The sequence below is a fragment of the Populus trichocarpa genome, chromosome 9 (genome assembly GCF_000002775.5).
Source record: "Populus trichocarpa isolate Nisqually-1 chromosome 9, P.trichocarpa_v4.1, whole genome shotgun sequence".
Classification (NCBI taxonomy): Eukaryota; Viridiplantae; Streptophyta; class Magnoliopsida; order Malpighiales; family Salicaceae; genus Populus; species Populus trichocarpa.
In genome coordinates this window covers 8,074,876-8,176,018 of record NC_037293.2, presented here as the reverse complement: position 1 = coordinate 8,176,018, position 101,143 = coordinate 8,074,876, and the positions used below count along the sequence as shown (strand labels likewise).

At 34.5% G+C, this 101,143-nt stretch overlaps 12 protein-coding genes, 2 long non-coding RNA genes and 5 other non-coding genes across 34 annotated transcripts; 11 read left to right on the top strand and 8 right to left on the bottom strand.

Annotated features, from left to right (window-relative positions):
* The first annotated feature begins 4,942 nt into the window (after positions 1 to 4,942).
* LOC7478741 (endo-1,4-beta-xylanase 5) lies at positions 4,943 to 8,045 on the top strand. The gene is made up of 7 exons (XM_024608776.2): positions 4,943 to 5,009; positions 5,303 to 5,349; positions 5,454 to 5,673; positions 6,024 to 6,187; positions 6,275 to 6,373; positions 6,488 to 7,276; positions 7,522 to 8,045. The coding sequence occupies exons 1-7, from the start codon at positions 4,943 to 4,945 to the stop codon at positions 7,873 to 7,875; spliced, it is 1,740 nt and encodes a 579-aa protein (XP_024464544.2). The 3' UTR covers positions 7,876 to 8,045.
* Positions 8,046 to 11,202: 3,157 nt separating this feature from the next.
* Positions 11,203 to 14,132, top strand: LOC7478742 (endo-1,4-beta-xylanase 5-like). Its single transcript, XM_024608516.2, has 7 exons — positions 11,203 to 11,397; positions 11,598 to 11,644; positions 11,736 to 11,958; positions 12,157 to 12,323; positions 12,447 to 12,545; positions 12,760 to 13,551; positions 13,686 to 14,132. Exons 1-7 carry the CDS (start codon positions 11,337 to 11,339, stop codon positions 14,031 to 14,033), a joined length of 1,737 nt encoding a protein of 578 aa, XP_024464284.2. The 5' UTR covers positions 11,203 to 11,336; the 3' UTR covers positions 14,034 to 14,132.
* Positions 14,133 to 16,426: 2,294 nt separating this feature from the next.
* Positions 16,427 to 19,629, top strand: LOC7478743 (endo-1,4-beta-xylanase 5-like). Of its 3 annotated transcripts, none has more exons than XM_002313146.4 (8): positions 16,427 to 16,553; positions 16,780 to 16,880; positions 17,001 to 17,050; positions 17,170 to 17,392; positions 17,608 to 17,774; positions 17,882 to 17,980; positions 18,177 to 18,968; positions 19,108 to 19,629. In XM_002313146.4, the coding sequence occupies exons 2-8, from the start codon at positions 16,823 to 16,825 to the stop codon at positions 19,441 to 19,443; spliced, it is 1,725 nt and encodes a 574-aa protein (XP_002313182.3). In that variant the 5' UTR covers positions 16,427 to 16,553; positions 16,780 to 16,822; the 3' UTR covers positions 19,444 to 19,629. The 3 variants fall into 3 exon arrangements, with proteins under 3 accessions (XP_002313182.3, XP_024464066.2, XP_024464065.2); XM_024608298.2 differs by having other exon boundaries at positions 16,489 to 16,693; XM_024608297.2 differs by having other exon boundaries at positions 16,522 to 16,657.
* Positions 19,630 to 21,606: 1,977 nt separating this feature from the next.
* Positions 21,607 to 24,309, top strand: LOC7478744 (endo-1,4-beta-xylanase 5-like). The gene is given in 7 exon segments (XM_024608775.2): positions 21,607 to 21,618; positions 21,716 to 21,804; positions 21,806 to 21,957; positions 22,066 to 22,232; positions 22,408 to 22,506; positions 22,740 to 23,531; positions 23,711 to 24,309. Coding segments are annotated over 7 exon segments (1,659 nt in total). The 3' UTR covers positions 24,059 to 24,309.
* Positions 24,310 to 26,003: 1,694 nt separating this feature from the next.
* LOC7478745 (protein NLP2) lies at positions 26,004 to 28,708 on the top strand. Of its 2 annotated transcripts, none has more exons than XM_024608128.2 (3): positions 26,004 to 26,338; positions 26,730 to 27,445; positions 27,633 to 28,708. In XM_024608128.2, the coding sequence occupies exons 2-3, from the start codon at positions 26,764 to 26,766 to the stop codon at positions 28,508 to 28,510; spliced, it is 1,560 nt and encodes a 519-aa protein (XP_024463896.2). In that variant the 5' UTR covers positions 26,004 to 26,338; positions 26,730 to 26,763; the 3' UTR covers positions 28,511 to 28,708. The 2 variants fall into 2 exon arrangements, with proteins under 2 accessions (XP_024463896.2, XP_024463895.2); XM_024608127.2 differs by having other exon boundaries at positions 26,564 to 27,445.
* A 3,985-nt stretch (positions 28,709 to 32,693) lies between these two features.
* Positions 32,694 to 35,871, top strand: LOC7478746 (ADP-ribosylation factor-like protein 8a). Of its 2 annotated transcripts, XM_052455664.1 has the most exons (7): positions 32,696 to 32,755; positions 32,800 to 32,895; positions 34,117 to 34,198; positions 34,306 to 34,338; positions 34,476 to 34,597; positions 35,180 to 35,341; positions 35,447 to 35,871. In XM_052455664.1, the coding sequence occupies exons 2-7, from the start codon at positions 32,858 to 32,860 to the stop codon at positions 35,562 to 35,564; spliced, it is 555 nt and encodes a 184-aa protein (XP_052311624.1). In that variant the 5' UTR covers positions 32,696 to 32,755; positions 32,800 to 32,857; the 3' UTR covers positions 35,565 to 35,871. The 2 variants fall into 2 exon arrangements, with proteins under 2 accessions (XP_052311623.1, XP_052311624.1); XM_052455663.1 differs by having other exon boundaries at positions 32,694 to 32,895.
* An 844-nt stretch (positions 35,872 to 36,715) lies between these two features.
* Positions 36,716 to 41,109, top strand: LOC112328642 (uncharacterized). Of its 5 annotated transcripts, none has more exons than XR_002983712.2 (5): positions 36,716 to 37,055; positions 37,583 to 37,675; positions 38,347 to 38,621; positions 38,703 to 38,809; positions 40,018 to 41,109. It is a non-coding gene; the product is annotated as an uncharacterized LOC112328642 (long non-coding RNA). The 5 variants fall into 5 exon arrangements; XR_008060068.1 differs by having other exon boundaries at positions 38,703 to 39,884; XR_008060069.1 differs by having other exon boundaries at positions 38,703 to 40,071; positions 40,172 to 41,109.
* TRNAP-UGG (transfer RNA proline (anticodon UGG)) lies at positions 39,268 to 39,339 on the bottom strand. The gene has a single exon. It is a non-coding gene; the product is annotated as a tRNA-Pro (tRNA).
* Positions 40,490 to 40,561, bottom strand: TRNAP-UGG (transfer RNA proline (anticodon UGG)). Its single transcript has one exon. It is a non-coding gene; the product is annotated as a tRNA-Pro (tRNA).
* A 379-nt stretch (positions 41,110 to 41,488) lies between the features above and the next one.
* On the bottom strand, positions 41,489 to 41,560 carry TRNAP-AGG (transfer RNA proline (anticodon AGG)). Its single transcript has one exon. It is a non-coding gene; the product is annotated as a tRNA-Pro (tRNA).
* Positions 41,561 to 42,017: 457 nt separating this feature from the next.
* TRNAP-UGG (transfer RNA proline (anticodon UGG)) lies at positions 42,018 to 42,089 on the bottom strand. The gene has a single exon. It is a non-coding gene; the product is annotated as a tRNA-Pro (tRNA).
* A 3,164-nt stretch (positions 42,090 to 45,253) lies between these two features.
* On the bottom strand, positions 45,254 to 45,325 carry TRNAP-UGG (transfer RNA proline (anticodon UGG)). The gene has a single exon. It is a non-coding gene; the product is annotated as a tRNA-Pro (tRNA).
* Positions 45,326 to 46,291: 966 nt separating this feature from the next.
* On the top strand, positions 46,292 to 48,272 carry LOC7478747 (LIM domain-containing protein WLIM1). Its single transcript, XM_002313150.4, has 5 exons — positions 46,292 to 46,784; positions 47,245 to 47,341; positions 47,443 to 47,486; positions 47,588 to 47,671; positions 47,765 to 48,272. The coding sequence occupies exons 1-5, from the start codon at positions 46,647 to 46,649 to the stop codon at positions 47,987 to 47,989; spliced, it is 588 nt and encodes a 195-aa protein (XP_002313186.2). The 5' UTR covers positions 46,292 to 46,646; the 3' UTR covers positions 47,990 to 48,272.
* Positions 48,273 to 48,434: 162 nt separating this feature from the next.
* Positions 48,435 to 56,242, bottom strand: LOC18102083 (uncharacterized). 2 transcript variants are annotated; one of them, XM_024608867.2, is made up of 17 exons: positions 56,011 to 56,242; positions 55,635 to 55,728; positions 55,398 to 55,506; positions 55,271 to 55,309; positions 54,653 to 54,736; positions 54,461 to 54,522; positions 53,889 to 53,991; positions 53,540 to 53,680; positions 53,093 to 53,161; positions 52,940 to 52,996; positions 52,591 to 52,851; positions 51,338 to 51,421; positions 51,087 to 51,197; positions 50,667 to 50,737; positions 49,870 to 50,085; positions 49,558 to 49,651; positions 48,435 to 49,253 (listed from the first exon to the last, which is right to left on the bottom strand). In XM_024608867.2, exons 1-17 carry the CDS (start codon positions 56,069 to 56,071, stop codon positions 48,954 to 48,956), a joined length of 1,956 nt encoding a protein of 651 aa, XP_024464635.2. In that variant the 5' UTR covers positions 56,072 to 56,242; the 3' UTR covers positions 48,435 to 48,953. The 2 variants fall into 2 exon arrangements, with proteins under 2 accessions (XP_024464635.2, XP_024464636.2); XM_024608868.2 differs by having other exon boundaries at positions 55,398 to 55,501; positions 56,011 to 56,049.
* Positions 56,243 to 57,458: 1,216 nt separating this feature from the next.
* Positions 57,459 to 61,866, bottom strand: LOC7469640 (telomere repeat-binding factor 1). 7 transcript variants are annotated; one of them, XM_024608572.2, is made up of 7 exons: positions 61,712 to 61,866; positions 61,021 to 61,204; positions 60,631 to 60,845; positions 60,228 to 60,312; positions 59,179 to 59,262; positions 58,284 to 58,646; positions 57,459 to 57,836 (listed from the first exon to the last, which is right to left on the bottom strand). In XM_024608572.2, the coding sequence occupies exons 2-7, from the start codon at positions 61,168 to 61,170 to the stop codon at positions 57,822 to 57,824; spliced, it is 912 nt and encodes a 303-aa protein (XP_024464340.1). In that variant the 5' UTR covers positions 61,171 to 61,204; positions 61,712 to 61,866; the 3' UTR covers positions 57,459 to 57,821. The 7 variants fall into 7 exon arrangements, with proteins under 7 accessions (XP_024464340.1, XP_052311622.1, XP_024464339.1 ...); XM_052455662.1 differs by having other exon boundaries at positions 58,287 to 58,628; positions 61,712 to 61,865; XM_024608571.2 differs by lacking the exon at positions 61,712 to 61,866 and adding an exon at positions 61,387 to 61,701.
* A 2,772-nt stretch (positions 61,867 to 64,638) lies between these two features.
* LOC18102082 (cysteine-rich and transmembrane domain-containing protein WIH2) lies at positions 64,639 to 66,699 on the bottom strand. The gene is made up of 3 exons (XM_006379102.3): positions 66,451 to 66,699; positions 65,820 to 66,012; positions 64,639 to 65,013 (listed from the first exon to the last, which is right to left on the bottom strand). Exons 1-3 carry the CDS (start codon positions 66,500 to 66,502, stop codon positions 64,968 to 64,970), a joined length of 291 nt encoding a protein of 96 aa, XP_006379164.1. The 5' UTR covers positions 66,503 to 66,699; the 3' UTR covers positions 64,639 to 64,967.
* Positions 66,700 to 76,101: 9,402 nt separating this feature from the next.
* On the top strand, positions 76,102 to 76,863 carry LOC112328612 (uncharacterized). The gene is made up of 2 exons (XR_002983616.2): positions 76,102 to 76,540; positions 76,631 to 76,863. It is a non-coding gene; the product is annotated as an uncharacterized LOC112328612 (long non-coding RNA).
* Positions 76,864 to 77,818: 955 nt separating this feature from the next.
* On the top strand, positions 77,819 to 84,216 carry LOC7469642 (nucleobase-ascorbate transporter 4). The gene is made up of 14 exons (XM_002313151.4): positions 77,819 to 78,062; positions 78,874 to 78,971; positions 79,063 to 79,248; positions 79,442 to 79,542; positions 79,638 to 79,713; positions 80,310 to 80,369; positions 80,808 to 80,992; positions 81,083 to 81,179; positions 81,579 to 81,665; positions 81,772 to 81,830; positions 82,272 to 82,363; positions 82,638 to 82,715; positions 83,362 to 83,522; positions 83,627 to 84,216. Exons 1-14 carry the CDS (start codon positions 77,960 to 77,962, stop codon positions 83,843 to 83,845), a joined length of 1,602 nt encoding a protein of 533 aa, XP_002313187.3. The 5' UTR covers positions 77,819 to 77,959; the 3' UTR covers positions 83,846 to 84,216.
* Positions 84,217 to 87,463: 3,247 nt separating this feature from the next.
* Positions 87,464 to 89,584, top strand: LOC7478749 (cyclin-D4-1). Its single transcript, XM_002313152.4, has 5 exons — positions 87,464 to 88,051; positions 88,146 to 88,232; positions 88,458 to 88,767; positions 88,852 to 88,982; positions 89,146 to 89,584. Exons 1-5 carry the CDS (start codon positions 87,764 to 87,766, stop codon positions 89,398 to 89,400), a joined length of 1,071 nt encoding a protein of 356 aa, XP_002313188.2. The 5' UTR covers positions 87,464 to 87,763; the 3' UTR covers positions 89,401 to 89,584.
* Positions 89,585 to 101,143: the final 11,559 nt, after the last annotated feature.

The following is a 101,143-nucleotide window of genomic DNA, read 5'->3' as shown; positions in this document are numbered from 1 at the left end:
TTTTACTGGCAACAATGAGAGTAAATAAATATATAAAAAAGTTTATATTTATCAATGCATTTGACAGATGACACTCTGACTGTAACCATATTATTCATATTTGCTATTCTATGTTAGATTTGGGATTTGTGATCTTCTCCCTCGTTAAACTCTTGACTGGGATGTTGACATGGTTTATTCCTTGTGCCATTTTTTAAAACCATTTATCTTGGCTATTCCCTCTTCAAACCCTTATGAGTTTTTATACTGAATGTGAAAGGATTTTGACCCCTCTTCTAATCTTAAATAATTTGATTTTGTTATATCAAGTAGCATGGCCATTCAGGGATCAATTTCTGCACATTTCTAACAGGTCCCTGTCCATGATCATACCACTGAACAGATCCAAAATCCCTGCAGGTTAAATCTGCAACACTTGTTTTATCGGGGGTGGGAAGGTATTTTAGAACACCTCTTTTTCTAGCACTATCTATTTGCGTCTATTCATTCACTTTGATTTTTTTATCAGCCTCGATCTCTTGTCTCGAGAGCATGCGTTTTGAGCTCAAGTGTCACGAAGAGGCTGGGGCAAAATCTTCTCCTGTTTTTATGAAGTGAAAGCATATTTTGGTCTAGCTATATTGGGTTTGCCTTGTGCTGTGTAAGACGTACTGATAGTACGACTGTCAAATAGACTGCAACAGGCTCGGGCTTGCAGCCTAGCACTTGCATGGTGCTATAAAGTTAGTCTAAGCTCATGGCTTCGGCCCGGATAAATAGTCCTAGTTGTGGAAGTATTTTCTTCTGCCCATTTAACCAGTTATTTCAAGTGAATTTCTTATGTATTATTAATAACTAAAGTAATAAATTCCATTTTTCTTTTATAGCAAGGAGTTGCGGCACCAAGGCTCTTTGGGGCGGATCTTGACGAACCAAACATCAATAACTCGGTGATTTCATAAATTTTTTTTTTTTTTTTTTAAGTTCAGATATAATTTATAAGCTGAAACACATATTTATTTGTCATCTCAGATGTTATGTTTAAAAATAAGAAATCCCAGAAAAAAAGAGATTAGAATACATCTAACTTGTAATTTCTGACTAACTTAAAAAAAAATTGAAGTGAAATGATTTTGAAAAAAGGTATTTTAGAACACCTCTATTTTGTGTGTGAATCTTCACTTTCAAGGTTCCCATTTCCATTGTACCGGCATCGAACCCATAACCTTGTTGGTTTGAATGATTGATCCATGGATCAATGCCAACAAAGCACAAGCAAAGCCGGTGTCACTTCCTCTTACACTTTTCTACTTGTTCGAGTAAAAAAGATGTCGATCAAATTTCTCCCTCTTTAGTGTAAAACAGGATGGGTTATAATCATAATTTATCTTGAAGTCTCAATCCCAATCCATCATTGATATCAAAATTCTTGAATCAATTTTACTACTGTGCACGATGGCTGTATCAATGCTAATGCACCGTCTAGGAATGCGCTCAAATAATATTTTATAAATTGTTTTTAATTATTTTTAGATTTTTAAATTATTTTGATATACTGATATTAAAAATATTTTTTTAAAATAAAAAAATATTATTTTAATATATTTTTAAATAAAAATAAAATAATAAAGAGGGTATTTCTTTTTAAGGCAGCAACCATGTTCTCTCTTTCAAGCTCTCTCACCGGCTTCGAACCCACGACTTGATGGGCTCTGTGTGCAGAAACACCAGATCCCCAAGCCACAAGCGATGCCGGTGAAAGCCAATCATTATTTTATTTAATTAACCTATTTGCCTCCTGTTTTTTTTTCAAAATGGGCCACACTGGGCAGGCTTGCTATTGAAGTCGGCGCTTTGGCACAAAATAAAAAATTGGGGCCGGCGTGTTCTTGCAAATTCAACATGTTTGAACTGATTTTTCTCTCTCCAAGGATAACTCCAGTGGCAAAAATACTTCTTGACGGCTTGCTTACAAATGCGAAATTACGTGTGGGTAAAGAATTTTATTTGGTTATTCCTGTTTGGGATGGTGTATTTGAAAGAGTTGTAAATTGTAATGATTGTTTTTTAAAATATTTTTTATTTAAAAATATATTAAAATAATAATTTTTATTTTTTAAAAAATTAATTTTTATATCACCATTTCAGAACGATTTGAAAATAAAATAAAAATTATTTTAAAAAAACACTTTTAAAATATAAAATAAACACCCTCTTGATCTTTACTCTTACTCTAAGCATTCATTTTAAGTTGAATTCTCAAACTAATCATCAATCTTAATCCTCATCTCTCTAGCTAGCCACTGAATTAATTAACCATCTACTTCCTTGCCCTTTCGGTGTTGATCTTCGATTGCTTGAGGACTCTAACATGGATGACGAGGAGACGTATATAGCAGATTGCTGAAATAGAAAGCCCTGCACCTGTAAATCATCACCTATTCCTTCTGGTCATTTTCCTTTTCCTTTTTCCCTTTTTTGGGGGGGAGGCCTCAATGAAAACTTTGCAGGTATAAATATGCGTTGCTCTTCGGGTTTAGGAATTGCTCGATCAAGTTGTGTTCGATGATTAACGAGAATTATGGTGTTGTGCATGAGTAGAGAATAATGGCTATTCAAGTTCAAGACCCGATTTGTTAATTGCATTAGTAAAAAAATAAAACTCTATTTGTTCTCCTCCTCCACGTAAAGTTTGTGAATTTTGATTTCAGATTTATGCCCCCCACAATCCTAACCCTAGTGTTTTGAAGTGAGCAATCTCATTTTTCAAGCTTATATTACAAGGTTTCGAAATTCCTTATCCAATTATTTATAATTCTAAGTAGATTATTACGTACGTAATTGAACTTTGCATGAACATGGGGATGCTTCAAAGACAAACTGAAACCAAAGTGGAAGGAGGATGAAAAGATCTCTCGCTCGTGTTTAATTTGCAAAGAGAGAGTTATTTCGTTTCGAATTTGGTTAGTTTCAGTACTTTCCTTGTCAATCAATACGTACAGACAAGTTTTTATTGAGAAATTTACGACTCATTTTCATGTCACAATCAAGCATTAAAAAACAATTATTTTTCGAGATTTGTTTTTCCACACAATTTTTTCTTCAAACAAATGAGATCTTAATTAATTAAAAAGATTTACATACTTAACGCATGTCACTGTGTGTGTACGTACAGATACACTTTGTGTACCATGTAATTCTACATTAAAGTAAGTAAAATTCAATATATATATAAATAAAATAAGAATAATTTACTATTATTTAATATAATTATGCTTAGATTAATTAACGATAACACTTTTAATATAAGTATTCATATTTCTATCTCTATGAATGCACGATGGAAAATATTGTTACTCATTTTCCAGTTATTCTTATTGACTTCTCATTTAAATCTCTGGTTTGTTTTTGTTTTTTTAAAAAACTAATTTTTTTATATTTATCTTTATATTAAATTATTTTTTTATATTTTCAAATCATTTTAATATTTTAATATGTTAATATTTAAAATAATCTTTATATCAATCCAAAATTATCCCGCTTATAACTTATGGTGCACGTGTTGTGATATTGGTATCCATTCAACTCATTGCAAAATATACACTTGAAACTTAACACTTTAGTTTTTCCCTAACGTTCACTCTAGTTCTTGAAAGGTTTGAATTTTGTTTGTTTCTGTCCCTGTATATTATTTTCATACAAGTAGGCCCCCCTTTGAAGTTTTCGGTCCTTTTATTCTAATAACTACATTTGAATACCTTTATCAAAAAGAATAGCAATTAGATCCCTATATATATATCAAGAAAATCATTTTAATTAAATACAAGCAACTTGGTCATATGGGCCTGGCACGTGGGCTCACCAGGCCCACTCTCTTGCCTTTTTTGAACAAGACCAGCCCAACATGATTGGTTTTTTGTTTTTTGCAATCTCATCATTTAGTGTGAGAGAGATTTTTTAGCTCTTTTTTTTGGACAATTTCTTATACTAGAAATAGTTGTATATAGACTAATTACACACGTATAGTAAAAAATCTCTGTCTTTCCGATTCACATGTATTAAGAACCTCACTGTATTTATATCAGAGTTCAAATTCAAGGTATCTCAGTTTGAAAAAAATTCTTTTTAAGAAACTAATACATTCATACGAAACAAAAGAAAGAGTTAAACAGGGTGTAATCAGGCGCACGGGGAGTGCCTTGTTGAAGATTTTAGGCCGTCAAATCAAAGCTTCTCTGCATACAATTTGTTTTCTAGACGTTAAGTTAAATAAAATAGAGTTGTTGATTGATTTTTTCAATAATTAAAATAGAAGAAAGGGAGATAAATGGGAAGCGAGAGACTGATTTAGTAATTAAAAACCTAAGATCCAATCTTATATTCTACCAAAATAATGGAGATTAATGTAGAGTAATGGTAGTCACCAAAATGGGAAACAAATCAGGCTCGGCCAATACTTTTTAAGAAATTCTAGATACACTGGATATATTTTATGTCTTCCCAGAAGTTATATTTCTTGTTTCCCTCAATTCGATGAGGATTCTTCGGCTTCTTCTTCCAGCATAACTCTAATATATATGTGTGTGTGTATTGTCTATTTTTTGGAACTGTAAACTGTCTCATCACATCACTTGGTATGTTCGTTCCCTCACATAACATACATGCATATTAATTAGTTAATTCATTTCAATATTGTTTTTTTTCTTAATTTTAATTTTTTCATTTAACACTTAGTTTACTGGGGATTAAATTTCATGATTAATTTCAATTTGTTTTTTATGAGATTATCTTAATTTCATGATCTAAATAAAGAATTATTTTAATCCAAACCATAGCGTAATATCCCGATGAATAATCTAATTATGATGATTACGTCTATATGTTATTTTTACTCGTGATCTCATGGTTAATCTTGATTGGATTGATCATGGATTTCAGGGCTACACTCTAGCTATTGAATAATATGAAGGCAGGAGATGAAAATGGTGGTCAACTTCTTCTGTCACTTTTCAGTATTATCCTATTTGCAGGTTTGTTTCCTCCATGATTTAAATTAATGTAGAGACCAGCAGGTGTGCTGTCAAAATACGAGGCAGTCTTGAACGTCCCCTATTTCACAAAGTGATTGTTCTGTAAATCCACAATATCAGCCTCTCTTTCCTTTTCTTTTTTTTTTAAATTTTATTTCACGTACCTGTTATAACTTGTTCAGTAAAAATTAAGAAGACAAGGTACCTAATTATATATTTGACACCAAGTCTCTAAGATATTTTATTAATTACTACCACTACACAACGTAATGTACGTCTTGCATGTTTTGCAGGTCTTCTAACCAATGCCTTGCCCTATGATTACTCGATCAGCCTTGAGGCAAGCTCCGATTAAGATCAACTTTTATTTATTTCGCAAAGATTGTGCATAATTTCAAGTGATTAGAGGATTCATTCTCTCTTTTCCTGATGGTGTGATTTCAGTGCTTGGAAAATCCTCTCAGACCTCAGTATAATGGAGGAATCATTGTTAACCCAGAACTAAATGATGGACTAAGAGCATGGTCCACATTCGGAGATGCGAAGACAGAACATAGAGAATCCAATGGCAACAAATACGTTGTGGCTCATTCCAGGAATAATCCATATGGGAGCATGTCACAGAAGCTTTACTTGAAAAAGAACCACCTCTATACTTTCTCTGGTATGCATTGCTGCTTCCGCGCCCCCCCCCCCCCCCCCCCTTCATTTTAAGTTCACAGTATGGTACTAGTGCCTGAAAAAGAGAGGGGAAAAAAAACAGAATTCTATTACCAGTAAAATGCTGAAACTGCTTACGAAATCCTGAAATTCTAAATTGATTTCTTAATTAAACAGTACTTAACACCATTCTGCTTTCACTGTGACGTCTTGTCTCATCAGGGGTTAAGATAGGGTCAAGGGTGTCTGCGACTTCTCCAAAAAAAAAAAAAAAAAAAGAAGAGAAAATTGCATAACATTCTGTTCTTCTTTTGTGATTTGATCATGTTAATATAGTGCTTTGAGTTAATGCAGCCTGGGTACAAGTTAGCGAGGGAAATGTTCAGGTAACAGCCATTTTCAAGACAGACTCCGGCTTCAAAAAAGCTGGTTCCGTTTTTGCTGAGCCAAAGTGCTGGTCCATGCTTAAAGGTGGCCTTACAGTGGATGCATCCGGCCCTGCTGAGCTATATTTTGAGGTACTGATATAGTATCTAATTTCTAAAACATAATTATGGTCTTATTATTGCTGTACCTGTTAACGATTTCCCTTCTTTTTTTCTTAGAGCAACAACACCTCGGTCGAAATATGGGTCGATAGCATCTCATTGCAACCGTTCACCGAGAAAGAATGGAGGTCTCATCAAGATCAAAGTATTGAAAGGGTTTGTTGACTGATAGTTCCATCTTTCATCGTTTATTTAATTACAATATTTTTTCCTGGCTAGTTACGAATCAACAATTTTGCACCTAATTGGATACATATATATTCGTTGCAGACTCGAAAGGAAAAGGTTAGAATCCAAGCCATAGACGAACAAGGCAATCCCCTCTCAAATGCAACGATCTCCATTAAACAAAACAAACTGCGCTTCCCATTTGGTTGTGCTATAAACAAGAACATCCTCTCCAACACTGCCTACCAAGATTGGTTCACCTCAAGGTTTGGAGTGACAGCATTTGAAGATGAAATGAAGTGGTACAGCACCGAAGCTACACGTGGCCAGGTTGACTATTCAGTTCCTGATGCCATGATGGCTTTTGCCAAGCAACACAATATAGCCGTACGTGGTCACAATGTGATTTGGGACGATCCTAAGTACCAAAGTGGATGGGTAAATTCACTCTCACCGAATGATTTTCGAACGGCTGTACAAGCAAGGGTAGGGTCAGTTATGACAAGATACAGAGGCAGGCTTCTAGCATGGGACGTTGTTAACGAAAATATGCATTTTTCTTTCGTTGAAAGCAAATTAGGACAGAATGCTTCTTCAGTTATCTACAACTCGGCTGGTAAGACTGATGGACTCACTACATTGTTTCTGAACGAGTATGATACCATTGAAAAGAGTGGTGAAGGTGCCGCTTCACCTGCTAAGTACCTTCAAAAGCTCAAAGAAATCCAGAGTTTTCCTGGGAATGCCAATTTGCGCATGGGCATTGGACTAGAGTCTCACTTTACCATTCCAAACCTTCCTTATATGAGAGCTTCCCTTGATACTCTTGCTTCTGCTAATGTTCCCATTTGGCTCACAGAAGTAGATGTTCAAGGCAACCCAGCTCAGCAGGTAAGAGATCTAAGATGCAAAAATTACAACCTGCCCTCTTATAGAGCATCTTCAAATTGTTCTGGAGGGGTTAGGCTTCTCTCATGTCGTAGATAACATAATTGATCATTTTGGAATCAAAGTTTAAATAGTAAAATAAGAATGAAACTGAAACAATTGTATTAGATTCCCTGATTAAATGTACTAATAATATAAATTAAATCGTCCATTACGATCTAAGAACTAACTGTTAATTTCGTGGGCAGGCACAGTACTTGGAGCAGATTCTAAGGGAGGGATATTCTTACCCAAAAATTGCTGGAATAGTGATGTGGTCAGCATGGAAGCCACAGGGGTGTTACAGGATGTGTTTGACTGATAACAATTTCAAAAACTTGGCTACCGGAGATGTTGTGGACAAGCTTTTGCATGAGTGGGGGGGTTCACTTATGGGCATGACAGATGCTAATGGCTTCTTCGAGGCTTCCCTTTCCCATGGAGACTACAATGTGAAGATTATTCACCATGGGGTGACAGATATATCTTCCTCGACTAGTAACCTTAAGGTGGATCCAACTGTTGCCGGCAGAACAACTTTGATCCACCAAGTTACTGCTTAATTGTTTCTCTAATATTATAGGTACTTTGTGTTATCTGTTATCCAAAATTCAAAAATAGTGCTTTGTGTTATCTGTTGTCTAATATTTTTACCCAAAAATTAGATAAACAATCAAGCAGTAACTTTCTTTTATATGCTTCTATTATTTGAAATTTTAGAGCTAAAACAGGCGAGGGTTTTGTCTAGGTGCTGGTATGTTGCAGCTGGATTTGCAGACTAATTGAACAGCTATAAATTCTCATTTATTAATGAAAAAAATATAAAAAGGATTACTCCGCAAAGAAGAAAACAAGTAAATCTTCGATATAAGGATATGTAATCAGGTAAAATGGCGGGGAGGAGGAAATCGCAACTAAAACCCATGAAGCCCCAGTGTAACTAATTTTCGAGCCACTCAGAATTGGGCTAAATGCCCAGTTTGGGTAAGAGCAGCAATTTGGTTTTAGAAGAAACCAACTCCCCATTTAGTATTAATCTATCCATGCCAGTGGATGCATGTCACTATCTTCAAAATTAATGTTTGATGTGATTTTAGGCAACTTGCTGTAACTCACTACGAACTTGATAAGAAAAGTTAATTAGCCTATTGATCCATCCAAGCATGAAAGGGCAGGAGGTATCCGAAAATGGTGACTAATAAAAAAAGGAACGATCATCTGTATAGTATATGTTGGGTTTCAAATTAGAAATTTAGAATGTTAGAAGAGCCTTAAAGAGATTATTTTGCAGTTTTTACCTGAATCGGACTTGTGTTGCTCATGCATGCATGAAAGAGGAAGGAATGCCAACTGTGCAACAAAGAGAACACGCAATCAAGCCTTTAGCAGCTACGAGGAAGTTTTTTTTTTTTCCAGAAATTAGCTCACTGTCTACAAATGATTATGTGAGCATGCTCCTGGAACACATTTATAGAAATTAACGTTTGATTTTGTTCTGTTCCAAAGAATAAAACGAGTAATTATATATATGACTCTGTGAACTTAGTAAATCCAAAGATAAGTTGCAGAGATAAACTCTAGCAGACTGCTATCAAATGCCCTGGTGCCTCCAGGAGGGAGTTTGGATAAAAACCTTGCATTCGGGTGGGTTCTACATTCCGCATGCTCACATGGAAGAGCACATAAAAAAGAGAGAAAAGGATAAAATTTGTCTTCCTAACAACCAAAGGGAAGGCAGAATAAATGATCACAAAAGGAGCCAAAAAAGAAGAAGATTTTGCTTGGCCATTTGGACCTGATCAAGCGGGCTTGCCTCTTACAGGTTGTTTAATTTACCAAAACTGTGCCTTTATGGCAATGTGTGTGAGTTTACAAGCTATTTTTGTAAGAAAGAAACAAGTTTCCTTGTCCCGCATGGATAAGTGGTGACTGACCTGTGTTTCCGGTAAGTTTCAGAGAACTTTCTTGATCCTATCTGAAAATATGGCCTTTCCGGGATAGTTTAAATGACAAAGGAACCATTCCTATATGCCAAAAGTAAACGAGTTCACAAACTATTTTTGTGAAAAAAAGAAGTGAACTCCGAACCAAGCCCCATTATTTCTCTAGCCATGCTCTCTACGGCCATCGAGATGAAAGCCATTCGCACAAACCATCAAGAATCCCATGGTCAAGAGTAAATTCCAGAGGAACTGCTTCCCACTAGAACTTTCATATCTTTGACACCATCAGCACTTATTTTTTTAAAACTTGAGCTCCTTGAATTCGTTATTATTATTGTAGAACACCGAAAACCAGAGAACCAACGGGAAAAACTCCATCTTTTTTTTTTAATCAAAAATCATAATGATGGTGGGATTTAATTTTAGCCAGGGCCAGTTGTTTTAAAAGGAAGTGTGGAATTTAATTTAATATTTTAGTTTCCTTAATTTAACAAAAACCTAAAAGACTTGGTGAAAACACTGTTCACTTACCAACAAAATACGGTCGGTGGAACAGTGGTTTGTATTGCTAATTTACTGGAATTTCCCGTACGATGTTTAAATCGTAAATTGCTCAACATGTTTGGTTGCTGAGTGTTGTTGTTCCATCACCAGATCAAGATATCATATTCCCGTTTGCTGATTCCAGGCGAGTTGAGATTCTCCTTTCTCATTGGTATAGGTTTCATCCCCTGTGGATTGAAGTATTTGGGCCGGCCCATAAGCAATTCGGATGTGTGTGTGTTTCATGGTATCTTTGCCAATACCACACATTTGAAGGCAAAATTCAGTCCATGTAGGAAAGCAAAATATTTTGCAAAAGGAAGGGCATGGAAACTCCAATCTACTAAAATTAAAAGAAAAGGAAAAGAAAAGAAAAAAACATTCTATGACTCATCATTTTGTCTTGAGATAAGAGTAATATACTTTAAATCTCCACTAGCCAATCAAAATAAGATTATTCTTTGGTGTTTTTATTTTCTTAATTATATGTTCCAGATTAAAATTTTATTATTTTACATATTAATTTTTGAATTTGAAAAAGATAAGAAAGATACTAGAAAACGATAGAGGGGAGAGAACTTTTTTGGTTGGCCACACTCCACCATGAAAAATATCTTTTTTTGATATCAATGAGTTCATTTTCTTAAAAGAAACTCAATGGTGGTTGTCTTTATCTCTAAACATGTCAAAAAGTTGATTGGGATTAGTTTATTTTTTCAATGGGGTTGATTTTCATGTTTTTAGAGGGTTTTAGGGGTTGAAAATAGATTTATCAAAGTTTTTAAGGATTTTTTATGGTACTTTCAGGTGATAACAAGTTACAAAATAAGTTTTTTGATCCAAAAATGAGTTTCAAAACTACGTGTTGTCTATATTTTTTTAATAAAAAAAATCAGGTGACATGCAAAAATAAATAAATGAATTAACCTAGGTAGACAAGTCTGGGTCTCAAGTCCAAGCATACGACTTTTGAGTTGTTAGCTCAACCCTAGAGTCTCTAGTCTTTTTTTTATTTGTTTTAATTTTTAATTATAACTAATATTCTTCCTATTAATTTTTTTAATTATTAATCATTCTATTAAATAAAAAATTAAAATGATCACATCTAATTTTATGGACAGTGAATTAAAATGTATTTGGGTGACTATAAATAAATACCCTTACATTCAGTTTTATGGATAGTGAATAAAATGAACTGAGTTTCCACCAGCTACGTTTTCTCTTATTAGCTAGTACAACACCTGTAACGTCGCTATATATAATTCCAAATAAGTTTCACGGGCAAACCTCAAGCACAAGCAAGTTTCAGTGATTAACACTGTCCGAGGTTGGCAACTTGACATGCATCTAATGATGTTCTTTAAAAGAGGAAGTGTGGAATTTAATTTTATTATTTCATGGTCATGTGTCTTTGGCTCTTGGTGGTTTATAAGCTATATATTTTATTTTAGAAAAGAAAATGAAAATGATTTTGGACTGATGTTTCTTCAGGGTGTGTGGCCTATATTTCAGGGAAGCTTGTTTGCTTGTGCTTTGAAATGATGAAGATACTAGCAGGATGCTGTGTATTGGTGCTCATAAGCATTTTCCTGCCTTCAGGTCTCTCTCTCTATCAAACACACACACAGAGACTCACACGACTGCTAAGGGAATGAATGTCATTCAAAAAAAGAAAATTAAATAGAAATCACAGGGAACAGTAAAACATTAAGAGGGTTTATGCCTGTGTATTTGCTTACTACTGTAAGTTATGGTTTTCAAAGGATTCTCACCTTTACATTTGTCGTTTACCGATGCAGTGTGCAGGATTCATGCTTTCTCCTATGATTATTCTGCTACAACAGAGGTACGGAGAAACACTTTTCACCACCCAGACTTCCCTCCAAATTATCACCGAGAAAAATGTTTCAACTATTTTTCTAAACTTTTCCGAGCAGTGCTTGATAGAGCCCCAGAGAGCTCAGTATGAAGGAGGGATAATAGCTAATCCAGATTTTACTCATGGCGTACAAGGGTGGACTGTGTTTGGACAAGGAGCAATAAAAGAAGGAATATCAAAGAATGGAAACAGATATATTGTTGCACACAGCAGAAGCCAGCCACTTGACAGCATTTCCCAGAAGGTTCAGTTAGAGAAAGGAAAGCTCTACAGCTTCTCTGGTATGTCCTTTCCAATTTTATTAAAGTAGAAAATTTTCTCTAAGTTGCATTTTCCTCCAGAGGGGAAAAGCTAATCGCTAAAGATATCACTGGCGAGTCAAAGGAAACTAGCATAAGAAGGATATACTTGTTTTCAATCTTTTTTCTTTCCTTAGTTATTTTCCGGAAAAGTTTCATTGAACTTCATTGAAATTTCAGCTTGGGTTCAAATCAATGGAGGACGTGGAAATGTAGCTGTTGTATTCAAAATGTCTCGGGGTGAACTTGTTCGTGGTGGTAAAGTTTTGGCTAGGAATGGATGCTGGTCTTTGCTGAAAGGCGGTGTGTTTGCAAATACTTCAAGTCGTGTTGAGATTCTATTTGAGGTAAATACCATGAAAGTATCATGAAGTCCAGTTTCCTAATAGTACAGAAGCATTTGAATAGGATTCAATTAACTTTCAAATAGAATATTTAGATTTATGTTTTTTTTCTCTCCTTCATTGTAGAGCAAAAATACAGAGGCAGAAATATGGGTAGACAATGTCTCATTACAACCTTTCACCATGGAACAATGGAGATCCCACCAAGATGAAAGCACTGACACGGTAATCAATATGATTGCATAACGTGAAACATGTTTGTGTCTGTGTGTAGCATTGCCTTAACAATCTTACATATTTTAAATTGATGAACTCGCATATATCTTGAGAGAAAAAAAGAACAAAACACATGCATCTTACCGAAGAGAAAACAAATCCATGTTGTATCTGATAAATCTCATCATCATATGCAAATTCCATGTTGATTCTGAACCTGCAGGAAAGGAAAGGAAAGGTGAGATTCGAAGTAAGGAATGCCAACGGAACTGCAATAGAAGGTGCAAGGTTCTCAATAAAACAAACCAAGTCAGACTTTCCATTTGGATGCTGTATGAACTATCACATTATCAACAGCACAGATTACCAAAACTGGTTTACTTTGAGATTCAAGTATACCACTTTCACCAATGAAATGAAATGGTACACTACTGAAAAAATACAAGGTCAAGAAAACTATACTGTTGCAGATGCCATGGTAAGATTTGCCCAACAAAATGGCATTTCTATCAGAGGCCACAACATTTTCTGGGACAATCCTGTGTACCAACCACATTGGGTTAAGAATCTAACTTTAGAAGAATTACAAAATGCTGCAGACCAAAGAATAAAATCAGTGGTTTCGAGATACGCAGGACAACTAATTGCGTGGGATGTAATGAATGAAAATCTCCACTTCAGCTTCTTTGAGGATAAACTTGGCAAAAACGCTTCTGCCGAGTACTATGCAAGAGCATACCAACTCGATCCAGACACCACAATGTTCCTGAACGAATACAATACAATTGAATATAGCAGTGATGAAAAAGCAAATCCGTTCAACTACAAGACGAAACTTGATGAAATTCTGTCATATCCTGGAAACCAAGGAATATCAGCAGGCATTGGTTTGCAGGGCCATTTTGGTTCTGGCCAGCCTAACCTTGCTTACATGAGATCATGCTTGGACATTCTAGGATCAACAGGATTGCCTATATGGCTTACAGAAGTGGACGTCGGCAAAGACCCGAATCAGGTATTGTAATTTTTTCAAGCAAACAACAAAACAATTCCCTATACAGTGTTCTATTACTTTTAGTTACTAATGAATCAGTTGCCAACTGATGAAAGATACAACTAATGCTAGATGCTAATATTTCATTTGGACAGGCAGAGTACTTGGAGCAGGTACTAAGGGAAGGCTATTCTCATCCTGCTGTTAAAGGGATTATAATGTTCGTTGGTCCAGCAAACGCTGGGTTCAACAGTACAGTCCTAGCAGACGAGGACTTCAAAAATACTCCAGCTGGAGATGTTGTGGATAAGTTGATAGATGAGTGGAGATTTCAGACAACAGAAATAAAAGCAGATGGTAAAGGGTCCATTGAAATTCCGCTGTTTCATGGAGATTACAACATAACTGTCAAGGACCCAGTTAGCAGTTCCTTAACTGCTTTCAGTTATAAGATGACAAGAGATGTCACAAGAGACACTGTCCATCTTCGTATCAATGCCTGAATAATATGATCATCCTACTTCAATCATAATGTATTCCTAATATGTTTCTCCTGTGTAATCTTAAGACCTTCGTTAAATCTTAATGATATTGCCTGGTAATTCTCGTGCAAAAAGGCTTGACTTTTTTGAGTCTCAGATTATTACAGAAGAAGAAACGAAATTATAGATGGCATCAACAGAAGCAAGAAAGTAAAGGGTCTTGATAAAACTAATCAAGTAGGAGCTAATTTTGCAAAAGCCTCAATCTTTCAAGTCCATTCATGTGATTCAAAGCCTTTTTTTATTGCTTGAATAGAAGCACAGTGGACGATAAGAACCGTGGATCATTCTGCTTTCAACTTCAAAGTGGTGGCAAAGAAATCCATCACTCGCCTGAATTCCTCCTCTGAGCATGATAATACATAAGGGAATTGCTCTTCATCATCTCAATTTCCTCCTTCCAAGTTGCTTCACTCGTTTCTAACATCACTTTAAAAGCATGTAAAAACAAAGTAGGAGGCTTTGGTTCAAGGCAGGGCCGATTTTTGTTAAGATAAATCACAGCATAAACCATCTTATTATCATTTTTTTCTACCCTATAAAGAGGCACTCCCTCTTTTATCAATAAATAAATCAATATTTGGTCGCAATGTTACTCTCAAAATCAAACAAACATGAAGAGCACTCAATAAATAGCCGCAGCAAGTTTCTCATCACAGTCTAAGGTTGGTATGATAAGCAGAGGAAGAAAGTGGCGCCTGAACGACTCGCAAAGCCATTTGCGAGGAGAAACTCGAATTTGAAGGGAAGCCCAGATGAGGACTGAAAGCGTGTGTGATGGTGAAGAAGACGAACCTGTGAATAATTTGGAGCTAGTGGACATCAGGGCCGAGGGTTTGGGCTTGGGGCCTGGGTGGCCTTAACAATGTAAACGTCACGTCATGTACAAGCGTATGAACGACGCGTCTTATTGTGAAACGACAAGTAGTCTCGTGAAGGGAGCATCAAAATTAACGTGCTCTATGGAGAACTAGAGTTAGTTAGTTAGTTAGGTTTTTTTTTTTTTTTTTTTCAAATATGAGGATTTTTCTTAGACCAATTGTGTATGAGAACAAATTAAGATTATATTTATAATGTTCTTACAAATTGATTTGACTATTTTTTGACTCATAACAAAAAACTCATAAGTATATTTATAAATTAAATTATTTTAACTCAGTTTTCATAAGTTATTTATGAAAAATAAACTTAAATTATGACTCACAGTAAAAAATTGTTTTTTTCTCTTTTTTATAAATCATGTCAAACAGATTCCAAATCTAATTTTTAGATGATACTAAGAACATATAGTTTATGTTGATTTAGTACATTTAACAAAAATTATTCTTCTGAGTATTCATTTTTAAATTCAAACTCAAAAATTACGGAGAACTTAGAATTAATACAAAGAAACAAGAGAAAAAAGAATGTTAACTAATCATTACATGAACAATAATTTGCTTCGTCTCATAATTCCCAATAATTAATCATATTTGATGCAATTTTTTCATAAATGATAATTTTCTCTCTCTTTTTGGTCCATGTTTTACATAGCTTTTTATTTTTCAAGATATTGAAAGTGTTCAACCAAGATGAATATAAATATGGTAGAATTACTCCAAATATAATGGAATACATTGAATAACTAATCTTATCCTATTAGTTATTTTATGATATTTATTTTAAGAAAATAAATAAATAAATAAATAAAAATTCATGAGAGACAAGAAAAATATAAGAATATGTTTATTTATAATATCTGTTTTTTACTTATATCTTTCTGTTTTTTAAGTGAATCTAAAAATATAATTAATAAGGTGAAACTAGTTATTTTCTAAATATCATAAAATTTCTATAAATTAATCTCCGTTTTATGCACTAGTAAAAAAGATATATTCATTACTCATGAATAAAATTAGAATAATATAAACAATACAGGTTAGTCAATGGTCGTTGCATTAATGCAATGGATACATTCTGATATAGAGTCATATATTTTATTTTTTACTAGCAATTTATTGTCATCCTCCAAGCTAACAAAATGAGAAAATGTAGGACACTCAAAAAAACAAAATATCAAATCAGTCCCTATATTTTACGGTGCATGCCACGGAAATGAAAGTCATTTTCACATTGAAGGAACAATTTTGTAGTAATTGTTTTTTAAAAAATATTTTTTATTTAAAATAATATTTTTTTTAATTTTTTAAAATTAATTTTTATATAATCGGATAAAAATAATTTGAAAATACTAAAATAATTAAATAAAATAAAAATAAATAAATTTTTTAAAATATATTTTAAAAAGACAGAAACTTTGGAGATTACGATATCCAGGAGCATCCGCCCTTTCCAGTTTTTTAAATCTTTAGCTCCTTTAATTAATTTTTTAGCTTTTGTCCTTTAGTACCACGCTCGCAACTTTCTTTCCAATAAACTCCAGATAAGTTTCACGAGCCAGCCTGGGAAGTTCCAGTGATTCAACATTGTCCCAGAACCCAGGTTTGCGAATACTTGTCTTGTTTCCCTCTCTCTTTCTTTGAGAATGGACTTGGCAGCAGTTCTTTAGCATATTGTTCTTGCGGTGCTTTTTACAGCCATTCATTGTCTGTTTTTATTTTAGCAAAGATCTGGGCATCTTGGTATCGTACATTTAGTTGCATTTTTTAAAGTTCTCCAGAAATAGAAAAACAAATGATTTGGACTGACATCTCTTCCCACTGTGTAGCCTATGCTTCAGTGATAGCTTTTTGGCTCGTGTCTCTGGGAAAATGAAGATTCTAGCAGAAGCTTTGATCTTGGTGTTTTTTAGCATTTTTCTGGGTTCAGGTCTCTCACTCACTCAGGCTTATATCTCTATATATTTGCTTACCAATATTGAAGTTGCTTTTGGTATGAAATAATAAATTCATTAATTCTGACCACCATATTCTTCACTGATTGATGCAGAGCATAGGATATGTCAAGCTTTCTCTTCTAATTATAATGCTAGAACAAAGGTAACGAGGACTATCTTTTCACTATCTAGGTTTCTGTGCATATTAGATTACAAAAAAAAAAAGGGGGCCAAGGCTTGCAATGGTAATTTAAACTAATATTTTTTCTAATGTCAAACCAGTGTTTGATAGAGCCCAAGACAGCTCAAGATGGAGGAGGGATAATAGCTAATCCAGATTTTACTCATGGCATGGAGGGGTGGGCTGTATATGGACAAGGGGCAATGAAAGAACAAATGTCAAGGAATGGAAACAGATTCATTGTTGCGTATAACAGAACGCAATCACTAGATAGTATCTCCCAAAAGGTCCAATTAGGGGGAGGTCTCATCTACAGCTTCTCTGGTATGTTTTCCAAGTTTTCCCATCTGTCTCAAGTTTAAGATTTTTGGGTTTTTCTTTTTTAATTTTATTTTTGTTACATTTTCCTACGAGAGGAAAAACTAAGAACTAAGGATATCGTCTGCAACCAATACAAAAAATTAAAGAAAACAAACAGAAGAAGGTTACTAATTATCTATTTCAGAATTTTTAAAAGAAAAGTTTGATTGCAATTTCAGCATGGATTCAAATCAACAAAGGAAGTGAAAGGGTAGCTGTTGTTTTCAAAATTCCTCATACTGAACGTGTAATTGGTGGTAGAGTTCTGGCAAGGAATGGATGCTGGTCTTTGTTAAAAGGTGGTATATTTGCAAATTTTACTAGCCATGCTGATATTCTATTTGAGGTAGAGTGCATGAATTTAGTTTCCTAGCAGTGCAAGGGCATCGAGATCTAATTCGTTGCTTTTTTCAAATTGAATTCAATGATATGCTTATTTTTCCCTCATTGTAGAGTAATGATACATCAACTGAAATATGGGTGGACAGTGTATCCTTACAACAATTCACCTTGGAGCAATGGAGAGCCCAACAAGACAAGAAGATTGATAAGGTATTTTAAATCTAATTGCATTGCTTGTTTATGGCATAGCCTCAACAATCTTGAGCATACGCAAAACCGTACAAGTGAAACTCTATAGCCACCAAGATGAAACAAATCATATGACTTTCCATGGAGAAAACATATCCATGTTATTTCAATAAAATCTACATCGTGATCAAATCCAGAGTTAAATTTGAACCTGCAGGAACGCAAGAGCAAGGTGAGATTCAAGGTAACTTATGGCAACGGAACTGCAGTGGACAGTGCGACTGTTTCCATTAAGCAAACCAGGTCAGAGTTTCCATTTGGATGTGGCATGAACTTCCATATTATTGACAGCACAGATTACCAGAACTGGTTTGCCTCAAGATTCAAGTATACTACTTTCACCAATCAAATGAAGTGGTACAGCAATGAGCCGAAACAAGGACAAGAAAACTATACTGTTGCAGATACCATGGTAAAATTTGCCCAGCAAAATGGCATTTCTATAAGAGGTCACAACATTTTATGGGACGATCCAAAGTACCAGCCAGAGTGGGTTAAGAATCTTACTTCAGATGAATTAAGGAAAGCTGCAGCAAAAAGAGTGGATTCAGTGGTTTCAAGATACGCAGGGCAACTAATTGCCTGGGATGTAATGAATGAAAATCTGCATTTCAGCTTCTTTGAGGATAAACTTGGCAAAAATGCTTCTTCCAGGTACTTCAAACGAGCTTACGAGCTCGATCCCAAGACAACAATGTTCCTGAACGAGTTCAATACCATTGAATATAGCAATGATGAAGATGTGGATCCAATCAGCTACATGAAGAAACTAAGCGTGATTTTGTCAAATCCTGGAAACCAAGGAATTTTGGCTGGCATTGGTTTGGAAGGTCATTTCGGTGTTGGCCAGCCAAACCTTGCTTACATGAGATCTGTTTTGGACATTCTAAGTTCAACAGGATTGCCTATATGGCTTACTGAAGTGGATGTCGTGAAAGAACCAAATCAGGTATTATAATTGTTTTTCAAACGAATATAAAAAATAATCCCTAATACATCCTATCAAGGTTGGTTACTGATTCCAGGTTTCCAACTAGTCTAAAAAACGCAACGGAAATTAGATGCTAATAACTGTTTTTGGTGGGCAGGCAGAGTACCTGGAGCAGATACTAAGGGAAGGTTATTGTCATCATGCTGTTGAAGGGATTATAATGTTTGCTGGACCAGCAACCGCCGGTTTCAATGCTACAACCTTAGTAGACAAGGACTTCAAAAATACCCCATCAGGGGATGTTGTGGACAAACTGATCGATGAGTGGAGAACTAAACCTACAGAAACTAAAGCCGACGGTGAAGGATACTTTGAAATGTCCCTGTTTCATGGGGATTATAACATCACTATCAAAAACCCTGTGACTAATTGCTCAACTACTTTGAGTTACAGGGTGACAAAAGGCACTACCTGTATTCATATCATCGCATGAATTCTCTCCCTAACACAGCCTATATATAGCCCTTTTGTAGTTTTAAGACAAATATTAACATTGGTCATTGAGCTTCTGAATTAGGTAAACTGTTCTGTTTATTTGTGACAATTCTGTAACTGGCTCCGGAATCTGGATACCTAGCTACCACCTTTACCTTAAACTTCGTAGAGCTATTCCTGTTTGTCTGTGGATTTTTTCATTAATCATCTACGCCCAAGAACTTTGCTCAACAAAAAACCCAAAAAGTAGAAATTATTGACATTAATATTAACAAAAAAAAACTAAAACAAACCAGTTTCCTTTTGCGTGCACTGCTCATCCCTGACATTTCACTATTCATAGCAATATTTATTGGGCTGATTTCCTTTCATGTGAGCACATTTTATCCTCTCATATTTCACTAATTATAGCACTATTCATTGAGTAAATTTCCTTTCTAGGTCGCGCAAACTTTACATTTGTTATGATTTGATCATCAAACTTTTTTCTTTCAATTTTGTTTTTAAAAGTTATGCTGTTGTTGTCCTATATGTTTTTATTATCTTTGGATTGCATGTTAACACTTGCCTTAGGTGTTGACGAATGTTCCAGAATTAAATAAGAAGTCTTAGAATTGTTTCGAATTGGCATCAACTTTTTTCATTCAATTTTATCCTTAAGAGTTATGTTGTCTTTCCTATATTTTTTTAATTCCCTTTGGATTGCATGTTAAGACGTGCCTGAGATATCAACGATTGTTCTAGAATTAAGTGATGGGTCAATTTTGCATAATAAGATTTTTAGTTGTCGTAAAAAATAAAATAAAAATAAAAAGGATTGAAATTAAAATTTACAAAAATTAACAGCCTTTTCACATGTATATTATACAAGATGTGTGTTAAACTACACTTTAATCTAGCAATTTCTTATTTTTTTATGTTTGGTCCCTACGTTTTTTTATTTTTCATTTTAGTCCCCAACTTTTTTTTTAACGTTTCAAAACTTGTATCTTGAGAGAGGAAACTTAAAAAAAAAAAAAAAATAGAGGTGGAAAATTAAGAATAAAAAACAAGGGTGCTTTAGTTTTAAATGCGGGCGAGAGGAACAAGTCCATTCTTCCGGCCTATGCACGCCTCACCCCTCCATTTTTTGATTTAATTATTTTCTTTATTTTCATATTTTATAATTAGATTTTTTAAAAATATTTTTAAATGATATTTAAATAAATAACCAATTAAATCATTGTTTTTAAATAATATTAGCGCCTTTTATGTTAACATAAAAAATTTCTTTTCGAATAGTTATATATGTATTACAAAACTGTATTCTCTTCTCAACTTTTACAAGCCATTTAAAGAAGGCTTTGAATAACTTAAACTGAGTTTAAATCTTAAATATCGAAGCTTAAATGTCTAATCATTCTCATTTTTAAAATATTGAGGGACCAAAAAGTTTCATTTAAAAAGTAAAAGGACTAGAGTGAACTTATCGCCCCATTCTTGAAACTGCCACCTGTTTTTTCTTTTTTTACACTGTGGTCCTGTTTGTTTCAATTGTGTCCATCCCTAACATTTTTTTATAAACTGTTCATGAACTTGGACATAAAATGATGCAATTGAAGAGAAACAAAGTTTGATGACTAAATTGAAAAAAAATATAGATTGTTAATTGATTTGAAGGAAGAGTGGACAAAAGGGCAGAATTGAAAACATTAACATCAAGGGTGAAATTGAAGGGTGCAATTGTTCAAGGGCAACATTAATAACTGTCCTATAAGTGAAGGGTATTTTTGTAGTTAACCTATTTTTTTCCTACAACTAGCAAGTTGCGTTTTAACTGATGCAGGGCTTTTGACTCGTGCTGCTTTCTTCTATGACTATTCTGCGACAACAGAGGCAAGATTAAAATTCTCATTTCACATACTAAAAAAAAATCTATGTAAATGTTGCTTTTCTTAACAGAAACTAGTCACTGGAACAACAATCTGCGCCCTTTCAGAAATTACAACTTATCTTCAGCCTTTTAGTGGTGTATTATGTACAATACTAAGACAGAAAAAATGTTACTAGTATTTCTTAATTATATGGGCAAGGGTTGGCATCAGTTTCGTTTCAGAATTTTAAATCTAAGTTATAAATGTAGTAATTCTTACTGAAGTTTCTATATAAAGGTCTGAAGGGCATGAAGACTGCTGCAAGTCCACAGGGAACAATTGAATTGCAATTTTCCTCAGGCATATGATTGTTTTTTTTAATTACTAGGAATGTTTCACAATCTATGATGTATATAGAATCGAGACCCTTCGACTGAAAAGTTTGTCCTACAGTGCCTGGCCATTCCCCAGAAATCTAATTATGAAGGAGGCATTCTAGTTAATCCGGAATCGGTGGACTGTGTTTGGAAATGGAGCAATGAGAGAAGGGGTGTCAAGGGAAGGAAATATGTTCATTGTGGCATGCAATAGATCGAAGACCTCGGACAGCATCTCGCAAAAGGTTCAACTCCAGCAAACAAAGCTGTATAGTTTTTCTGGTACATCTCTTTCCTCAACCTGTCAAGTTTTACAGAATTTCTGTACATATTACATGTCACCATTGTTTCAGTCCTGAGAAATTAATTTGACTGGAATGAACTTTTCAGCTTGGGTCCAAATCAGTGAAGGAAGTGAGGCTGTAGATGTAATTTTTAAAACCACTCATGGCGAATGGATACGCGGTGGCAGTGTTGTAGCTAAGCATGGATGTTGGTCTTTGCTAAAAGGTGGCATGATTGCACATCTTTCCGGCCCAGTTGAGATTTTCTTTGTGGTTATGTGCTTATTACATCTTATCTATGTCAATTTCTCATTAAATATCATCGAAGTTTGCTCCGATTTGGTGTGAGATTCTTAAGCAGAGATATGCAGGAGTTTTAGAGGTGCCATCTAACTGAATCCTTTTGGAACTACAGTACTAAACGAATGCTTCTCTTTCATTAATATAGTGCAACAATACAAGAGTGGAGGTATGGATAGACAATGTCTCGTTCCAGCCGTTTACAACGCAGCAATGGAGATCTCACCAGGACAAAAGCATCGAGGAGGTAAATGAAACGAAGAATTGACTACTTTTGAGACTTGCATTTTATTTAACTGCCTTTATCTAACATGAAAGATCTGAGATCAGTTTCCCTTTGTCTAAATGGAATACTGTAGTTTGTTTCTCAGAAGTCACGTTAATATTAATTAATCAATCATTTCTATACTGTCTACAAATCTATAATGGCATGCAGTAAACTGCATCTATAATATTCCAGTTCAAATTTGGACTCTGCAGGTGCGCAAAAGCAAGGTGAGGTTTCAGGTAACTTATGCCACTGGAACTGCGTTGGGTGGTGCTGCAGTCTCTATCAAGCAAACCAAGTCAGGCTTCCCATTTGGATGCGGTATGAATCATTATATCCTCTTAAGCAACGCTTACCAGAATTGGTTTGCTTCAAGATTCAAGTTCACTACATTCACCAATGAAATGAAGTGGTACAGCACCGAGAAGGAACAAGGTCATGAAAACTATACAATCGCAGATGCCATGCTAAGCTTTGCCGAAAAGAATGGCATTGCAGTAAGAGGTCACAACATCTTATGGGATAGCCCCAAGATGCAGCCTCAATGGGTCAAAAATCTTTCTCCCGGTGAACTAAGAATAGCAGCGACAAAAAGAACGGATTCAGTCGTTCGAAGATACTCGGGGAAACTGATTGCGTGGGATGTTATGAATGAGAACATGCATTTCAGTTTCTACGAGGACAAGCTTGGAAAAAATGCTTCTTCTGAATATTACTTGAGAGCTTACCAACTTGATCCAAAGACAAAAATGTTCTCGAATGAATTTAATACCATTGAATACAGTAAAGAGATACGTGCAAGTCCAGTAAACTATGTAAAGAAAATTAAAGAGATTCTGTCGTATCCTGGAATCAAAGGTATCTTGTTAGGAATAGGAATACAATGCCATTTTAGTTCTGGATATCCAAACCTTGTTTACATGAGATCTGCATTGGACATTCTAGGATCAACAGGATTGCCTATATGGCTTACAGAAGTCGATGTCCAAAAAGGCCCTAATCAGGTATGGCGTAGTTTTTCAAGTAAATATCTGAACTTCATTAATTATCCATCCTGCATGAAAATTACAATTCCAAATATACTGATAGATAGACTATCTATAAAGTTTCTTCCTTGGATCCTATGCTTTGATTGGACTAGCCATTTTTAACTGTAAAGATTATTACATTCGTTCATTGACAGGCACAATACTTTGAGAGCATACTAAGGGAAGGTTATTCTCATCCTGCTGTTAAAGGTATTATCATTTTTTCTGGTCCAGAGGTAGCTGGTTTCAGTGCTATAACCCTGGCAGATAAAGATTTTAAGAATACTCCATCAGGGAATGTTGTTGATAAGCTGATCGCAGAGTGGAAAACTAGGACTCTGAAAGTCATAGCAGATAGTAAAGGATTTGCAGAAGCTTCACTATTTCAAGGTGATTACAATCTGATTGTCAAACACCCAGTGACCAATTTGTTGACTAGATTACGCTTTAAGGTAAAAGAAGACAAATCGCAAGAAACTACAGTACTTCATGTCACTGATTGAGTCATCCTCCATCTATGATACTGAATTTTGTACTGCAAGAAATTCTACTCCTTAAATGAGAAACTAAAGTACTTCATGTCACTGATTGAGTACTTCATGACCAATATGTTTACTAGATTACGCTTCAAGGTAAAAGAAGACAAATTGCAAGAAACTACAGCACTTCATGTCACTGATTGAGTCATCCTCCATCTATGATACTGAATTTTGTGCTGCAATAAATTGTGCTTCTTAAATGAGAAAAGTACTTCTGCTTATGTAATATCATCATTTAGTGGCATAAAAAGCAGTCTAACTACCACAATCATGAAGGGTAGGCCCTACCTTTGATCATTTCTTTTTTTTTTTCCTTTTCCTTTGAAGCCCATTTAGTTTCTCAGGGAGCAAGGTCCTGAAAGTGTGAATTGAAGTAAAATTCCAATTCTGCTCATGCATTTTAAAATTGGTAGTTTACCACTGAGTGACTATTATTTCTCCAGTTAGCATGGCTGGACCTGGACAGTATGTTGCTCCCCACACAAACCATTTAACCATTAGTTGCAAGAAATCTGGCCAGGAGACATTTGATAGTTTTGGATGGTATGTGGTCTGCACATAAGCAAGAAAATAGTACGACATTTTATCAGTCTTGCCTCTTTAAGAACACAAATCCTGCTATACACCAGCACAATTGCTCCGATGAACGAAATCTGATGACCACAACTGCTACTCTTACCTTCACCGTTAGAGGTGCAATTTTTATTTTTATTTTCTAGGACTCAAACAGAAGCTTACGATGTTGAGTTAGATCTAGCTAGTATTGAATACTGACAAGATCCAAGTGACAGTTTGTATCTGACAATGAGCCCACGTTAGAGAAGAGAAACCATTGGCTGATGATCTGTATGCATACGGTAGGTATATATATACTGTTCAAATGCAAGTGGGTGGTCAGCCTTAATAGAAAAGAATAATTGTTGAGCTTCACAAGAGCTTTTTGTGGAAAGCATCGTAGTGAAATCCTAATCTGACATCATTATGCAGATACTAATCGCCACTTACCATGCTTTACACCAACAAACAGACATAACTTATTGGTTTAATTAAGCTGGAAAAGAGCATATAATATAAAGAATGTGTCTGATTATGGCTAGCACGTAACCGTTATTCGTTGGTCCTGTTCGTATTAATTAGCTTTTTAGTCCATTTGGATGACTAATCAAAACCCTTAAAAAATATATATAATCAATTTCCAATTGCATAAGCTTGCATATTGTTCAAGAATCATTGAATCTACCATTTGAAACAAAAAAGTCTGCATAAGATCGAAATGCAGCTGGAGTAGGTTATTTACCACAGCTAAATATTCACATATATTATGATGTTGATGCTGACTCGCCATCAAATCATTGGGATTGCTAAACCAATAGTTCATCTTGATGAATGGTTTTGGTCTTACTTCGATTTTTTTAAAAGGATATTATTCTTAGTATTTCCTTGAAAGCACACATGTAGACCATGTCAGTTTTCGCAAGCAATCAGCATTCTGGATGCACCACCCAAGAAGAAGAATTCACCTTTCCCTCTCCTTATCCTCTTTGGAATCTCAGAGTCGTAAAACATGAGGATTCCACTTGGATTATCTTATGGGTTAAGATGTGGCGAGTCGATGAAGCGAAGGGACATTGCAGAAGAAGAAAAAGATGATTTCTCAAAGATTCTGCACGGGCCCAAAAAGCCATTGAACTATTTCTATAGAAAAAGTCAAATTAAATATAGCTATCATGGAACCTTTACTGAAAAACCAGGTATAATGCCTAAAATAAGCTGAAATAGCTGAGGCAAATTGCTTTTGATTAGTGGAATATATGTTAAAATAGAGGTGGACAGTGCAGCAAGGAATCTTGTAAGAGGGCAAAGAGAAACGATAAACATTCAATATAACGTAGTCAATAATCCTTTAACATCCAAAGTTTTCGCTTTCACTGATCTTTGAAAATGTTCATGCTGTAGAAATAGCGGCCTTTTTTCCCTTTACTTAGACAACTTTTTAACCTTGATGGTTGTATTTACACGGTTGAATTTAGGATGGCTGCGTTGATAAAGCGCGTGCACAGCTAGTCTTGGGGATTGTTATAACTGGAGGTGTGTCACAACTAGGAGGAGAATAAATTCTCATATTCAGAATCTGTCAAGGGATCTTATCCAGAGAAAAGTTCCCCAACTTTCCTTTACAACATCATTCTTGGCTTTGGTTTACTGCATAAAGAAACTAGGTATCGAGGATCTTCATAAAGTGAGGTACTTCCCCAACCTCTTTCACTTCTTGGTTTATATGACCAACTGCTCTGTGTATTATGTTCTCTGTGTCCATTCTCTTCTTTTCGGCTTATGAAATCCTGCAAGACTCGATAAAAACATCGATGCCATGTATTTATGATCAAACTAGTTTACTTATTGTCCCTCTGTGTTAGTTTGCCGTAGAACTATGTTAGGTTTCTGCCTCTGATCCATCTGTGATTGCAGTTGACAAGACAATTTTAGTTGAAGCCATGGTTCTGCGGCTTGATCATATCGGATTCTTGGATAGAAGCAATAACAATTATTCCTGGAAGTCCCTCCTTTTATTTTTCATCTTTACTGTTCCATGGTGTTCTGGCTCGTGACAATTTTTTGCAATTTGGTTTCATAGGTTGTACTAAATACAAGTTTTAAGCAAGATCGGCATGGACCATGGTGCCATCAGGACAAATTCAATATTCAGGACCACCTCAGACACTTTCATGGACTTGAATTTCACAGACGAACTCTTGGTTCAAAGATATTGGTGGGAGAGCGCTGGTGGAGTCAACTTTTTGGATCCTGAACCTTCCATCTCTAATGATCTGTGTGACCCTTCACAATATGTGCCTTTTATGGGGTCTGGTCATCTGAGTATAAACTCACACCATCGGACCTGCCAAGAAGAAACAGACATCTCACTTGAAAACCCACCTGTAGTTTATCCTGAAACCGAGGAACAAGTTGTTGAGACCATCACATCTCCAGTACACTCTGAAGGTTCTCAACTTGAAAGCGGTGAATTCGTCCTGGAATTCTGTGAATCACGGGAGTGTCCGAAACAAGAACCTGAGGAAGAAGAGACTCTCCAAGAGACAACCGACTCGGATAACAATGATTTAGACCAGTACCAAGAGCGGGAATTTTCAGATTTTGGGCAGCTTCAACAAAACCCTGAACACTGTACTGTTGAAAGTGCCGGAGATTCTTTTGTTCCTTGGAGTCACTTATTAGGCAGCAGAAAAACAGGCAAGAAGAGACAGACCAAGACAGAGAAGACAATAAGCTTGCAAGTTCTTCGAAAATACTTTGCCGGGAGCCTTAAAGATGCTGCTAAAAGTATTGGTGGTACGAAAATATGCCATTACAATTGGATCTCATTTTCTTTTCTTTTTTTTTTCTTTTTTTTTTGTGAATTTAAGGCTAATTTCTGGAGGAGGCACTTTTGCCTGGCAGACCAATAAGTGCTTGCCCAGTTTGTTTCGCTCTAGCATAGTGAATAAACAAGTGCTTACACAGTTTGTTTCAATTGCAGTTTGCCCCACCACTCTGAAAAGGATGTGCAGGCAATATGGTATCAGCCGTTGGCCTTCTCGAAAAATCAAGAAGGTTAACCACTCCTTGAAAAAACTCCAACATGTAGTTGACTCTGTCATGGGAGCTCAAGGACTCATTGAAATTGATTCCTTTTATACTGCCTTCCCAGAATTGAGCTCCTCTGGATATTTTGGGCATAATCCTTTTTCATCATTCCAGATAACTGAATACCCTAAGGAATCAAACCCAAAACCTATAAATCACTTGTTCAGCACTAAAGGCCCTGTTTCAAAATCACAGTCCTCGTCGAGGAGTCAGAATTCTGGTTTGTTCATCTGTCACGGCAAAAGGCAGCTTACCAGCACCATCAATGGCTTGAGCACTGGACATGCTTTAGCTGTAGAAGACCCTGTCGAGGTGCTGAAGAGAACACGCAGTAAGTCAGAATTACCCTCCTTGAATAAGGAGGAACTTGATAGAGCCAAAAGCAATGAAACATCATGCCAGCATCAAAATCTGGAGACTCAAGCGTCCCTACCAATTAATAATGGCCAGGGTTTACGAGATGGAGGTGCCTTCAGAATTAAAGCCACTTTTGGAGATGAAAATATCCGTTTCAGCTTGCAACCAAATTGGGGTTTCAGGGACTTGCAACGAGAGATTGCAAAGCGTTTTGAAATAGATGATTTCAGCAGGATTGGTCTCAAGTATTTGGACAATGATCATGAGTCAATTCTTTTGACTTGTGATGCTGATCTTGAGGAGTGTAAAGATTTGCTTGGCTTCTCTCAGAGTCGCACAATCAAAATAACCCTCTATCTGGTTTCCAAACCAAACCTAGGAAGTTCATTCAGCAGCAGCAGAGACTTGTTCTAATGCATGGCCGGTTTCTGATTCACCTTTCGTCTGCGTGGACAAAAATTAGACTTCTGTAATGGTGAAAGATTTTGCTAGGAATCCTTTTATTTTCATGTTAGCATGATTAACAGTCATTAATCTCTTATGCAGATCAATGACTATAAGAGAGTTATTAAGGAAGATAATAAGAAATATGCAGCCATCATTTGACCAGAATCACTACATATTCTATTATGTAATTACATCTGTAGCATTGAATTTTCATTAGTGAAATTGATTGTAGACTTAGAGCGCGTCAAAAGCGAAAAAAGAAGAAGTTTTGCAAATGCTATGATGACTGCCATGTTCGATCATGGCCTTTGCACTAACTTCATACCTGCTTGAGTGACATACTGACATTGTTTCTCAGTTCAGTCACTGTTAGTTTCTACTTTATTTTTGTACATATATTATCTCCAGCATTGAAAATATTAGACCGGCCTGATCCAAAGTCTAGGTTTTGACTGGGTCACCGAGTCGTTCAGGTCAATTTTTTTTTTAAAAAAATTAAAACGATGTCGTTTTAGTAAAAAAAAAAAACACAAAAGTCAACGGGTTACAACCGGGTTTTTTACCGGGTCTTGCCGGGTCACACCGGGTTTTTTCTTTTCCTGTTTTTTCTTCAACCCGGCCCGGTTTCAGCTCCAGGTCCCAGGTCAACCTGCCGGGCCGGGTTTTAAAACTATGAAAAATATATGATTTATATTATCTTTTAATACATATTTTTAATTAAAAACTTTAAGATATAATTTATATTATTTTATAATATATATCTCAAAATAAAAATTTTAAAATATAATTTATATTATATTTAACACATTTTTTCAAATAAAAGTTTTTTAAAATTAAAATTTGTACAAGAACATATTAGCTTGTTAACATTGACCCCCTCATTGTGTTTGTTTTTGTTAATTTCCAATTGGTTGTTGAGTAATTAATTTTGTTTACTATCTTTAACGTTTATTAAAGTAATTATGTTTTAATCCAATCGATGACAGAACGGTTCCTCTAAGATTTGGCACAAAGATAATTTACCAAATAAAATAAAATAAATATCATGGTTATTAGAACCAGCTCAAGGTTTGATCTGTTTAAAATCTGGGCTGCAATTTGTCAGGTCAATATAAAAATAATATTGTTTATTTTGGACATAAGTTAAAAAAGAAAACTAAATTGATATATTTTAAATAAAAATTAAAAAATTCTTAAAATTAACTTAATCAGGTCTCGTTTAAATTTAACCTATTCAATTAAATCAGCGAGAATGACCTGTTCAATCTTGATTTAACCGGGACAATCTCCTAGCCAATTCAAAATGAAATATGATCTGTCATGTTGAGTTTAATAGCTTAAATAAATATTTATTTAAAAAAAAAAACTCAATTTTTAAATTTGCTAGGAAAAAAATGACGTCGAACAAATAAATGTCAGGCCAATCACTTGCCACCACGTATTGGTCGATCCGCTAATCGGACAACCTGGAAATTGTAACTACCAACCAAGAACTTGGTCGTTGATTATAGCCCATGGTTCCGCTACTCCAAGAAGTCGTGGTTTTACAAGATCCTCTTTTCGACCGTATTTGATAATGTGATGATTGTTTTTTTTTTAAAGTATTTTTATTATTAAAATTTTGTTTAAAATATTATTATATAAAAACAATAAAAAATTAAATCTATTTTTTAAAAAAATAAATAAATTACTATTCATCTCTCGTGTGTGGACGTACTTCCGCAACGGTACCCTAGTACCTGCTGCTACCACTATAATTTTTCTTTTTCTTATTCCCTTTTCAATAGGTCGGATTTTAATTAAATTATAGTAGATCCAGATCATATTTGTTTAATAGGTCAACTAGGATTGGGTTTTTTAAATTCATATTGGATTTTTTAATGGTTGATTCAGAGCCATGTGTTGATCATGTTAAAAATCAGGCTTAAAAATTTGACGTACGTCCTGGTAATATTTTATGTATCACTTTTTAAAAATTAAAAAATACAACTCCATTGAAAATAAAAAAAATTAAATTATCCCAATATGAATTTACCTTTAAAGTAAAAATTAATGTAAACAAGGCAAGAAATATGACAAGGCTAGATAAAAATAATAAGACTATTTACTGACAGATTGACTGGATTGCACCATGTAAAAAAAAAGACATGGGCATGTAACATTATTTAGTACTTGGAGTAAACGAACGCTGAATCCAAATTTAGTGTCATATTTATATCTTCTCTTGCTAAAAATCTAGCATAAAATTATATCCGGAAACTCGGTCAAACACATTAAACCCTGGAATTTTAATTGTTATTTAACATTCATCATACTCAAGTATATTATATTTTTTAAATTAATGTTTGTATTGATTTGAGATCAGATTATTATCAAACCACATCACAATAAATTTATATTTAATCTATTTAATAAATTTATTTAACTGGATTTGTAATTCGTGTTAAACTGCGAGTAGGATCAATTTATTTTAAGTAAAAAGAAACATCCACACATTGCAATGTTTTTCAAATAAAAAAAATTAAATTATATAAAAATTGATCTAATATAACCCAATCAATTTAATAGATCAAAAGGAAACCTGAAATACTAGTAAAAATCTTGTTTGACATGCAAAAATTAAAGATAGTGTCTTTTTTCTTAAAAAATAATGAGATGACAATATATTTTATCAATTCATGTCAATTTGGGTTAACTTGTAAAATCTACAATCTGGATTATGAGACCATGATAACCCATATAAAATAAATTGAAACGGATTATGAATCTTAATTTCTAATCAACTTAATATTGAATAATAAAAATTAAAAAAAATCAATTAAAAAAAGCCTTAAAATAAATGACACGAGTCAACCTGCCAAAATCACAACCCTTGTAATAAGACTAATATAACTCTGTGAAAAGTGAATAAAAAAATTATGAAGCCCGATTATCAATTAACTCAATGTTAAATGATGAAATTAAAAAAATCTTAATTAAAAAAATGATAGAAAAAAAACTTGAATCAAACCGCCAAACCCATGATCCTGGTAATGAGACTAAGAAAGTCTCATAGAAAATAAACAAAAAAAATAACCAAAGTCAATCTAGTCAAATCCTCGAATAAAAAATCAAAATAAATCATGAAGTACAATTCTTAATAAATTCACCGTTAAATTATGAAATTATATATAAAAAATATTTTTTAAATGACATGATAAAATGTCCTGAATCTATCAAGGTTAACCCGTGACCTTGTTTACGAAACCGAGATAATCTTGTAGAAAATAAATCAAAATAAATCATGAAATCTAATTCATAATCAACAATGTTGAATAATGACATTGAAAAAATACCAATTAAAAAAAACACTCGAGTCAACCGAGTTAACCTGTTAAATTTATAATATGAGTTATAAAATTGATATAACTACATAAAAAATAATTTGTAATAAATCATAATGTTCAATTTCTAATAAACCAAATGTGAAAGAATAAAACATCACAAATATACATAGATTAAAAACACAAAAATATTAAGGGAAAAAATATTATTACAACGAATAATATTCTTGTGAGGTGATGCAAAAACTAAAACTATTTTAATTGTTGTTAATTGATTCAACCTGTGTTATAAAAAATATATACTAGATTTGTTTGATTATATATGGATTCATATTAAGATAGATCTATTGCCAATCCTATCAATTTATCAATGGTTATCTGTTAGTATTAAAAAATAGAGATAATTGAATTTAACCACGAGATATAAATATTTTCAATTTCCTAGCATCTTCATAAAATTGAACAAGTGATATTTTTTTATTGAAACCAAGAAGTGACTGTCACTCGCTCATTGGCCAGCTACCACTATAATTGGTCCCAACAACCAATCTCTTTCATATCGCGTGGATATAAAAAAGCAAAATCCTCTGCGCTACTCCATAACGTAATCGTATTCGGTATGAATACATTCCACACCGTCTCTCTCCATTTCACCTCAAGCGCGTGCATATACTTCACCATTTAGATCCTCACACCGTACAAACACAACTTAATTGGTTGAGATCCACCACCCTGTCTCATAGCGCGTGGAAAGATTGTTATTATCTGGCGTTTCGATTTTTAAAAGAAATAGGGAGGGAATTGGATTCCAATCATTGAAAGGAAAAATAAATAACAATTAAAGAAAGAAAAAAAACAGCTAAAACATACCGCCCGTCCCTTTATTGTCTCTCCTTTGTATCAACCAATTACGGATCCTTAATTTTTTTTGTCCCTTCCTTTTCTAGCTTCAATTTCAAACCCTAATTTTTCAAATTCTTGACTGAAAAAGATGGGATTATGGGAAGCTTTTCTCAACTGGATACGAAGGTAACCTTTTCATCCCTGTGTTTCTGTTTGGATGTCGAGAAAGTTTGGGACTTTTCTTTTCTTTTGTTGCTTGGTTTGTTTATAAAGATTGATAGTTGGAGATTTGGGGCTTAAATTGGTTTAAATTGCTATTTGAGTTTTGATTTTAATTGATAGTTTTAGTGTCAAATTAACCCATAAATGAAAAGGCTCAGATTATTGTTTTATATAACTTAATTGGGAATCTAATGGGGGATTTATATGAAATTTGAAATTCTTGGTTAAGATATTTGAAGGGAGCACGTGGAATTTGTTTTAAGAGTTTATTGGTAGGTGATATTATTTGGTTGACTGTTTAATGGCTGTTTGGTTATATGAATCATAGGATGCTTTAGATGTAATACTTGATTTTCAACGCCTGGAATTAGTTTTAATTGGTTATTCGGAGCATAGAATTCGTCAGTTTAACCTCTTTAAAGCTCCGTGAACTTGATACCGTGAGTTTTTGAACTGGAGCAGCATCACTTTTTGATGGAAGCGCATGGCTGTATCAACTACCGTTTTCCTTCAAAGTTATTTGAGAATTTGAAGCTGTAATGCTTTGGTTGCACTGAATTCTATACATGATGTTTCATAAGCAGCGTGAAAAAGGGAAACACGGTGTTCTGTAGTATGCCGGCAGCTCTATCATACAATGTCTTGTTGTTTCGACTCTGTTTTTGTCTCTACGTTTGAGTCTTGTTTGTTCTTCTTTCAACTTTCCACAACGAGTGGAAAAAGTTCAATTTGTATTGAACAGTTTACTGATTTTTAAAATAATCGAAGAGATTTTGATTCTCAAGTAGTGTACCCTGCCTTTTGAAAGTCATTTATTTTGTAGCCTTTGCTGTGAAAAACATATTCTGTGAGATCATTAAACCTCATTACCACTGGCCTCTTCACTCCTTATTCTTTTTGGATGGGCTTTGAAGATCTCTATGTGCAAAAAGTTAGCTTCTGGGAAGCCTTTGCATTAGGGTAGACCGTTTGTTTGTATTTGAGTGTCCTTGTCTGAACTATTGAGATGGTTGACACGAATTTTCACTCTTGGATTGTGAGCTTCTCATTTTAAACTGCGAGCCTGTTTGGGTTGAAATGATCAGTCATCCATGCTGCTCATCTTTTCTGTTGCTATCTAACCTGGAAAGACTTTTACACATAATTTAATCTTTCTTTCTAATTATTTTTATTTAATGGTTGTAGTCTCTTTTTCAAGCAAGAAATGGAGCTGTCTCTAATAGGACTTCAGAATGCTGGGAAGACTTCTCTTGTAAATGTTATTGCGGTAAGTAAGAGTTCTTGTGAGAGGCGTGATCTATATTTTATATGTTTCTCTCCTCCTTCGGTTCGGATGCTGATGGCTGTATTTTTGTTTCTGGCTGTTGATTCTAGACTGGTGGATATAGCGAAGACATGATCCCAACAGTAAGCCGTTATCTCACAAATTGTCATTCCATTATGCAGAAAATTTTGCCTAAGAAGTTTTCATTCTGCCTGTAATTCTGTTTATATCACTATCACATTAATCCTATTGACATTCAAGTCACCTCTTTCACCATCAGGTTGGATTTAATATGAGGAAGGTTACAAAAGGCAATGTCACAATAAAGTTGTGGGATCTCGGAGGTCAACCACGATTCCGCAGTATGTGGGAGAGATATTGTCGTGCAGTTTCGGCCATTGTGTATGTCTCACACTGCTTAATATTCTCATAACACTGTCTTTGAACTTGGAAGACTCTCATTATATTAGTTTTAAACATGGTCATTGCTTATTAATAATTACAGATGATGTTTTGTTTTTGTTTTGTTCTTTATTTTTTTCCCCTTTGTGAAAAAAACATGTGTTAGCCGGTCTTTTAGGGATAATAATCTCTCATAGTAATTGCTGGGGATGTTTTTCTGTGATTTCAGTTGAAGTGCTTTTATAGTGTCATTGCAAGAGACTTTGGATGTAGAAGATCCTATTTATGCAGTGCCCTAAATAGAAGAGTTGCATTTCCACTTTGGCCCTTTCATCTACATTATGGTTTATGTTTATCCCACTCTCTGTTGCATATGCACCTTTGTATTTCAAAGCTAAGCATGAGGAGTACAATGTACCATTTTTGTCATGAGGGTGCTGAAACTAGTTAAATAAGTGACTCTTCATGTTGTCGCACGTAGCAAAAATTTGTTTATGGATAAGATATCTTTTACTATCCACTGTCTGGTAAACCAGCTTAATGAATTATATATTATTTGTTTTTCTTTGTTTTTTCATGCAGATATGTCGTGGATGCTGCTGATTATGATAATTTATCTGTCTCAAAAAGTGAACTGCATGATCTTTTGAGTAAACCGTCACTGAGTGGTATCCCTTTGTTAGTACTGGGAAATAAGATTGACAAACCAGGATCCTTGTCTAAGGAAGATTTTATGGAACAAATGTAAGTTCACTAGATATCTTAAGATGCACGCAGGAGGCTGTAAAACAATTTTGTATTATCAGTTTTCAGAGCATTTGATGCTAAGAATTATGTTATTCTGTGCAGGGGGCTTAAGTCCATCACCGACAGAGAAGTATGCTGCTACATGATCTCATGCAAGAACTCAACCAACATCGATACAGTTATTGACTGGCTTGTAAAACATTCAAAATCAAAGAATTGAGCATCAGTTCCTGTACTTTTCAGCTTTCGCAGCCACGATTTTGAGTTGCTAGTTAAAGTTCGTCTGCTGTGTCTAACTGGGTTATCGATGTCTGACCATTGTCTTTCATTTTATCCTGTGGGCTCTAGTTAATGTATGTATCATTTGAGTTCACGTCCAAGTGTTATTGACACACTAGTAATGTTTGGTTGCGTACTGGTTTGATTTTTATGGACAAATATTAATCAATTAGTGTGATTTCCTAAAACAAACTTGCGACAGTGATTTTCAATGAATAATGGTCTTTGCCCGTATTGGCAGTTTTGTATTTCTTTGAGATGCTGGTGCTCGGTAGAATGGGATCTATTTAAAGTATTTTTAAAAAAAAATTAATTTTTTTTAAATTAATATTTTTTAGTATTTTTAAATTATTTTCATGATGTTAAAAATAATTTTTTTAAATAAAAAATATTTTTTTAAAATACTTTTAAATAAAAAAATATTTTTAAATAAAAAAATATTTTAAAAAACAATAATAATTAAAATTTTAAAGTGATGGTTACATTCCTGTGGAATAGCTGCTGTGCATGCATGGTCCACCCTTGGTCTAGACCAATTTTTGGTTGTGGTCTAAACTGTAAAACCTATGGCCTAGTTCTAGTTGAAGGACTCGTAAAAAGGTATCGTTGTAAAAAAGCATGCCACAAATAACAAATCTTTGCTCAGGTCAGGTGTGAAAGAAATAACATTTTAGTTAGTCAGTGACACCGCAAGAGAGTAGAAATCTCCCAGTTGGACTCGTGGATCCTATCTAAAAAGAAGGGAGAAAAATATAGATCACTGATTAAAATTTGCTAAACAAAGATTTTCATATTATTTTAATATATTAATATTAAAAATAAAATAAATTTATTTTAATATATTTTTAAATAAAAATACTGTCGCTTAACCAAATACAAAAACCCACCTCGGGTTATAATCCCCGTCACCATCCTCCTAGTTTGCTTTAGAAACCAATATTAAAGTAGCTTAGCATAGGCCTTGATGTCTAGGGGCCACTGCTGTTAAGGCGACAACCCTGATTATATAATAATCCAAGTACAATTATATAACCTTGAACTGTAAAAACTGTAGCATTCATAAATAAATGTATGAAAAACACCTGAGTACTTGATGTTGTTTCCCGTAATAAAACCAACCACCCAACCAACCAAATTGGAAACCAACAACTGTCTTATCTTTTGGCTTTTTCGAGTTTTGACCTCAGTCAAATGCACACTTATCATGGTTTGTTTGTTTGCCTAGAAAACCGAGGAGAAGTGTAGAGAAAACGACTTCGAAAATCCTGTTCTCATTTTCTCTTCCTTTCCCACTGTTTTCCTGGCACTCGAATGGAGTATCAACAGTGACATCCCCCGTGGAACGTTTTCGGGCTATGTGTGCCTGTATTGTAACCACTAACCATCTACTCTCTCTCCGAATGTAGAGTATAATTGAGTTGACAAATTAAAGGTATTAGAAGTGACAACTTGTAGTGATAATTTGTGGGTTCTGGTTATTTTTGTTAGTTATGCTGATTTTATGTGTTGGTGGTTGTTTTGTTTTGTGAAAACTTCTGGGTTGCAGCTTTTGCCAAGTGTAGTTGCAGCACTCTTTTTTTGTTTTAGGCTTTTCCTTTTATTTGGTGTGAGATTCTATTCTGTATAAGCCATTAATATAATCCTGTTTTGTTGTATTTCAAGAGTTATAATACTGGACTAGATGTCTGGTTGCATATTCTTGTACCCTTTATTTCCGTGTTTTTTTTTTTGCCTCATGTTGTGGCTGTATGCAATGGAGATCGTATATTTGTTGTTTTGTTTTATATTCCATGCACTGGATATTGTGGTTTATCTTACTTTATGACCGATGACTGTGTTGCCAATCGTACTCGAGCATTATTTTGTAATAGAACATCCAATTAGGGCCAGTAAAACTATTAAGTTTACAGGCATGCTTCGTGAATTCCATATACTTCACCACTGTCTGTGCTTTGGCAGCAAGGGCGGACAAAATCGAGGGCCTCTTGCACCTAATCAGGCTGCAGAATATTTTCATTTACGAAGCCTAAACTTAAATCTTGTTGTTCCAAGGTAGTATTCAGTACATATTTGTTATCTGTGCAGTCCATTCCTAGTAATTTTTTGGTGACCTATAGTAAATCAGATATTTGTGTTATTTTTCTGCAATCATTTACCAATCAAACTGTTTGCTGTGGAACTTCTTTTCTAACATGATGTTGTGACTGGACCATGAATATTCTGCTGTAACATGATGTCTCTGGTTCCATCTTGCATTCTCATCTCAGAAGTCAACTCCATTTATTTATTCCTTGTGGGTTGAGTTGGGATTTAATTTTCTGTGATTCTCTAAATATTCTATAAAGTTTGGGCAAAAAAAGAAAAAAAAGAACTGATTGCAACCTCTCATGAATAGCAAGATTCTAACGGGGCATTCTGAGAATCATACTCGGGACCTCTCGCACCCAAAACGAGAATCATACCACTAGACCAAATGCCCTTTGTGAGTGATCTGGGAAAGCAAAACCTAAATGGTCATTGAATTTCTGAAACAGGAAAATGGCCATTCTATGCTGGAATTGGTTGCTTTACACCCTGAGAATTTGTCTCATTCACTTTGAATTGTCTAACTAAATGTTTTCATATTCACCAACTTAATCAGATGCATTCCTGAGTTTCTTAACCATGATTTGTATCACTGAAGGTTCTTCTTAAGATTTTGTTTTCCTTCTGAACATTGACAGGCTCTACTACATTGAGTAAAATGTTGCAGAAACAGAAAGGCTTATGTTGATAAATGTGTTGAAGGCATGAATATCGATTACAAGCTGCTTTGACATTATATATCCTACCATTTTAGATACGTGACAGGACTGAGCTGACTATACATTTGGCAGAAAGCTGATCACTACAATGCTATGCCGAACAGACCGAACCTTTTGATATGTTGCTATACAAGTTGACTTTTAAAATCTTTCCCATGCTCTAGCATCAACTCTTGCATTAAAATTAGCTTTGGGTATGTTTCTGTTCTCTTATTTTTGTCATGTCAATTGAGTTACTGAATTTGTATCAAATTGATGCGTACACTATTTGGCAGGTTCAGGTAAATGACTTTTTCCAATGTCTGAAGCCAGTGACAGGTGTGAGCCTTTCTTTCATACCTTGATTTCAGCAAAGTCTGCTTGTTTATTGGTCAGCTTATCGGTAATGAATCTTACCATAAAAGAAATGTATCTGAATTTTCTTTAATATATTATGTTTTACTGTTAGAGTTGACTTTAGGTTCTTTGCTAAAATGTTTGAAACTGCAAACTAAAACTATATGAATTTTCAACTTTCTGGGAACCTAAAATTTACATGAATCATTAAATTCCTGAATCCACAAGGTCGTCAATCAGTTGAAACTTGTTTAGAGATAGTAAACAATTAGTTCATCACGCTTGATGCAGGCATATTTGTACCTTTCCCTCCTTGTTAACTCTGCTGATTTATTTATTTCCAATACCGTGGCACAGAATCTTGTTGAAAGACTGACATATCTGAACATCAAAATTTTAATATCATAGTTTTTCAGTTTGACCTTAGGCTGACAATTCTGCTCTACACGATAAAGCTGTCATGTGGAAGAGAGAAAACCAAACATTATGGCTAGAGTGAAAAATGGGGCATTCCGAGAATCGAACTCGGGACCTCTCGCACCCAAAGCGAGAATCATACCACTAGACCAAATGCCCAACCGGTGATATTTATTATTACAATCTGTCTTAATGCTCTTACAACCGCAAGTTGAAGGTATACAGCATAGTTTTCCCTTGGAAGGTCAATTAGCCATGACACTTTGAGGTGTGCCAGTCTTCTTATTGGTTTTATGACCTCTTTTCTAGCAAAAAGAGTGAAAAGAGTAATCATTTTAGTTTCAAGTCTAATGCCTTTCTTTTAGTTAATAAATAGTACATTTCTCTCCAAAGGATCAAAGTTTCTATGGTGTAAATTGGAAAAGAACCACTGATTTTTTGTGTAGTTCTACTGGTTCTTTATTGCACTTGCAGTTGGGAACTCAGAGTGAACACTGGACTCTAGATGGCAATCTGTTTTCAGTTTTAATGTTGTTCTGTCCACCCATAAAATGAAGCATGCTGCTTATTCTTTTCAATTTATTGATAAAAAATGTTCTGAGGAAAGATTCTGGGTTAAGTGAGAGTTTTGAGTTGAGCGGTGGTCAATTAATATACTAGTACAACGGTGCCTTTTGGCTCTTTCTAGTCAAATCTTACCTGCTGTAAGAAATTAATTTCCCTTTTGATTTATCTGATTTAACTTTGCAGCTTATATCCCTCAAAATTTTATCTCCTTTATTTGGTGTTGCCTGCTGCAGTCCTTGACCAGATGTTCTTTTCTGGTGTTATTAAAAGGTTGTAAGAAGAAATAGACCAGTCATATTCTGGTGAGGTGTTCTTCTCAATACGGTAAACAAATTCACATCACTGCTATGTAAAGAATGTCCAAACAATGGTATGTTTCTATTGTCTAATTTTGGCTCTCAAAATGTTTTCATACATTTGGCAGGGTTGAGGTATACCATACATGGTTGTGTTGATTGCTTATGCCACAAGCACATTTCTAGATTTCTTGCCTTGATTTCACAACCAACTGTTATTTGCTTGTCAATTTCCATGATGTAGGATCTTATCTGAAAGGCACTCATATTGTATGTGTATTCTGACGTTGTCATATTGTATTGAAGTTGACTTTGACTAGATCATAGGGCTAGGTCCAATTTTTATAACAATAATATGAGAACCTACCCCAAAAAATAAATAATAAAAAAATGGAAATAAAAAATTATTAGAAACTGAATCCTTAAAATCTGACTGGAAAATTTTTGGGGCATTCCGAGAATCGAACTCGGGACCTCTCGCACCCAAAGCGAGAATCATACCACTAGACCAAATGCCCATTTCTTGATGTGTATTTTATTTAAATAGTACTTAATGTCTTCTCCTAGTTTTCCTGATAATTTTAAAGTGAATTGTAGCCACTCCAGTGGATCAAACATTTTCTATTGTCAGGCCTTTTGGCAGTTCTTATTTCCATTCCTCTAGTGGATGGAATGCAAAAAACTGTATAGAAATCCTCTAGATTGGATTCCTTTTCTTTTCCCCAATTGCTAGAGACAAAAGCAGGGATGGTTATATGTCAATATGCGTGTATAAATGTACAGACACACATGTATATGTTTATTTTCATTGTGACAAATGAATAAAATGCCACAAATGACATTATTTGGCACCAAATTTGAGTATTTCAAATATTTTTCCGTTTAGTTGCTCCAGGGGAAGATAATATTTTACTGCAGAGGATGTGTGCTTCACAATTTATCTTCTTTGCTTCAGCACCTCTTGCTGCATTCTCTGTCAAAATGTTAATTACAATATGATCTCTATCCTGGAATATTTTTCAATTATGATGCAAATCAACTAAAATGTAATATTCATTTGTCATAATATTTTGAGATCCTTGCCTGAAAATATTACATATTTACTAAGTCAGGACTCTAGAAGGCACAGAACTGGGAATTATTTTTGTTTTAGTCTACAGTTAAATTAGGCTTAGTTGTGCTGATTGACTAGAGTTGATTCTATCAATGACGTTTCATGTTAGGCAACATGTCATAATTATGTTTAGTGATAAGAGTTGAGTACTTATCAATGGAGTTTCTTGCTAGATAGTACGCCATTCATGAGTAGTTATGATGTGAGGATGCATGGTAGCATAGCTTGAAAGTATAGCAAAAAATAGGCGGGGAAGGGATGAATGGCGAGTGTGGTGGAAAGCTGATCACAAAATGCCACATTCAAGATATCAGAACCTTCTACATGTGAAGGGGCATTCCGAGAATTGAACTTGGGACCTCTCGCACCCTAAGCGAGAATCATACCACTAGACCAAATGCCCAATTGCCGAGGCTGATTTTCTAATTTTCTTTGCATGAAGTTTCTGATAAATTTGAAGTGAATTCTTTTCTTGTGGTTCAACAGTTTCTGGTCTCTTGGATTTGAATGAAGTTTCTTATGTCATTTCCCTATTATGTTAAAGAGTGAATAACTTCTAAAAGTTGTTTTTCACTCTTTGGATCAATTGGAACTTGTGTATACAGAGGGTAATAGTACTGAATGTTTGAATTTTAGAATGCTTGATGCAGGAATCTCTTTAGCTTGTCCACCTTGTTTTCAATCTCTAATGTTTACTTTAAAAAAAAAAAAATTTCTTTGCCATGGAATCTTGTCAGAAATTAATATTTTGGAATATATCAGAATCTCATATCACAGCTTTGTGGTTGGATATTCCGCTCAGAATATTAAAATTGTGGTTGTTATTTGGAAACGATCAAATTGATAAAAAAGACAGATTTGGGGCATTCCGAGAATCGAACTCGGGACCTCTTGCACCCAAAGCAAGAATCATACCACTAGACCAAATGCCCGTTTGATGTGCTTCTTTCCTCTAAATTGTAATCAACATGTTTTATCTCCAGCTACCCCTTTTACTTGAAAGTGAATTAGAAACATTATATTGGTTGAATCTTTAAACATTTTCTGTTGTGCTTTGGTGAGTTCTTAGTTAGGATGGGGTGCAAAACTTAAAAATGCATTTATGTTTGCTGAGATCTGTATTTATGTAATCACTTCAAGCCACATTCCCAACCTCTTAGATTTTATGTTGTGTTAGCTTCTTTAGACCAGACCTTTTTCTTTTCTTCACTCCTAATTGGACCAATCAAAGGCTAGGATTAATATATGAGTGTCCATATATGTTCATTTCATTAATGATAAATATATTGACTGCCTCAGAATCTCGGATGACCCAAATTTGCTCCAACTTTTGAGTCTTCGAGTCTTCTCCATTTCCTTGTTGCCCGAGCTAGTTTCTCAGAAAGGACGTGTTATATTTTTACCCAAAGGATGTCGGCATGGCTTCACAATATTCATACTTCACGACATTTTGAGGTCCTCGCTTGCAAATATTTCATCATGGTAAACTCTGCGTCTGAAATCTATTTGTAGCAGAATCTTGCAGAAGGATTTCGTGATGATATAATTAGATTAAGGGGGAAATCATCTAGTTGGCCATGCTCATTATCCATTCCAAAGGCAATCATCAGATGATGCAATGATCAATCGGACTTTGCAAACCATGTAGCTTACTGTTTGCAGGTTCTTTTTTCAAGCGCTGCTCTGATATCGAGATACAGATGGTAACTCTATTATTGAGTCTTGCACAAGGTACATTCCTTTTGGAATCTGATGCTACACGGCTTGTGTTGAGCCTGTACGAATGGAGTTTCAATTAGATAGTTTATGCTTTATGAGTTGTTCTAATACTAGGATGCTTAGCAGCATAACTAAATATTTAATTTGGGGCAGGGATGAGATGACAGGCGAGTTAGGTGGAAAGGTGATCAGAAAATGCCATGCTAAGAAAAGGCAGAACTTTCTTTCGTGTGAAGCTGTAAAAAATGAATGCACACGCATGTATGTGTGTGCATTTTAGGGTGTTGGTGCTGGGGTGCTTTTCTTCCCCAATTTGGTTGTCTTTGGTAGGTTATTCTTAATATTAAAACTACCTGGCAGCCGCAGGGTAAGTAAATGGCTCTTCTTTTCTTGATGAACGAGGCTAGACACAAGTATTTTCCTTGCTCGTTTGTCTTGATTTGAGCACCGTAGTCATATATTCACTCATAATTCATTGGGAAGAGGCTTGTGCTTGTCAGAAAACATATACCAGGATTTGCAACTGACCACAGTTGGGTTGAGGTTAGTTCCTTTGCTAAAATATTTCAAACTGTCGTCTGCCAAGGAAGAAAAAAAAAGCATATTGATCGGCAGATTTTAGTGAGCCAAAAGGGGCATCCGAGAATTGAACTCGGGACCTCTCGCACCCTAGTTGCTGAAGTTTGCCTGTTTCTCAAAATATTTTATCCACGAAGGCCCTGCTATTTAAAGTGAATTTTATATAGCGGGTCATCAGCTTCTGTTCTCTTTGATTCTTGCAGTTTTTAAAGCGACTTGCATGCAAATGACTTCCAAAGTTATTTATTACATCTGATTAATTGGTACTTATGTCTACTTGTGTTAATAATAATGGATACATTATTTAATTTATCATGCTTGATACAGGAATCTTTCTAGCCTGTCCAACTTGGTATAAGCATCTGCTAATCTATTTTTCACTTTGGCATGGCTAATATGTCTGAATATAAAAATGTTATATCGTAGTTTTCTTCGTTTGACCCCTGGCTGGATATACTGCTCAGCATGTTACGTTAAAAATGTTATTATAGAAGATGGAAAATCATATGCATTCTATAGAATGATAAAGAAAATCATGTTACTCGGGACCTCTCGCACCCAAAGCGAGAATCGTACCACTAGACCAAATGCCCAGCTAGTGATATTTATCATGTGATGTTTGTAATATAACAAGTGCAGCTACAAGTTGGAGGTAATAATTGGCAATTATTTTAAAATTAACCTGAAAAATAATATGTTGGTTGGTGATTTAAAAATATGTATTAAACTGGGGGCATTACAAGAATGTAACTTAGGAACTCTTACATCAAAAGCGAGAATCATACCACCAGATCAAATGCCAATTTTCTGAGTTCTCCAAACCAAAAGCGAATGAAGCTGAGGCATTCCGAGAATCGAACTCGGGACCTCTCGCACCCATCTGTTTATGTTTTCATTTGTCTTCTAACTATTCTTTTGCTTACTTAGATTAAGGCTTCACTATGATATGTTCCTGTATGAAATTGAATGGAGTTTCTCATTGAGATGAGTTTTTGTTGATGCTAGCGAGGGATGCAAAGCCTGCACGTTGGACGTTGAGTTTTTGTGGTGTTGTTTTTTTTTTTTTAATGATGGGTATCTTCGAACTAATTTCTGGACATCAAAACCAGGTTTCTCACAGTTGGGCCTTAAGGAGGCCATCCTCACCTAGAGTGGTGTATTCATGAGAAATTTTGATAACATGGGTAACATATCCATTTACCATGATCCACTGCAGTGTTTTCGTTCTCTAATGTGGTTGTTCTTTGTGCTAATGCCACTACTAAACGGCTACGGCTCTTATTTTACCAGATGAATGAGACTAGACACAGATAAGATCTTAGCTTGGTCGTCCTGATTGCAGCACCATGTGAAGATGTATACTCACTGGGAAGAGTTTTGTTGCGAAAATTAACAAGATAGCAGGGCCATGCGATATTTTCATGTTAGTTTAGCGTCAGCTTTCATTGGCTAAAATATTCCACTGTAATCTGAGCTCGCAGGCAAAGCAAGAATTATACTTCTAGACCAAAATCCCAATTCGTAGTATTTATCATGAATTTTTTTATCAACGTGGCTGCCGTAATTTTTTGCCGTTATTCCCACTTGAAGTGAAGAATGTGGCTGGTGGGATGTGATAGAGTGCAAAAGCTAAAAACGGAGCAGAAAATTGGCTGTGCGCTTTCATGCTATACTTGGCAATTAATTCCCCGCCTTGAGTTTTTGCATGGCTTAATTATCATTAATCTATTCGCATAAAAAAAATTAGAAAAAAAAAAGACCACGGAGCCATATTATTATGTCTGCTTCGTTTTTAATGGGGGCGTTCCGAGAATCGAACTCGGGACCTCTCGCACCCAAAGCGAGAATCATACCACTAGACCAAACGCCCACTGTTGTGTGAGGAGCGAAACCTCAAGTATTTAATCTATATACAAACCAAGTGATAGGATATTCGAACTAGGCGTCATTTCACAACTCAACTATAGAAAGGCATCTCCAGGTAAAATGCTTCCCACTGACATAAAGATGTCGTTTGGCCATATTATAAAAATATAAATGTAGACGTGAATATGTAATATTCACATGAGCTTGCTTGTGCCTGTGTTTTGAGCTTTAGCCGGAACACTTGAGATATAAACAGCTGACCTGAGAGTGCACTAGATGATGTGGTATGATAAACCACATCTTCCGACAATACTCCGATTTTATTGAAAAGTCTTGTCATTAATTATGCTGGAGTGTGGCCGAAGACAATTTTACATGAATCCAGTAGCTCACTGGTCACTAGTTATATGCAGCATCATTAAAAAAAACTTCGATTGATGCCTAATATTAAAAAGATTATCCATCTAGTGAATCACTAATTATAACTCATGGAAAAAGTAACCAAACGATCCTTAAAATATGAAAACGAAAGAGAAAGTAACAAGGCGCCCCAGCTACCAGCTTCATGATGATATTCTAGTTTTAGACCCACCACCTTTGTGAAAAGATTAACTCATCCTGTTCTGTTTCTGTCTACCTAGTAAATCATCTTTATATCGAATAATAGCTCCTCCTTTTTCTCCGATATTAAATTGCCTCATTAACCAACTTCTACCATCCTGTTGTTATTTATCATGTATGTTGTATTTTCTAGGATTCCCGTTACTATCTCGAGATGGCAGAAATAAAAAGGAATATATTCCGTCTGCGTATTGTTTTGAAAGGATAGAAATTCACTTTAAAATATGAATTTAAATATATTTCTCTCATTTCTATTCGCGTTAACCTAACACAAACACAAACTAGATGTAGCAATCAAAATCAATATATGAGAATTCTTTCTAAAACTAAAACTAGATGAGATGAGATCTTTAATAAATCTTGGAGCTAAAAGCTAGAACTGGACCTCCCAAGAGTAAAGAAAGAAAATAGAATGATTATATCTGATAAGAAATTGCTTAGAAATCGGACAAATGATAGCTAAGTGGCCAGACCATTCCTATCAATCATGTACAAATTTGCTTTCATGTCACCCGCAATTCACTGCAACCCTTTGATTGCTTTTAATCTCCTTCGAAGTCATCAGCTACGCTTCCTTGTCCTCGCTATAATAATCGAGCCAAAGACAGAAAACAGACGAGAAATATCACAACTGGTGCACAAGTGTTGAGGTTTCTAGCTCCCCATTTTGCTCTTCTTCTTCTTCTTCAAGGGAGAACAAGGATATGGCAGCCTTTGCAGGAACTCAACAAAAATGCATGGCTTGTGACAAGACTGTGTATCTTGTCGATAAGTTAACTGCTGATAACAGGGTTTTTCACAAGGCCTGCTTTAGATGCCACCATTGCAGGGGTACCCTCAAGGTAACATAATATCTTTTTTCATGTTTAATTTTCTTGATCATTTTGTTTTTAACCATGTTTTATGCATCTTCTTTGAACTGTGATGTCTCAGGAAAACACTCTTCTTTTCAGAATTGTCTTTTTCATATTGTTTGCCAAAACTACTTTTTCCATCAAGTTTCCTTCTGATCAGATCCAACAATACTCTTCTTTGTATCAATCTAGTTCCAAATTCTCAAGATTTCAATGCTTGTTAAAACTTTTTTTTTTTGTGATACATGCAGCTAGCAACATCTTTTCTGGCTAAATCTAAGTTTGGATTTCTGAGAATCATCTTTCATTTTCTTATTTCTTTTGAAAATGTTTTCCAATTTCTGTTGTCATGGAAAAGGTATGTTAAATTGCTGGTCCTCAAAGCCAATTAATTACTCATTAAATTTCTTGATGAGCACTCGTTGACATTCTGTTTTATGTTTTGCAGTTAAGCAACTACTGTTCTTTTGAAGGGGTTCTGTACTGCAGACCTCACTATGACCAACTCTTCAAGAGAACTGGCAGTCTAGACAAGAGTTTTGAAGGTAAAAGCACAATCAAGCCATTATCAAAATTTACACGCTTCAAATCTTCTTAATATCACCAATAGCTTGCCCTGTCACTTTCTATAACTAATTTCTGTCAGGAACGCCGAAGATTGTGAAACCAGAAAAACCTGTTGATAATGAGGTAATCTCAAGATTGGAAATGAAAGTATGTTGTTTCATGCTATTTATTTTATTCAATTGCTATCCACTAATTAAGTACCCTGAACTTGATGTGTCTCATAGAACGCCAGCAAAGTTTCGAATTTGTTTGCTGGCACCAGAGAAAAATGTGTAGGCTGCGACAAGACTGTCTATCCGATCGAGAAGGTAAGAGCCGGTGACTTTAGTTATAGAATCAGAGGACCATCCTCTTAAAAATGACCAACATTTTCTGAAGAGTGGTCGTTGATATTCTTACAGGTTACGGTAAATGGGACTCCATACCACAGGAGCTGTTTTAAGTGTACCCATGGAGGTTGTACTATAAGCCCATCTAACTACATTGCACATGAGGGAAAACTCTACTGCAAGCATCACCATATCCAACTTTTCAAGGAGAAGGGAAACTACAGTCAGCTTGAGAATGAACGTGAGAAAAATCCAGTCGTCAGCATCACTGCTGTAGAAATTGCTGCTGAATCATAATCAACTAAACACTACTTGTCACCATCTTTAGCTATTGCTTTTCATGTCCTTCCTACCATACATGGCAGTTCAGTTTCTTCATGGTTTTTCTTCTCTTTTGTATGTCAAGGATTGGTTTTCACTTGTAAGGTGAGATGTGTTGGTTTCTTATGGCTGTAATTTTGTGGGGACTATGATGTATCTTTGAATTTTCTGCCAAGATAAAGTAACCTAAGATACTTCGTGGCACAGTTTGTATCCTCTGTTTCCTCAAAAAATGTAAAGATTGTGGTGTCCTGAACAATTATCATCGTGTTCTATTTAGCTGTGAACAATTCAGCAGGAAAAAAGTTGCGTCAACCTAGGAAGAAACTGCACCGTGGCATTTTCAGAAAAAGAAGGATACGGTCCCACCCTACCGTAAAACGGTTTAAAGCACAAACATTCATTCAAGATAGATAATGAATTCCACGCATAATGAGGCATGTTCATGCTTATAACTTCTTCATTCCATAGCAGTTTCCACCATGTGGCATGTACAGAGCACAAAAATTTCCAGTGGGTTGTTTAAAGCCAACAGAAAATGCATCCTCTAATCGCTTAACAGAAACATTGACGATTAAAATACAGCGGGCAATACTGAAAGGAAACATACACAAAACCTAAGAAACTTTGTTGTTGAAATAAAATTATAACCCAGTGCATAAAACTGTATTTTATGGATCTAGCCTAACCATGTATATACAACGGAATTGAACTCTAGTCCCTCTTACCCCTTTTCTTTCAAAACACCACAAGCACAATAACAGGCTGTATAATGACAAGATAAGCATTGGCTTTCATCGTTCACTCATTGAACTGCTCAAGATTTCGCACTGCACAAATTTTCTTTTCTTCCCTCTTTGCAGAAAAGCCCATTTAGTATGACCTCAACCCAATAGAGTATCGTGTGTACCGCACAGACCACATTAAATAAGCTTCCATCTCAGGAACCCTTTATGGTTTTATTGTCCTTTAGTATCTGACCTGCAAGTATCAGAAGCTCCACCATTTCAAAACCTGCAGCAGAAACAGGATCTATCTTCTCACTACTGTGTTCCCCATAAATATCAGTTAGCTTGTTGTGGAAACTTTCACCAATTGATGCATCATCTGCCTCGGCAGACCAACTAATGGGTAAGGAGCTTCCAAGGGCAGTCTTCACAAGTCTAGCCTCGGAAATGATATCATCAAGAGCTACTGGCAGGCCACTAACTGTACCTTCACGAGTATCTGACTCTTTGACCTATAAATTATGTAATAGCATTACATAAAACCTATTAGTTTCAAACTAAGAACCGACTGTCTGATCAAACATAATGCACAATAACTTCTATGAAGCAGGTGATAAAATCAGCATCATATTAATGTTATTATGATATTGTTTGACCTTAAAAAAAAGGGAAAGGCAAAATTTCAACTGTACCACCATTCCAAACAGTAATTATATAATTGTAGCATCCTAAAAAGCTGATCCAGTGCTGAGCCAAAAATGAAGCATATCCATGCTTGAAGAAAGGATCTTGTACATATGACGAAGAAAAAATTACCTTTAGAAGTGCAAGGCGTAGTCTGTGAATTGCAGAAATTAGATGATCCATGCTTTCCATGCTTTCCTTGAGAGTGGCATTTTCAATCTTCATTCTGAGACATAAAGTATAAACATCCATGTCATTAACAGTTACTTCGTAAGAGAAGGGTTCTTTGTGTGTGCGTGGGTGGGTGTTGGGTGTTGGGGAAGGGGGGCAGCCCAGGCAGTCTTTGTAGATGTAATTTACTGAAAAATGTCAGAGGGTGTGATCTGACATGCAGGCACCACCAATCAAGTGTTCAGTTGTGGAATTCAACCAGGTTTTACTAACCTCGCAAAATCCATGTCATTTGACCTTTTCCCAGAGAAACTCCCTGCACCACTCGTGGAAGCTCGAGCTTCATTTCCACTATCCAGCATGCCCATCCAACGTCTTAGATATGTCCTCTTCAGCAGATTTCTTATCCTTCCATCTCTTTCATGATTAGAAAGTCTTCTCTCCCCATTGTCACACAAAAAATCTTGTTTTATCTCACTGCCGCCTTTCCTGCACAATATGTTATGTTACATTCATTCAGGTAGTTTAAGCCATCAGATCAAAGTGTGCATCTGTTAGCAAGGGAAAAGAATTCATGTGTACCTCAATACTTATTTTTAACAAGATGATTACTTTAAAGACATATCAAAAGAAATCCAAGTCGAATAAAAACAAGGTAGATCAACTAGAGAAGTGAATGGAGAAAACTACTGCAGTCAAGGAGTGAACATCAATGTGAAGGAAGGTTCAACATGCTGTGTGAAAACAGAATTGCAGACCTTTGATTTCGATCCGGAATAACCTCTAGGGGAGCTTTATCAAAATTCACAATAATATGTAGTATTGCTCATCAATAACCTGTGTATCTTATTTGATAAAGCATTTTAACTTGATCTAGACTCATACTTCAAATACATATTTACTTAATGCTAGACTAGCAAATGCCTCAAAAAAAAATTATATATAAAAAAAAAATCACGCTGCATAGCTTTGGGAGAATTCCCAGCAGATAACAAAAGAACTATAAAGAAACATTGATTTTAACAAAGCATATACTACAATGTATACTTTAGGAAAAGAAGAGATCATACTCTTGTAGTTCTTGATATTCAAGCTTTAACTGCGCCAACTCCATAAGAACTTTAACTTTTTCATTGGTGACCTAAACCATCACAACATTTGTGCACTCCTTGTGAGGTTAAAGAAGGATATAAATATTTTTACTTAGATAAATGCGCATCAAACTTCATATTAGAAGATATTCAGACTCGGTGAGGAGAGTACTCCATGGAAAACATACCAAGGAGAAAGATGTTCCATTCTGCCTAATAACATTTTCATAATGTTTCCTTCGTGTATGATAAGATAATTACTGTAGTGAAGTAGTGAAGCATAACTCTATAACTCCATTTAGAAATTTGCAAAGATATTGCTGAGTTACTTATAATACTCAGGTAAAAGAGAAACCAACATGAAAAACTTGCAAGTAACAAAAATTCCACAGGAATTACTTGTAGTAAGTTTCTTTGAAGCTCCTCTGTCTTTTTCTGAAGAGCCATGCAGACATTTCTCTCCAGTAAATGCCTTTCTTCCTGCTGAGATAAAAGCAATAGCGCTGAAACCTGAGAAAGAAACAAAAAAAGAGCAGAAAGAGTATAATTATCTCATATCAGCTGCATCACTTAAACATACAGCTGGCCAAAATAAATAGAGAATAAAGAGAGAGAAAGTAAAATTATAAAACATGAAATAAATCTCAGACCTTTTCTTGCAGTGCCTGTGCAAGGCCTTCAGACAAGTTGCCTTCTTTATCAGCCACGATATCTGGTGAGCCTTCGTCATTTCTCTACAGCAGGTGATGAACATAAAAACAAATAAATAAACACGACAGAAATAGTAGAACAAAAATTATGTTTGACCTTCTGATTCTGTTGAAGCATTTTCCTTAATGCTTTAAAATTTCCACATTAGTAAAAAGACAAGAAGAATAATCAAATCAGACCAAAACAGAAAACAGAGTTAAGGGCTTGTTAGTAGAACAAAGTAGGGGTTAGCTGAGTTGGTACGCTAGAGGTGGCAACCAGGAAGAACAATTCTACTAGGCAACTATCACTTTCTTGATCTATTGAAATACCATAAACCTAATTTGACACAAACACCTATACATTTCTCTCCATGCTCAGTGTGATGGAAGTTAACACTAAAAAACTAGGAGAGGTTGAGTTGAGATCCTTTCTGCTGTGTTAAGTGGGTACTAAAAAAACTATCCGATGGTTAAAAAAAAAACAAAGCATTGGTAATCTCTTGTCTATAAACAAAACTCTCACTACAAAAAGAATGAAGCAGATCTCAAGGAAGTTTAATCGCCATTGACCCATTTTTCTTCCCACGGTCAATAGGAAATTTTGGAATTGGATCATGTATCGAATTGAGGAAGATCATTGGAGGCTAGGTCAGCTTCCTTAGTTTCTATTTGCTAACTTCTCCCCATGCCAATGTTTTATACCTACGAGGCACATTTTGTTACGCCAAATCCTGCGGTCGCAGCATTCCCTGAGCAGGAGTGTGCCTATAATAGGAGTACAGGACCATTGTCTGACAGTTACAGAGACTATCATGCTAAGAGCTATATTAACACCAATCCAAATTCTATTTACACTCACCACATAATATCTTCCCATAGACTCCAATATTAGCAAAGTAATAGAGAATAATATTTTACAGCTGGCAGACTAATGTATTAATCAAGAATTATTTGTCTTGGTCAAGAATCATTTGATGACTCTTCCCCCCTGCTTATTTTGCCCACTGTCACCTCTAGCTGGCTAGTGGCTTATTTAGGCCCCAGGCTGTAGGGTCAAGACACCAATAAGGAACCACTTCCTTTGGCAAGTACACAGGAAATGATTATACGCTAGCCTTAAGAATCTACTTGTGATGGTGAAGCAAATTGTTACTATGTGCACTACAGATAAAGAGACAGAAGACAAAGTACAGAGATAGTGATTGACCTACCTTCGATGCTAAGGCAGAATCAGCATCAGTACTCGTATGCAAATCTCCAAATTTATTTTCTTGAAGTTTTACAACTCTACAAAGCTCCAAATTCTGTTCTCTGGTCACATCGAATTGCTTGATCTTTTCTTCTGCCATATCAATGATCGATTTGAGATAGGATCTTTCCTCACCAAGTAAGCTTGTGATTTGATCTCTATGCTGAGAATGGTAATGGCGTAATTCTTCTATCCCAGTTGTAACCATTTTGTTCCAAAGAACCTGCAGGAAAGTCAACAATTTCATTGATTAGCAAAGGGATTTGGGGATCAAATTTAAAGCTCAAAAATCAAGGCATTAGTCTCCGCACTTGCTCCATTTCAAGTTCACGAACTTTCTTCTTTAAGTGATTTTCAATTTCCAAACCCTATAATCCACAACAAAATCTGTATTAAGCAAATATACAGCATAATAATACAATTACAACCTAGATAAAGCAGAAATTAACCAGATAAATTCATACCACTTGTAATTTGCTTTGAAGCTTTTCCAGAGAGTTCCTCAGTGCCTCCACCTCTTCTTCTAATGCACTCTGTCTGATGAGAAGTTATTCAAGTTGCATACAGAAAATATGAAGCAACTCTAGAGACAACTAAAATTCTTGTAGAAGCTGATGTAATAATTTCATGCTCTTTGTGGATCTAGGAAATGAATTAGACATTGTCAATTTCTTCACCCATCATTACTTGCTTATGGATCTGGTAACATTCTTTAAATTACATGGTTGATGCAGTGAATGTGAAAGAAACAGGTACAGGCTAGATACTAAGATAGAACAAGTATTTATTAAATTCAGGCTTCTAAAATAGTGACAGAACGATCCTATACCTGGTGCACCATATGATGAGCACCAATGCTGATATGATGGGTACTCAAGGAACAAGCAAAAACAAAGGTCATGAGAACTTACAATGTATTTAGAAGTGGAAGCATCATTATAACTCCACATTTCTTCTGAGTCGTGTAACAGACACGCACATTTATCATCCCAACTTGTATCCTCAAATCCCTCGAGAGAATACTGCCTGACCTCATAAAATTTGTTGACAACCTGTAAATGAAAGGTAAATAAGGACTACATGATGCGTCCTAAACTTCAAAAGTACAATGAAATCTGAAGTTCACTGCACAGACATTTTCCACGTTTCAACTACGCACAAAAGACTATTACCATTACCATGTAATCTATATGCCGGATGTGTAAAGGTTTCAACTTTCAAGTACACTCTTGCTATTACCTAAGAGCATGAAACAATTACCTTCTTGAAAGTCTCAATCTGCTCTTCTTGCTTTACTAGATCACTCTCCAGTGCATCATTTAGTCTCTTCTGTTCAAGAACATCTGAATTAAGCACTTCTAACCTGCATAAACAATTCTTTAAATATTCGATCATAAAAAGGTATTCATTCAACCAGCATCTCAATGATGCATCACATAATTATAAACCATAAAATCCCTTTGAGAACACAAATGGAAAAGCCACACATGATAAAGGATAGCTAAATTCACAAATGAACAGTTGTGAAATCTAGACATGCAATGCCGCTACCTTTTTCCAATGATCGGGAAGATTTTGAAAGGAACAGAACATCACCATAAACTATTTATAGCATTCTTCCATATAATATTAATAGCAAAATGATACTGTTCAGATAGAATATTAAAATACACCGCAAGAGGTGTAACACTCAAAAGACTAACAAGATTTGCATCATAATCTCCATATTACATAATGCAACAAAATAAGCAGTCAGTGGAGAATAACCTTTTACTTTTGTGACTTTGAACACAATATTAATACCAAAAACAGAGTACAAACATAACAAGTACCTCTGCTGAATTTCATTAAATTTCTGGGACATGGATTCCTCCTTCTCCTTTGCCTTTTCAGCCTGCCATCAATCATTAAGGAAATTATAAACCTTAAGAATATACATTCAGGAATATACTTATGAAAGGTTATGGGTAAGAAACCAAAGTCAAGCATCTAATCAACAAATTTCAAAAAGACTTTTTCAGAACCTCCATTATCGAAGTATCACGCTCAGCAAAAGCAGCAGCTACACAACCTTGGAAAAACTTAACCTGCTTCTCTGCCTCCATGTTCTGGAGAAAGAAAACGAAACAAGAAGTCAGGATTAATAATGAAAGAAAAATTACATCCACCACAAAAAATAAATACATTAAATATTTTGAAAACGAAAACAATAAAGGCGATAGAAGCATTTCACAAACATCATAGCTAGCAAAAACTGCTAATCCTGTCACCATCGCCAATTGCTTGTAGGTGAAACTTAAGTCATAACTTTGTAATCACCAAATTAGCATCTCCTCCAAATGTAAATATGGTAGTTGATCAAGCTAGGTCCTCAATAAAAGCTAACACAAGAAATGACAATTGAAAGACAAAAAATCTTGAATGGAAAACATATGAAGCTTTTGTTTGATGAGGAGTTGCTTCTTATGATGCCAAAGTATTATCTATTCTCTCCTGTTGGTTTATGCTGTCATTTGGTGGTTGTTGAATTCATAATTCCCTCTAGTAGATCTTTGATAAAAATACTCACAAGAAAAGAATGATTGATGCCACATACAAGCACACACCGGAATAAACATGTGCAGAGAGAGTGAGAGACCAACCTTTGCAGCCTCTGCTTGGTGTAGTTCGGCCAGTTGGGTCTGAAGACAACATAGTAAACATGTAAGCTCTATCACCAAAGGCATCGAAAAGAGACAAAACAGCTAATAAATACAAAAGTTTTCTCACTTTAATTCGGTAAGCCTCAGAAAGCTCCTCTTGAAGATTAAGATTATCTCTTGTGCAAGCAACCAACTGCTTTTTCAATTTCTCAATCTCCTGGACCAATCCAGCTGTCCTAATAGAGCATTATTTTAATAGTACAATCCTTATGTTTCCTTTCACTAGTAGCAACCCCGTAGAATAATAAAATGGGAAAATCCTGATCCTATACACAGAAAAATATAGATAAATAAATAAATATACCTCTGGAAATGCATTCGAGTAGCAGCAGCAAGGTAACCAGGTCCAGCTTGCTGCATACACAATTGTTCTATATCTTTGTGCAACTCATCACACTCTACAAGACAATACACTTCAATCACGTTACGGGGAAGGAAAAAAAGAGAGGCTACAAGCAAAATGGGTATCTTTAATCATTTAATAAAGCGCTGTATTTTAGACTCAGTTTGGTTTCCACGTCCAAGAATAGAACACAGATATGAATTCTCGAATTGGCCTTTAAATAATTTAACAAAGAATTATAAAAGAAAGCAATATAGCGTAAGAGAACAGCATCACTGAAGTTTTAAACAAGAGAGAAGGATCATTTGGGTCAGAAAGAAAGAAAGAAAGATATTACCATGTTCCAATTGTTGGATTCGAGCAACCACGGACTCCTTGTCGTTTAAATTTGTATCCATCTCTGTTTGTGAAAGAGAGATGGATTTTACAGCAAAAGAAGAATCTAAATTAACTGGAATTATATCGATTTGGTTATTATATGTGCGCGCGCACGTGTATGGTAAAGAAGAGAAGGAAGGAGATGTATAATTAACTGCAAAGAAAAGGGAAGAAGAGCTGAACTGAAGGGCAAGACAGGAATATAATAAGTTGTTCATTTGTTTAATCTCCCGTAGCAACAACGTATTATTTGGTTTATACGCCTGATAGGGTGGTGATTGTTATTTTTTAAATTGTTTTTTATTTAAAATAATATTTTTATATATTTTTAAAATTATTTTTGATATTATTATATTAAACCATTAAAAATATAAAAAAAAATAAATTTTTAAAAAACATTATTTCAAACACATTACTAATATATTTTCTTCTTCTTTTGCTGCTGCAAGGGTTTTTTTTCTTCATAAAATGTCGTGCAAATTGGGCTGTAGAGCTTTTTCTTTTTAAATAATAATAATTAAAAAAAAACACAAATTGGTGTGTATAGCTAATTGAAATGGATATGTCATCTTATTAAGATTTGTTTTTATTTGATAATTAAAAAAATCATTAAACTAGCTTTGTGTGTTAAGCCATTAATCAAGAGAGAAATCAATCTCTTTCTTTTTTAATTGTTTTAAAAATACATTTATTATATTAATTTGATGCGATAATAATATGATTTGAATTTGATAGTTTTCTTTAATAATAAAGATATTCTCTCAAGCATCTTTCACATTAACTTATTGGATTTAAAGAAACTAAATATGAATCTAAATATGAAAAAAAAAAGAAAAATTCAATTAATCCAAGTCAATATTAGAAGAATCCTGACAGCCTGGTGGTCTGTGGGCCAAACCATAATGATGGTCGTGATTGTCGTTTATGACAAATTAACAACATCCTAATCATTACCGTAAAAATTGTTAATAGTGGTATTAACAAGGAAACATGTACTATATATACAAGTACGATTTCATTTACTTCTCCATCAATAGAGAGTTAGGGTTTTTGTTTCACGATTTTTAAGGTAGGAAAAATAAAACCTTTTGCCAAGGACAACTGTGCAGGCATTTCAAGTATTATTAGTTACGGATTTTATTTGATATTTTGTTCCGGTTATTTTTAAAAATATTTTTTATTAAAAAATATTTTAAAATAATATATTTTTTATTTTTTAATATTAACATAAAAAGTAAAACAATATGATAACATTAAATATAAAAATATCCAAAAGATCCCTCAATATATAATCAGTTTATTTTATTAAAAAAAAAAAAAAGAGGAGGAAGGGGACACAGTATCAGCTTTTTATCAGTTTCAATTTAAAAGAAAAAAACTCCACTGTATACAATGATGACTGGACAGTTCAAAACACAATGCCCCAAAGCTACTGCACTATTTAAACACATCAGTGATCAATTTAATACAAGCATGGAAAGGACTAAGATACAGAAATAAACATTGTAAATAATCCTGTTATTGCATTTTTCAACCACCCTACGGGTAACAAATATTGACAACAAAGCAGAAACTTGAGGAAATGAAATTGACATGTTCTGATCCAAAACTGTCTACAAGAATGAGCTGCCTATGCAATCTAACAAACCACCAGGATCCAGCATAGATCATCCAAATGGGTCTTCCAATATTTACAGAAAACAATGTCAGCAAACTTGTGTGTGTCTCAGCATCAATCAAACTCCTTAGTGACCTTTTCGAGATTTTCCATCAAGCTCGAACCGTCTGCACATTAGAAAGAAACTTCATTCATGATCTTATAAAGATAAATTCCTAAAGATGCAGTGAAGCAAGAGATGCAAATGAAGAATCACATCCTGAAAAAAGATATTCATCATCATGAAGATCCAAGAATTGGTAGCAAACAGGACTTTACTAGTATCTAGTTTACGAGCAATTACATTTTGTTAAGTTGAAGGAAAATGTGGGGGTGAATTTATGATGCATCATTACCCTGATGGACTCCCAGAATAGATCCAAGCTAAAACAACCATTCAAGGAATAAGCAATTCAAAAAAGATTCTGGAAATCACGGGTGAGTGTGGGTTTTATGTTTCAACTTCCAATTTCAAATGCAAATCAGCTAATTATTTTGTTACAAGACAACTGATAAAGGGCTTCTCAAACATTTCAAAACCGATCATTAAGAGAAGATCCAGTGATGAAGTTTACCACCTTAGGGGCGGTCCTTCCTTTCAGTGTCTTCATAGCTGCTTCCGCAAATGCTTGTGCTGCCTCTGCATCAGCTTCTGCTGTCTCCGCCTCCCTTGCCGCCTCTTCAGCTACTGCTATAGCAGCTTCTGCCTCCGCAACCGCTCGAGCCGCTACCTCAGCAGCCTGTTCTGCGGTCATAGTCCTCATCTTCCCCAGATCCAAATCAATCTGAGACATTGTAAGTATATTGAAATCATCCCTTTCAATTTTGGGAGAGATCCTCTGTCTTCCTTCAAAGAATAAGGGAGAAACCCTTCTCTCAGCAAATGCTGAAGTAGGTGCAATTCTATACTTCCGTTTAACCTGCAAAAGAGAAAGCAGCTGGATGTGATCCCACATTAAGACATCAAAGTACAATTAGCGAGAAAGGAAACCAAAAGAGAGACAGTATTTCTTTTTTTAGCTGAAGCAGAATTTATGCAAACTAGATATTCAACTCAGCTTAAAATCTTTTCTCAGACTCAAATTCCAATGGGAAATAAAAATACAATTGAAGAATGAAGATACATACTGTGGCAGGGGATACACATGCTCTCACTGACTTCCTTGTCCCCAAACTTCAGGAAATTAAGACTGTAAAAAATAACCAACAACTAATGCAAGCCTCTAAATCTATAGCATCTTCTAGTGTCAAGCTGGCTATCAACAATAGTCAGTCACAATCCAAGTGTCTAAACGCATCACTAAATGTTCAATCCTGATCTGAAAAACAGTATTACTTAAAACAAATAAAATTGTACATTAGCCATTTCAAATTACCAGCATTTAATATTCTACACCATTTAAATGCAAGCATAGCAATTACAAGTGTCAAATAAGTTACCGTGACACCACAAGTTTGGAGCATAATTACCTTAATCAGTTTACCATTTGCTGCCAGATACTTCAATTTAGCTGATAATATCCTCTTAAAGTCATTTGGTGGCCAATATTGTTCCTGTAATATAAGCCAGCAAGGTCAGCTAACTAAACAAATAAACTTCTTAACATGAAATTATATAAAAGACACAATATATGCTGATAACACAAACGCTTCCTTCATATGATATGGCCCAAAAAAAAGGGAAAGATAAATTTTTAAAATGCCAACATAAATACTACCTTGCCCAACAAAATGTCATTGGCACCTGTCCCGAAAACTATCCTGCCCAGAATTTTATGTTATTAGCACCTGTCCCAGATTATCCTGACTAGAATTTGTTGGCTCAACATATTACCAGTCGTGATAAGTGAATAATTGCAATATAAAATGGTAGTAGATTTTAAATTTATCTGTATTGCATTATCCAGTCAGGCATGGGCAATCTGGTGTAAGGCATTGCCCTAAAATTATTCTAAAACAGTGGATATATATTCCTTGAAGCAGAAAAGTTATAAAAGGGTAGCAGGTTTTAAATTTATCTGTATTGCATTATCCAGTCAGACATGGGCAGTGGTGTAAAACATTGCCCTAAAATTATTCTAAAACAGTGGATATATACTCCTTGAAGCAGAAAAGTTAAAAAGAGTGACCCCCAATGTTGTTTGGCTTCAGACAAGATACATGATCAAAAGACCTTCTGAAAATATTAAATAATTGTTTATTTTGTACAAGATAAATAATGAGAGAATTATCAGCCATATGGATTGATCAAATTTGAATGAAATCCAACTTTCAGATCATTGGGCATTAGAAAAAATAAGAAAATACCTCGACCTTCTGTCTAGATTGTTAAAGCTATATTAGAATTGCCAGTTTTGTATTGTCTGTTTTAAAACTTAAATTTGTAGATTTTGTAATTGATTATTAAATTAGCAGTTGCATTAATGTTAATAAAGGCTTGTGCTACTTTAAGTTGGATCTACTACAACCATTGTAAGAAAAAAAGTTCAATTCTACAGGATTTACAAATGGAGGAGCACCTCTATGTATGAAGCAATTGCGGTCTTATGTGAACCTCCAGGCTCCTTCAAGCTAGTTATTGCCTCCATTATAAGATTATCCAGCCTGGAAAGATGGTTACCGGTTAACAAACGTCAAAAAAAGAGTAATATCTAACAGTTACTGATTGTGTTCATATAACCAACCAACAGCCACAAGCACTAAAAAATATTCAAGGTCAGACACTGAATGTGAGCAGTAAGAAAAAATCTCAAGTCTCATACATGCTAAACAAACAGTTAAAATAGCTTGTAAAATGTGATGCAAGAATGATAACTAACAGGTGGCCAATGAATACAAGAGAATGCATGAATTTCATGATAAGTGAATTTCGTGATAAGTGTTTGGTTTCTTTTTTTCTTTTGATTATAAAAAATGTCTAACCTTACAGTAGTTCTCTTCGGATTAACAACCGGCAATGCAGCACTGCTAACTGGAAGAGCCTTGGCATCTGGAATATCTTCATCGCTTTGAACAGTGCCAACAGACATAAGGTTCTCATCCTGTCTATGGACATGGTGCACCCTTTTAGGTGCTAACTTAGGCTTCTCTCTCGAGCCATACCCATTTACCATTACACTCATGTTTCTCCATTTGTCCTACCCACAAAAAACAAAGATCAATCACCCTGAATTGCATTATAAAAACATAGAGACAAACTTCCAATCCCACGAATTCACTAAATTGATCGATCAAGTAGCTGAACATCTAAAGCATAGACCATATTCCACAAGCATTAACATCCTCCTCGAAGAAATACTTCAGCGAGCTAACCTTAAGGTCCACATTCGAACGCAGATACAAGACACCACTAAATTCCGGATCTTTAAGTATCGTGCGCCATTTTCCAGCTCCATGCTTAATCACTCCAGCTTTTAGCGCTGCTTCTTCTTCTGCCGTCCATTTCTGTTTGGGTGCACCCATCAAGCTTATCAATAAATAAACTCCCCAAACAAACCTGTGATTAACCAGTCCGTTGTATCAGCAAATGCAAAGAAAAAAAAGGAAAAAAAAAACCATCAACAGACAAGTCAAAACCCAAAAAAAATGATTCAAGAAACCAAACAGGTATCCTCATCAATAATATTTACAGTTACTCCTGACATTTTTGAAGCTCGAAGCATAGTAGATGGTATTTACCCTTTCGGTTCTATCCCTATCTTAAACTAATTGAAAAAAGTCGCATCCATTGATCTGATCGAAAAATTATATATACATAAAATCAATATCAAGTTTCCATGTCCACCCACAAATCAGGTTCTTCTAGGCTCATTCTTCACTCAATTTCACTTGCCCACAACAATACCGAACACAAATCATCGAATTCTAGAAAAAATATAATTCCCCAAAAAAGACCTAGATTCTCAATTCTTATTGAAAATCGCCACTTAATAGCATCAAAAAAATAAAAATGGAAATCGAATTCCAAAAACAGGGAGAAGGTATTGAAAAAATAGAGAATTACCCCAAATTGATTCTGTAATTTAACAAACCCTAACCCTAGAGAAGGGAAATATTATTTGCACAAGAATATTTTTTAAATGACTGAAGTATCCTTTCTAGATGCTAGAGAGTTTTCATTTTCTTTCTTTTTTTTAATTACCTGAAACACTTGGAAAATATGAACGTTGGATCTCATTTATTTTTTAAAAAACTTTTGAAATTTTTTTCTCTTTTAATTAGATTTTTCTACTGTTTAATTAAATAAAATTATAATTAAAATACCAAGCTAAAATATAAAAAACTAAAATATAAAACATGAAAAAAATATATAGTTATTCTCAAATTCACATAGATTTTTATTTTGATATACAAATTAATTTTGTTTATTTATTGGTTTCTATATCAGAGAGAGGAAATAAAATCTAGTTAAAAACAACAAGAAGATAAAAAAGTTATTGATTTTTATTATTATAATAATTAAAATGATCAAATTTTATATGGTTATATTCGACTGGATAAGTCCATTAGTAATGATTTTAGATCTTGTTGAATGAGAAAGTAGATCAAACTTAATTTTTTTTACCGTATATTTTTGTGTCTTTTAATTAATCTAAATATATTTTGAGTTTGAACATTAGTTTTATTTAGAAGTGTAAGGTAATTTTTTAGATTTAAAAAAAAAACAAATTTAAAATAAATTTTAGAGAACACTCAATTTCTCAATCGTCATAGTGGTAATCGTGATTTCACCGATTTTTTTTTTTAAAAAAAAAAACACAAATGACCTAAGATAACTAAGAAGAAAAGGCTAAGGTTATGGATCTAGGCTTTTAAATTAAGGTCAGACCTGCATCTATCGTTTGCCCCTTTTTTAACTTAAATTTAGTTTTTTTTATTTTAAATTAATATATTTTAAATGTTATGAATAAAATAATTTACTGAATTTTAAATTAATCAATAATAGATTTGATTTATTATTTTATATTAACTTTAGAATTTAGAGATTAAATTCAAAATATTTTTATTTCTAAATTATATAAGATTCTATTTTATAAATAGTAACTGAATAATAAGATTTTTAATGATTTTCATTTTATAATCGAGTCAAGTAAAATAACTTGAATTGACTCGAATTAATTGAATATATTATCATCATTATCTTGATTATCAATAAAAAATTACTTTGGATATATTAAATTTTTAATTTTAATCAAGATTCCAGATAAAGATAAAAAACACATTATCAACACCTATATAATTTGTTTTACATTGAAAAAAATAAGCCGCAGCCTAGCATTGAAATATTTTAATATTTATTTAATGTTCACGTTCTATGAAAGAGATTGGCCCTCTCGTTCACGAGGAAATTTTATCAGATATAAAAATAAATTGACTCCCATAACAATTACTGGAATCTTGCATTTCCAGTAACTGTCATGAAAATATTTATTACTATTATTATTATATGGTCTTTCAAAATTTACATAACATATAAAGGGTATTATTAAATCTGAGGAATACAGATTAATTTAATTAAAACATAAAACTTCAGATCATATGAATTTTGTTCTAACCTCTCTCTCTCTCTCTCTCTCACGACTCCCAAAACAGCTCCTCTAGGACACAAATAACATTTCATGGGCAATCACTCTTTCTTTTTAATAAATAAATAAATAAACAATTTGGGTATCGCATTTTTCTTTCTGTTGTTTCTTGCTAGGGTTATTGGAAAAATTTTGGCAGCGATACATTGCTCAACAGTGAGGCCCAAAGACAACTTCAGGGGACCACCTCTAATCGGGCTTAAAAGACAACATTTGTCTGGGTACGACGCTAGGTTTAGTTGGACTTGACTCCCATGCTCACATGTATGTTTTTGACTTTTTGTCGCATGTTCATATTTATATTTTATCTGTTTGTTTCACAGTGTCTCTTTTTATCCGCTACAGGAAGAAAATTTTATTGAGAGAAAGAGTAAATAACTAAATATAACCATTCAGTATCTGTTTGGCTATTTTTCATCAAAATATATATTAATAATATATTTTTTATTTTTTAAAAATTATTTTTGACATCAATACATCAAAAAAAATATATAAAAGTTATTTCAATTTAATTTTCATATACATTTTAAATTGTATAATTAAATTTAATCATATCATTTAGTATTTTATTTCAAATATAAAAATTATAATAATTGCACTTCCATGCTCCAAAAGAACTAGATTTTGGTATCCTAATAACAACTATCTTTAAATATCAAGAAAATGCCAGCTAACCGGAGCAAAAAACAACTCGCAAAGCAATGCTCTGACCGTACACGAAAGAGAAGGCCCCTCCCGGCCAACTCGGTGGCGCGTTTAATTGTTGTTTCCTTTCCCAGAAGATGACAAAAGGAGAAATTGACCCAATGAAAGTGAAAGAAGCAACAAATACACTAATCCATGTTCACACAAAAAAACACTTCTCTTCCAGGACCGAACGCATATAGAACCCCTATGCAACTAATTTACACTGATTAACTCTAGATATTTAGGTATACACTCCACTACAAGCACAATCTGAAAGTCAATTTTTTCCTATTGGCAGACTTGTCTTAATGTAAAAAGGCAACAACGAAGTGGAAACAAAGGAAATGACCTCAACAGCACTTCGTTGAAATTATAATCATGTAACCAAAGTGTGGCCAAAAAGGGTTCTTATTGGCTTCCACCACAATAATGCCAACGAGTTTGCTAGCAGTTGATTCCCTCGTCTTCTCACTTTTCCCTCTACAGCAAGATAAGCATATAGAATAAACAAAATTCCAACATGTGGGCCAGACAAAAGTTCAAGAAATGGCACATATTCTCTATGCAACCAAACTTTTTAGCTCTCGCGATTCCAAAAGATGGCCAAAGCTAACCATTTAAAATGAACTAACATGTTATATAAATTGGAGGAAACAAATAGCTGGTGAATGTACTTCCATTTAGTAAAATCACAATTCCAAACAATTTACAAACATCTAGAATAAAAGCTAGTAAATCATAGCGGCAAGGAATTTGAAACTAAAGCGCGCACAAACGCATGAGAAGTTGAACAAATTGTTCGCTTCCATGCAAAGGTTCAGATTATTTATGCAAGATAAGCATTAAAAGAAGAACAAACTGGACAGGAGGGCTTAAATCAATAAGAATAGCATCATTGTATAAATCCCTTTGAAGGACACTCAAATGACCATTGCAAATCAATCATCATACTTCTATCGAATCAATCACCCAACCATAGCTCTCTCATCAAAAGCAGGCATCCAGGAGACAGCAGCAGCACAGAGCAGCCAAACTACGTGTCAAAAGAACAAACATAAAATTAAAACATCATTATGATATATCGCGACAAAAACATTATCAACGGAGTTATAGCCCTAGAGAAAGCAAAGACACGAAATAATTTCCCAGAGCAAACACTGCGCCATGAAATTATAGCCCTACAGAAAGCAGAGACGCCATCACACAACTCAAACTCAACTTCTGCATTTACAACTCTATAAACCCAGAAAACAAAAAATTAGCATGACATTACACTATCACAAACACACACAACACAATCAGTGGCACGGCTCAAGTATATGGGGGGCAACACGATCACAACACCCATTACACAATCGCAACTCAAGTGCATGTGGACAACACAATTGAACTGCTAAGAGATATATTTCAGGGCGTGACTCAGAACAAGCAAGCAATTTATTAAAAATGGCTAAACCAACAAACTAGCAGCAGTCTAGTTAAGATAACTCTGACAACGTTGCAGCGTGATACTCTATTACTGTGGCGGGTTCCAAAACATCGGAAATACAAAAAAAGGTCAGGTTTGACCAAGATATGAATAGAAAATTAAATGAACAAACCATCTTTCTTCATCAGTTATCCGTAGACGGCAATATAGAAACTTCAAACCTAAAAATACCTAATCTTTTCGACAGCCGCAAGATAAACACGAGATGTAAGCAACCGAGTTGACTCGATTCTTTTGAACAAGAATCCAGATTAAACATCGTCCCGGATCTAAATTATCAAAACCAGATATAACAAAATTTCGAATTGCAAAAATGAAATAGAAATGGGAGAGAGGGTGTTGGTGCCTACCATCCTTCCATGCAACCAGGCCCAGAACTTCCCTGTTGTTGACGGGGTGGTTGGCCATACTGAGGAGCATAGGGTGGAGGAGGAGGATATCCTTGTGGTGGATAACCTTGTGGTGGATAACCTTGAGGATACCCTTGCGGTGGGTATCCTGGTGGTGGATAAGCGTCCTTAGGATATCCTTCTGGTGGATAACCTATTAAAACAAAACAAAAAAAAACCCCATTATTTATTTATTAGATCTACCAAATCCCATAAATCAATAACAAAAAACAAAAATCATACACAAAAAACATGATTTTCATAGAAAAAAATTGCATTTATATCTTTGTTAATTTTTAATTTTTTGAAAAAGAAACAAGCTTGACCTGCTTCAAATCAAGGGGAAAACCTATTAAAACAAAACAACAAGACCCCGATATTCATTAGATCTAACAGATCCCATAGATTAGTAACAAAAACAAAAAAGAACCCGTGATTCTCATAGGGGAAAAAAAAAGGACGCGTTTAAGGAAAAGGATCAAATTCTATAAATATTTTTAGAAAAAAGAAGCAAACTTGAATTGCTTCTTGATAAAAAAAAAAGAAAAAAAAAGAGAGAGAAAAGGATTGAATGGTTATGAGTGATCAATACCTTGAGGAGGCGGGACACCAACAGGAGGCTGTTGCTGGTTGTAGTAACTCATTTCTCTACAGAGATTTTAGAGAGATCAATTTATCTTCTTGGACTCTTTGGTTGCGGAGAGAGAGGGATACAGATGCACGCTGTATCTGGAGGTTAGGTTGTCAGTGGGCTGTTTTTATATAAGAAAAGAGGAGTAGTTGGTTTTTACAGGACGCGCTAACCAGGGGAGACAGAACCAAAGTAGGTTTTGCTTTAAGAGCTTTATAAAGTAAGGTATAAAATATAAATTAAATTAAATACGTATTTTAGGGGATTAGTTTCTAGTGATTTTGACGTGTTAGCAGTTACAGGGTGTGAAAACTGTGAATAGACATGTGACTAAGATTGGAAATAATTATTCGGGGACAAGAGTATAATTATCATTTCGGGACTGTTCCCCTGAATAAATGATATCGGTTATTTATGGGATTATTAGATAAATTTATATTAAATCAACTTAGATTTATTTTTTATTTAAATAATATTATTTTTAAAAAGAAATAGTATTAATTCAATCGAATCTTTAAAAAATTAATTAAATCAATCATATGATATGATATGATTTAACTAAAAAATTAATCTGAATTAAACTCTTTTTCCGAGACACATCAGTAACAAATCACAAGTAATAGAATCGGGTTTAATAATTAAAAAAAAAGATGGATTTTGGTCAACAAACAAAAGAATTGTCTAGATTTGAGTTTTTTTGTTTTTATATTTTAAAAATATTTTATTATTATTTTAATTTAACTTTTTTAGTGTTTATATATTATTTTAATACGATGATGTAGAAATAATTTTTAAAAAATAAAAAAATATTATTTTAATATATTTTCAAGTAAAATATATTTATAAAAACACCAACTACTTTATTTTTAAATATCAGCTGACCACTGCACTCGCGGTGTCTAGGTGCAGGAAGTAGTGAAGTTTTGGGTTCAGGATTTGGTATGTACAGAAAATCAAAATCGAGCCCCCGTGACATGCGATCTCTAGCCATTTATTGTCTTTTGTATTTGATAAGGCTACTAGAAGACACACATGAAAATGGAGTGATGTTATTTTCATTTTGGACGGGCAAGCAAAAATGCAATTAGTTTTTTTGGTCTTGTAGTTTCTCTATTCTCTCCCTTACTTTTTCTTTTTTTCATGTTGTACTGGTTACTTGGATTGAGGACATGTTGTCCTGGTTGCTTGGATTTAGGACATTCTCCTGTAAGAAAATACTATGTTTTTTACCTTTTCTTTTCTTTTCTTTTCTGGCAGAATGGAAGTGATGTTTTTTTGATCCCTCGTCTTTTCCTTCCGCGCTGTAACAGTAATAGATGCATGGTAGATCGGGAGCACCTTCTCAGAAAGAAGAAGAAGAAGAAGAAAAACAAATCTGGAATATATTTTCAAATTATCAGGGTAATGTCAATTTGTAATTTTATCTTTATTTTTTGTGATTTTTTCACTTAAAAAAGATTCATTTATAAAATGATATCATTTACCTTGCACGATTTTATTTTTACATATTTATTTTTTTTATTGCTATTTTTTTTTTATTCCTCATTGTTTTATTTCATGTGATATTTATACATAATTTGATTCTCATTCTTTTGATTGTTATTTGTTTATATATATATATATATATATATATATATTTCTTGATTGTTTTTTTTTAATTTATTCCCTTAATATTTGGATGGATGAGAATTTTACTTCGTGATTTTTTTGTGTTTGTTTTCTATAAAGTAATTCCAGTTTCATGACTTGGATTACGAGTTTTAAAAATTAGTCCGATTTGACTATGAGCTTTTTTTTATTCGGGTCTTTTTTAAAAATTGGTTTTTTCTTCAATTTCATCGTCTGACATTAGGTTATTGAAACTTACGCTTTGTGATTTTTCTTGTTTTCCCCTCTACGAGGTTATCATCGTTTTATATCCTGAGTTAACTTGGGTTGACTTGTTTTTCAGTTTTACATTTCATATTTTAGTTTGCTTGAAAATAGACTTCCACTATCTTATTTAATTTTTTTTGTACGGAGTTATCCTGGTTTTGGCATTAGATTGTGAATTTGACATGTTGTCTCGAGTTTTTTTTATCTCTTTTTAAAATTGTTTTTTTTATAGCTCGTTCTTCAATGTTTGATTTACTGGCAATTAATTTTTGTTTTTTTTTCTCTTTACAAGGTTATTACATCCTCATTCGATTTTTGTTATGTTATTGACCAAGATTGTTAAGATCTTTTAATAATATTTAGAAAGTATTTTTTTATAATATGACATGTGTTTTTTTTTATTAATCATTGTTTTTTTATATAATTATACTATTAAATTAATAGAATTTATTTATTAAACTCATACCAATTAATAACTCATTCAAATTAATAACCTGCATCTCAGTTTTTTTCTCACAAGTATGAGAAAATCTTGACCCAATCAGTGGGTCATAGAGCCACCACCAATACATTAATAATCGTTGTATAAAAATTCTGTAATTTTTTTTTTTATATTGATTTTACAACAAGAAGATTATGATTGTGAGATGCAGACACCAGTGGAGTTTCCGAGACGAGGCAGTTGTCACCGTAAATTCACTTCGATGAACCCATTTTTCTGGGTCTCTGTGCGAGTTTGAATTAGTTTTGTCCAAATTCACTGGTCCTTGGAGTATTCTGGAAAAGAATAATTTATCAGAAATAAATATAAAATCAACTCGTTTTAGCATCCGTTAATTGAATTGCTTCGAGAGATGAGCATACGGTGTGATTGAATTGAATTCTCGTCTCTCTCGGAATGGATCAACTCATTCCGAGGGAAGAAGCTGAAAGGTATGGAAGTCGCGTAGATTTAATTTTTTTTTATAGGTAGAGGAATTCAAGATGAACTGGAAAAGAAAGTTCTATTCGTTTGAATATGTTTTAGTCTTGGTAAACAGCTATATATGACCAATGAGCAAGCAAGGGGACCAGCGTGGAATTTGATTACAGTTTCCATACGTGGCAAATTTTGTTTTCGTAGTTGAAAAGTATTTTTATATAAAAAAATAAAAATACTAATATTAGAAATAACACAGTATACAATGAAAGAGAGAGAGAGAGAGAGAAGGATGCTGAGAATATATACAGGGCTGGCAGCCAAAACACCATACACGTTTTTGAAATAAAACTCATACTGTAGCCCCGGGATTCTGTGCATGGAATAAAACTTCCCACGAGCAGGTACAACCTGTAATGAGAGGGATGCGTTCATTTGAACACAATTTATAAAAATCAATAGATGCTCTCTCGATGAACTAAAGAAATTTACAAAAACTCTTTTTTTTTTTTATGGAAAAAAATGTCTATCACCTCTACCATGGAATATTTTAACCATGAAATAGAAGATCATTACAGATAAATATTCAATAAATTTTAAAAAATGCAGATATGTTGAAAAATATCCGACGACGTCCACTTGAACCGACTGTGATTCAATCGGATGTAAAAGACACCGGTTTAAATCGACCCGATGCTGCTATTATTTTCAACGCGGTACGCAAAGGCTAGATAGACAGTCCATGGCATGTGGCTTCCACCATTGCTACCACCTTGAGATGATCCAAAGCACGTGGCGTTTATCATATTATATTATAGTTATAGAAAACTCTAAAGCTTGTGGTGTTTTTAGAATGGTTCACATACTCATAAATCACTATTCATTTATTGTATATTTTTCTTTTTTTTCACTCTAGTCCTCAAATTACCATGTTTGGTGATTTGACCCTAAATCAAAGATTAATGGCTTATGATGTTTTAGGCAAAGGCAATATTGAAAGAATTAAGAAGAATCTAAATAAAAAGGGCAGTCAGAATAGGTGACTTTTTTTAAAAAAAAAAATTATCTTTTAATATTAGATTTTATATATATTTTTCTCTTCTTGAAAACACACTACAACGCTCAAATATATATATATATATATATATATATATATATATATATATAACAATAACATAGCTTGTACCACCAATCTAATCACTATCTAAACAACAATTGACTTTTGGCATTATATATACGATAATCAGATGAAGTGACTTTCTTTTCCAGCCAGGTCTTTAAATAATTAAGCACTAGACTTTTCATTATATTCTTTGGTATATATATGATGTATAATAAAAGTCACAGCCGTCTCCAAAGCCAAATGCGTTCTTCCGAGTGAAAGGTCTACGAGTTCCTTCATCGCGCTGTTCTACGATTTTGCTCTCTTTAATATCTCACCAAAGCATCAATTGTTTATTAATTCTGGGTTCACAAATATTTTAATAGATACATCATAAATCAAGGAATGGTCTTTTTGTTTCGAATTAAATTTGCACTGTGTTAATTTTGAACTCAAACTTTCAGGTTGAAATTTCAGATCTTAACTAAATTATGAACTGTTCTTAGGTATAGAATATAGATAATTGTATCTAGAAGTTGAGATTTTATCACATTTATGATTCATTATTTAAAGAATTTAAATGTTCATGCTCTATCTAGAACTCAGGCATCCATTCGAAAGAAGCGTCGTTTGTTTCTATTCAATGCAAAAAACAAATAGTACTTGTCCTAGTTGTTTTCATATGATGTTCGTTAATTTCTTAGCTCGCAAGGCATTGAACAGCTTGCAGGTTTATAGCACGAGCCTTCACTGAAAAAATGCTTCTGTTTTTTAATCCACTATCCAACATATTATTCTGGTGCTGACAAATGCAGCGACGTTCAAACTTATGAATCCAGGCCGCCGGCAATGCTGTTCCGTAAACAAGAATATTTATAACAGTACTTAACCGCTATTCAGTACAATCCAATTATAAATGCCTAATCATTTATTTCAATTTTTCTCAATTACTTAGAATGCTTTAATTTAGTTGAAAGAATTTGGGGTGATAATTTTAAAATTCTTATTTGGTGATTATGAATGGTTATTTTCTTTCTTAATTTCATGGATAAGAAAAAATGATTTGAATTGACGTGCGAATTAATTTTAAAATACCATTTACTCTTTGAATAAAAAGAGAAGAAAAACTCAGGACAATTAACAGATAATATTCCTATTGTTAAATAACATTTCGACAATTTAAAAAATTCCACTCAACTCCAACTTTGAGCTTCATTCTACTCAATGCCAATTCAAGTTTGAAAAATATTCAGAGTAAAGTTTGTGCAAAATAAATTTCATCGCATAGTTTTTTCAATGAAAATTTAAATTTTAGTGATTATAATTTATTGGTTATAACGGTTCTAGGTCACTTCCAGTTTCAAAATCCTCAATTTCCTCGAGTTTTCTTATAGATAGTCGACACATTATTTAAATTTAATGTAATGTTCTCTCTACTATGACATGACTGAAACACAAAACAAAAAAAAAAAAAACAAAAGAGGAAAACAGATTTTCCCTCGTTTTTAATAGCAGCACCGTCTCTCTTTTACTGTATGTTTGTGTGTATGGAAATATTTATTTTTTAAAATATTTTTTGTTTAGAAATAAATTAAAATAATATTTTTTTAGTTTTTAAAAATTATTTTTGACATCAACGTATTAAAATGATCTGAAAATATAAAAAAATAATAATTTGAGACAAATAAAAAAAATTAAAATTTTTTAAAAATACTTTTAAAATAAAAAAAAAAACAATATTTATTCCATATTGTTATGGCTCTCTTTAAAAGTCGGCAATATTAGGTTTTTGCCCAATGAAGGACAAGAGTGTTTCATACTCTCTGGCAAGGGGTTCATACATTACATGATGATGTAGTCTAGTTCTATTCTGCTGGAAAATAGGAAGGGATTTCCATAACAACATGTTTCGGACTGTTCTTTCTTGATCCGAACTTCACTTTAAATTGAGGTAGCATATTAGATGCTGTTTCAGCAACGACTGTAAATATAAAGAAAAGGCGAGAATCATTTAGGTGGTGGTCCAGTGGTAAGAGCTTGGGACTAAGAGGTTTGCTCCTTCTGTGATCTCAGGTTCAAGCACTGTGGTTGCTCATATGATGGCCACTGGAGGCTTACATGGTCGTTAACTTCAGGGCCCGTGGGATTAGTCGAGGTACGCGCAAGCTGGCCCGGACACCCACATTAAACTAAAAAAAAGAAAATACGAGAAAAACAAAAACACAGAGAGAGACTTGGTTTGTGAAATTGATGAAGAAGTAACACGGTTTGATGTGTTATAAGAGCATAGATTAAGAGAAAGAAAGTTACATGGAAGAGAGGCAGACGATCATTTACTTCAGAGATGGTGAGAGCATAGTTGTTTTATTTTATGACATGGAAATACACGCACAATATTTATTGAAGTGTCAGAAATCGGTACAAGGACTTGAGTAAAATTAAGCGATTTATAGCTGGAGGGCAGCAGGATTCACGCACTCTCAAACCTTAATAAACAAGCGCACATGGAACCCAGATCAATAAACCAGGGGAGGAAGCGTGAGGATTCCCAACATCTCTCCATGTTCTGTTTTTTTTCTTCTTCTTCTTCGAAAATGACAAGTTTATTTTTATTCTATTGGAATGGTAGTTAAGTTTAGTGTTCTGAAAAAGCCAGCCCGATTCTGTGGGTTAATCCATGGATTATCGATCCATAACTTTTTATTTTTTAAAAATAAATTTATATCATATGTTCAATCCATAACTCGGGGCTTGATTCAAGCCACATGTCTTAACTATGGTTAGATTAAAAAAAAATAAGCCATCTCCTAAAATTGTTATATCTAAATTCATCATGTTCATGAAAACTCAGCACCGTTGATTACAATAGTATTTTTATGGTGTTTTTTTAGATGGTTGAGTTTTTTATTTTATTTTATTATTTTTTATATTGAATTTTTTTGGAATTAGATAAAATGTTTTACTTTTATTTGATCCACATGAAATCTTTGTCGTGTCCAAATAAAAATCTAGTAATTGATTGATGCTTAGATTAACAAGAAAGAGTAATTTCATTAATTTAAAACAGTTGAAGCGCTAGGAACTAAATTCAAAACTATCCAAACTTGCCAAATCAATAATAATTAATCTGGATGATAATTAAAAAAGTTTGCTGCGCGTGTAAGATATGTACGTGTCGTTTGTTTCTAAGAAATTGTAAACAATACCAAAAAACATCATGAAACACCTTGAGAGAGCAGACCAAGTTGATCGGTGCATGCATCTAAACTATATCGAAAAACAAAATCTTTAATGCCACTTAGGTAACGTTTGAGAACGTGTTTGAATCTGTATTCTTAAAAAAATTTGAAATTTTTTTTTTGTTAAAATTTAATATGGTTTATACGTTTTAAATTGTTTTAATGTGCTGATGTCAAAAATAATTTTTAAAAAATAAAAAAACATCATTGGCATGTATTTTAGCACGAAAAATTATTTAAAAAGCACCCGCAACCACACTGCCAAACATGTTCTTAATATATCTAAATTCTCACGAAACTGGTGCCAAGAACCGCTTATTAACTATACATAGGTTTTAAAAAACACAAGTCATCTTGAATTATTTTCCAAATCCAAATCATGTTTTTTTAACCGGTGATTCATATTGATTTTAAGTCGATTGTACTTATCATGATTGACTCTCATTAAATAAGAAGTTAAATAGAAAAATTTCCAAATTAAATAACAGGTAATCTGAATATATTTTTTTACCCACAATGGACCGCGGACTTTAAACTAGTATCCCTGTAAAGAGAAAAGGAAAGAAATAAAAGAAAAGGCTTATATCCTGGCCCGTTTCCTCACGAAGCCTAAATAGTGAGTTTCTCCCTTCATGAGGGCCCATCCCCAGGTATAATGGGAGGGAGAGAATGGAAATGCCACTAGAAAGTAACTTCTGTTGGGGATGCCAGTTATTCTAGTTGGTAATACCAAGTAACCTGAAATTGAATGTTGTTTTCTTAAGGGAGGAGAGGAATTATTAGTCTGCTGTCAACTTATGAACCCAGTGGCCTTCTAACCCAAACAAAAAAAAGGACAGGGCAAGAAGATTACACTTTGAAGTATAATTAACCCATCGACTGTATTAAGTAATGACAATAATCTCTTAAGAAATGGGTAATCAAACTCTAATTATTTGGAGCAGAAGATATAGAGCTGGCCCAACTAGGATCGGAATGCCATAGGCAACAAAGCATTTTCCATTTCCCTCGAAATAATAATGGCCCAGCTTCCACTCAGTCCCTTTATAGAAGGACGGTTCCAGGTAGGTTTAGTGATTAGTTTTCGTCTGGACTAGGGAATTAGCAGTCGCTTCTGTTGCCATCTCTCATGATCCGTAAACATAAAACGTCAACACAAAGAGGATGGAACGCTCGATCGGCTCCCAGAAGTGCCCCCTTCCCCCTTTAATTAGTGTTTTCTCTGATAGATGTTAATGCAGCAACCTGCAACTATCAACTGTGGTTTTCCTTTTCTTCCTTTATATGGACTGGTATGATAATATTTAGGTGTTTTTAATAGGTTTGAAAACAATACGCCAACAAGATGCGTTATGAAGTCCGGCATGACAATTACTGTTGAATGATACACTCTGAAAAAAAAAAAAAAAACTTTTGTGATGCATATCGATCACCCATAACAAAGGCAGGAAACTGGTGCTTCAGTTGAGGAACAGGTAGCAATCCACCATACAATTAGTTGGCATCTCATCAGACAAGAGCAAGAAAGAACAGGTGATCAGAAATAAACGGCTCTTTATTAATCAGCGTCGCTTCCCACCTGCATCTGTAATGAGATCCATCCACAGATCCACTTGTTAGTGGTGATTGTGAGGGTGTGCTAACCGGCAAAACGGATCACAAAAGGGTATTTGAATCAGGTAAAAACCAATACGAAACTTTTTTGCCACGAAACCCGACTTGATATGTTTTTTAGGTTACCTGAATTCTCCCATCTATTTTTTTCATCTTTTCAGGCCAATTAAACTACAAAAAAGAGTAATTCTATTGTATTAGTTGTATCAGAATTAGAATTAATACGATTTAAACCATGATATTTATTATGTTTTGGGTTATCTAACAAGAAACCCCAGCTACTGGGTCTTGCGGTTTGGAAACCGATAGTTAAGTTCTTAAAAGTAATATATAAATTTCTTCCTACAGAAAGAAATACAATCTTGGGTACTTTTTTTTTTTTTTCTCTTACCCGAAACCAAAATTACTCGAAAAAACGAGAGTAGTTCCCGACTTGATCCATTATCCAATATAAATAAATAAATAAATAAATTTACCTCATTCAATCAGATAATTTGGGTAGACTAAAAAATAATGCTAGCGTTTGGTCACTGACAACGTGAATGATTGAACCTATACACCAGTATTGGCTAAATTTGTGCAATCAAGTGAGGAGGAGGGTAGCAACTCATACGCCTATATCGATTTATATATTTGCCAGATTCGGAGTCAGATTTTGGATCCTTTTTCCTCCCATACCATAAGCAATTTTATTTAGGTATGCTCTAGTTTTTGCCCCCCATCAAGGTAATGTATTTCCCACGAGAATGTTTATTTTTATATTTTAAGAGTATTTTTGAAAAAAAATAATTTTTATTTTATTTAAATTAGTTTTTTTATGTTATCAAATCATTTTTATATATTAATATCAAAAATAAATTTTTAAAAATAAAAAAATATATTATTTTAATATATTTTCATGTAAAATAACATTTAAAAAAATAATATTATCACTCTATTAAATAAATAATCGACTCAAAATAAAAAATATTACGTGATATTGTCAAGTTTTTAAGGTATCATTTTGGTAATAATTAAATTGCCAGTCCACGTACGTATTGTCCAATTGCCATCGTGCATAAAATAGTAAATATACAAAAAGGATTTTACATTGGTCATGATTTTATAAAATATTTATAAAAATATTATAGTTAAAATGCTATTTTTTTTTAATAAAAAAAACCATAAATAGCGTGGGAAAATTATTAGCAGGAAATAAACATGACTGCAGTGTCAAGATCTATGCCTGCAGGGTGCAGAGTGCTATGGGCGCAGGTGCTGAGGATCGCCGTCACTTTCAAATCACGGGATCCGGGACGGAAGGTAAATCATTTACTTTATTATTAAAGTACAACTACGACGGCAGGTCGAGATTGCTCCGGAGCCATCACTCACATTTCCCCCTGTTGCCAGGATCAGAAGGCGTAAGGGATTTCTTGCTTAAAAGACCAGCTGTTTTGATGATGAATCGCGCAGGAAGTTTCTTTTCAGATTGTACGGTACAGTTCAGTTGAGAATATCAGAAATAAAAAGGGAGAGAAGACAATTTCTTGACCAATTTAATTTCCCAATTTCTCACAAGAACTGTAAGCGAATGGGATGAGAAAGACAGAGAGTCATAATATATCGATATCAAGTCAAGATCATAGCTTTAGGTCATTCCATACATGACAATCGTTGGTGGCCAAACCATCCTCTCTAGTTGCTAAACGAAACAGGGAAGAACCTGTATTATTAATTCGCACATTTTATTAAAATACGAAATGGATTTTATGGAGGGGATGGATCATTAGACCGGCAAGCTTTTTTATGCCACGACTCACGAGAGGTTATTCATCATAAAAAATTAAACCCATAATTTAAAAGAAAAATATTATTCCTTTTGATTTAAATATAAATTAAAATTTACATAATTTACTTGTTCTCTGTAACGAACAATTCTAGTCACCTTGGTTGGCGTGACAGCGTGAGTTTGTAAAGAGTCTAAGCAGATAGCGGGAAGTTACGAGATTTTTGAAGACAAGATTTTAGGTTTGAAGAATATTAATCTCATGTTTTTCACACAAGACTAATTCCAGATGAAATGCCACGACGACTATAAATACGAAGGAGAAACATGTCCAAATTATTGGTGACCCTCCCAGCAATTAATTTGGTTAATCAATAACCAAACCAAACCAAAGACTAATTCCTTCTTCATTCTATTTAGCCTGGAGATTCATTCACGTAACAGATACATCATGAACAGAGATCAAGAGCGAAACGGCAGTCTTGACCATAAAGAAACTCTTTACTTGAAAGAAAATCCATCCATCGCAGGTTTTATTTGGCCACCAACCATTAACAAACCGATTGCCATTCCTCAGGTCCTTGATTAGTACAGTATCTCATTTATAAGTGTTAGTACCATGAATCGATCTTGATCTCAGAGGGGGTAAAACTGCCATTTAGATTCCCATTAAAAAAAAGAAAAAAAGAAGACGAGAGTACGAAGAGTATAAGCGGAGAAGTCACTCTCAATCTGCTGCAGTTGGTAGCTTTCTTCCTTGCAAGAATAAAATCTTTCTCAAGTTCCAAAAAGGAAAAAAAAATCGTAAGAACTTGAAGGAAAAGGAGATAGCATTTAGTCACAACAATCACTGCCTAACTCCCAACTCCTACTCCTCTAATAGGGTAGTACTAAAACGCTTTTCTCTTTATTAGAGCCTCCTCTTGTTTGCTTCTCAGAAAAACAGAGAAACAATGGCAGTGGGAGGCGCTGCCAAGGTTGATGAGTTCGTTCCATTTCCTGTTAAAGACCAGCACCCTGGCGTTGATTTCTGCGTCTCCAGTTCTCCTCCTTGGCGTAATTACTCTTTTTCTCAGTTTGTTTGCGTCTTAAGTATGAATGCATTTTGGGAATTCTGTTGCCTCTGTGTTTCTTCTTCTTCTTCTTCTTTGTTGTCCCTCTTCTGTTTCTTGCTCCTCGTTACACGTTCTCTTGCATCGCACGATGAAAATTCTAAACATTTGTTCTTGTTGCTTTGTTTTGCGAGTTCCTATTGATGAACTTCCCGCGCTTTTTTGCTCTTCTTTATCTGCCACCCATTTCTGTTTACTGGATTTTTCTTATTTGTGAGATTTTGAAATTTGAAAAATAACAGTTTCCCTGCCATTTTCTATTCTCGAGTTCTGCATTTGCTTATGTTTTGTTAAATTTTTCTTTTACTTTATTTATTTTTTCAAATCCGAATGTTGTTGTATTGACGATCAAAGACCTAATGCGTTACTATTATCTCTGTGTTTCAAAAGAGTTGCTTGGTTACTGAGAAAAGCAGAGGAAGAAAACGAAGACGAACTTTTGAATCATCTATTTTTTTTCTTAAATGGAATTAGGATATAAGGTATTGTTTACCTAAAATGAATTGTGACTGTATTCGTGGAACTTTCGGTGATAAATGAGAGTCTCGTTAATACTTAAATTCATTGTTCTCCAGTTTCTTTTAAGTAACCGAAACAAAATTTCACCCCGAAAAGGAAAAAAAAAGGGACAAATAATTCACTAAATATATATTTATTTGTAATCTTAGTGCTTGCTAACGATGATGGTGCAATTCAAACTATATTCTATAACAGAAAATCAATTTGATTTTAAAAACTTGTTCTGCTGGATGCAGCTGAAGCAATACTACTTGGATTTCAGCATTATCTGGTGATGCTCGGGACTAGTGTGATCATCCCTTCCATAGTCGTTCCTTTGATGGGCGGTGGCAATGTAAAGACCCCATGTGATTAACAGATTTTGATTTTGATTTCAAGTTTTGTGTTTCTATAATTTCCTTTTAAATTTTGTTTCGATTTTTTAGGTGGAGAAGGCTGAGATGATTAACACATTGGTCTTCGTGGCGGGGATAAACACTCTTTTGCAGACTTGGCTCGGCACTCGGCTTCCTGTGGTTATTGGAGGATCCTATGCTTTTATTATCCCCACAATTACCATTGCTTTATCTACTAACAGTAGTACTAATGTCATATTCCTTAGCCCACGGCAGGTTAGTTTAGTCCCCTCCCTCATTTCGAGAATGCATTTCTCCAACTTTTATGCTTTAGTTTTTTTTTTACTGGTAGAATAAGAAAGGAAATGATTAAATTTGCTAGCTATTTTGGGAAGAGCACGAGGAAAGTTAAAAGAGTTAAGTTAGAATTGATTATGATTTTTCTATCACATTTGTGGCTGGTTATTAGAGGTTTAAGCAATCTATGAGAGCGGTACAAGGAGCAATTATTATCGCTTCATTCTTTCAAATGATAATTGGTTTCCTTGGATTCTGGAGGATTTTTGCGAGGTATGATGCTGTGATAGCGTGTTAATGCATTTGGGATGACTTGATGCATCATTCACTTGCTTAAGGAAGCTTGGTTTTCATGTTCTGTGATGCAGATTTCTCAGCCCTCTTGCTGCAGTACCTCTTGTGATTCTCACTGGACTAGGGCTTTATGCACGTGGATTCTCACAAGTAAGAGGGCAAAACAGCCAATTCAACTTATTTTTGCAGTGGCAGTTAATGTATGAAGATTAGAGTGATAATTAAATCTCAAGCTCCAAACCTCTTCTATTGGTGATTGTGCTTCAAAATAATTCGCAAAGCCCGTTCTGTTTGCGGAGACAAGCAAAACATTTTTGCTATCATGTTTGTATGATTTCTTACTTATTGATGGAAAACTTCTTTGGAAGCAGGACTTCCGGTCTTTCTTCCTTGAGTTCACACCACTGATCATTTTTAGACAACGACCTCTTCAGTCATGTCTTAAACGTCTTTCTTCCTTGTGCATTTCCCAACAGCTTTCCTAACTAATCTTGCCTCTGTTCCTACAATTTCCAACTGGAGAGCGTATAGCAGTCGTTAGAAAAACTTGTGTTCATATCTTTAGCTGGTTGCCTCAAAAGATATTTTAGCTTGAATAGAAGGCTGTTTAAGCTTTGTGCTGTCTAGTAGACTTGATCTAAGAAGCTAGTTGTGTTATGGATGGAACTAGTTTTTTCAGTGCTGCTGCTTCTTCCATTCGGGGATTAATTTTGCTTAATATGCTCTCTCTTGGTTCATGCTTGTAGCTGGCGAAATGTGTGGAAATTGGACTCCCAGCACTTCTTCTGGTGGTCTTTATATCTCAGGTGAGCGACATCCTTGATCATTCTTGTTTATTTCATCGTCAATCAAAGGAGTGCATTATTTTTAGAATTGAAAACATAGATGTAAGATCAGAGCCTATGTATTGATCTTAACTGATACTTACGTGTTTATTCGTTGGTGGTGGAAGAGATTATTAGCAAGAACCATCATCTTTTTCAATAAAATTTGCATTTGTTAGTAGGAAAATAAAGCAGCAGGGTTAGTTTCCTAGGCGAGGTCCTTGTGTCCTCAGTATGTTCTCCTCTTTTGATGGTGGGCCTTGGATATCCTGAAAACGAATGTTAAATTTGAGAATGGAAGGATCTTTTTCTATCCAATTATGTGCTCTAATTGTATACAAGTTAGAGAGAGGATACCTGTTTTTTTTTATCTAATATTCTTTGAGGTTTTTCTTCTTACGGCAACCACTGATATTGCAGTATGTTCCTCATATGATGAAATCATGGAGCAGCATGTACAGTCGGTATGCAGTCCTTTTCTCAGTTGCAGTTGTGTGGGCATATGCAGCAGTTTTGACTGTTGCTGGTGCATATAATAATAAACCTCCAAACACCCAACTTAGCTGTCGTGTTGATCGTTCTGGACTCATTGGTGCTGCTCCATGGTGAGCTTAGATCTATTAACAAAACCTTGAATCATTTAATTGCATTCATACTCTAATAATATAAATTCACAAGTTGAATTATGTGTTCAGGATAAAGTTTCCATATCCATTTCAATGGGGGGGTCCTACTTTTAATGCTGGCAATGTTTTTTCCATGATGGCTGCTTGTTTGGTTGCAGTTATTGAGGTATGAATTACCAAGAGCGTTCCTTTCTATGTTTCCTTTGTAGATGCCAAACAAAATGGTTTGCCTATGCTAGCTTTGCTGACAGTGAGGATTCAGCCAGTTCTAAACTATGCTTGTGGATGCTTGCTATGTAAATATTGTTAATGTTCTATAAATGTTGTCATCGAGGAGATGGATGCCGATACTTTCTTTTGTGAATTGTGACGATTCGTGCGTGGAGGAAAATTTGAACCCTCTCACACATGTAAACAAAGCAAACACCGTGCGTGCTTGCATGAATCGCTTGAAGTTCTTGGTCTTGAGCTCCTGTTCTATGATCATGCTTCCTTGATGAAAGTTTCCTAAGAAGCACTCCTCTTTTTTATTTAACTCTATTGGTGTTATTTTATTTTTCTGCAGTCTACTGGTACCATTATTGCAACATATCAATATGGGAGTGCCACTCATCTGCCTCCTTCTGTATTCGGCCGCGGTATTGGATGGCTGGTAGGACATGATCCAATGATGTCTCACTATATATTTTTTCTGACCTGTTACATTCCACTTGTTGTTTCTGGACACAAATCACTTTCCTAACTTTTATAATACCCAGGGAATTGGAACTTTGCTGGATGGATTGTTTGGTACAGGAAATGGGTCCACTGCTTCAGTGTAATGACTTTAAACTTTCCAAGTTAGTTTTTTTTTTGCTTTTGTTGAAGATTGGATTGTTCGTTGAGAATGTCCTGATAACCCGACCTTCGTTTGACTATAGTTTACTGTATTTATAATCTACAAGCAAAGTGATTAGCAAGCCTTCATGTCCATGTCCGATATGGTGGAATTCCATGGTCTCAGTTGTAAAATTTGTTTTGTTGTTTGGTAATGTTAGAGAGAAACCTGAATGAAAGCCGACTTTGGTTCAATCGATTAGAGTTAAGGATCTTGATTTACAATCTATATGTTTATTTACAAACTATTATGTTGCTTGTTTAAGATGCTCTGTTCATGCATAGATGTAAAATATTGCTGCCGTTGGGTGTACTGAATTGATGGATGTCCTAATTCTAGCATTCTCTCCTGTGATCTGATTTTGTTCTTTTATGCTTACAGTGAAAATGCAGGTCTTGTGGGATTAACTCGAGTTGGAAGTCGAAGAGTCATTCAAATATCAGCCGGCTTTATGCTTTTATTTTCTGTGTTAGGTGTAGTATTCCACATTGCATTGTTTTATTTTCTTTTTTCTCATTACTTTTTCACTGAAATAATAGAATTTCATTTGTCATTGCAATCAATGTTATTAGATTCTCTATTTATCCTGTCATGATTATCGACTACTGTCCTTTTGAAAAGGCTCCTTTTCTTTTCCCCTATCATTCGACTTGAAGTCTTGATCAATTTGCAAATAGAAATCTTGCACCATCTTTATATTGTTCACACAGTAATTGTTCTTATGGTGTTGCAATCCATCTTTTACAGGAAAATTTGGGGCTGTTCTTGCTTCTATACCATTGCCAATTATGGCAGCTCTTTACTGTGTCCTCTTCGCCTATGTTGGTAGGTATTACTTTTCTATTATTTTGGGGTTGGATTCTAAATTATCAATCAATTTTACCAAGGGGTTAAATGATGCTCACTGCGACAGTCTGCCTGATTTTAGAAGAGGAATGGCAGTGATGAAGATTGGAACACTTGAGACCACTGAAAGTCAACATAATGTGTACTTAGAATTCTTGAAATTCTGCCCGTGAACTTTGCTTAAAATTACTCAACATATGTTTAGTTTCTATAAAATCTAATGTCATGCCTAACTCAAGAATAGACTGAATCGATAAGAATCACTATGGTAAGTGAAATAGTGAGCAGCAGGAAAAATGAATTTAGTTTCCATGAGATTTTTCGTTGTGCTTGCCTGTTCGGTGGGAAGATTGATCCCTATCAAGCTGTCACCGGCTGACATTTTCTTACCAAGCTTGCATAACAACTCAATGGTTGCATTCAGAATATGATGGGATCTTCATAAGAGGAACATGTTGAGAATCAATGTATTTGTACATGTTTTTGAATATAAGGGATAAAAAGAATCAATTTGTTTTGTAACAGCTCTTAGAGTTAGATATGCTCCTTTGTTTTGCTGCCAACCTCTCTTCAAGGAAACCGTTTAAATCGACTTCTAACTGTTGTAATACTGTGGGGTAAGCAGCTTCTGCTGGTCTGGGACTTCTCCAGTTCTGCAACCTGAATAGCTTCAGAACAAAGTTCATCCTTGGCTTTTCTCTCTTCTTGGGCCTTTCTGTGCCACAGTACTTCAATGAGTACCTTTTGGTTTCTGGTCGTGGCCCTGTTCACACTGGAGCCACCTGGGTGCGTATGATTGATTTGCATTTTATCTTATAGCTTAATCGTTCTCCAATAAGTTTATCAAGAGATTCATATTTTTTGATGAAGTTGTTCTGATTTCTCTTCAGTTCAACGATGCAATTCAAGTGATCTTCTCGTCCCCAGCAACAGTGGCAATTATAGTTGCTTTTTTCTTGGACTGCACTCACAGTCGGGGGCACAGCACAACCCGCCGAGACAGTGGCAGGCACTGGTGGGCAAAGTTCAGATATTTTAGTCAAGACACCAGGACCGAGGAATTCTATGCCTTACCTTGGAACCTTAACAGGTTTTTCCCTTCATTCTAAGCTTGGAGCTCTTGCTTGCCATCAAGGAAGAGCTGATAAGAAGTGAAAGTAGAAAACATTCTGAATTGTTGCACTCCTACTGTTCCGTAGTGAGGCAACAAAGTTATCTATCAAACCAGAACTGGAAAGGATATCTGTATAGGAGGGTTGAGCCAGGCACACCAACTTGATTTGGTAGGTCTAAGCTTGTCATTGCAATATCATTTATAAATATTAAATGCAAGCAGTAATGATCCTAGAGAAATTTACTATACATGGAATTTTATATATTCACTGTAAACAAGAACCTAATTCATGTTCCTTTACAACAAACTGATGCTAGCTTTGTTAAGCATTCTCAAATATAATGCATGTTCTAGTTTTAATTTTAATTCTAGCTTGTGATGAACCTTCTGTATCTTGCTTCTTTAATGACAATACAAATCTGTCATGCTTTGTGAACAACAGTCTTTACGTCTGCTGAGGATTTCTTTCTCCAGAGGAACCTAGCATGTTGGAATGTAATAAACCACAGTTAAATTGCCTTACACCAGATTTTTTATGCGTGGCCTTGTGTCTGAGCTAGCGTTTTAATCTTTCAAAATCACTTTGGAAGTAATTTGATGTAGAATTTAGTCTCTATCAGATAATCATTTTTTTTTTGGCTTTGTATGTTGATTACATTTTGACGAACTATTTGTCTTGGCATTTGTTACACCTTTAAATGTGACAAAAAGCTTTATCTTCCATGTCTCATCTTCCACACTGGAGGGATTCTCACGATTTTCTGAGCAAGTCAGGGAGTCAATAGTGATTAAACTTTCCAGCCCTTTTCCACGGTCATCTGCTGGACCCGATTTTCCTGAATAAAAGTAGAATGGAACAGGGATGAACTCCCAGGTCAAGGCCTTTTACGTTTCACTTTGGCAAGGAAAGCATGGTTGAATTCGGTGATTGAGATTTGTGTTGGAATTAGTTGGGTCCATTCTCCATTATGTTGAGCAGTCATTTCTATATATATATATATATATATATATATATATATATATATATTTTTTTTTTTTTATTTGCCTCATCAGTTTGAACGCCAGAATGCCTCAAATAAATATCGTCTAGAATTCATGGAAGGTTTGGAGTGTTGGCATGTGATACTGGATGGTTAGCAGTTGAAGGCTCATTTATATTTTCCACAAACCTATCAGCAATTGCATTTCCATCCCATATGATTGTGACTCGAAAGAAACCAGTGACTCTTACAAGTGAACTGTTAATGGTGTTTTTGGAAACATCTTAGTTCATTGTGCAGGCAGGCATGCATAGGGACCCATCATGTGAACATGAGGGCCTTTTCTTGGCTATGTGGTGGTGCATGTATGAGCTGAAGCCCACAAAATCATGTCATGGGCAAGAAAATGAAGAAAATCAAAGCTCATATCACATTGTGTGATTTCTGTCCTTGCTTTACTATGGCACCAACCCATAGTTAGCATGCGAGTGCTAATTAATAAGCTAGCAAAAATGGTTATGCTGGTTTAAAGCCATCTTGGTAAAAACACAGACACATACACAGAGGGAGAAGTTGCCAACTCATTTTGAGTCAAATCTGTGGCTGTGCTCATTGCTTAGTGAACCTGTGCTGGTTCAGGAAAATTGTTTCTTTCCTGAACTTCTTACAGTCTGTTCAATAAGATGACTCTGTATGCTGTAAAAGCACCTAACCCCTCGTAGAAAAACAAAAAAGAAAAGGTGGCATGTGGTGAATGAAACCAAATTCTTACAGCTGCAAATCTTGAAGGTTAAGTATGCGGTGAACCTATACCTCTATAGCTAGTTTGTTTTTATGTTTAAAAAAGTAATATTAAAAAATTTTGAAAATCCTTTTTTTCTTAATTATAATTTTTTTATTTTCAGATGGTTTTAATATTTTCATGTAAAAAATAAAATTTAAAATATAAAAAAATTATTTTAATATATTTATAAATAAAAAAAACTTTTTAAAAAATAAGCATTAGTACAATATTATACGGCTGCTACTAGAATTCGACACGAATACATCTTATGTCCCAAATATAGGGTACGGAACACATCTCCATGACAGGGGCCATAGGGTGCTTGATTGGGAGTGGGTACTAAAAATGTCTTCAGCCTCCAGGGGCTTTACAGCTATGACCAAAAGTCAATAAATTACTCGACAAAGAGCAAGAGCGGTGAGATTGTTATTAAATTTGATATTGCTTGTAAAGTTATAGAAACGTTGAGATCTCATTTGTTTTGGAAAGATTTCTATAATTTGCCTGGATAAGTTCTACGAGTACGGCTTGATTTTGGGTTTTAAAAATATTTAATATTTTTTTATTTATTTTAAAGTGTTGATGTCACAAATAAATTTTAAAAAATATAAAAATATATTATTACAATATTTTATTAAAAAAACACTTTAAAAATTAATTACTACTCCAGTATCAAACAAACGAGCTCAAGAGGCTACCTTTGACGTTATTAGAGTAGAAGACATTAAACTTAAACCGGCAGATGTTGATCCATCAAACATCAATTCTGTCTCTACTTAGCTTTGTCTCTCGAGATCAAATTGTGTGTTTATGTACAAAATCTGCAAAGGGATGTCTGATCCTTTTCCTTTTATGAACATATATGAGCAATAGTCACTGTTTACTTGAGGTTACAAAATAGAAATGCTACGAGATCGTACGATCGAGTGAAGGATACTCGGAAGGTCGCCATGGACCAAAAAAATAACAAATTATTGACCCAAACACACACACACACACTCTGTAAACATGTTTATTACCATCGCTAATCTTAAAGAGTTGATGAAAATATTGACCTTTGTATATTTGTAGTAAAATTTGATAGATATTATTTTTTAAAGTATTGTTTATTTAAAAATATATTAAAATAATTTTTAAAATTTATTTTCATTACAGCACATTAAAATAATAATAAAAATATACCAAGAAAAAATTAATTTAAAAACTAAAAAAATTTTAAAATTTTTCAAAAACATAATTAGACTCAAATACCAAAAAGAGCCTTAGTGTTATTTGTTTGGTGGTTACTCCAAATGTGTTTACTCTAGTGGTTAATTTTTGTGTTTGATGTGAGGTACAATTCTCGACGGCACAAAATACAAGATTAAAAATATGAAAATTATACTTTTATTATTGTGTTTTTTTTTCTAGTAGTGGGTCCATCACTAAAAACAAACACAAGAATAAAAACAAACATATTAATAATTCATTATCTAATCGTGTTTAATAACTGCAACATTAAATGCTTGTTTGAGAGTATGTTTTTAACTGTATTTAAGTATATTTTAAAAATAAATGTATTTTAAAAAGATATTAAATCAATATATTTTTTGGTATTTTCTAATAATTTTGATTTGCTAATATTAAATTAAGAAATATTAAATTAATATATTTTTAAATATAAATTACTTTTAAAAAACAATATCTAATATGACTGAATATGCAGCAACAAAAACAAAAAGGAAAAGAGAAGAAAAAACCTCGATCATTTTACTAGTGGTCAAAACAAAATCACCATCCCTAATTAAACCCACGTGAAAAAACCTTACATACAATGCACACACCCTTCTCTATTTCTCCCCTGAGGCCTTATCTACTACCCCAATATAAACACTATCTCCTCCGTTAATCAAAGTTCTAGAGACAGAGAGCAAGACACAAGCCAAAAAACAAAAAACAAAACCCATCAAGAAGGAGAGTGAAGGAAATTAAAGAGGGAGACACAAACACGCACACGAACCTGAAACATGTTATCCCCAGAAGACCCATAACCAAGCCATGTCCAAACCCAAACATCCACCACCAAACACCATCGCCACTCTCTTCCCCCCTCTTTCCGCCGCCACTAATGCCGTTGTCCTCCCATTGAGCACTCACAGCCACTCTCACTATGTCTCACCCGCACTCTCCAGACCACTGTGCTTCTGCAGTTAACAGCCTGTACTGCGGTGAAGATGCCAGTGAGGTGGTCCAGCAGGATGCTGACACGTGGATCTCCAGCTACCATCAATCCCCATCGCCATCCACCATCCCTTCTCCACCATCTGATGAGAATACAATCACCAAATTCATTGACTCTGAATCTCAGTTCATGCCTTTGTCTGACTATCTCCATCGTTGCCGTCACCGTTCCATTGACACCACGGCCCGCCAAGACTCCATCAACTGGATCCTCAAGGTACCCATACGTATAAGTTAACTTTAATCGTAGGTGTCGTCTACCCGTTTGAATGTATTGATGTGGTGGTGATATTCATTGCTTGGAAATGCAGGTGCATGCCCACTATGCCTTCAGGCCATTAACGGCGTTACTCTCTGTTAATTACTTCGACCGTTTTCTTTCATCCTATTCTCTTCCGGTAAATAAATAAAACAGCACTCACCACTATTTTTTTTCCTTGAAAACTCCATTTCCCACGGGAAAATATCGGATAGTCCTGGGAATTTCCAAATCTGTCTTAAAAATATTCCATTTTTCAACTTTCCCTTTAATATGTCAGATTTTCCGGGAAAGCGAATGCACACATTGCACCCAAGAGTGATTTTTTATTCATTTAAAGCTTTGATTTTTTTAACCGAAACAGGAAAATGGGTGGCCGTATCAGATACTATCAGTGGCATGCTTGTCTTTAGCAGCGAAAATGGAAGAACCCGACGTGCCATTATTATTAGACCTTCAAGTACTCGAACCCGGATTCATATTTGAACCCAAGAACATTCAAAAAATGGAGCTTCGAGTCATGGCCTATCTCAATTGGAGATTACGATCTGTCACTCCATTCGATTATCTTGATTACTTCATTTCAAAGCTCCCTTCTTGTTCCTCTACGAATCCCGACAATTTCAGTCGGCTCTTGAAAGATTCATCGGATCTCATTCTCAACACCACCCGTGGTAATTCAAATCCTCACCCCAAACTCTTGAGTCATGTCTTGCAATTTTCATCAGATTTTTTGAAAGTTTTTTTGGGTTTTTCAGTGATTGATTTCTTGGGTTTTACACCGTCGACGGTGGCGGCGGCGGCGGCGATATCCGCTGCCGGCAAGAGTTATGATACTATACCATGGGAGGCTGGTGATGGGCAGTTCTTTCATGAGAGAGTGAACAAAGTAAATATTAACATTCTTTTGGGTGCAAATAATAATTTTTGTTTTCAATGGGGTCTTTTTTGGAAATGTATACTTTCGTTGGCTGTTTCGTGAATATTTACTTTTACAAGAATCATTTGAGAAATTTTGAAATCTGTGTAATAAAAATGTGTTCTTTTCTAAGGAAATGGTGAGAAGCTGTCACCAACTCATGGAGGAATACCTGATCGACACATGTCCATTGTCTCGGCATAAGGTGCTGTCGGCTGAGGCCTCAGTTGAGCCGGCTAGCCCAGTTGGCGTGCTCGACGCAGCTGCTGCTTGTGGGAGCTGTGACACGCGTTCCGAGAATCCCATCTCGGCTAGCAGCCAAGCCCCCGAAACTGAGCCGATTATTAAGCGGCTAAGATCTTCTGCATCGGATGTACAGGAACCGTAGATAGACCATTACCCAGCACCGCCAGATACTCTCTCCAATTTTTATTATCTTTATTAGAGGGAGACTTCTTTTATTTTTTTTCCTATTTCAATGCGTTGATTATAAAATGAACGGACGGGATTGGATATGAATTAAGGGAAGAGGGATTTTATCATATCACTATATATTACTCGATTGATTAATATTCATATAAGTTTATTTACTATTTATTTTGTTATTGGTTGGGCTTTTTGGTCAAAATGTAAAGGGAGTGTTCTGGTGAGGTCTAATGATGTTTCAATTATTCTCATCAATCATCTGTACATGAAAGCTAATGGGGTCACACAGGAAATCTAAAAAATCTAAAGACCAGCCTTTTCTTTTTATCTTGACAAAACTACCCTTGTGAAAATCTATAGTCTATTGCTTTCTGTTAGAATCATGATGGTATCTGGCTAGATGGGTTCCAGTGGTGTAGAACCACGTGTCCGACACAAATTACAGAGAGTGGGCCACCTGTTTATAATGATGATGTCCGACTCTTCTGTACGTTAGAAAACGAAAGGGGTTTTTCATTTTTCCAATCTGTCCTCGCCATAACTAAAAACTAGCTTGGAGACTTGGCCGGGTTTGAGTCTGAGGAAGCTCATCAAAATATATGTGTGATTTATCCAGAAATCCAATTCATAGAATAGAAAAATGCTCTGGTCTAGGTTTATCTTATCTATAGATAAAAATTTAATGGACAGGGCATTAGTTTTGTTAAGAGTAAACACTGGTAATTTTGGGCGGCAATATCATGTAGGGTTTGCTGGTGAATTTGAAATGGGTACGGACCATTGGGGAAGTGATGAGGCGGGCATGACGGTAGCTGCCACGTAAAGGGAGGAGAGAGAGGATTTGGAGGGAAAAGAGGTGAGTGGTGGTGTTGTGGGAGACAGAGAGGAGAAGTGAATCGGAGCCACCCAGGTGTAAAGAAGACGAGTTCAAAGGAGTTTGAGGGCAAAGATTTGATATGATGGGGTCGGGATGGTGGGGGCTATGAACATGTCAAATCACCGAGGAGGTTGTTCGGGAACAGCAAAACCAAAAAAAAGATGGCTCTCTCTCTCGTGTAGAGAGAGAGGGGGGGGAGGGGGTGATCAGGGGAATGGCTGACGCATGTTTGGGTATGAACTCATGGATGAGTGTATGGACAGTTCTATTGGTGACCTTGAGATAAAGGTTTGTTCTCTTTTGTCACATTGCACTTGATTGGCGAGTGGCTTTAGGACAAAATTTTAAGCTGTGTATGTTTTTGTATTTGTTTTTTAAAATTAATTTTTTTTTGTTTTAAATTATTTTTAAAGAAAATTCTTTTAAAACGTTGGTGTTAAATATAAATTTTAAAAAATAAAAAAGTTATTTTTATAAATTTTTAAATAAAAAAATATTTTAAAAAATAACTATTGTATACGGAGGGCTTGATTTTGATGACCAGCACGGGACGGGAGAAACTCATTTTCTTCATGGCCACTGACTTCTACCAGCATGAAGTCATTTTCAGCTCATTTTTCCGGAGTAAATTATAAATTGATCTTTCTAATTTTATAAAATAAACTGAACAATCCTTTTAGTTTTAAAAATTAATTAATTAGTCTTTTAATAATTATTGATCATAATTAATTTAGTATTATTTTATTTTACAGAATGTTATTTTTTTCTCATGAATCTTTCTACATATTTACTTTCCTTTCCTTTCCTTTTTCTATTAAGGAACAATTGATTAATCTTAGAATTAAAAGGATGAAAATTAAGAGCGTGAAATGGATGAAAATGACTAAAATACAAATAAATTTAAAAACATAAGGATCAATTGATTAATCTTAGAATTAAAAGGATCATTTAAATTACTTTGCGGCGAGATTTTAATGGCTAAAGAATGTAAATGAATGTAAAGGAACAGCATTAGTTGGATATATATTCAAGCTAATCTTGAATTAATATCCATCAGAATTTATATAAAAAAAATTAAAATTGATCCAAATAATCTGATCAAAACCCATAATGCGAGTCCTAGATCAGGTCAATCATCATACCAGGTTTAAAAACACTGAGAACACCATGTACTAAACATTCACAGGCGAGGTGTATATATTCATGCCCTTCTCACAGCTGAAAATTTGATATGCCTGTGTCTAATTACTAGTTAGCTTCATTTGGATCCTGGGCAGGTCCACTGTTCAGCTTCTTGTAACATCGTGAACCACGAAAATGACAGACATCCTCTTTAATCTCCTATCTATTCCATTGTTTTTGTAATCACGAGTTTACCCGTAAAATTATATCAAATTTTAAGAGTTAACATATATATATATAATATATAAATTTAAATTAAAAACTTAAAAATTAATTTGATTTATGCAAAACCGATAAACCCCATCAAAATCATAATTTTACATCCAAGTTTATGAATTTATAGGAAGTATTAATACTTCCAAATTAACTCCTGTTTATCAACCCCACCCCACCAGCCGACATTGCCACTCTTTCTTAAAATTTTTTTTTTTTTTTTTACTTCATTTGATCGTCTCCTTTCTTTCCTTTCTGTTTTGACATCAAATCACGAGCACCAAACAACACTGAACCAGCATCCGCATCCCTGAACCACCATAAGCAGCAACCCATCCACGTCGTGCATTGAGTCGAGTACCACTCCAGCCTGAAAAATGAACCGATTCGGCACTCCACTCTTCAGCAACATCCCAACCTTGAATTATTTTCTTCATAACCAAGCTCCAACGCCGACACGTGCAGCAAAAAGGAGCCACCAGGGACCCATTTGAGAAGGCATGGGCTGTCCATACTCTTCAATTTTTCTTTAGTATCTTGGCTATTGTAAGTGTTTTTAAAATTTCTTTTGTATTTTTTCAGAAAGTTGATTATCTTGGCTAAGTTTAGTTGCTAGTATTTTTAAAGTATTGCTTATAAATACAATTCAACAACTATTCTTGACACTTTAGCTTCAATTTCACTATATTTTCTTAATTTTGAAGTTTAAATTTTATGGGCCTCACTTATTTTTTGCATGGGTGTATCTAGTAAGGAAATAATTGATTTAAAATTATTCTTGTAATGTGTAATTTAAAATTGAATGATAATCAAGTTAAAAAATAAATTGATGATTTCAGTGAAATTTTAGATGATATTATTTGATGATGATTATACAATTAAAAAAAAAATTATGATTCATCAAACTTTGATATGCTTGATGTATTCACAGTTAAACATGAAGAGTCTTTGAAATTTTGCATTATTTATTACTAGCCAAGAATGAACAATTGTACGTACTTCATTGTGAGGACTAGATCACGTTCTGAAATTCATGGTAGGTATGCTCTACTGAGAAAATAATGGACGGAATAATATTCCAGAGCAAGATTCTATATTTCATGAACATTTGACCAACCACTTCTTTATGGAAACGTACCCAGGATATTACTAGTTTGACAGAAACCAGTCATCGTTCTCGCTAGCAGTAAACTTTTGGACGCACAATCTACCTGAATATGTGATGATGGACGTTTTAAAGCTCTGTCGGTTGCTGGCGGTTATGAGAAGACAAGCTTCTCCTTCTCCATGCTTTCTGCTTAACCAATGGTCCCAAAAATTATGAAAACAGACATGGTTTGTACAGAACAGACACCACTAGGTGGTAAAGTTATCTTAGAAAATCATAGTAGAAATTACCAACGTTTCCGCGGTCTTGTGGTTCCAAAGCCCAGCAACAAGGGCTCAAGCATTGGTACCAGCTAGCACAGTAGAATTTACCTTGTGTTTTGAGGATCCTTTCATTAGTAAAAATCGTTTTGTAAGCGGCACGTCGACTGCGCATTAACTCAGAGTCTGGAAAGTGCAAATCATATGTACAAATAATTAACCAACGTACTTGTTAAACCTCGCTATCTTCAGACTCAATAAATTTTATTGAATGTAATGTGGCTTAGATGTTCTTTGTCACAAAGTAAATGACTCGATTTTATTTTTTGCTTTTAATGAAATGGCCCGATCATACATGGAGATTTTCTCTTATCTCAACTCTAAAATTCTTTTGGCATATTTCTCCAGTAACCTTTCCATCTTATAATTTGTTCATGTTCTCCCTTCACCCCGTTCCCTGACATTGTCGTCACCTTTCTTCTCAAGGTTGCTCAAAATAGGAGCCGCAAATTTGTGGCTAGGGTTTCCTATAGGAATAAATTAGTCAGCGCGGCCCCATGTCCAGGCTGTATGCAGCAAAAGCGGTCCGCAAGGCTGCCCTGCAGGAACAGCATATAAAGGGAGTGTACGTATATACATACACTCATGTATGGGAAGCAAGATTGGGTGTACATGTGAGACTGGGGTTGGGGCAGAGATGGGCCCTCAATGGCCCACAAATGTTCAGAACAAGGGCCCACGCATAAGCTACAGTACTGATGTTAGTAAAAGCCCCGCCAGCTTCTGGGGAGAAATGGCCTGGCCTTAGCAACAGAGGTGGAAGGAAAGAGGCTATACATGAGACAAACAAGCATTAACACCACATGGTCTCTCTTGTTAACATGATTTTTTGTGTTTTTGGACTGGTTTTGTTGATTTAAGTTATGACCCTCTCAAGTGCCAGCTAGCGCAGTGCTGGCTTTCATAGAGTAAACTATAACTCGGTCCTTCTATCAATCGATTGATCTTTGTAGTTTCATAAACTATGTAGTTTAGTCCTTGAATAAAATCCATGTTCCTTTTCCAAATTTTTTTTAAAAAAAAAAGAAAAAAAAGACCGTTAAAAAACCATTAAGAAACTATTTAACCATTTTTTTTATATTAAAGGGATTAATCCATTAATTTTGATAAACTACAAGGACTAGATTATAAATAACTCGTATTTTGTATCTGCATCACTTTCTTTGTTTAATATTTATTTTTTTAGGGGACAACATATAGCTATACATTGTGCTCTTTGCATTGCAATCTTGCTTGGGTAAATAATCATCGTCATTCTTCTTCTTCTTCTTCTTCTTCCTCTTCTTCTTCGCAATATGAGTTAATAATACGAGTCCATACATGGCCGATGGACCTGGCATTCTACTCAGATCCTCCTTAATTGGGTATCGGGTTCTAGTCACACACACACACACACACACACACACACACACACACTTAGAATTTAAAATAATTAGAATTGCAGAGATTATTGTTGAAGTGATGACATTTTTTTTTTTTGATGGAATAAATTTTATATAAATAAGGCATGAGCCAGGGAAGTCTGTATTCTGAAAAAGAAAAGAGAATAAAAGTGCCATAGGATGGGGACCTCTCCAGCCATAGGAGCGGTAGAGCCAAGACCCATTCTGTCAAATTCGAAAGCAGGCAAATTACCATTATGATAATACCTGAATTAGAAACGGTCAAACTGCCTGGAGAAAGAAAAATGCCATGTCATAGCGAGCTGTACAAATTTCTACTTCAAAAACTGCTGGTGAGACTTTCGGTAAAAAAAAAAAAAAAAAAAGGGTTCACGAGACCCCGAATCATCTCTTCAGCGTTTGTAAGTTGAAAACCAGAACCGAGGAAAAATATTAAAAAAAGCCTCTACTAGTGGGATAAAGCTGTGCATCCGGTGAATATTTTTTATTTTATCTTATCATTTCATATAATGTTATTAAAAATTGTGTTTGATAAATTTTTTTAATTAGTTTTTTTGAGTTTATTGCAATATTAAAAAATATTCCTGACTGAAAAAAAATAAAGATTAAATTTGATAATAAAATAAAAATACCAATTTTTTTTTTCATATTGTTCGTGGGTTGCCTTTTCTAATTTTTTTTACCTGTAAATTTTTTTCCTTTTTATCTTGTCTTTTTAGTTTGAAACTTTTACAATATCTTTCAAAATTTCATTTTATTTACATCTATGTTTATAGACATGAAAGAGGAAAGAGAATCCTTGAAAAAAAAAACATCAGATTCGCGAGTTTCCTAGGACAAAAAAAAGTCAAATTTGGTGTTAAATATTCATTTTTATAAGAGTAGCGCCATTGAACTTCCATATTGTTGAATAAAAGGAGATCGAAGTTGAGAGATTTTTATTCAATTTAATTTTATATTTTTTAATTGATTTAGAAGTATTTTAAGTTATAAAAAAAATAACCTATTAGGGTTTTAAGGGTGTTTTTAGATAAGAATATGTTAAGAAAATAAATTTTTAGTAAATTACAGGTGTCATTACAGTCATGCTATATTAACTCTCACTAAATTTATTTAGAAATCCGACCAGGTTCAGAGACGGATAAAGATGTTAGCATCTTGTCCCAATAAATACAGATGAGTTTAATAATATTACCACGAGTTTTCCGCAGCAGTGCATGGGCGACTAACTAGTATCATAATCCTAGGTGTGCATAACATGGATCCCACAGAGATAAGGGGAAAAAAAGAGAGAAGAAAGCGATTAAGATTTATTCATAATTAATGACAGGTAAAGTAGAAAATCCAAGTTTTGTCCAACATATAATAGTGAAAGATAATAAGCTTTCGTGAGAGACTAATTATTCTCCTAATTGTGTTTTACAGTTGACATCAACTCACAAGCGCAATCATCAATGCTAATTGTTTCTATATGCTTGACCGGAAGAAAATTGAAATCCCACGCAGAAGAAGACGAAGAAAAAAGAAAAAGGAAGGAAAAACTTTGAAGATGTAGACAGACAGCAATTTTCCCAAACTTTCACTCCAAGCATTTTGACCCGCGGCGGAGGCAGTAGATTTTCTAGAGAGGCCAAAATTATTATTTTTTCCAGAGAGGATTGAAATTAGATTTTTATTAGTTTTGGTTCTAAAGTTTTTAAATTGATTAAGAGAGAGCTATAACTTTTTTTTTTTGTTTTTTTGTAGAGGCCCGTCTCCCTGCCGGCCTTCCCTGGCTCCACCCCTGTCTTTGACCATATTTCATCATTTCCGGCAATAAAAATAGCTCCATAATCTTAAAAAACTTTACACAGGAAATGTAACAAAACTTATTAGGTTTTTAATAAATCTATTTTTAAAATCTCTAAAAAACTCTTCACCATTTTCTTCTGGACACGTTTAAGGCTTAAACGAACACATTCTTTCTTGGGCACGCCCAAAAAGACTAGAGTACTCCTTATGAGAGCGTAATAGTGTGTCACGTTCAGCTACTTGAGGACTTGATAATAGAGTGCTAAACTCTAAGCATACTGGATTTGACGCTAACCAAATTAATAAGAAGAAATCCAAATAAATAAACACATTGATTAATTACCACCTCAAATATTAAATAACTTTTTATTTATATATTTTGAATTTTAGAACATCATTAATTGTTTTCCGGTGATAATTTGAGTTTTAATACATACTAGAGATAACATTCTTGCTCTTATGATTTGCTAAAAATTTTTTAAAAAAATTATGATCATCGATCGCCTTGCAGATCAATTGGATTAAAGGATCTTTTAAATTAAGATGCCCTAAGACTTTTATAACATCTAATTCATTATACCGTAAAGCCTATAGAAGTACAATGTTACCGTATTCAATGAAGTCCCTGGTCCAAAGTAACATACGATGCTGATAAGCTTCAAGGAAAAAAATTACTCCAAGAAGTTCAAAAAGAAATTGGACCATAAATAAAAGGAAAACATTAAATAGTTACACCTTGATAAGGAGCACAATATTTCAACATTCTTACGCACGAAGGGTCACATTGCCTTAATTACATGCAGGCCTAGATGGGCATTTTTCCTGGTCATTCAAGGACAGCTAGCCTTCTAATGTACGTTTGGTTACCCATCACAAAGAAGACACCCTAGAGCAAAAGGGCAAGCCACCATTCAAACCACTTGACCTGTGTCTCACCATAGCTGTGTTGGGTAGATATAACACATAAATACGATATGGACTAGACATATTATGCAAAAAATCAGAATCTTCCTGTTTTCTTTTGACGATGATGTGCTGTTGCCATTAGAATCCTGTTCGACTGGCATATATATATATATATATATATATATGAAGATAGGGTTTGTTGTGATGTCTTTAATGCACATGAATATTACTGCAAGAAAATTAAATTTGGCGCAAATATTATAAATATAAGTTAGTGGGCAGGAACACGTTGCAGAGAAACATCATTTTTAACCGTGATCCATGACGTTAACTCAACCTTAAGCATATTTGCATATTTGTCTTTTGTTTGTTTGTCTATTATTTTTAATTATGTTTTTGTTCTAAAACTGCATGTTGAGTTGTTCGGTAGCTTCTCAAACAACAAGTAACCGGTAATTAATTAAACGTGCCAGAGGCCACTTAGGGTTCAAACCCTAGAACGTCTCTTACGAAGCAAAGTTTTTTCATAAATCCCTAAACTCTCGATTGAATGGTCTGTTTTTAATAGATTCGGAGGGTTGGATAATCTCGTAAACTAAGATTTATTTTACAACCTTTTCAATTCAGCCCACATGAAAGCATCCTTTTATATACGGGCTCAATGTAGCTCGTATATGAAAATATACAAATATTGTAAAAATATTTTTGTGAAATATATATATATATATATATATTTTAAAAAAACTCAACACATGATTTTGAAAAAAATTACAATTTTTTTCTTATCCAAAATTATAATTTTAATACAAATAACGAGCTTGTTGTTCACTGATATCTTCACAAAAATAAATATGAAATAAGGTGCGTAGGTTCGAATTTCATTTTTGTTTTAATTTATCAAATTCTAACGATAAAATTGAAACACGCTTATTAAAAGTAAATGCTAAACAATGGCCTGAGCTTAAAGGCCTTTCATGCAAGCATACAAAAGGCGAGTTTATGATTTTCTGTGTGCGTGAATGGAGAGGTGGATCAAGAAGTGAAATAATAAAATAAAATAAAAAATGATAGGAACCTGTCTATATTTGGGCTGAGAGGAAGTGGTTCGACTTTTGTAATTGGGCCAGACCTGTTTAGTTCTTCACTTATTCGAACCTAGATTGGGTCGTGGAATTAAAATACTATTGGGCCAGATCCGTTTAGTTTCTCTTTTTTTTTTTGCCTTTTTTTTTCCCGTTTAATTCTCTAAACTTTTCTACAGTCATTTATATATATATATAACCATCATGATATATTAAGAATTTTTTAAAAAAATTCCAAATCTCATGAATTTGTGTTGGCATGGTAGAGAAATAAATTAAATAATTAAGAAATCTTACACTATCGTGTCATGATATCTTAAATTAAATATCCAAAGTGTACTTATTTCTAGGAGTAGATAATAAGTTAGTCTTTGCTTTTAAGAAATAAATAATCCCAACTCTCTAGTTTTTTTTAAAAAAACCCAATTAATCCTTTATTTTCAATTCCGTTTATAACCAGCCCGTTTCTTTGTTAATTTTTGGTTCGTTTCTTTGTTAATTCCGTTTAATTATAACAATTAATCCTAGCAAAAGAGAAGAGAGAATTTGAAAGAATCGAGCAAATCAGTAAAAATGATCTGGGAGGGTTTTAGAGTGATCTAGGTAAGATATAGAAACTAAGTTGGATTCAAATTTATAAACATGATTAAACACAATTTTACTAAAAATTTGTAAAATTATAATATACAAATATGATTTCTAAACTAACTTGTATACACAATCTTAATGAAATTTAGTCAATTCTTTATACAAATATGTTTCATGGTCTACTTAATATATAAAAAATTAATCAAATTCTTCTACTGGAATTTATACACTTAGTATATTAAATTCCTACACTTAGATTTATGCATATAGTATATTAAGTGCAATAGATTTGTAGAGAAATTAACCCATACAAATATTTTCTTACATAATAATAATAATAATAATTTATAGCGTTGATTTTATATGTATTTTTTAACATTCTTATGTGTTTTTTTAATCAAAATTAATAATCCCATGCATTGATTGATTTGAATGTCCTTTTAAATTAAATTAATTAAATTAACATTAAAAAAATATAATTTCTCAAACCATTTACCCGACACAATTGTAATCTCAACAATTTCTATAAAAAAAAAAGGAGAGATCTTTTTACGTTAAAGATGCGTTGTTTTCTATTTCATTAAGAAAATAATTTAAACTTCATCTGGTGTGATGAACTTTCTATTTAAACTAAATAAAATGAATTATGTAAATACACCAAATTTTTGTTTTTTTTTAAATAAAATCTAAAGGAAATATAGCGCAGATAATTAAGCTAATATATATTATAAATGAAAAAAATAATAGAAAAAAAAGTAGATGAAGACATTGAAGAAAATGGATTATATATATATATATAAAATGCAGTCTATAAAAAGGATATTAACAAAATTGATAGGTATTCCTAATTTGGAGAAACTAGCAATTATACCCTTGTAATATTGGAGGTTGTCGTCTCCACCATTCCTCCTCCTGCATAAAAATACCAAACTACCATAGCCTTACAGTTGAACTACACATGATCTCTAATCTAATATGCCATTTTGTGAACCCATTCTACAGGTGATCTTGATCATGCAATTATTTAATGTTCGGACCCAACGGCGATCTCTTTTTTCTTGCAATTTTTCAAAAACTTGTTGTCGATAAGAAGGCAAAAAAGAATTATCCAGAAAAGTGAAAGAACGATTCTCTCGAATAACTTATTTTATTTGAAAATAAAAGGTGAAGCTTTAGCTAATCTAAATCCAGTTCTCTCTGAGATAAAAACAAAAACAGAGAAAAGAAGAATAGGAACAGTTATCTCTGTAAACCACAGCCATCATCCTTCATCGAAGCTCCGCCTCCGCCACAAGCACCACGCCTCTCCCCGGCCCGATTCCTCTCCCTGCAATCCTTTCCTGTTGTTTTATCCACTCTCATTTTTGATCTGGAACAAAAATTAACTTAAAATTCCTTGAAAAGAATTATGCTCAAAGCTCAGTAGGTTTGTTTAAACAACAAGATTCTATAGTGATTCACGCGCTGTGGCGGAGAGCTTGGAGAAATGCAATGCGTCATGGAAGCAAATCATTGCCCCTGATTACGAAAAGCAAAAGAAAGAGGAGAGGTGTGTTTTGCCAAAAATGATTAGGTGAGAGGGATGTTTCTGCTAGTTATGCCCCGCATGGTCGGTGTTGCTGTGCCCCCTCTCGTGCCTCGTCCGTACGATGTCCTTCGCTATACGACAAGAGTTTTCTACCCTTGGATACTAAGAAAAGATTATCTCGGGTCCCATAAAGTGGGGACCAGAGACCCGCCACGTGACTCTGGCTCCCAATATGAGAAAATTCTATCTACATGCAAAAGACGCAGGACAGTGTGGGCCTTGTGGGTTTATGGGCCTGTCCATCTAATCACGGGCCATGTTTTGCTACCTAAGCTCATCTGTCATCCATTGTTGGCACGTAGAAGGGAGGGAGGGACTTCACAAATCAACAATCCCCTCGACCATTATCAAAAAATTAAAAAAAGGAGAAAGGAGAAGAATTTTTTCTCACAAAAATGGAATTAAATCTTAGCGGAGTCCATATGTTTTCCAATCCTTACAGAGAATAGAATCAGTAGTTTATAGATTTCAACACAATCCACCCCCAAATCTTGATTTCCCATTTTTTATAGATATATTTTTGTTTGAGAAATGCTGTTCTTTCTTCCTCTTCTTCTTCTTCCTAGCTCTTTTTTTAGCGGATTTTAGACCTCAATAATATAAAGAGAGTGGCATGACTGTAATCATTTCTAACATTTTGTGTGTCT

Excerpts from the sequence above, each read along its gene's own strand:
- LOC7478741 (XM_024608776.2), top strand. The coding sequence starts at position 4,943 with ATGAAGGCAGGAGATGAAAATGGTGGTCAACTTCTTCTGTCACTTTTC. Across the intron at positions 5,010-5,302 it reads CAGTATTATCCTATTTGCAG|GTCTTCTAACCAATGCCTTG; the intron begins GTTTGTTTCCTC and ends CATGTTTTGCAG. Across the intron at positions 7,277-7,521 it reads AAGGCAACCCAGCTCAGCAG|GCACAGTACTTGGAGCAGAT; the intron begins GTAAGAGATCTA and ends TTTCGTGGGCAG.
- LOC7478742 (XM_024608516.2), top strand. The coding sequence starts at position 11,337 with ATGATGAAGATACTAGCAGGATGCTGTGTATTGGTGCTCATAAGCATT. Across the intron at positions 11,959-12,156 it reads AAAGCTCTACAGCTTCTCTG|CTTGGGTTCAAATCAATGGA; the intron begins GTATGTCCTTTC and ends TTGAAATTTCAG. Across the intron at positions 12,324-12,446 it reads GTGTTGAGATTCTATTTGAG|AGCAAAAATACAGAGGCAGA; the intron begins GTAAATACCATG and ends CCTTCATTGTAG.
- LOC7478743 (XM_002313146.4), top strand. The coding sequence starts at position 16,823 with ATGAAGATTCTAGCAGAAGCTTTGATCTTGGTGTTTTTTAGCATTTTT. Across the intron at positions 17,981-18,176 it reads AAGACAAGAAGATTGATAAG|GAACGCAAGAGCAAGGTGAG; the intron begins GTATTTTAAATC and ends TTGAACCTGCAG. Across the intron at positions 18,969-19,107 it reads TCGTGAAAGAACCAAATCAG|GCAGAGTACCTGGAGCAGAT; the intron begins GTATTATAATTG and ends TTTGGTGGGCAG.
- LOC7478745 (XM_024608128.2), top strand. The coding sequence starts at position 26,764 with ATGGACCATGGTGCCATCAGGACAAATTCAATATTCAGGACCACCTCA. Across the intron at positions 27,446-27,632 it reads TGCTGCTAAAAGTATTGGTG|TTTGCCCCACCACTCTGAAA; the intron begins GTACGAAAATAT and ends TTTCAATTGCAG.
- LOC7478746 (XM_052455663.1), top strand. The coding sequence starts at position 32,858 with ATGGGATTATGGGAAGCTTTTCTCAACTGGATACGAAG. Across the intron at positions 34,339-34,475 it reads GCGAAGACATGATCCCAACA|GTTGGATTTAATATGAGGAA; the intron begins GTAAGCCGTTAT and ends TTTCACCATCAG. Across the intron at positions 34,598-35,179 it reads CGTGCAGTTTCGGCCATTGT|ATATGTCGTGGATGCTGCTG; the intron begins GTATGTCTCACA and ends TTTTTCATGCAG.
- LOC7478747 (XM_002313150.4), top strand. The coding sequence starts at position 46,647 with ATGGCAGCCTTTGCAGGAACTCAACAAAAATGCATGGCTTGTGACAAG. Across the intron at positions 47,342-47,442 it reads TCTAGACAAGAGTTTTGAAG|GAACGCCGAAGATTGTGAAA; the intron begins GTAAAAGCACAA and ends AATTTCTGTCAG. Across the intron at positions 47,672-47,764 it reads CTGTCTATCCGATCGAGAAG|GTTACGGTAAATGGGACTCC; the intron begins GTAAGAGCCGGT and ends ATATTCTTACAG.
- LOC18102083 (XM_024608867.2), bottom strand. The coding sequence starts at position 56,071 with ATGGATACAAATTTAAACGACAAGGAGTCCGTGGTTGCTCGAATCCAA. Across the intron at positions 53,162-53,539 it reads CTTCCACTTCTAAATACATT|AGTGCATTAGAAGAAGAGGT; the intron begins GTAAGTTCTCAT and ends CTCATCAGACAG. Across the intron at positions 49,652-49,869 it reads AATGACATGGATTTTGCGAG|AATGAAGATTGAAAATGCCA; the intron begins GTTAGTAAAACC and ends TTTATGTCTCAG.
- LOC7469640 (XM_024608568.2), bottom strand. The coding sequence starts at position 61,519 with ATGAGCCTAGAAGAACCTGATTT. Across the intron at positions 60,313-60,630 it reads CCGAAGAGAACTACTGTAAG|GCTGGATAATCTTATAATGG; the intron begins GTTAGACATTTT and ends CCATCTTTCCAG. Across the intron at positions 58,647-59,178 it reads CAAATGGTAAACTGATTAAG|CTGCTTTCTCTTTTGCAGGT; the intron begins GTAATTATGCTC and ends GATCACATCCAG.
- LOC18102082 (XM_006379102.3), bottom strand. The coding sequence starts at position 66,502 with ATGAGTTACTACAACCAGCAACAGCCTCCTGTTGGTGTCCCGCCTCCT. Across the intron at positions 66,013-66,450 it reads TGGTGTCCCGCCTCCTCAAG|GTTATCCACCAGAAGGATAT; the intron begins GTATTGATCACT and ends TTGTTTTAATAG. Across the intron at positions 65,014-65,819 it reads CCTGGTTGCATGGAAGGATG|TTTGGCTGCTCTGTGCTGCT; the intron begins GTAGGCACCAAC and ends TTTGACACGTAG.
- LOC7469642 (XM_002313151.4), top strand. The coding sequence starts at position 77,960 with ATGGCAGTGGGAGGCGCTGCCAAGGTTGATGAGTTCGTTCCATTTCCT. Across the intron at positions 78,972-79,062 it reads CTTTGATGGGCGGTGGCAAT|GTGGAGAAGGCTGAGATGAT; the intron begins GTAAAGACCCCA and ends TCGATTTTTTAG. Across the intron at positions 83,523-83,626 it reads TTCACACTGGAGCCACCTGG|TTCAACGATGCAATTCAAGT; the intron begins GTGCGTATGATT and ends ATTTCTCTTCAG.
- LOC7478749 (XM_002313152.4), top strand. The coding sequence starts at position 87,764 with ATGTCTCACCCGCACTCTCCAGACCACTGTGCTTCTGCAGTTAACAGC. Across the intron at positions 88,768-88,851 it reads CATTCTCAACACCACCCGTG|TGATTGATTTCTTGGGTTTT; the intron begins GTAATTCAAATC and ends TGGGTTTTTCAG. Across the intron at positions 88,983-89,145 it reads TTCATGAGAGAGTGAACAAA|GAAATGGTGAGAAGCTGTCA; the intron begins GTAAATATTAAC and ends TTCTTTTCTAAG.